The sequence below is a fragment of the Protopterus annectens genome, chromosome 1.part0 (assembly GCF_019279795.1).
Source record: "Protopterus annectens isolate FY-2018-M chromosome 1.part0, PAN1.0, whole genome shotgun sequence".
NCBI classification, from domain to species: Eukaryota; Metazoa; Chordata; order Ceratodontiformes; family Protopteridae; genus Protopterus; species Protopterus annectens.
Window position 1 is genome coordinate 1,622,372,509 of NC_056725.1, and position 126,797 is coordinate 1,622,499,305.

Below are 126,797 nucleotides of genomic sequence, written 5' to 3' on the forward strand. Positions count from 1 at the left end.
CGACATCCGTGTTCTGACTTATGCTCGACTATCCGACTGTCGCCCAAGTGCCGTTCGCATTTTCAATAGTAAACCATATATATATATATATAGAGAGAGAGAGAGAGAGAGAGACAGAGATATATAAATATACATGTGTGTAGGATACTGTATGTTATGTACAGTATCTCAACACCCTGCAGTTCAATGTCCAAACATCAAACTCACCAATATTGACACATTCTGTGCATGCTCTGGGGATTACCCTGGAGTAGACTAAACCAAGAGCAAGTGTTTTTGCAGTAGGGAAAGCTAAATGTACATGCTAACTTTGAGCTGCACAATCGCCAGAGAAAGAAAATATTCCCCTTCTTGGGGATTGTCAATCTCGCACACTTGTCAGTCCTCTGTTTCTACCAAATGTTGTTGTTCTGTGTGCTGTGGCAATGGACATTCACTTTATTGCTCTAGACCCATATACATACTTATGCTTTCATATATATATATATATATACACACACACACACACACACACACACACACACACATAGGTTCATAGGTTCATAGGTAAGTACTAGGCTATCTGCCCATGGGCATTTATAAGCCTAGCCGCAGAGTGATGGCTTTCGCCTCCCCATTAGATTAGTAACCTGGGCCTCTGTCAACAGGGCTCCTGAAGTGATCCAAGGGTAGAACTTACGATTACCCATCCACTCATCAAGATTTCTCTTGAAGAAGGTTAGAGAGGAGCTCTATCGAATATGGATTGGAATTCTATTCCAGAGTGAGGGGAGTCGCTGGGACAGGACTCTATCCCTCCAGCATGTCCTGTTTATTGTTGTACATAGGTTCAAATCGCTCGAACGAGTGGTTCTGAGGGATCTCGTTTTTTTGAGGTGAAGCATGTCCATTAGTTCAGGGTTTGACATGACCCTATAGATCAGGCATAGGTCACCTCTGAGCAGACGGTAAGTGACTGAGAAGAGCTGCAGATTTTTTAGTCGTGCTTCATAGGGTAATTGTTTAAGGCCCTTATTCCTCTTAGTGAGGTACTTCTGTGGTCTTTCTAGTTGTTGCAGGTGTCTAGTGAGGTACATCCCAAATGGGGCATTGTACTCTATTATGGGCCTAATGAGTGAGTAAAGGGGCACAATCACCTCCTTGGATCTGGATGAGAAACCCTTTGTGATCAGGTGTGCCACATAGAAGGATTTCCTGACCATTTTGGCTATGTGGTTATCAAAGGAGAGCATGCTATCTACTCGAGAACCCAGGTCCCTAATTACTTCTTCTCTTCTTAGTGGATTCCCATCTATGTGGTAGTTTGTAGGTACTTTGTTTTTCCCAAATGGGATTACTATGCATTTTTTGGCATTTAGCTTGAGGCCGTGACTTTGACACCAGGTGTTTGTCTCTGTGAGACCCTTTTGCAGGATGTCTGTGTCAGCTGGAGAGTCAGTTATTGCACCCAATTTACAGTCATCTGAGAACTTGGTTAGCCACAGTCCCTCCGCCTTTGCCTGTACTTCGGAGAAATATATACCAAACAGGAGGGGTCCCAGGACTGAGCCCTGTGGGGCTCCACTTGTGACTGGTTTAGAGTCAGACATGGCGCCTTCCACTCTTACCAAGTGGGTTCTGTCTGAGAGCCAATTGGCAACCCATCTCGTGACATGGGAGTTGATATTTAAGCTGGGGAGTTTGTCTATGATTCCTGAGTGTGGGATGGTGTTGAACGCCTTAGCGAGGTCCAGATATGCTGTGTGGACCACCTTCCCTTCATCTATGGACTTGGTGCTGTTTCGAAGAAGTCAACCAAGTTCAGGAGGCAAGATCTGCCTTTAACAAAGCCAAACTGGGTGGGGTCCAGTGTCTGGAGGTTCGCAATGTCCCTGTTAATGAGCTCCATGATAATGAGTTCCATGGCTTTGCAGACCAAGCTAGTCAAGCTTATAGGGTGATAGTTCCCAGGGTCAGTTTTGGCACCACCTTTGTGGAGTGGTACGACTGTTACTGTATGCCATTCTTTGGGTACATAGCCTGTAGAGAGGCTGAGTTTGAATAGTGATTTGAGATGGGGGGCTAGTTCATTTTGAAGCTCATGTAAGACGCAACCTGGGATAGCATCTGGTCCCATTGATGCTGTGTTTTTGGCCTTTGCAAGGGCTGTCTTTACTTGTGTGTCTGAGATATCTGTAGCGCCACATTCTTCTGGGATGGGTGCTAGCCCCTTTGGTGGAGAGGGGGAATGAAGTTTGCACTGAACTTGTCAGCCAGGATGTTGGCAATTTCGGTTGGTTCAGTGTATTTATGGCCATTATGCACTAGCTCGGAGCATATTTGAGAGTTTGCCCCGAGACTCTTGACATAGTTAAAGAAGGCCTTGTGGTTATCCTTAGAGTCATTGGCTATTCTTCTTGCGAAGTTAGCCTTGGATGATTTAATGAGGGAGCACAGTTTTTTACTGATGTTAATCAGAGTTTCCTTCTTATTTTGGGATTTTGTTCTATCTTGCAGGAGTTTCCTCCTTCTGTTGTAAAGTTTATTTATGGTTGGGGTCCACCAGACTGGCTTCCTCTTTTTTGAGGAGTTGGTCTTGGTTTTACTTGGGATGGCTCGGTCCATGCATTCTTGAAGGTGTTCATAGAATGCACTTGTAAAGGATTCTGCCGTTGGGTCATGATTTTTCATTTGATTGGGAGCTTTGAAACTTCCCACCTCGGTCTTGAGGAGTATGAAGTTGGCTTTAGAGAAGTTTTTTACCTTGATTTCCTTGACTGCAGGTTGAGGGTCGGGATGTGGATGTCCAATGTGATTAGTTTGTGATCTGATCTTACCAATGATGAGTTTACCTCAGGTGTGGAACATAGGTTCCCCATGTTGGTGATGACCAGGTCCAGTATGTTGTCACCTCTTGTGGGAGTGGTGACCAGCTGTTCAAGGGCGTTTGAGTTTATAAACTCAAGGAAGCATTGGGCTAGGGCGTTTGAGCTTGAGTAGTTTTCCCAGTCAATGTTTGGATAGTTGAAGTCATGCAGTAGCATGGTGTTGGGTAGAATCTTCATACTTTCTAATGTTCTCAGGAATGCTGCGTGAGGGTCCTGAGACTAGGTGGGAGATCTGTAGCAAGCTATAAATTGAACAGTCAATTTACCCGCTGTCAATTGCACTTGAATGGTCTCAGATTCCACGTGCTGTGCTACTAACCTGGAGGTGTGGGTGTTCTTGATGAATATGGACACACCCCCTCCTTTTGTGTTCCGGTCCTGGTTTTTGGACCTAAAGGTATGGTAGGAGTTATAGCCTGGTAGTGCTGGGGTGCTCTCTGGAGCCTTGAACCAGGTTTCTGTCACTGCGCATACGTCGATTTCTTCCATACTAAGGAGAGCCTTGAGTGCGTGCATTTTGAGGTTTAGACTTCTGGCGTTGAGCAGCATTACCCTCAGTTTTTGTTTATTATTGTGGTTTATGGAGACGGGTTTGTCTTTTGAGCCTTGCCTAAAAAAGACAGTATTGGGGCGGCAAGAGTCTTGGCCAGTATTCGAAAGCCCAGGGGGGACAGGTGCAAGCCGTCTCTGGCGAAGCAACGTGGCTTGTCAAGCATGTCGTCCCAGACTGACAAGTACTGGATCCCCTTTGAATGACACCAGTAGTTTAACCAATTGTTGAAACTGATCATTTTTTATTCATATGCTGGCATTATTTTGGGTGAGGGCAGGATGCTACTCAGAGTCAGAGTCATACCAGCCTGGGCTACATGGTCAGAGAGCTCCTCCATGTCTCTTTTCATGTAGTCCAGGGAGGTACGTCTCAGGTCATTTACGCCAACATGTACAATGACAGAGTCATATTTGTACTTGAAGTGGAGTGACCTGAGTGCATGTGTTATGTGGTGGATTCTGGCACCTGACAGGCAGCTTATGGTAACCTTCTCCTTGTTCAGTCTAGTGAGTGGGACGTCTGTGTGCCTGATGATAGAATCACAGATTACTAGTGTGTTAGGTGTGTTATTTAGCCTTAGGGGCTGTTTTTGCTTAGCACACTGATGTTGTGACATATGTGTTACCTGGTTTCTGTTGTGGGGTGGGAGTTGCTTGGGTGTATGCTTAGGAGGTCTCTGTTGTTTAGGCAGGTTCTTATTTAGAGCCTCAGAGTATGTTTTTGCGTGTTTCTGAGAGTTGTTTTCTGGTGCAGCTATGGCTGTTCTATGTGAGTCTGGTAATGTGGTGCTAGTGTTGCCCTTCTCCTTGTTACTGGTTGCTCCAGTCATGGGTTGAGAGAGCTTAGCCTCCAGTTTGGCTGTGTAGCTGCATCTCTCACAAATGTTTGTGTTGGTTGGGAGGAGGAGGGGGTTGTCTGTGTACATGAGGCAATTGTAACATTGCCTTAGGATGCCCAGATTCACCAGCTGGAACGGAGAGCACACCTGAAGCTGTCCCTTGAACATGCCTGAATAGATGGTTGGGACTGTATTGCTGATCGGATGAGTAAAGAGCCTTATAGTTCCTGAGTATAGGGCTGAAGTGCAAGCTGTAAGCTAGTGCTAGTTTTATTGAGTTTTAGTAAGTGCCAGTCTTAAATTGCCTTATTTCTAGTGCTGGGTTGAAGTGTTTCAAGTTTCAAGGGTAAAACTGAAGTGCAGACTTCGTGGAGCCTGGAATAGTTTAACCACAGCTAAACAGCGCTGCGTGGTCTGCAAACCCGTTCAAAACTGTGCTAAGCGTTTTTTATACCAGGGAGATCAAAAAGGATAGAAATTAGCCCAAAATGGCCAATGAGCTACAAGTTGCTGGGCTGGGACCACTCCTACAGGGACAGATAGGCTGCTCAGAGTTCCCTCTCTCACAGTGAACAAGGGAACCACCTAATTATCCAAGTATGATATGGGCAACACAGGAACCTTTACCACAGTCCTGGATTCAGCAAAGCCTGAAAACTGGACTAGACTAGTTCAGAAAGGCAGGAAAACAAGGAATTTTTTTGTGGGTTTTTTTTTTTTTTCAAAAACAACAGAAATGCAGAGCTTAAATTACTTTAAATACACAGAGGAGGCTAGCGCACTTGAGTGTGTAGCCTGTGACTGTGTTACAGGTAACTTAAATGCAAAAACGACAAACAGCAACTTTTTTCAAGTGCAACAAAGAAATAAGTACAGTAAGCAATGCAGATATCACTAGGGAATCCACAGAAGCACTGAAAAGCCGTGTTTTAGTCGGAATTAGCATTTCAGGGAAACAACAAGCAAAAACAATACTTAATCAAGTCCAAAGTCTCTCTTTTGTCTCTCGGCCACTTGTAGGACTCTGCAGGGCACCACGAGGAGCTTGCTGAGCTGTATACAAGCAAAAAACTGCACTAAGTGGTTTTTATACCAGGGAGATCAAAAAGGATAGAAATTAGCCCAAAATGGATAATGAGCTACAAGTTGCTCGGCTGGGACCACTCCTACAGGGACAGATAGGCTGCTCAGAGTTCCCTCTCTCACAGTGAACAAGGAAGCCACCTAACTATCCAAGTATGATATGGGCAACACAGGAACCTTTACCACAGTCCTGGATTCAGCAAAGCCTGAAAACTGGACTAGACTAGTTCAGAAAGGCGGAAAACAAGGAATTTTTTTGTGTTTTTTTTTTTTCAGAAACAACAGAAATGCAGAGCTTAAATTATTTTAAATACACAGAGGAGGCTAGCACACTTGAGTGTGTAGCCTGCAACTGTGTTACAGGTAACTTAAATGCAAAAATGACAAACAGTAACTTTTTTTCAAGTGAAACAAGGAAATAAGTACAGTAAGCAATGTAGATATCACTAGGGATCCACAGAACCACTGAAAAGCCGTGTTTTAGGTGGAATTAGCATTTCAGGGAAATAACAAGCAAACAAACAACAAGCATACAAACAAAGCTAGATTCAGCAGGCCTGGATCTAGTCTATGCTACAGCAAACAAGGTGTACCAATTTCAGTAAGAAACAGTTCAAATATGCAGGCACTATAAGCCTTTAACCAGAAATTCCCAACTCAGAAGGGCAGAGTCCAGCCTCTCCTCCCACAAGAGTGCAGACCACGAACCTTCTTAATGTAAAATAATTGGCCTGAAGCCCAAGTGCTTAAACCAGAACTAATACACTTTTAGAATAACAGACACTGAACCCTCAATCAGCAGTTCCCAACTTAGAAGGATGTAAGCTACCTGTCCTGCCACCACAGTGCAGACCACAAACTTTCCTGATGTAAAACAACTGGTCTGAAGCCCAAGTGCTTAATCCAAAACACTTAGAATGATAGCTACACTTTAATCAAGTTACTACCAAGCAGTAATAAATACAATTGAATACTTTAAAGAATACCAGGATTAGTGCTCAAGTTATACAAACAAAGCTAGATTCAGCAGGCCTGGCTCTAGTCTATGCTACAGCAAACAAGGTGTACCAATTTCAGTAAGAAGCAGTTCAAATATACAGGCACTATAAGCCTTTAACCAGAAATTTCCAGCTCAGAAGGGTAGAGTCCAGCCTCTCCTCCCACAAGAGTGCAGACCACGAAACCTCTTAATGTAAAATAACTGGCCTGAAGCCCAAGTGCTTAAACCAGAACTAATACACTTTTAGAATAACAGACACTGAGCCCTCAATCAGCAGTTCCCAACTTAGAAGGATGTAAGCTACCTGTTCTACCACTACAGTGCAGACCACAAACCTTCTTAATGTAAAACAACTGGTCTGAAGCCCAAGTACTTAAACTAAAAGGCTTAGAATGAGTTACACCAAGCAGTAATAAATACAATTGAGTACTTTTAAGATGATGCAAAAGCAAAATAAAGTAGGAAGAAACACAAATACAGTAAAAGCAGATAAAAAGAACAATTTTTTTTTTTTTGAGTGAGCAAATAATATGGGCCCAGGAGGAGTATCCAAGTGCAAATTTACAAGAGGGGTGGGCAGTTTCAAAGACACCAAGATTAACACCAAAACAAAAACAACTTCCAGCTAGATATTGCTCAATGCAACACAAACAAATTAATTTAAATTGTGTATTATTTTAAAAAAGTGCAGATAAAGATTTACTTAACTTCACTTATACGTTCAATTGACTGCATGCAGGTCTTAGCTGGCCAAAGCTCACAGTTTAAGCAGAAAATAATTCACTGTATCACTTATATAAGACAGAAACTGAATAACAATACATAGAAAGATGTCCGCGCACATGTGTATGTGTGTGCATGTGTGTGTATATATACATTATATATATTTTTTTATTTTTATTTTATTTTATTTTATTTTACATTTGTTGACCGGGCTAGTCCAACTGGATACATGTCCATTTTTAGTAGAGGCCCGGGGAGAAAAGCTCCACTAACAGTTACTAGACATACAGATACAATATGTATTTAAGGCAAGGCAATACAAGTTATTTAGATGATAGGTAAACATCAATAAATCAAACAAAAGTTTACAAGACAAATGGAGAAATAATATAAATAAGAGTTATAGACAAATACATACTATTCAATAGAGAGTATGCTAGCAAAGGACAAACTACTATAGTACCTTCTATGATACTCTAGCTAGTACATAACTTTGTTACCTGATAGCAAAATACATTTGTTCAGAGGTTAGTAGGAAGGAGTGCATAGCAAACGCAGTAGTGAGATAAGTTAGACAAAGTATGAAGTGATTAATCGATGTTAGTGCATGGACATAGCCAGTTATTTTTAAAGTATTCTTTAAGTTGCTTCTTGAAGAGTGGTGTAGAGGACAGAGATGAGAGTTCTTTTGGGAGAAGGTTCCAGGTTTTCCCCATGAAGTTGGAAAACAGAGAGTCCCCAGCTTTATTGTGGGATTTATGTATAGATACTTGCAATTTCTTTGCTGAGCGTAAGGTAGATAGATTTATGTAGGGGGTAACCAGGCTAGTAAGTATAGGTGTGTTACTAGGATGATGGAGGATCTTTTGTGTGATAGCAAGCTGATAAAAGAGAAGTTGATTATGGAATTCCAGCCAACCCAGTTGTTATAGATTATGACAATGGTGGGTTCTAAATGGGGAACTTGTGGCAAATCTGGCAATGTTGTTGTATGAGTTTGTAAGTTTGTAGAGATTACTTTTGGAAAGCTTGGTATAAATTAGAGAGACATAGAGGAGGGTAGAGATAAGATTGGTGTGGGCAATAGTAGTTCTAGCTGTAGGAGTAAGGAAGGATTTAATCCTATAAAGTGAGCCTAGCTTTCTGTTCACTGATTTTATTGTGTTGTTTATGTGTCTGTCAAAGGTGAGGTTATTATCAATTGTTACTCCTAAGTGTTTGGTAGTTGGGTCAGGTGATATAGCAGTACCATTACTGGATAACACTGTGAAGTTTTTGTGTGGACTTTTTTGTAGGGTTAAAGAGCAGTAATTTGTTTTTTTTTTTTGTGGGAGGGGTTCAGGAGTAGACAGTGCTGTAGAAACCAGTCTTCCACAATGTTCAGTACCGTTTGGGTGAGGGACTGGAGTTCAGTTAAGGAAGTAGCGGAGCATATTAATGTTGAATCATCTGCATATTGTATGCAGGTAGCTTGAGGAATGGTTAAGTTCAGGTCATTAATGAAAACTGAGACTGGGGGGGGGCCCAAAATAGAGCCTTGAGGGACACCTAGGGAGACAGGAAGATTTGTGGAAAGTGTGTTATCCCATAGCACAGCTTGTTGATGGTTCTCCAGGTAGGAATAGAACCATTTTAGTGCTAGTGAATCAAGAGAGAGAGATTTAAGTAGATTAATAAGAAGCTGATGGTTAACCATATCAAAAGCTTTTGAGAGGTCAATGAAAAAAGCAGAAGATAGAGTGTTGTTATTACAATTTTTGTTGATGCAGTCAGAAAAGGATAAAAGGGCAGAGGTAGTACTATGGAATGGCTGAAATCCATGCTGACAGGTAGCTAGTAAGTTATTATGGAGATGGTGGTTGAGTAGTTGTCGGTGGATATATTTTTCCATTATTTTTTCTAAAGGCGAGAGTAAAGCAATTGGTCGAAAGTTGGAAAGGTCAGTGGAGTTCACACCCTTATGTAAAGGGATGATATGGGAGATTTTTCAGATAGATGGGATAGTTCCTTCAGACATTGTTCTATTTATCAGGATAGAAATGGGATAGGCTATAACTTTGGCTGCTTTTTGCAGGTATTTGGCTGGTAGGAGGTCTGCTGAAGGGGTGCATGGCTTTAGTTTAGGAGAAGGGTGCAAATGAGGGATGTAGGGACTGGTTGTAGGTGGAATGATGGCAGTAAGCTAGATGAGGTGGATGACAGACAAGGTTTAACAGGGGATAGAGAGATTGCTAGTGATTGGATAGTTTCAGTAAAGAAGGTATTAAAGACATTGGCAATATGCTTAGGATTGTTATTGGTGGTATCTGATGGGGTTGGTGTTTTGGTGTGACCTGGGTGTAGGAGTTTGTTTATGCCTGACCAGAATTTTTGTGGTTTATGTTTGTGGGTCTGCTGGAGCTGAAAGCAGAAGTTTTTTTGTCAGTCATTATTGATCTTTTAGCAGCATTTCTCAATTGTTTAAATTCTAGATGATCTGTTGGGTTTTTAGAAGTTCTCCATTTGGCCCAGATTTTGTTTCTGAGTGACATTTTCAATCTGGTTTCATTAGTAAGCCATGGAGCAGCTTTAGTCCTAATTCTGATAGTGCATAAGGGGGCATGATAGTCTAGCTGGGGGTGTTTCAGTGGTGACCAGTCACAAGGTTTAAGTTCAGCCTGAAAGCATTCAAGGCTAAATTATTTATTGGATCGAGTAGTCCTAAAGAAATTAGAGTTGGGGATGTTGAGTCTTTGTCTGATGACATAGGTTAGTGAATGGTCACTAAGGTCATCAGGAAGAGTACCTGTTTTATATATAGAGGGGTGATTGTTAACTAGGATCCAGTCTAGGGTGCTTTCTTTGTTGTTGGGTTAATTGGTTCTAGTAGGGCAGGTAATGATTTGGGAGAATTGGTAAAGGTTAATATGGGTAGTAGGCTTGGGTGAGCTACAAGTAGTCCAGTCTATATTAAAGTCACGCAGCACTATTGCTTCTTGAGGTAGGTAAGTGGAGAGGCAGCTAAGTAAATTTCCAAGAGTATTAATGTTGTTTCCTGGAGGGATGTAGGAGCAAATTAAATAGATGGATTTATAGGTGTTTATTTGAAGTTTAGCAGATAGGATTTCAGCATTACTGTCAGTAGTGAGCTGCACATTGAAAGAAGTGATGTGTAGCCATGACTTATAAAGAATGGCTACTCCTCCACCCTTTTTGGTTTTACGGTCTAGTCTTAATATATTGTATCCAGGCGGGGTGATTTCATTGTCCTTTGTAGATGGTTTAAGTCATGTTTCAGTAAGACATAGGATGTCAAAGGAATGGACATCTAAGAGAGCATGCAGATGGGGTATTTTATTGTTAATACTACGAATATTAAAATGAGCTATAAGGAGAGAGTCAGATGATTTATCTGGGTTGTAAGAGGTGCATGGAATGAGTGTTTGGGGATTGGAACTATCTTTGTTGTAGGGACCAGGCTTGGGGTGAATGTCTCCATCTAACAGGAGATAATGTTTTGGTCTATGTGTGAACTGTAAAGTGTTAGAGTAGATGTTTAGGGATTTATTGCATTTGGGATAAGTAATGTAATATATAGACACACACACACACACACACACACACACACACACACACACACACACACACACACACACACACACACACACACACACACACACACACACACACACACACACACACACACACACACACACACACACACACACACACACACACACACACTCACACACACATCACACACACACACAGATATATATATATATATATATATATATATATATATATATATATATATATATATATATATAATAGTCACTTGAACAAACGTTTGTCATGCAGGTGCGAAGATGAATAAAGCAATTCAGTTCAAATAAAAGTCTCACAAATAAGAGCAGTTGATAACTGTATATCCAAGGTTTCAAAACGATCTCCTGTAAGACTTCTTAAGCTGTATATAAATCCCAAAAGCGATCCAAAGATGATATATCAACGTAAATATTCAATAAAATAGGATTTTAATTATTTGCAAATAGATAAGTAAGCGCTTTCACCAACAGGCTTTGTCAAACTTTAAACAGTCAAATGCACCATCACTACAAGTTTAAATAGTATACAGCCTACTCCTGATAGGTTAATTAAACAGGCAAATTATTCAATTAAGCTTTAAAGATGCACCAAGCACAAAAGGCATCTGTGTTCTTACATCTCACTAGTGAAGCTTATACATATATTCTAAACTGTTAACCAGTCCTGATCTATCAGTGTTCTAAGTACATACATATATACGTACAATACATAAAATATCTGTATATAGAAAATTTAGCATACTCAATAGACTAGCATCTAAAAAATCTAAAAACATGTTATAAATATACATATAATCATATGTTTATAATATATAAATACACATAAATATATACTAAAAACGCATTCCATTCTGTTAATAAACGTAGTAAATAATTACCTAAACTCTAAAATCATACCTTTTGAACACTCTGATAAGAATTCAGATAACATGAATTTCAGCCCAGTCAAAATATATATATATCGAACAGAATAAATATACTAATACACATATATAGCATATATACGCCAAAAAGATAAAATATATTGTCATGGATGAATATATTATGACAATTACCTAACTACAAAACAACAAAGCACTGGGCGTTACTACCTACCTTAATTCAAACTAGTTAATGGTGTGTGGGCTTCCTTAATCTCCTCTTACGTAATAGTGGTTGGATCTGCACTTTATCATTAAGCCCAGGAAACGTATCTGCTCTTAACTGTATAATCCAGCGCGTTTCACATTCCTGTAAATAGTTATCAACTTCACCCCCTCTAAGACCAGGTTTAATATGCTGTAATGCTCTAAATCCAAAATAATGTGTAGCTCCCATGTTAATCACATGTTTAGCTAAAGCATAATTCAACGACCCTATCCGTATATGGTACAGATGATCTCTCATACGTTCTCTTAGCTGTCTATAAGTCTTACCTACGTAAAACGCAGGACACTGGACACACTTAGCTAAATAAACAACATGGGTACTCCTACAATCAGTTCTAGTCCTAAAATTATATTCAATGTGCGTTACCGGATGTACAAACTTCATATCACTATCAATATACGCACACTGATTACAATTCTGGCATGGACGTGTGTTAAACACAGCAGTGTCATTAACAATCTTCTCCATAGTTGATTTATAACATAATTTATGCCTTAAATTAGGTTTATTCTTATATATAAATCTAGGAATGTCACCTACTAACTCATTTAATTCCTCATCTAACCTAATAATTTCCCAATGTTTTTCTATAATTCCTTCAATTTCCTTAACGTCCCTCGTATAGTATAGAGTCATTCCCATGTTTAACACACGTCCATGCCAGAATTGTAATCAGTGTGCGTATATTGATAGTGATATGAAGTTTGTACATCCGGTAATGCACATTGAATATAATTTTAGGACTAGAACTGATTGTAGGAGTACCCATGTTGTTTATTTAGCTAAGTGTGGCCAGTGTCCTGCGTTTTACGTAGGTAAGACTTATAGACAGCTAAGAGAACGTATGAGAGATCATCTGTACCATATACGGATAGGGTCGTTGAATTATGCTTTAGCTAAACATGTGATTAACATGGGAGCTACACATTATTTTGGATTTAGAGCATTACAGCATATTAAACCTGGTCTTAGAGGGGGTGAAGTTGATAACTATTTACAGGAATGTGAAACGCGCTGGATTATACAGTTAAGAGCAGATCGTTCCTGGGCTTAATGATAAAGTGCAGATCCAACCACTATTACGTAAGAGGAGATTAAGGAAGCCCACACCATTAACTAGTTTGAATTAAGGTAGGTAGTAATGCCCAGTGCTTTGTTGTTTTGTAGTTAGGTAATTGTCATAATATATTCATCCATGACAATATATTTTATCTTTTTGGCGTATATATGCTATATATGTGTATTAGTATATTTATTCTGTTCGATATATATATATATTTTTGACTGGGCTGAAATTCATGTTATCTGAATTCTTATCAGAGTGTTCAAAAGGTATGATTTTAGAGTTTAGGTAATTATTTACTACGTTTATTAACAGAATGGAATGCGTTTTTAGTATATATTTATGTGTATTTATATATTATAAACATATGATTATATGTATATTTATAACATGTTTTTAGATTTTTAGATGCTAGTCTATTGAGTATGCTAAATTTTCTATATACAGATATTTTATGTATTGTACGTATATATGTATGTACTTAGAACACTGATAGATCAGGACTGGTTAACAGTTTAGAATATATGTATAAGCTTCACTAGTGAGATGTAAGAACACAGATGCCTTTTGTGCTTGGTGCATCTTTAAAGCTTAACTGAATAATTTGCCTGTTTAATTAACCTATCAGGAGTAGGCTGTATACTATTTAAACTTGTAGTGATGGTGCATTTGACTGTTTAAAGTTTGACAAATCCTGTTGGTGAAAGCGCTTACTTATCTATTTGCAAATAATTAAAATCCTATTTTATTGAATATTTATGTTGATATATCATCTTTGGATCGCTTTTGGGATTTATATACAGCTTAAGAAGTCTTACAGGAGATCGTTTTGAAACCTTGGATATACAGTTATCAACTGCTCTTATTTGTGAGACTTTTATTTGAACTGAATTGCTTTATTCATCTTCGCACCTGCATGACAAACGTTTGTTCAAGTGACTATTATAGTTTTATTATTCGTGCAGGAGCGTTTATCCTGTGTGCGGTTTTTGTTTTTAATATATATATATATATATATATATATATATATATATATATATATATATATATCCATATCCATATAGGGTACCTGTCAAATCTTCGAACGCTCAAAATTTTGAACGTTACATGGTCAAGACCAAATGTTCGAAATTTTGAGTGCTCGAAGATAGACTTTCAATGGCATCATACAGTGCAGATAGGGAGAATTTCCCTTTTCTGCACTGAAGTGCGGTCTTAGAGTTGGTATATTTAAGTAGGGGGGTGTGGGGGTGCAGCCCCCCACGTAGGGGGTGCAAGGGTGTTTGCCCCCCTGCCTACACTGTTAAAGTGTTTTTTTCTGTGTTTTCTTTTTTTTTTTTTTTTTTTTTTATGTTCGAACATCCAAATGTCGAACATTTGGTCTCGACCATGTAATATTCGACATTTTGGATGTTCGAACATTTAACATAGACCCTATATATATATAGATATATATATATATATATATATATATATATATATACACACACACACACACACACACACACACACACACACACACACACACACACACATATACATCTTCCTATACATATACACATACACACACACATATAACTTAAGTAAGGACCTTCCCTATATTGTATCTGTTTAGTTAGGTACTTACTGGATTAGTGTAGGGAAATTACTCTGTTGGTGGTTTCGCCTGTCTTAGAATGAGTGCATCTGCCCCTTTCCTCTTATTTTATGAATACTGAGGTGTCTCATACCTTTACCTGTCTACTGGAGCATTTATGTTTTTTTACTCTACTGCTTACCTTAGACACACTCCTGTTTGCTTCTCAGATGTAAGGCACAGCGCGTTACTACTGAATTCTGGCTGCTACCTATCCCCTGTCTGCTACATATATCTCACTCCTAACTCCCTGTCTACCTTCTTGGCTGGCCTAGTTCTATCTCCTTTAGCACCTTCATACTGCTGTTTGATACACTGTCCTTTCCTATCTCGCTCTGATATGATCTCCTTGTTTTCCATGTTAATACTTTCAACTTTTTGCTGTTAGTTTTTAACACTGACACTGCTATTACTGTGTCCTAGTCTATTAAGGCAGTACCTTTTGATAATCTTGACTAATCATCTTCCTACAGGACTCAGTTTGATCCCATTCCAGTTTACTACCAATCCCTGGCATCACTTTCTCTATAATGGGCCTACCCCTCCTATTCTAAATTTCAACCTATCACAAGAGTCATAGGATCATAGGATCATAGGAGATTACTAGGCTATAGGCCCAGAGTAATTTTAAGCCTGGTTGTTTCATCCCAATGTAATACCATAGAAATGCTAGTCAGTACCCAAGACTGCAATTAGTGATAACTGCCCATGTCCAGGAGGGTTGTGGGCATTATCCCCCGTAAGAATTTATGGTGCCCCATCCACTTGTTCAGGTGCCTCTTGAACAGTGGCATGCAGGTGCTCTGTTTCACATGAATTGGTAGCCTGTTCCAAAAATGCGGCAGTTTCTGGGAGATAAATCTATCCCTCCAGCATGTCCTATTTAAGTTGCAAGCCATATTTAGGCCTTGAAATGAGTAGCCATAGTCCCGTTTGATTTATGGATATGCAGCAAGTTCATTAGGTTTGGGTCTTGGATTGCTCTGTAGGCCAGGCATAAGAAGTCTTTACGATAAGGAGTATAGTGACAGGGACTTTAGTCAGTCTGTGTAATGCACATGCTGAAGCCCCGTAATCTGCTTTGTTAGAAACCTCTGAGGTGTCTTTAATTGCTGCAGGTGCTTAGTACGGTACATGCTGAATAGGGACTTATACTCAATTATGGGCCAGATAAGTGCCGAGTATAGGGGGGTTATTACTTCTTTTGCTCTTGAGGCGATGACTTTACCAATCAAGTGTGCTACATAGAAAGCTTTCCTTACTGCAGTAGATACATGGTGGTCGAAGTTAAGGTCGCAGTCAACTTGTGATCCCAGGTCCCTTACCACTTTATGGGTATTTAGGGTATTGTTTTTGTAAAGGGACATTGTTTGTGCTGAAGGGAATGATGATGCATTTCCTTGCATTCAGTTTGAGACCATGACTAATACACCAGTCACTGGTCTGCGTGAGACCCTCCTGGAGTATACTGACATAATTTGGGGATTCAATGATTGCACCTAATTTGCAGTTGTCTGCAAACTTGGTCAGCCACAACCCTTTAGTTTTCACATGAACTTCTAAGAAGTATATATCAAACATTAGGGGCCCCATCACTAACCCCTGTGGCACTTTACTGGTAACAAGTCTGCTGGTTGATGTGGAGTCACACACTTTAATAGTGTGCATCTGGTTTGTGAGCCAGTTGGCAACCCATCTTACAACAAAGGATTCCAACTCCTACCACCTGAAGCAACATAACTATCTCACAAATAGCTACTCAGAGACTCTCACTGTTCCCAACCACAGAAATTACATCTGCCTCATCTGCTTTTCATACTATTACATGCACTGAAATTTCATTATTATTAAAGCCCTTAGTTATATTCTTCTTCTTATGCTCCTGACTGACTTCAAATCAAGGGTGTAGCCAGGCATACCCTTTATACTCTAAAGGATATAATTTTTTTCTGAGCATGCTAGAAACACTGGGGATTTATCAAACCACATTATGTCTATAACCATCTGGATTAATGCTTCTTACAACATGTATATAGCTTGTTTGCAGATAGGATTGCAAATCTAAAACCAACACCTTTAACAATTTTTGACTGAGCAGCTGAAAATGTTACTCAAAGTTTGGGTGTTGGGCAACAGCTTGAATGATATGAGCATTTTTTAAACGCCAGGTTGGTTGAAGGCAGCATAAGCATCTGTGAGTACGAAATGGAATTCAGCGACTGTATCCTTACTTCAAATATCATTGATACTCCTTCAATTCCTTTTCCATTTTTACACAACTAGGATTAACTAAAAAGGCAAATCTTCACCACTTCTCTTCATTAACCCCACCTCTGCTTCCGTCCACTTCATACACATTCTACACTTCACTTTTTCCTCTTCTCTATAACACTCAAATTTCAGATGTTTATCCAAGCATCATGTCTCTTTCTGCTGCTACTAGCATCCTGTCTAAAAAATTATCACTGTATACCTTCATCTCTATACACCTTTCATACTACAGTTTACTCAGCACACTATGAAATCAGAAGTAGCTAAACTGATATATCCTCCCTGCCTTATTAATCTCACTTTGTATTTATTTTAGGTACAAAATACTTCATTACCACTACTCTGGTCAAAAAATAAAACTCATACAGGTCAACTCAAAATAAATACACCAACTATCATATATCCCACAGTGTTGTGACATCCACTCCAACCTAGGTCCCAAAACTCATCAATTAATCTAAAGAGTGAAGAACCATCCCTACAAAACTGTGAATTAACTAACGTTCCTTCAACTAGCACCTTAAACTATACCTCTTTCAAGCTGTACTGTCCTATCATTAAACAACCACCTATCCATGCTAATAAAAATAGCACATCAAACCTCTTACCCCATCATTCACCCACTTGTCTTCCAAAAAACTGAATATTGTCACTATTAACCTTCACAGTATTTGTAACAAAATTACAGAGCTACATGCCTGGATATCACAGTATACCCCTAGTATTCTTGCCATCACAGAAACCTGGCTTAAGCCTAATATTACAGATTCTGAACTACCCCTTCCAGGCTATGGTATTATTAGAGTTGATAGGCCCCACGAGAAAGCAGGAGGAGTTGCCTTAATTTATCCAAGTTCATTTTCTCTCCCTATTCACAAAACATCCCACAATTCCAAAATGCCAAAATGCTACTATTACTGCTAAAGCATACCAATAAAAAAGTTATGTTTTGTTACAACTAATTATATATGTTATGAAAAAATATCAAACTAGGAGATGTAAATGCTGACAGTTAAAGCCTTTCATCACACTTTCCCTCAGCTAGTATAATCCTTTATGGCTACATACAACTTTTCAAAACACACACTAGATTTAATAATAATCAACAGTAAAGGTGTAATTCTAGACTGGACACTGGTCTCTGACCCTAGTAAATTTACAACCTCTAGAACCTACCCAAACTGAGTTAGTGATCATCTTTTAGCTTATAGCCATAGAAATGCCACCCACCAACCTAACACTCACTAACTTAAAACAACTCCATACCATTCTAAATTCAATATAGACTCCTTCATCAATACTTCGAAAACCTTTAATTGGTCTGTTCTAAAAACTGTTTCACTTGACAATGCAGTCAATACTTTATTTTTAAATACTTTAAAATGGATCTATGTCAGTTGATCGAATTTTTAGAAACTCGAAATTCATATTGACGAGACAATATGATCGAATTTCTGAAAACTCGAAGATTAAAAAAAACACAAAATCTATCTTTTTACAGTTTTGCAGGGGAGCAAGCCACCCTGCACACCCTGCTAATTATATATACCAACTCTGAGATCGCACTACATTGAGGAAAACAGTAAATTTCCCTATCCTCACTGTACCGCTATCTCCTTTCAAAAGCTTCAGGTTTTCAGAAATTCATTCATCATCGTCTTGCCGGTATGAATCTGAGTTTCTGAAAACTCGATCAACTGATAGGGTTCCCTTTAAACAGCCACAACCCCACTCTGCAAAAAAAAGAGTGAAAATTAACCACACACTGTGGCTCACTACCCAGACGAAAAGTACAATGTCTAACAGAGACAAAGCTTGGAAAGAAATAGCTTAAACTTAAAACTTCGTATAATCTGCAGCTTTATTAAGAATTGCACAATCTGAGTAAAATACAAATCAATCTGCATAAAAAAACAATATTATAGCCATTTGCAACTTCAACACAAAAATGACCCCCCAAAATTCTGGGCAACCTGTTACATTTGGGCTCAGGCAAGGAACCCACCTCTTCTCATAATAGCTCTCCACTAGAAATTGCAATCTTATTCAATACCTACTTCGTAGAAAGCATTACCTCCATAACCAAACACTCTTCACCCCCATTCAGTGCTTCTACCACCCCCTCAATAGCACCCACCCTAAACAGCAAGTTAGACCAAAACCAACATTCTCCATACACCATACACACCACACTTCCTTTACTCCCCCCAAGCATCCCAACCTGAACCTAAGCTACCCTCTATATTCATTACTAGCAAATTCCATGTAAGACCTGTCTCCACATTACTAAATGTCTACATAAACTCAAACCTTGCTTCACTGTAGCTGGCAACCTCCCACCTGAATACCTAAAGATAGCTGTTGATGCCCCATCATACTCAGTCTCTAACCTTTCAATAGATCAATATCTGATTCTTATGTACCCTCACAACAGGAAAAAAAATCATATATTATCTCTCTTCATCTCGATTGAAATATCTAACTTTCAGCCTGCTGTAGTACTATCATCTCTCTCAGAAATTCTTGACAAATGTACTCATAAGCAATTCCTCCACTATCTTCTACAAGAATGGCTTTTAACATCCATCCAGCATGGCTTCTGCCTGACACACAGTACAACTACTGCTCTCCTATCATTCACTGATGTCATAAACAGAGTGACTTGGGCAAACTTGTTTCCTCCTTATTCCTTGAACCGTCAAAAGCTTGTGATACAGTTTCTCACCCTAAACTCCTGTATAAACTGTCTCAACTTGAACTATCTCCTTCTTTATTACTGGGGTTCAATAGCTATTTACCTGACAGGCTCCAGTCTCTAAACTGGCAGAATACTTTCTCCATACCTGCAAGTCTCCACTGGTATATTCCAGGGTTCCATTCTTGGTCCCCTTCTCTTTAATATCTTTATCAATGACCTCAATACCTCCATTGGTCCAACATCTCTTATTGCCTCAACTCCTCCATATTGTGTAAGAAGCTTTTTCCTCACTTTAGAAATGGCTCCATAATGCCCAGCTACTATTCAACCCTAAAAAACTAAGTTACATCAAATTTTCCCCAAATCATACATGCCTGATCAAGCGAATTTCAAAATCTTTTCACTAAACAAAACTGAAATTGAAGTTGTCTCCCATAAAAAACTTAACTTCTTGGAATGATTATAGATGCTAACCTTAAATTTGACCTGCATGTTCAAAATACCATTAAAAAGACTCACCAAAAAGTAGGAATGCTCTACTGTTATAAAAAAACTTCCTTAGCAACACTACCAAAACCACTCTTGCCAGTATCTACCTTCTCCAATCTCTCTTACATGGTGCACCCATCCTAACCAACCTTCAGGCTACAGTTAAAAATAAGCTGGAGGCATGCTATGATAAGGCTATAAAATTTGCAACCAACAAACAATACTGCAGCCATCACTGTATTGCCCCAAGGCTTTGAATTGGTTCAAACTGCCTCAACACTTAAATTGCATACAGTTTACCTCAACAATCAACATTATTCACAAATTCCAGACTGCCCTGCTTTTACTCCTATTCTCCATTTCTATTATTCTAATAGACTACTTCAATCTAATGAACAATATCATCTCAGCATATATAAATCCCACAAATCCTGTGGTCTAAATCTCAACGAATAGTCTGTCAGTAAAAATGGAATTCTAGCCCTCTGGAAATTAGACCTTCTTCTAACCTCTCCAACTCCAAACAACTACTAAAAGACTACCTAAATAAAACCTGTCTCTGCTCCAGTACTACCCCAGGCTGAACTAGTCCCTCCCTTCTTCCACCACTAGTATATTTACCTCACAAACAGATGGTGCAGGGTTGATTCTCACATGGTGTAATTGGCTAGGCTTAAAATGGCCCACAAGGGCAGTTAGATTAGTACTTATCTATGAACCTATGAACCTACGAACCTACAAACTTATCTAGTCATCTCTGTTCCAGTGAGTGTACTTGGTGTGTTTAATGTTATCTCTATGAACTTCAACTTGTGAATACTTTATCTACTGACAATGTTCTTTTTCAGCTTGTTATAGCTGTCCAAATACTTGCATGATGTATGTATAAGTTAGGCTGTTTGGGATCAGAGCCGATCCTCAGCTCCGACTCGGCCATATACTATAGCTCGAGAGCTTTTACTGGCTCGAGGCTAGCTCCTATCCCAGCATGCCTAGCAGTAGTTACCAAGATCTCGTTTGTGATAACCCAACATTAGACAATACAAATAGACAAGAGATATACTCTACTTTACATATCTGATGACACCTACATATAAATATGTGACCCCTCCACAGTAGTAATAGTAGTAGACTGAGACTAACCATAAGGTATGGTATAAAAGAAACCCAGCCAGTATAACCAATAAAACAAGGGATTCCTCTCGATCCTCCAGGAAGGGGGAAGGAGGGTGGGACACAAGAAGGAAGGCGAGATCAAGGACAACAAACATGGAACGTTATGGTGAGTACATAACTTCTTTATGTTATGTTGTCCATATCTCACCTTCCTTCTTCCTGTTTGGGACAGTGTCCCCAGCACCTGATTCCTGGGTGGCTCACTGGAAAAAAACTCTTCAGGACCGTGGAACCAAAGTATGCCCTGTTCCAGGAGGCCACATCTACTTTGCAATGAGTGATAAAGGTTTGAGGAGTACCCCATGTAGCTGCTGCACAGATTGAATCCAAAGGCAATCTGGCTTGAAAGGCAATAGAGGTAGACAAGGCCCTTGTTGAGTGCCCTTTAATTTTCCCTGGAAGTTTTTGTTTATGCAACTCGTAGACATGTTTTATAGTGTCTGAAAGCCACTTTGATAAAGTCACCTTTGAGACTGCGCAACCTCTTTTATTGTCCACAAAGGATATGAACAATTGGTCAGATTTTCTAAAGTCCTTGGTCCTGTGTAAATAGAAATGTAACTGTCTATGAACATCCAATTGAAGCTTATACTCTGCCTTTTTGCTATGATTGGGGAAGAACACAGGAAGCTCTATGGATTGATTCAAATTGTAGTCAGAACATACCTTGGGTAAGAAGGAGGGGTTGATTCTGAGAGAAACCCGATCCTTACTGAAAATCAAGTACAGGGGAATGAATAGATAAGGCCTGTAATTCTGAAACCCTTCTAGCTGAGGTAATTGCAACCAAGAAAAGGGTCTTCCAAGTCAGAAATTTGAGTGGACAAGAAGCAGATGGTTTGAAAGGAGAAAGAATCAGAGAGTCTAAAACTAAATTTAGATTCCAGAGGGGGGAGAGGTTCTCTTATAGGAGATCTTAATAGGGTAGTACCTCTTAGGAATGTCTTGCATAACCTATGGGACATGATAATGGAACCCATTTCTCCCATATGAAAATTAGAAGTGGCAGCTAACTGAACTCGGACAGTAGTTGCAGCTGCTCCTTGGTCAAAGGTTTCAGCAAGAAATTTAAGACTCTTTGAAATGGGAGCAGTAAAGGGATCAACCTGATTTTTGCCTGCCCAACAAGAAAATCTCGTCCATTTACTTGCATAAAGTGTCCAAGTAGTGGGCTTATGGGAGGAAATCAAAATGTGTTGAACTGCCAGAGAAACAATGGGAAGCCTGGCTAAGACTGGAAGTGGAGAAACCAAGCTGTGAGCTTCAGAGTTTGAATGGAAGGATGGAGAGCCCCCGACTGATGCATCAAAAGATCTGGCACTGGGTCCAGGATCCAAGGCTTCCCTTGCAGGTGAGGCCAAAGGAATGGGAACCATATCTGACGAGACCAGTAAGGGGCAATGAGGATTAACTTGCAACCCAACAACTTTGCTTTCTGAAGAACCTTGTGGATCAGGGGAAAAGGTGGAAAGGCATAAAGCAGTCCCAGGGGCCAATCATGAACAAGTGCACCCCTTGGTGACTGTCTGGTGGTGGGACTAGGGCAAAGTAGCTGCTGCATTTGTTGTTGAAGGGGGTGGCAAACAGATCGCAGCATGGCTGGCCCCATTTGCGAAAAATCAAGTCCACAACTTCCTGCTTCAGGGACCACTCATGGGGCATCAGGATAGCCCAGCTGAGCTTGTCCTCTATTAGGTTGGATTTCCCTAGGATGTGGGTTGCAAACAGAAAGCATTGGGAAGACATCACCCATTGCCAAACTCGTAGAGCCTCTCGACACAAGGGGTAAGACCTGGTTCCACCCTGTTTGTTGATGTACCATACTACTGACATATTGTCCGTCTGAATTGCTATAGTTCCCTGTAGGTAGAGAGTCCTGAAGTGCTTGCAAGACCAGGAGCACCACTCTCATCTCCAGGACATTGATGTGCAAGTAGTACTCGTGTTCCTGCCAAGTCCCTTGAACAGTCTGTCCCAGATAATGCCCCCCCACCCTATCTGGGAAGCGTCTGTGGTCACTGTGGCTACAGGTTGGTGGGGTAAAAACGGCCTGCCTATTGTCACAATAGGGGAGTGAAGCCACCACTCCAGATCCCTTTTGCAAAATTCCGTGATCAGAATCTGATGTGACATGGGTAAATCCTGGAATGACCATTGTGCAAATAGAAGCCACTGTAGAATCCTCATGTGGAGGCAAGCCATAGGGACCAGAGTGATTGCCACCACCATAAAACCCAGGACCTTAAGGATAAATCTTGCTTGAATTCTCTTTTGTGTGAACAGCATAACAACTTGGCGACGGATCATTAATACTCTTTCTTGAGGCAGCTTTGCTATCATGGTCCTTGTGTCTAAATATGCCCCTATAAAGGTAATATATTGAAAAGACAACAAGGCAGATTTTTCGTAGTTTATGATGATCCCAAGTTGAGAACAAGAGTGGATTGTGGATTCCCTTGCCCTGATTAGTTGATGCTCGGTAGTGGCAGTAAGGAGCCAGTCGTCTAGATATGGAAATGCCCGGAATCCTTGACGCCTCAGGTGAGCCACAACTACTGCCATGCATTTGGTGAACACCCTGGGGGCTGTGGTGAGACCAAAGGGCAGAGCTCTGAACTGATAGTGACTGGCTCCCAGCCAGAAGCGTAGCTATCTCCTTGACCGTCTGTCCATTTTTATGTGATAGTACGCATCCTGGAGATTGATAGAGCACATCCAATTGTCCTATCCCAGAAAGGGAAGAATGGACTGCAGTGTTACCATCCAGAACTTTGTTTTCTTGACTGACTGTTCTTTGGAATTATAAAGAACCTTGAGTAAGTTCCGGATCCGATTTGGTCTGTGGGGACTTCCTGGATGACTCTTTTTCTTAGCAACCTCTGAACCTCTAGGTTTGCTTGATCCCAAAGACTGGGTGGAACATCTGGGATACATACACGATCATGGGATCAATGATAGGTCCGATGAATGCCAAATACAGTGGAACAATGACTTCCTTGGACTTAGATTCCATACCTTTGTTTATAAGTTGCACAACATAGAATGATTTCCTCACTACTGTAGACATGTAATGGCCAAAGCTAGATTACTATCTATGTGTGTCTCTAAGTCCTTGACTACTGGGTCAACTCTAAGGGGTGTGCTGTCAATATGACAGTTAGCAGGGGTGGATGACTTCCCAAAGGATACTATTATGCATTTCTTGGCATTTATTTTAGCCCATGGCTCTGACACCAGTTGTTTGTCCACGTCAGCCCCTCCTGGAGAACATTTTTGTCAGTGTGGGATTCAATGACAGCTCCTAATTTGCAATCATGTGCAAATTTAGTCAGCCAGAGACCACTGACATTAGCCCTGACTTCATAGAAGTAAATTCCAAAAAGGAGTGGTCCAAGGACTTATCTCTGAGGGACTCCACTTGTGATTGGCCTCTTTGCAGAGGTGGACTCCTCAACTCTAACTTCCTGGGTCCTGTCTGTGAGCCTGTTGCCTATCCACCGGGTGACATACGAGTTTGTATCTAACCTACTGAGTTTGTCAATAATGCCTGAATGGGGTATTGTGTCAAATGCCTTGGCCAGGTCAAGATAAGCAGTGTTACCATTTTTCCCCTCATCCATTGCTTTGGTTACCTTCTCAAAGAAGTCCACCAGGTTGACTAGGCATGATCTTCCCTTGACAAAACCAAACTGGGTTTGGTCCAGTGTCTAGAAGTTTACTATATCTCTGTTGATCATTTCCATGATAATTCTTTCTATTGCTTTACATATAAGACTAGTGAGACTTATGGGTCTGTAGTTTCCAGGGTCTGTAGATGGCTCAACTTTGTGCAGAGGGATGACTGTTGCTGTTCTCTATTAATGAAGCACAAAGCCTGTTTGGGGGCTACAGTTAAATAGTCATTCCAGAGCCCCTGATAGGTTATGTTTCATGCTATTTAGAAGGCATCCTGGGATATTGTCCTGGCCCACTGATGCAGTGTTCTTGGTCTTAGACAGAGCATTAAGGACCTGCTCCCTAGTGATGGTAGGGGAGTTATATCTGATGGTATTTCCTGAGGGAAGGTTGAGGGGGAGAGACAGAGATGTAAAGTTGGGGCTGAATTTATCAGCCAGGAGGTTTGCTATATCTTCTGACTCATTATAGGTGGCTCCAATTATTATGATCTCTGCACACAATTGTGCATTGCCTTTGAGGGTGTGGACATAGCTAAAGAATGCTTTGTGGCTGTCCTTGGCCGGGGAGGCCAACCTTACCTCAAATTTAGTTTTGGCAGACTTTATTTGTCCTCTGAGTTGCTTGTTTAGTTTGCTGAGAGTGTTTTTATCTTGCTGGGTGCTGCACTTCCTGATTTTTGCCATGATTTTCTTCCTTCAGTTATACAGCCTATTGATTTTTGTAATTCCACCAGAATGGCTTGTTTTTTCAATTATTCTGTACTCCGTCCTGGTAGGTACAGCTGCCTCTGTGCAACTATTAACATGCTTGAACAGGGTTTCTGTGAACAGTTCTGCATAGGCAGCAGTATTCTCAGGGTTTATGGGAGAATGAAATTTTGCCAGGTTATCACTTAATAGCAGGAGCTTAGCCTTAGAGTAGTTCCTGAATATTCCAGGTTTAGCTGGGGGTCCGCGTTTTACTTTTGCTTCAAAGGAGACAATTTAGTGGTCTGACCTTACCAGGGAAGACATGACAGTAGGGGGTGTGCAGCACTCTCTCATATTAATGAAGACCAGATCCAGTATGGTTACACCCCTATGTCAGATATTGATGGTGTTGCTGGAAAACTCACACACATTCTATTTAGCTACATTTACAAGTACCAGTTATGCAGTTATCTGCCATTCAATCATGTTCTTACACATTTATTTTTTTATTACAGGTTCCACACTTATGTTGACAATCCTGCAGTTACAGCTGCTGTCATTAAGGCTGGCTCTGTCTGATGCTAGCAGTGTACAGCTATTACATGGGAAATAAAGGTTGTAAGCATTGCCTGGCATCAATTTTATCCTTTGTGTGTGTATAAGATGCAAGGTACACACCCTAGGCAGCCAGCATGTGCACTATCCATTGCCTCTTGGCCAGGATGAAGACATATTATGCAACATCTACCTACACCCAAAGCAGCTAGGGGTTTCTCTGTGATTCCTCACCTGCATGTGGATGTGGAGATGCTGCCAATGGTGGTGGAATGTGTGCTCCTACCCTTGATGTTCCTGGTGCAGTTGTTTTCACAGGATGATATTGTGTAGGATAGCACAGACTGTACTAATTTTGGCACAAGTACTGGGATTGTACTGCATGGCTCCCCTGATGTATCTAGGCACTGAAACTGTGACTTCAGCAGACCAAACACACACTCTGTGATGTTTCTTTTTTGAATGTGTGCCTCATTATAGTGTTTCTCCATGAGTGTGAGTGCATTTCTGATGGGCAACATCAGCCATGGTTCCCATGCATACCCTGCATCCCCTAGTAAATGGTCTTGTGGGACATCACCCCTGGAAAACCTTTGGCAGAGCTGTGAGGTGTACCAAATATGGGAGTTGTAGTAACTGCCGGGATTGCCAACTACACATTCAGGATGATTCCCCTAGAATTACAAATGACCTGGCAGTTAAGGGAGTGGAACCCCTTTCTGTTGATATAGACCCTTCCATGTTCCCTGGGTGATGATTTGATCCCTATGTGGGTGCAGTGTATCATACCCAAGATTTCAGAGAAGTGTGCTACAGGGTAGAACTCCTGCATAGTTCTAGCTCTGTCCTCAGGGGTACGAGGGAAATATATATAGTCACTGGCATGCCTTTGCATAGCATTCAGGAATTAGTGTAAAGTCCTGGATGCTGATGCCTAGGACAACCCCAGAATGTCCCCTTTGGTCTCTGAAAGGTTCCTGTAGCTAAAATTCTAAGTACTATACATAACTTTGTCACCAGTGGTATGGGTTCCCCTTGGTTTGCATTTGGTCTCAGGTGATGATGACAGAGGTTACAGAGTTCCGGGAGTGTGTCTCTATCCACTCTGTAGTGTTCTACTATTTCATCTTCATGCAGACCATGACAAGTTATATGGGGTCTAAATACCCTTCTCCTCCTTACCCGCAGTCCATCAGCAGCAGCAGCAGCAGCATAGAGTTGAACCTGGTGCACATACACAGGCAGAAGAGCAGCAGCTGCCCCTAACATTCTTTCTTTCCTGTGTAGTTTCCGTTGCTATATTCCAAAAGATTTTGAAATACAGAGCAGATGGCTACATGGAAAGTATATGATTCCTTTATAGCTTGCTGAATAGCTCTCCCATCTTGGATTGGTTCATCAGCATATAATTCATCTGGTTATGCAATAATTAGCCCACCACAATGTTTACCGGGTTTGCGTGGCTCTACACTTTGTGTAGAGTTGTTTACCGAATATAAATTGGTGCGCTACCGTGTGCACATTGCACTGCGATGTGAACATGGCATGACAGAATCATGTAGGGTTTATTGATTCCAGCCTTATGTTACTTTCCTACAAAAAACAACAGAAATGAGTGATTAGGTTGTAATTTTGTCTATACTGGGGTCCTGAGTCCTTAACCTATGTACATTATCCAGTTTAACATCTACAAGGAATTTGTCATTAGCTAAGTTGGACAACTTTACCAAAAACATTGGCAAGAGTTGTAACAAGTAGTTGACTGTTGTCCAGATACTTTGAGACATCAGTAACCCTAAGACTGTACCTACTTACTTTATATTCCAAGTCTACCATTTTTTCTTCCAGACTTTCCATTACTTTACATTATTACTATTATTATTAACATTCCTCATCATGAGTTCAACAACCTGAGACTCAAACTACTGTTTTTTTAACAATTCTCATAGCAGGGACTGATTTTGTGCAAAAACTGACATAGCAGTGTCCAATTCCTTGTTTAAGTTCTGTAGGCTAGTAGCTGCAAAAGTCAAAGCTGCAGTTTTTCTAACATAACATTTGCCCATCTAGACATCTCAGCTTCAGAAACAGCCTAACTACCTTGTGATTCAGGAGTATTTCAGAGATTTTCCTTGAAGTTAAAATTAGTATTTGTATCCCTACTTGGCTCTACAGAAACCTTCAAACCGAGCTGAAAGAGAGGCAAAATAATTGTTCAAAGTACCTGCAGCTGATTGCTGTCCTTCACTGACTGTCACTGAAACTGTGTCCTAATAAGAGATTGAAGGACGCTGTTGTATACTTCCAGAATGAAGTGTCAGACACCAGTAGGTTTCCTCCCTGTTTCCATGTATTCTCACTTGTGGCACTAGAAACATAATTAACTGAGCAAATTCAGACTAGAAGGTGACTTCAATAATTCTAAGGGTAGTAAACTTTAATATCCTTTCCTGGAAAAAATAAATTTAGTTTTGCATTCTTTTTTTTTTTTTGAGAGAGAGATTGCAGACTCGCATATCAATAAAATAATAATCACTAGGCTAATTTTAAGAGCGGATCATTTTTTTAGTGGCATGTTTGCTCATACTTTAACATCTGAAATCAGCAAGAGGCAAAGGTTACCAAAAAAGCTGAAGTGTTGGGCTTAATACAAGGATGTTGTATTGCAGACCACATCCTCCCTGCAGCACCCCCCTCATCACCTAACTAGCTCATCACATTTACCCCGAGGGATTCCACCTTCTGGACATGAAACCTTTTCCTTCTACGCTTTCTATAGTATCACCTCTGAAGACACTGAAAGTGACAAGCTGCAATACTCACTCACGAGACCCTACTGTTAAACATCCTTTCATCTAAGTGCATTTCATTTTGTATGATCCTGCGTGCCCTTTCTCCTAGTCAGTGTTGTACCTTTGAGCTATTTCATGGTTGCCTAAGTTGTCTCCTAACTTTCTATGGGATTTAGCTATACATAAGATTCTCCCCATCTTTCCTATAGTGTTCCAGTTATGCATAATATTCTCCACAGACTTGTGAATTCTTACGCTTTTCTAAACATCTGACATTCTGGTTGCATGGATAAAAAATATGCATTGAACACCCAAGCATCCCCTCATCTTACCTATACTTATCATCTTCGTCTCCTTCCTCTTACCATAGTTATTGACACAGCAGTGCAGCAGATATCATGCTACACTGCAAGCAGGCAGACTTGTCTGAATCCAAGTATTCCTTTTAGAGATGGCTATTTTCATAGCATTCTTAAATGAGTATGTTGTGTTTACTTTTTCACAGATTAATATATGCTTTTGACATTTTCCCCTCCTTAACTAGAAATTACATTTGCAGAAACTAGCTTCTGCTAGTGAGTAAATGCCTTGTCCTCCAATACTTCACATGCTGTTTCTCACAGATTAGCTACTGCTGTATGCTGTTGTCACCTACACATCCCTTACTCAGCTTTCACAGTGAGACTAAAAGCAGGATTCACATTCAATGAATTCAGATGAAGGATCCTAGACTTCCCATTTTATTTTGTCTTACTTTTACTTGTCTTGGCATGCTTACTCAGTCTGTTGTCAATCATGTTCAAAACAATTTTAATTTTAACCCAGTTTGGGCTGCTGTCAGACAGAGGTTTGGCTGACCATAATGAAGCCTTGGAAATGAGTTAAGCAAACAAGAATAAGGTTTAAATTATTGTTAGTTTGGCTAAGCTCCTAAGCCACTCCAGGTCATTTGTGGTAGACTAGTGGGTGGACAGTTTGGATAGGTTTCTGATCATATTTCTCCATACATTCAAGGTATAAATGAGGACAGCTAACAAGGTACCCAACAGAAGGAGAGCTAGTGCCTGCATGAGAAACCTAAAGTGAAGCACATTCAAAGAGACAAAGCAGAAGAAAATGAGAACTCTTTTTCTGTTGACACTCTGTGCCTTGGCAGTCATCTGCTTTTGCAAAAGAGGTAAGAACATGTTTAATTTTAAAGTATAAAAAGTAACAAAATCACGCCTTACTGTTAAGGTGTAACAGAAACTTATCTGATACAGTAAATGTTGTTTCCTGCTTTTTTTCTTTCTTTCTTTCTTTTTGCAAGTCTAGCATTGACATAATCTTACTATTAGTGTGAAAAATTAATTATTTGGTATCTACTGAATGATGCATTCCAGGGAACTTTAAAATAAGATTGAGTTGTGTTGGTGTATAGCATCTTAGTATATATTTATAAATACTAACATGAGCAATTAATAGTCCTTGCCTATGAATACAGATGTGACTTTGTCATAAAAGATGCAGATGTAATCTTAAAAAATCACCAGATTTCACACCACTCAGTTTCTGGTACTCCACTTGAACAGCTACTGTTTAAGATAAGAACTGGTTTATTTTGAAGTCTTATATTGGCTAGATGACATATGACAGTTTGCACCCACTGTGTATTTTGGGCAAGTTACAAAGACATAGCAAGCAAGGCAGAACAGTCAGAAAATGTCTGCACTCTAATGCAATGTGGCAGTTATTCTCTATCCAGCTAAATCCTAAGTCTTGAATAAAAGTAATATTAGTCTTATATGTCACCTAAAAGAATACCTGTTAATACTGTATTTATCCATCCAGTGTCAGGCTTATGTTTAACACTAGTTCTTAGTTAGCAATACATCAGAAGAAGAGAGTGTTCACAGCGTCTTTAAAAAATTAAATATCTAATATTTAAATGGATTTTAAAAAGTTCATATAATGTTTAACAGTATGCACCTGCTAAACAGGGGTGAACTACAGCCGTACTAAACCTATAATCTAAAAGAGCTACTGCATAAATACTTACTGCATTTGTTTCAAAAGATAAAGCTAATGTTAAATGAGTGTGCAATTGTACAAATATTAATGGGGCCAAATAATATATGAAATGGTATCACATTCAGTGGTGCAGGAGGAAAAACAGCAGAGATAAGTTATATACCCATTATTGTTGCTATGCAAAGAAGACAGTCTACCTGTTTACAAATATCAAACCTACACCTGTACAGTGCTTTGAGAAGTGTTATTATGTGTAGCACCTCAAAGCAAATACAAACTATGTTAGTAAGCCTCCATCCCCCACCGCCCACCCCCAGCCATGACAGGTGCATCAAAAGAAATTCAAAAACTGATACAGAAGAATTTATGGGAGCTGTCTTCCCTACATTTTTAACATCTAGCCTTTTTTATAATTAAGAATCCTTGGCAATGAAACTGCACCCATGATATCATTCAATCCTCCACCCATTTCTGAATAAATCCCTATTTTGCTGCTTCTATTCTTTCCATGCAGAGACATTTCTATTTAAAGAAGGTGTCAGAAATGACTGCTCAACAGAAGCAGTCTGAAGCAGTCTGACAGACTAACTGGAGGGCTGAACTGGCCACTGGACTTCATCTGTATGATTTGTGACTATAGATTATCCTGACTAGTCATGAGGAATGTTGTGGTCTCTTTTACAAGGCTTGCCTTATTAGAGAATGTAAATCTACATATAAATGTGGGCGTCTGACAGACGTTGGCACCATGAGACCAGTAAAACACTGTGAAACAAAAACTGTTGAAAGAGGCAAACACTTTGTATACGGATGTTCCAGTTTCCAGCAATGTGCTCTTAATCCTGGAAATGAATACTGAAATGAAAGCTGCATGCAAGAAAACATGTTGAACTATAAACTTTCTCCTTATTACTATCATTAATCCATGTCTGAAAACAGCATATTATTTATGAGTGACTGATACAAATCAAGATGATTCTCAGTCTGAAAACAAATAGATACATAGGTAGATAGATAGACAGACAGATAGACAGACAGACAGACATATAGATAGACAGACAGATAGATAGATAGATAGATAGATAGATAGATAGATAGATAGATAGATAGATAGATAGATAGATAGATGGATAGATAGAACTGAGACATAATTCTGGCTGGCAACATTATTCTGAGCATGCTTCTAGAGCTAAGAATCAGCCTAAAGCTCCTATTCACCCTAATTTCAGGTTTAATTTGTTTCAAGATCTGCTTATTAATGCATAACATTGAATAAGCTGTGTTGTAGGTTAAACTATATTCTATTCTGCACTATAGCAGAAAATAATAATGCATATAAAAAGAAAATAGATATGGCTTCACCACATGCATCCATCCATTCATTTTCTCTGCCTGCTTTCATCCAGTTCAGAGTTGCAAGGGGATGGACCCTCTCCTGTTAAGCAATGGATGTAAAGCAGGAATGAGCCTCAGATGTGATAATACTCTACTATAGGGCACAGACAGTCAGCTATCCACACTCTGACACATGCCAAGATGTCTTTGGAGTGTGAAAGGAAACTGAAGACCCCAGAAGAAACCCAGACAAATATAGAGAGAATGTAGAAACTGCACAAATAAGGCACCCCAACCAAAAATCCAACTAGGTATCATTACTTTGTAAGGCTGAAACATTAACTGCTATACCACAATGATTCATTGTTATCCCATCAAGATTTAGATTTTTCACATGACCACCAAGTAAGCAAGAAAGAAGCCAGATATAATTCACAATGCCAATGACACCTAGAAATGGCTTGACTAAATATATTCAGTCTATTAGGGGCCATGTATGCCTGATTTAAAAAAATGAGTTAAACATTAGACAACAAAAAGATTTCTGCCTAGAAAGGCAACATTAGAAACATCAACTTTCCTATAGACAGAACAGTCAGCTATTGTAATCTGACGATGTGTTGGTACTGTAAAACTACACATCATCTAGAAAGGGAGATGTCCATTCCCACCCTGAGGATGTGGAACCTCAGAGTGAGGAGAATTAAACAGCAGACGTGTGCAGGGTTCAGGGTGGCTTTCCACTCTGCAAAATATATATTTTTTCAGTCAGAATTATAGTTGTCAGCTTTTTCTTTATATCACTAGCAAAAGCAATGTTTTTACTGCTAGGTTTTCTAAAAGGATTTGTGGTGTGTGTGTGTCTGTTGTCTGTGTTTAGTATATTTTTAACTGTATGTGTTTTGTGTGTATTTTTTCCTGGTTTTTTCATGCATTTCATGCAATAGCTGATGTGCACTATTCATTTTATTATCTTTATTGCCTCAGTTTGGAGAGGATTGCCTATTTTATTTTTTCTTTTTACTTCAGCTTCCAGTTGCTGAATGTTTATAATGAAATATCATGAAATAGTTGATAAGGAATGTATGAATTCAAATTTCATCTCACTTTCAGTAAAAAGACCTTGGTTTTAGAGTAAAGTAACAGCCAAACTTATGATGGATGGTTATTTGTATTGTGTAAAAAAAATCCAGTATGTTATTGTTAAATACGACACATCACTAAATGAGCTCAGTGGTAGCACATCACATGCTGTCACTCATAACTTTTATCAAAGGGTCACACTAAAGTGATTCTTTCATCTCAGTCTAACAGTTTCAAAAGGAATATGAGAATATCTCCTTAAAACACCACATTGTGTATTATTCATTGTTATAACTGTGATTTACGAACAGCAATATGCACACAATTTATGCTGGTAACTCATTACTAAAATTTTATAGTACTCATCCACACAAACTATCTTTCAAGAAAAAATAAAATAATTGTGTTGGAAAAACAGGACACAACATGACAATGCTAGGTGGTCACACTGGGGCCAGCATTCCCACAGAAATGGTAGTAAAGGATAACTGAAATAGTTCTCTGAGGAAGTAGTAGGGTAAAATATTTACTTAATTAAAAAAATAACATTGAACATACAAGTGAACAGACAACACAGACATAACTCACACCTTCTTCCTCCTAGTTTTAGTTTTCCTATTGATATTCTTGCAGCTTTAAATACTGAAGGGGATTCATAAAGGTTACACAAACTATAGACTTAGTGTAATCTTTCTGAGTGACTAGAAAGCACAAAAAATGTGGTAGGGATATTCTTGATTACAGATTGTGAACATTCAGTGTAGGTGTTATTGAATCTGGCCCAAAGAGTTTATTGTGCTGGAAAAGTACAATGCACTTGGTTAAACTTCATCATTAGGTGAAGAAAAATGCAGCTGAAATACAGCAATCCATATCTGCTATAATAACCTGTTTTCTGTGCTTGTCATCCACACTCTAGTACAGTGACTGATACATGCAAAGTAGACCTAAAATACATCACTTATTTAAAGTCTTAGCTGGACTAGATAGTGTCTGTCTTTCAAATGTTATACTTTTTTTTAATTCAGATATTAAAAACTCAGATATGGATACACAGATCTGGTGTAACATCACAAAGGTTACCATGCTGTACATTAATATCATCCTAAAGGCTATACATTTTACATCAGTACTCAGCTGTTGCTGACCTGCTTGAGATCCATTTAGCAGAGTTTGTAAGAGCCTGCAATGCCCTTCTTAATACATTACCATCTTAACATCTCTTCCTTACACAATCTACAAAAATGTCACCAACTGCACAACATATTGTTTCACAATCTTCAACCAGCTAACTGCAAATTCCATTACATAACAGAACAGCATGATCTACTGACATGGGTGCTTTAATGGGGTAAACTACTGGTGGACAAAGACTAAACATTTAAGCTTCAATTTCCCAAGGTTCAACTCACCGACACTTAGAATCCCTCCATTGGAAATCACCTCCAGCATCCAGCTAAGACTTTAAATAAGTTGTGCTGAAAATGATGCCTTTTTTGGAGGGAATTTTCCCCTTGTTCAAGTTGATGCAACTGTGAAGTTGGTATATATAAGTTTGGAGGGTGCAGGGGCCCCCTGCAAAACACTTAAAAAATGTTTTTGGACAGGATATTTTCAACAAATGCAGTTCAGGTATTCCGATCCTCAGTGAATTCACTTTTGTCCACCACCAGAAGCCTTCAGAGATGTAAAATATTCCATGCAGTTTACTGACTTACACCAAGAACAGTTTTCCCAATATCCTGGCTACATTTACATTTGTCAGTATGATTATATTAAGCACAGTCAATCAACAACAGTAAAAAAAATACTGAATAATGCAAAGTAACAGGCTGTATTAGTTTAATAGCATGTAGACAAAATAAAACAGTTCATATCTCCACAAAAATGCATATTACCAAAAATGTGACAGCATAGCAACAAATATGCTTTCCAAAAGTCTCTTTTAAGCAGATTTCTACTTAATGTGATGGTAGCTGAAACGAAACATCTTCTCACAATAAGCACTAGTGCAGCTGTATGTTAGCTATTTGTCAACAAAGTACAACGCATTAAACAAATATACATCATGGTCTCTCTCACACACACACACACACACACACACACACACACACACATATAGATACATGCAAGACTGGATATGCTATCATGTTCCCACACCACAGAATTTGCTTAAGGAATTAGTGTGCCTGGGAAACTGACACAGTCAAACTCCTAACACCACTAGTGTGTGCCAAGTAATGGTACAAAATACAAGTTATACTTCCATGCTTTATCACAGTAGCTCCGATACACAGATATGCTTGTAGTCACACAGAAACACATTCACTGCAACTGCAATTCCTGGTGTAAGTCCCAACATAATAGGATTGAACACCAGACTTAACACACAAGTATTGTTGGTAGAAGTCAAACAATGCAGCAGCCACATGCCATTCACTTTGGTTACACTATCTAGCTTAAAACAAGTAAAAAAACAAGTCTTAAAACAGTGAGAATCTTCCGACAGACTATTAATAATAACAAACAGAGATAGGCCAGAGTTTACAAATACAGGTTTGTAGCACAGTGGAGCCATGATGTTGCCATATGATAATACTTGGGGAAGGTGATGGGGTAGGATCTGCAGGTAAACAGGAGAGGCTGCTATAATGACAGCATAGTGAAAAATGCCCAACAGAATACAAAAAAATGGCCTACACATCCAATGCCAGTGGCATATGATTCTTAAACAGAATCAGCCTGCATCTTATTTGCAAAGGATGGAGCAAACTGTGTGCCTGATGCAGCATACCAGAAGTGGTAATGTAGTGGTCTGTGCGGCTGGGTTGACGGAAGATATGATGGGTTAATTGATATACAGAGAAAGTGATGGAGATGGGTAAGGTAGTCTGATACCAGGAGGGGTGAAGCAATGCATTGCGTACTAAAAGTAAGTAGTAGGTGAGACATAGTCTCTGATTACTGAATGGTACACATGGTAGCCAGCAATGCACACTGATCACTACTGGAGGAAGGCAAAAGCCTGAGAGATGTAGAGTCAGTATGTACAGGCTGAGCATGAATGAGGGCACCCAGCAACTTCAGTCGCTGACAAGTCACAAGGGAAAGGCAAGAGTTTCATCATTGACAATGAGATGCATGTAGTGGATAGGAACTCTGATCATTGACAGCTGGCTAGAAGTGTAGGTTGGTATCTCTAATTATTGTCAGATGGCACATAGAAAAGGCTCTGATCTTGGCTGGATCTGATACTAGGTTGGGACAGCCTCTGTATGCCTCTAGTGTAGAGATCAGGAAGGTCTCCATGTACTAGCAAAACTGCCTGCTGTTGGTAAAGGTGCACCAAATAGTTATGCTCCAGGATTTCTGGATGTATTCTAATCAACCTTCCACCATACACAGACATAGTCAATAATCACATACTTCAGGTAACCACATATACTTCAGAATATACAGCATATACACTGTTTAGTGGTATTATATTTATGCTGAGGGGGAAATCATAAATCATTAATTCATTCTTTCATTTTCTGATTTCCTGCTTAATGTGATTCAATATCACAGGAAGAGTTGCAGCCTACCTAGCACCCATGAGCACAAGGCATAGGAACTAACCCTGAGCAAGGGGAAACCATCAAAGATGCATGCATCCACTCACTTTCATACAGGACATACAAAACTACAGGAAATTTGGAGTGGTACCACTTCACCATCTGCACATCTTTGCTATTTGAGATAAAACCATATCACCCAGTGAAAACCCTAAGAGAAACAGAAAGGATATGTAGATATTAAATACTCATAGAGGGATACCCAGATCCACTGCAATGTCACAGAGGTTACCATATTGCACAGAAATATCATTCTAAAGCCTATACATTTTGCATCAGTACTCAGCTGTTGCTGACCTGTATAATATCTATTTAGCAGAGTTTGAAAAGGCCTGCATTGCCTTTCTCAACATGCTACTATTTTAAAATCTCTTCCTTATACAGTATACAAGAATGAATTGTGCATGGAGTAAGATCCTGTGTGCTGCATAAGAGATTTTCATGAATGCCATAAAAATTCAGCACAAGATCTAGCTTTGTGCTCAACTAGAGAACCTGACAGGATGTGATAAGCTATTTAAAAATAAAAAGAACTTAAGAAATATAAACAAAGACACAGATAACCTAAAAATCATCAAATCATTCTATGTTGCCATTTGACATAATTTGTAAATTTATAATTTCAATGACTACTGCTGTAGCATTTAAAATATTAAAGAATACACATATCTGCCAAGCCTAAGATACCAGTGTAAAAACTTACTGAAAAGTTCCTAAATTAATGTGGAATTTAGGGGAGAGTCCCAGATCTGGGAATCCATAGGAAGGTCATCAATGTGAGATATAAGGGAATATACGTTTACAAAATACTCATAAGTATGACAGTGAGATGAAAGACCATTTCCCATTGTGAACTCTAGAAATTTAAATGCCAGTATGAAACTAAGTATATGGCCCAGACTCTTGTGTGGGATAAAGGAAGTACCTGCAATTAGTGTGAAATCCAGAGGGTACTCCATTCATCAATATGAATTGGGGGGTGTGCAGACTGAAGCTTGGTGGAATGTAGAAAGCTGTCTGTATCAGACATTCACGAGCTGTGCTCCTTTAAGCTCCCACTCACATGTTTGGCAAACCTGGCACTTTGTAGTCATCTTGCAGTCCTTTTACACATCACGGTGGCACCCCCCCCCCAGGAGAGTTTTGTTTCATAAATATAATATGGATTTGTAATAAATGTGTCTAGAATTAATTGCTACATCTGGCATCACATACCTCATGAGTTTTAAGAAGAGCAAAATAAACAAGGCAAATCTGTGATGTGTAGAAGTATGGGTCAAGAGAAGCTTTGTGACACACTGTCAGGGGCACTAGAACAAGGGCTTCAGCAAGAAGGTATTTGTTGAAGAATGCACTGCACCAATGGAAAAAATGTACCTTTGAAGAAAAGGAGTCAGCTAAGTACAGCTGAATGGTTATGTGAATGGATGCCCCGTGATTAGTGGACGGAGGCTTCCTTTATGAGTGTATATAATCTAAAACAATTTTGCTGCATTCAGAAAACTTATTTTTATGAAAGGGATAGGTATACAAGAAAAAGTGTGTACACTTAAAATCAAAAGTGAGTATGTGATTGCATTTTATGATATGTAAGCATTTGAAGGCTGGAAAGAGTATAATGGAGTATATTCTAAGTAAGTAACACTAATCAAAGACTAAACATCCTCTAAAAAAAATGTAGGTATTGCCTACTAATAATTATCAGCTATGAGCTTATTTGCAGGATTTCATCCTCTGATGATGATCTGATTTAGACTACTATATTAGTTACTGGGGAAAATCACCCTGAGAAGGAAAGAACAAGAAGTCAAGAGTCTGCACAGTTCTCTCTTTAATAAAATGTCAAGGTGCTCATGGGAAGCATGGTCAGGAAATGAGCAAGCCATCTCTTAACTATACACCAAAGTCTCACAGCAGAATGCGAATGCACTCACTGTCTTGTGTGTTAGTGTTACCTGCTGCTTGGAGTACAGAATTACGGCTTACAGGCTGAAGCAAAAAGGGCTGAGCTACTGTTACCAGCCATCTCACACTGACACCATGAGATGACTCCAATGGCAGCAAACATGAAAGAGAGGGATAAAGAGAAGAGGCCTTGCCCCTCAGTACTCCCATGGGGAGCAGACTAGGAAGCATGGCAACCCTCATGGCTGCATGCAAAAAGTAAGCTGGGAAATGGCTCTGAAAACTTTACTTGGGCATGGAAAGGGAGGCCCTTCCACAGGAGAAAGAACAGCCACAGAGGTGCCATTCAGAAATTACTAATCATTTATGCAACAGTAAATAGCTTGCATATTTTACTAAAATCACTATCACACAAGTGAATGAAAATTCAGAAAAGTGCTTTATAATGTATTTACCAATATTAATGCTTTGTTAAGCAATTAGCATATCAGCAGGTCATTATTAATAGCAGAAAGTGTGAATGAGAAATGTATGATACTGCTGTGTAACAAAATAAGAAGGATGATAAATTGTTCTAGTTACTCTGTGTTACACCTTTTAAGGTCACTGTCTGTCAGTGCAGAGGATTAAAGATATGAGATGCTAATAAGTTACTTTTAGGAGTTCAAGGTTTGACTCCTTCAGCCTTTATTTGCCCACTGTGCAACTCTGGGCAAGTCATTTAACCAAACAGTGCTCTGGACCAGTTGGGTTACATTCTTCAGCTGTTTCCTAGACTGCAAGCTTACCAACTATCTATGAGTCTGTAAGTATCACTGATCTTAAACTGATTTTGCACTATAACATTATATCTTTCTTAAACAAACCAATGTAAACTAATGCATGCAAATATTTTATCACAACGGCCTTGAGTTCCACAAACTGATAATGGTTAACTCAACTATTAAACCACTGTTACAAAAAATATTGTGAGCTAAAGTGCATCTTTTAATATGAAATGAAAAACATATTTTCTTTGTTAATGTACAAATCGGTTGTCATACAGGGAACAAGCAGACATTTTATTAAAAACTGAAAACTCTCTTAGAAGTTGTTCGTTCTGAAGTTTCAACTCATAAATTACAAGCACTGATATTAATTTTTTAGACAAATTAAATGATACTGCATTATTTAAGATAAGTTCATAAAAAAGGAAAATAAAACAATGAAGTGATGACTAAATACATTTCCGAATGTTAAATTTATGATTAAGTAAACAAGTAAATCATCTAGACACAGACTGTATAACATGAATATCACAATACAACCACATAAATGTTTACAGATTAGCCACATCTGCTATCAGTATTCACAAACAAATGTTGCTAGCACGCCAGCTGTGCTCCAGAACAAAACATGTCAAACTAACCAACATACTAATTTGGCAAAGAATTATGTCTGGACTGAGCTGCAGTCTTGAAAAAAAAAAACTGCAGTATACTGCTGGCAGAATCCATGGTAATAATGTATGCTTACTGACTTGACCAAAAAGTTATAAAATAGATGTGACTCAAAGAAGACAGATGCATTAAAACAGAATATAGCAGTTACTACATAGAAATGAGTGCTTGAAAATAATCAAGAATAATTGTAATCTTTGTCATTCAAATTAGTACACTGGTTGTATAAAAAAGGATGAGATATCAGTATAATAATTTAATGTCATTTTAAAATATTTAGTTGATTTAAACTGCTGCCACTGTTGTTACCCTAAGGTATTGATCAGCTCATCAGCGGTATAAACCTTATTCTGAGTCATTTAATCTTAGTGTAGTGATACATACCTCAGGGCATTCATAGTAACAAAACATAATGTAATATACAGAATTATTTCAGTGACTCAGACACCAGCTGCTTCTTACATTACTCTAAATTAGCAGCTAATAACCCTAAAATTGCCTCTCCCTTTCATGTTCCACTACATTGCACCGATTATCCCATTTTGATTTGAAATCATTTTCTTATTTCCATTTTCACAGCAGTTTTATGAAGTGCATGCAAGGTTTTGCTACTGTTCCTATGAAAACATTTATTTTCTTCACCTCTACAAATCATCCTCTTTTGAGATTTGAATTACAATGTCTTCTGTTTCTTTACTTAAAATTGCACCCCCAACTATTAACAATCTCATTTACTCACTTTTGTCTCTATTTTCTTTCTGCTTCAGCAAAGGCATGTCTAACTTTTCTCCTACAAAAGACCCATCTCACTTGTAAGTATCTTAGGCACTCTTCTTTGAAACGTCTCATTCATACTCTCTGACTCTATATGTCTGCCCATATCTCTTCATAATACCCAGTGAGATGTCTAAACAATAACCCACACAAAAATAAGATAAAAACCCTCTCCTTAGAATCAACTCTCACCTATATATCACAGCATCCTGCTTTAATAATTCTTGTAAATCAAAACTTTGACTAATCTATGCCTTAAATCTCTTTTTTTATATTGTTTTTAAGATTTCTTTATCGACCTGGGATAAGACTGAAATTGGTCACGCATGATCAGTTTTCTATCCCGATTAATAAATTCAAATTAAATAAAACATAAAAATATATAAATGTGCAACTTCTACCATTCTTTATGCATACATTGTTTTCCTACTTATGATTAAATGAGTTATTACCTCTTTAGTTACAATTCCAAATTCTTTAAATCTGTCTAAAGAATATTCCAGACATACAAACTCATATGACCCATCTCTGAATCACTTGTACCTTCTGAAAGAATACTTCACATTCTTGCATATGTATCTACTTCACTACGAGAAACACATCTTGTCTTCAGTACATACCAAGTCAAATAATGAAGTACCTCAATATTTTACCACCCCACATTATCTCACCTTGCCAGTTAGTCTCCCTGATATTATAGTACCTTTTTTTGTGGTTCTCCTTAGCCTTCTAAGTCAAGACATAAAATATTGTAACTAAAACATATAAAGCAGACGTGAATGGCAATTTAAAAAATTGAACAGAAAAACATTATAGCACACTGGAAAAAAATCATTCCTGCAGGGAGACTGTGCTTCTTCCTCATGCTTCCTACAAGGTCAGGCACGCGGTCTCTCTCTCTCTCTATACATATACATATGTGTGTGTGTTTGTGTGTGTGTGTGTGTGTGTGTGTGTGTGTGTGTGTGTGTGTGTGCATGTGTGCGTGTGTGCGTGTGTGTGTGTGTGTGTGTGTGTGTGTGTGTGTGTGTGTATATATATATATATATATATATATATATATATATATATATATAAATATACACCTTTCATATGACAGCTCAAACTCAGAGAATGGGGAAAATGTTTAAAAATAGAAACTCACCTTTTTGGTCTTCTCTGGCATTTAAAAGTAACATCTGACTACTGACATGTCAACAACACAAAACACAAATGATTAAGTAGTACTCTGCATGCAGTAGAGAACTCTTTTATTCTCTAACATGTGAAGAATTCATTTTATGCAGTGCTTGTTACAAGTCATTTGCTTGCCTTAGCTATTCTGATTACTGTAGCTATCTCATTTCTATTACAAGTTGCATATCTCCTTTTTTCCTGTTTTTTTCTGCTTTATTATCCTACTTTGACTTTTTTACCATGTCCACTGCATTTTAACAAATGTCATCTACTTAATCCTCTCTGCTAAAAGTTATTCCTCTTATCTTTCTTTGATGATGTTCAACATAAACTAAATCTAGTCTCATTTCTTCCATTCCTCTCTAAATATGAACATTTACAGTTTGTTTTACTTGCAAAAGATTCATATTGTTCTTCAAAAGATTCATACATTTTCATTTCTTTCTCCTAAATCCTTCCTCGTTTTAACAAGTGCACATATTAACATGCATATATACCATATCCATCACATTTCAATGTACCCCCATACCATTTAAATTGTCTGACCACTGACAAAGTTATTTTTAAAATGTTTGCATAATATTCAGATACTATGGGAATAACTTGTCAGCCTTGACTATTCCATTTTATAATCTCAAAGTTTCTTCCATGAACGCTGACACTGATAATCTGTGAGATAGATTTCCAATTTATTCTCTAACAATTCACTCAGTAAACACAATAAACACCTTCCATAAATATTTCCTCATTATTTAATCAAGCAACCTTTCTGCGAGTAATATTTTAGTTTTTACACATAAAACAAAATAGTAAAAAATAGTTTTTGCAGAGGCAAGCCCCAATGCTTCCCCTCATCTCCTTCATATAAATATACTAACTCCACAGTGCACAGCATTGGAGGAAAATTAGAGAACAGGTGCACAGCAGTCTTGTACAAACAGTGATCCTGCTGTGTTTAAGAAAGCATAAAGCAGTTCAACAAGCCATTCTCAAAAAAGAGGAAATTGATGAAACAATCATTTACTGAGTGCAAAAAAGGTATTCAAACATATATTCCACAATATCATATCATACTAACTATAATAAAAAATAAATTAACAGCAACAAGACCAGTGACAAAAAAGTAAAAATATTTATTCAGAAAAACATATTAAGAAAACTCTTAGTACCCTGAAATAACTTTCAATGGATTAAAAAAATGAAAACCTTGAGCTACAGTAAATATCTTCACAGAATAAAAATAAATAGGCCAGATAAAAGAAACAATAAAATAATTAAAAATTAATGAAATTAAATATATTCAATTAATGACTTTCAACTGCAATCAATACTGAAACAAAAAAGATGACTGTATACCATATTTAACAATCTGGAAGCTCTCTTTAAATAACAATATATCTTTAATAGAAATATATACTGTATCAGAAATTACTACTTCCTCTAAAATTGATATGCTGAAGCCATTAATGTCACTATTTTGTTTCATACCATAACCAAAGGTCATTCTATTGTGCTACTTTTTATGTCCTTGATGAGCTTCTCAAGTCAACATTTAAACTTATATGACAAAAACACAGGGTAAATGAAAACATAAATAACCAAGTCAGTATTGCAACTATAATAACCTTACAATCAAAGAAACAAACTATTAACTTGTGAAGAAAAAAATCTTCAAATGGACAAACACTGCAGTCTCCACAGATGTAGTATATCCCTTTTTAGAGTCACGGAAAAACATAAATTCTCTACTTGCCTTATTAAGTCACTGATATTTTAACATTTTATACAACACATTGCTGCAAAGTCATGGTGTAGATTATCATCTTGTAACAATCATCCACCTACTTTTCATCACAGAAATAATCATCACAGAAATAATGTGAAGAGAAATAACACATTTGGGAACACGATAACATTTTTATCACTATGAGGTTTGTTTTCCAAATTTCTGTGAGAATTATCCCTACTAGTACTATAATCCAATAATTCTCTATATAATGTACTAGCACCACAACAGGCCATTAAAATGAAATATTATCATGAAATAAATTATACAGCTTTTCTATAATACCACATTAATCTGTAGAAGTACTTATCTTCTACTCAAAACACATCATGTTCTTAAAACCTCTCTGTAGGAAACAGAAGAAGGTAAATGTAGGAGGTGAAAACTATGGCCATGCACAAATTATTGGATATGACAGATTTACAGTAAATGCTAGTCTGTAGGCACATTCATACCATACTGTGCACTCTGATATTCAAGAAAATTACTCATCAACTATTCAAGAAAATGCACTCATCACTAGTGCAGTATGCAGATGACTCCACAGTCATCTCCATAGCTGACACCCTTCCCAAGCTCCACACCATAACACAGGACTCCTTCTTGTCTATTGAAAACTGGCTCAACCAAAACCATCTTATCTTAAATCCAAAGAAGACCAAACTTTTACTCTTTGCACTGAAAACAATGGCCCACCTGAAACCATCTTTTTCTATCACCACCCACAATAACACACCCATCTCAGTGGAAAACCACACCAAACTCCTTGGGGTTATTATTGATGATCAGCTCAAATTTGACCTGCATGTTCTAAATAACATAAAGAAAAGCCACCAAAAACTTGGTCTCCTTTATATAAACAAAAACTTTCTCTCTAGCACCTCTAAAATTGCTCTATCACATGCCTGCCTACAACCAACCCTTCTCTATGGCTCTCATATACTCACCAATTTACAGACTTCACTTGTTTGTAAACTAGAATCAACTTATAACAAAGTAGCTAAATTTACTGCCGAACTACCATACTCCTCTCATCACTGCTTAGTACTCAAAAAACTGAAATGGTTAGAATTCTCCCATAACCTACTCTCCCTCAGCTTAACATAATTCATTCTATTCTATACCAGCCCACTTTCTGCCCCAGCCTTGCTTCCATCATCTCCTCCTACACCCCAGCAAGAACACTCCACAGCGCTGACCTTCTTTTATCCATTCACAAACCCAAGATCAATATAGGAAGAAAACTTTATAGCTGCTACCCAGCTGAAAACTGGAACAACCTATCACTTGATATCCGAAACATCAGACCCAAACACCAGTTCAGAAAGGCAGTAAAAATCACTTAAGCAAAAATAAACTATGTCAATTCTATCCCCCCCCCCGATTTAACCATATCTCATCCACCCTTCTCCCACCTTTCTCTTTACCGCAGAGAACCCTTCCTCCTATCTCTCTCCTGTTCAACTCTGCAAGCCATCTTCCCTACCTCTCTGCCACTACCTCACTCTTATGAAATCATTTCATACTACCACCCCTTCTCCCACTGTCAGCTAGATTATTTTGTACTGATGTATAGCCTTTAAAAGTAGAATGACTAAACTTAGAAACCCATACTTACCCACCACCTCTTACTACACAATAACCACTATACTTTGCCTTTCAAATTTTAACTGTTTTATCTTTTCTATACTATTGCACTGTACCATAAAACATCCTGATTTGTACAAACTAATTACCATTCATGTTAACCTGCTTTTGTATGTAGCTACTTACATATGTTTGTATTAATGTAACTTCAATAAAGCCTACACTAAGTGTACACTGTTCTGAGGAACAGACAACACAAACATAACACATAACTTCTTCCTTTTAATTTTAGTTTTCCTACTGATATTCTTGCTGCTTTAAATATTGACAGGGATTCATAAAGGTTACCACAAAGTGTAGACTACATGTACACTTAGTGTAACCTGTTTTATTGACTAGAAAGCACAAAAACGAGAAGAATTTTATTGAATACATATTGTGTACACTTAGTGTAGGCTTTATTGAATCCCAGGGATATGTTTGTATTAACTGTGGAGTTTTCTCCCCGGGTCTCTACTGAAAAAGGGCTCTGTCCCAGCTGGACCAACCCAGTCAGCAAATGTCAAATAAATAAATAAAATTGTGGAACTGAATTCAGTATCTTCCTCAAAATAATCTGTTGTACTTCAGATCCTAAATAAATTGCAAGGCACCAATGGGGTCTCCACCAGCACATGCAATAAATCAACAAAATAATGGTAATAAACAATGCTTTTGACAAAAAGGGGTTATAATAAATGCATTCTAATTCAAATAACTTTATAACTAAATTGCCATATGACTGAGCAAAAATGTCATCTACCCTTACAGGATATAATCGAAGATAAAATAGTTAAGAAAAACTACATGATTTCCAAACTATAACATGTTCTCATAGAATCTCCCATAAAATTACAGCCTCTACTCAATCAGTGTAGCTAATCAATTATTAAAAATACACATCTTGATACCACTCAACATATCTAACCTTTTAAAGAAAATTAGAAGAATCTTTATTGCATGAGTGCACTTGGTCATATACTGATGTAATTCAATATTAATCACAATGAGAGTATTTGGTAAAAAGCCCATGCCCTGGCACTTTCAGTCTTCTAAGAGATCTGAATATATTTTTATAAATCATAAGTAAATAGCAAAATGCAGGGATATGTTATGTTTATATAAATGTTCTTCAAACACTTCCAAAGCCTTATCATAAACAGAATATACTTCAGCCATGTAACTCAAGCCATCTAATAAATATGCAAAATTCAAATCCAAGTACTCCAAACTCTTTAGAATAACAATATTTCTGGCTTTGTCTGCAGAACTGATAATAATTTGCTTATTATTCCATAATTGCAATGGCTGCCATTTAGTCTTAGTTTGTAGGGAAGCATTAAGCTTTGTTTTTCTGCAGTTCATAAGAAGCTTATCTAAATATTGGACAGATGTGACAAACAATCCTCAACAAAAAGCTTGTTTAAACAGTTTTTGAGTGAGTCTAGGAAAATATTTTCGGACACAGGTTCATAGGTAGGTACTAGGCTATCAGCCCAAGGGCCTAAGTAAGCCTAGCCAACAAGGTTCCCTGGCTTACACCACCCAAGAAAGTTAATTTCCTGTGCCCCTGTCGAGCAGAGCCACAGAAGTGATTCCTGGGGTGTATTTCCTGTTTTCCATCCACTCATCAAGATTTTTCTTGAAGAGTGCTAATGAGGAACTTTGCTTGACATAGATGGGTAGCTTGTTCCAGAGTGTAGGAAGTCTCCGGGACAGGAATCTATCCCTCCAGCATGTCCTGTTCATTGTGGTGACATGGTTTAGGTCCCTAGAGTGTGTAGCTCGGAGGGGTTGGGATTTCTTTAGGTGTAGCATGTCCAACAGCTCTGGGTTTAACATAGCTTTATATGTTAGGCAAGAGATCTCCTCGGAGTAGGCGATATGCTACAAAGTAAAGCTGGAGTTTTTTGAGATTGTCAGTGTAGGGCATCTGTTTGAGGCCAGTAATCCTCTTTGTGAGGTACTTCTGTGGCCTTTCCAGCAGCTGCAGATGTCTTGTGAGGTACATTCCAAAAACATCATCACTTCCTACACTTAACATTTCACAAACTATCTTGCATCAAATCTTTACTCCTGTCAGTTAATATTTCACAAACTGTTTTGTATTAATCTTTTTTCCTTCAGTAAATTTATTATATTAACATATATGTTCATTACATTACATACTATACATAATCAGTAATTTTAATGACAGCATTTATGTGCATATATTTCACCAAAGCCCTTCTTATTCCTCATCTTCTTAACTCCATTTTCTTAGCTCTTAATATTTCCCTCCATCAGTTTTTAGAATTTCACTCTTTAGTCATTGTATACCTTATACTCCCTGCCATATATTCCCTTACTTTTCTGTCCAAACGCAGCCTCAAATCCTTCTTCAAATTCTTCCATGATTCACTATTTTGGTCATACAATTCCCAGTGAGTCCACCAATGCCTTACAAAACAACATATTTCTATCAATACTGTCATCCAACAAAGTGTTATTCAGCTTCCATTCACTCTTCACCTTCTTCATCCTTGCCCTTAGAATTACATCATTTTACACATATCACTGAATGTTCAACTAACTTATTTATCTCACATACTTCACTTCTTAAACACAAGTCCTTGAATGCTGAAAAAGAATCAGTTTATGCCTTTGCCATTCAGGTAGCAAAGGTGTAGTCCTTCTATTCTTAAAACAGCTTTAGTCCATTTTTTTTTTTTGTTTTTCTTAACATCTAAACATCTGCAAACAGGTTCTTTCTTCCTCATTTGCATCACTCTTTTAATTCCCTTCTAATTATGTTGGCTTCCTTGACAAGAAAATTAAATCTTGTTTTTTTTTTTTAATCTTTAATTTCATGCCTCCTCATTAAGGAGCTCTAAATAACAACAACCCTCACAGTTTCACTGTTGTTACATCTAACATTAGTCGTTTTATTCTTCAAACCTTACAATCCTCCCAGCCCTGTTATACTCCAGAATACAATTCTTTCTAGAAAATAAAATAGCTACCCCTCCTCCATTTTCTATCTAAAAGTCTACATTGCATTGCATTTTTAATCTAATGTATAAGAAGTATTGTTGTCTACCATCTAGTGCTAGCTTTCATACTATTCACATCAAAAGACACCACTTTATTATTTCTTACCGTGTTTTCTTTACATTTATATTCTATCTTTCTTCTCTTTTTTTCATGACTTTTATTTCTCTTCTGTCAACACTAGCTCCTCCACTTATTTCTCCCCCTGCTGTTTTTTTTTTTTTTTTACTTTTAGAACTATACTCTACTGTAGATACCCAGAAAAACAATACAAACTAATGCTGTAGGTCCGAGAAGTTCAAGAACACGGGAATCCGGTATTACCACAGCAAACTCACTGACAAAAATCCACGCTGTAGAAAGATGAAAATTCTCAGCAATTCTCAGCAACAATGGATGATTTATTCTTGAAATAACACACACAAAATAGCAGCACAAACACGAATTAGTAGCAGCACAGAAACGAATTTACCCGGGTTTCGTCCGATGTGACGAACTTCTTCAGAATACAGATTACAAATGTTGCCTTGATTTTAATACACAAGTCACACCCCAATTAATTACTAATTGATTAATTAGACAATGTTAAATTTAATAAATCCTATGCTACTGAAAAATAAATGAATTAAAAAATAAAAAATATATATAATAAATATATATATATATATATATATATATATATATATATATATATATACACACTTGTGTGTGATGAATTTCATCAAATATATATATAATATCATATAATTGATTAAATTGTGATCTTATAGTGAGAATAATGTTTAATTAATATCCCTCATGTATAAGTCACTATTCAAATAAATCTTAAATATTAATAAATACATTCACGTTAAAATTATATATTGTATAAAAATATGTATATAAAAACACATGTATGAAATATGAAAAAAATTAAATAAAAATTAATATAATTTATTTTTATTGTAAACACATTTATGTCTATGTTCTAAATGTATAATAGTTAATGTTAACCTAATCATGTTCTACCCTTAATATGATTGTTGTTTAATATAGGTTTAATACTACAATATTCGTTCAGACCAGGCCAATTGTATGCATTCAATAATATTTGCCACTTCAATTCATTAACATCTAAGTCATATTTAGTGTATTTACCACGTACATCATATTCAATATGCTGAATGATACAAAATTTAAATGTATGAGTTTTGTTGGATTGTATATGTCTAGCAAGGGCATTCGTAGTTCTCATATGTTGAATATCTAGCAGGTGTTCTTTAATTCTGTTCCTAAAATGTCTGCTAGTTTTACCTATATAGAATGCCCTACAATCCTGGCACAGTGCAATATATATGACATTTGAGGTATAACAATTAAAGTGTCCTCCTATATTGATATTGTGGAAATTTACCATAAGTCTACCACCTGTACATTTTATATGTGTACAAACTGTACACCTCCCACATTTGAAATTGCCAACTGACCTGTTTGTTTTATGCTTGGCTGATTCCGTCGTATTTTCAAAAAATTCCTTAAAAGATAAATCTTTTTTATAAACAAATTTGAGTTGACCTTGAAACATATGTGCCATGCTATTATCATTAGTCAAACTCCCCCAATTTCTCTTAATTATATTTCTGATAACTTCATAGGAGTCATCAAATACAGAAATATACAAGGGCAATTGATGAGTATCTACATTGTTGTTATTTATTTTTCCACTACTGTACCCATGACATAATATAGCCTCATAAAATCCTGTGAGTCTCTTATCTTTCACTTCTTCAAGTATTTTTTCACAAAAAGCTTCAGAATAACCCCTATTAATAAACATGGTTGCCATAAATTTCAATTCTTTAATAAATTCCCCCTCATCACTGACCATCCTGGCCGCCCTGACCATCTGGCCCTTGACAACAGCCTTTTTCTGATGGTCAGGGTGCCAGCTGTCATAGTGGAGGTAAGAATTTGAAAACGTTGGTTTTCTGAAAATATTTGATTGCAAACAACCATTATTCTTATGGTATGTAATTTTGACATCCAAAAAGGTGATTTCATCATAACTAATGTTATGCGTGAATTTCAAATATCGGACATTATTATTTATGTATTCCAAAAAGATGTGTAATTCTCTTTCATCTTGATCCCAGACGATAAAAATATTGTCCAGGTATCTTGAATACATTTTAATATGTTTCTGAAATCCACTCGTGAAAACAAAATTTTGTTCCCAGTAGGTCATTATGAGATTTGCATACATGGGGGCACAAGCTGCCCCCATGGCAACTCCATCAATCTGTTGATAATAATTCCCTTCAAAATATATAAAATTATTATGTAACACAATGTCCATGAGATTAATCAAAGTATTAATTTTAGTTTGATCATACATTCTGGATTCAAAAAGTTGTTCCTCTAACCAAATTAAGCCTATGTCATGTGGAATGCATGTAAAAAGATTGCATACATCCACAGTGACAAAAATGTATCCGTTATCCATTTTAAATTCATTCAACCTGTTCAAAAAATCCCAAGAATCTTTAGTGATATAGGGAAATTTTGTTAGACCCTTTTTAAAGTGATGGTCTAGATATTGACCAATGAAGCATGTCTTGCTTCTCTTGCCATCTACTATTGGTCTGAATTGTAAATTATTCAGACCTTTATGAATCTTGGGTATACCAAAAATCCCACTAATTACAGGATAATCGTTCTTCAAAAACCCATATTCATCCTCCGAAATCTCTCCTTGCATTAACATGTCTTCCAAAAAATTATCAATTCTTTGGTGGGCAATGTGAATTTCATTCAAGCTGACCTCAGAATATGAATCACCAAATAACATTGTGGTCATATAGGAAATATAATCCCCCTTGTCTGTTATAACCACCCCACTGCCTTTATCCAGTCTCATTATTCTAATGTCCATAAGTCCCAATATATAATCAAGGATAGTTTGTTGTTCCTTGACCATATTAATGTGTATGGGTTTCTTGTATTGTTGGTGAAAATTCCTAATATCCATTTCAGTTATTTTTTCGAATAAGGCTACTTTATCATGTATTGGGGGGTTAAAGACACTGGGTTTAGTCAGTTTATTATTATATTTAATAGACATATTATCATTTGGTATGTCCTTAAAAAAAGTTTTTAAATTCAATTTCCTAATAAATAATTTTAAGTCAATGAGTGAATTGACTAGCCTACCCTTACGACATGGTACAAAATTAAATCCTCTTGAGAAAAGATTGGCATGTTCACAACTCATTACATTCCTGGAATAATTGAATATTTTAAAGTCCCCATGGGTATTAGTTACTACAGTGGGGTTACTTAAAAATTCACTATTTGTTTGTTCAAAACTAATATTTGAAGAAGGTTGATGCATTTCATCAAAGTAATGTTCAGGATCCAAATCAATATGAAAATTAATGGGAATGATCATATCATTATATATCGGGGATGTATGAGATTTATTCATAAATGCTAGTGTACTATCATTATTGGTGTTCTCAAATTCATTTTTACCAGTCACATTGTTTGTACACGTTGTTTCATCCGTAATTTCATATACGGAAAGGTCTAATAACATTTGGTCTCCCTCATGTATATCTTGAGATTTTTTACCCATGATACTATTATTCATATTAGCTAATGTTACATCATTATAGATGCCATGATTGTTATTAACAAAAATAACATCATTATTGACTTGAATGTCCTGATGAACAAAATTACATCTATCAATGTTGTCAACAAGGTTAACTACATATGTTTCAGCATTTTGTTCACATTGTTGTACAACTTCTAAATTCGTGAAACTATCTAATTTACTATCATCATTGTAGCATAAACCATGAGTTATATAATCATTCATACCATCAGCTATAACAGTTTCAAAATTCGTCTCACAATTGATGAACTCGTTGTTAACAAATTCACCAGTGTGTGTTCTATTACTGTTATTAGATGTTAGTATTTCCACAGTTGACTGAATGGTATCACTAATAACATTGTATTTAAGACACAAACCTCGATTACTGTTTTGATTTGAAATATCATATACACCAAAGTCTTGACAGTCATTTTGTAAGTCCAACGAGCCATAAACGCGGGGGGTACTGTCAATGTAAGACACACTGACTACCTGTGGCTCTTCCAAACGTTTTTTGCATTTTTTGTAGACAAAAAATCTTTCTTAGGTCGTGCCCCCATGCTCCTGTATTCTTCTGCCTCTGTGTTTTGCCCTCGGTTTAGGAGCCTCTCAGACCACCGAACTCCCTCATCTATGAAACCACCGTTAAATTTGCCAGTACCATGATGTTCGTGGCATTCACTATCGGAAGTGACATCATTCACTTCCTGCTCTGGTCGCATACGCCCCTCATGACTTTGGTTACCATGACTGCGAGTGACTCGTTTAGTTTTAGGATAAACATCCCCAATTTCATATCTTTTAATATCCCTAACAATTTTGAAATGTTTTTTGTTGAACAAAATGTCACAGCTGGTGTCTACATCCCGTATGATGTTGATGTAATTCGTATAGTTGCGCTCAAACAATAAATCCTGACTGATGTTTTGATTTAAACAGTCAAGTTCATTGAGCAAGGTTTCAATTCTAATATTGTTATGCTTGATCATAATTTCCATCAATTTGATTCCGGTACTATTGAACAGTTCATGCAGTTTGTCAAGCATAAGTACATTGTCTTCGCAACCATTGGGATATCTCCAAAGGCGCAAGCCTTTGGGAACCATGTTTAATTCTATATTTTTGTTTAAGTAACTGTTCTCTAGCTGAATTCTTTTATATTTGAATAGCTTCATTTCAAAAGTTTTTAACATATCATGCATAGAAGTATTACTCTGCTTTGGTGTATGGGGTTTGGACTTATTCCCCATATTAAATGAATAATTGTTGTCTCGCCATGCTCTATTGTTCTTAATTTCAGACAAATGAACGGTCTCTCCAAGGTTACGTTGACCTTGTATATCAGTACCACAAGACTGTGGTGTAACCTGTGTTAAGGGTAACCCAAGGCTATCGCTCACTGATTCCAAATGAACATGATTGTCTTTTTCCATTAATTGATGTATAAGAGCCGAATGCTCTCTGAGTTGTTCACAAATCTGCTGAAGTAACACTCCGGTATCCACCGGAACTGGAACAACCTCACCTTCCATAACCACTGATACCCAGAAAAACAATACAAACTAATGCTGTAGGTCCGAGAAGTTCAAGAACACGGGAATCCGGTGTTACCACAGCAAACTCACTGACAAAAATCCACGCTGTAGAAAGATGAAAATTCTCAGCAATTCTCAGCAATAATGGATGATTTATTCTTGAAATAACACACACAAAATAGCAGCACAAACACGAATTAGTAGCAGCACAGAAATGAATTTACCCGGGTTTCGTCCGATGTGACGAACTTCTTCAGAATACAGATTACAAATGTTGCCTTGATTTTAATACACAAGTCACACCCCAATTAATTACTAATTGATTAATTAGACAATGCTAAATTTAATAAATCCTATGCTACTGAAAAATAAATGAATTAAAAAATAAAAAATATATATAATAAATATATATATATATATATATATATATATATATATACACACTTGTGTGTGATGAATTTCATCAAATATATATATAATATCATATAATTGATTAAATTGTGATCTTATAGTGAGAATAATGTTTAATTAATATCCCTCATGTATAAGTCACTATTCAAATAAATCTTAAATATTAATAAATACATTCACGTTAAAATTATATATGTTATACTCTACTGTAGGCTTTAATACCTTATGGAAACACTATAATTTTTCTCTTTCTTGGTCCCTGTTCTCTTTGCCTCTTCATTTACCACATTTGGCTATTTTGACCAGAGCTTACCCATACTCTCTTTTTTTCTCCTTCCTCACTTATTTTATCCTTCTTCCTCTAAATGTATCTTCTTCACTAACATCCCCTGCCTCCACCCCATTATCCGTTGACTTAAGGCATTCATTTTGTTCTTTCTTAGTCAGCAAAATCTGTTTCTCTACATCCTTCCTTTTTGTAATTCTTTGAAAATAAACAGTTGGCATAAATATGTCTTTCTTTAAAATATAAGCTATACATTACATTGACAGAGCTTCCCTTAAATGTATTTTTTCAGTACAAGGATTACATTTAGGTTTGTTTTATCACAACTGTTTATTTCCTGTACTCTTTACCCACAAACCAAAAAAAAAAAAAAAACTATTTATTTATTTACTTAGTTTTACTCCTCAGAAAAAGTATATTTGACTGTCCTCAACCAAGTATTTCTAGATAAAGTAATCGTACCATTAGACATATTTTAACCACACCCTCACCCTCCACCTACTACTGAAGAAACTAGACTCAAGAAACAATACAGTTTATCAGGAATACGATATCTTTGTATAAGCCAAACCAAAATGTCATTTACATTCACAGACTTATCTGTAACTAAAATATTAAGCCTTTATATCTACAGAAGTGATAGGAATGGCTTTAATATCCACGTGTTTGTTTCCTTCTCACTTTCATAATTCATTCTAAATCTCACTGCATAAAGCTTGCTTTTAAAATAAATTTAAAATGAGCATTTGTTCACAAGAAACACAAAGCATGCTTTAAGTATATATATATAGAGTCCTGCTGAGTTTTATCTGCCTAAAATGGAGACAAACCTCATGCATCAGCCTGCTATTGGTAGGCATCATACATCTACAACACCAACCACCACTGAGCTTATTACTTATGTTGTGTCTATAAAGAAAAAAATGCCAAAGCTTCTCCATTCACACATACTGCAGCTCCACACAAATAAACCAAGAGTCACAAAGAAAGCAGGTCTAAGCCCATAAGACCCACTAAGTCTGCTGATACATGAGGAAACATCTTAGTCATAGGTGACTCTGTAGTTAGAAATACAGACTCCACACTCAACAGACTGGACAAGAACAGAGTACTTGGACTTGGTAAGTTGCTTGTCTTGTGCTAGGATTGTGATGTCACAGGGACCCTAAGGTCACTTAAACAAGAAAAGTATGACTATGATCTGGTTGTGGCCCATGTGAGCGTGAATGATTTGAGACATTCTACCTAGACAGGCATACAGAGAGACATAATCAAACTTACTATGCATGTACTATAGGCAGGAAAGACACTTGTCTTAAATAGTATCTTGCCTTTACCAAGAATGATGCATAGATACCAAAATGAGATAACAGGCTTTAAAAGTTGACTAATTACTTGATGTAATTTTAAGGGGATACAGTATGTGTATCCAGGAAAGAGATGATGGATATGAATTCATGTTTCACCAGGGTCGGCTTGCAACTCTTATTCCAGGGCTTGCTCATACTGGCCTTTGATATTTATTTATTTATTTATTTATTTATTTATTTATTTATGTATTTATTTATTTGTCATTTGTTAACCAAGTTAGTCCACCTGAGCCAAAGACCCATTTTCAGTGGACACCCAAGGAGGAAAGCTCCAAAATGTGCCAAAAAATTATATAAAGTCAAGAGTGTACAAATTGTTTAAAAATTACATAAATTCATTAATATAGATATTAAAAAATTACATAGATTTAAGAGAGTATAGATTAAAAATGAACAATTACATGGAAGGTATATACAAAATAAAATGGTAGGTTATAAGGAACAGAGCCAGACTTCAGTAGGTAACATAAGATGAAATACCTATCCAGGTCTAGAGCAAACAGTTTTATATCCACGTTGGCATTACATTGTATTATTGAAAGCCATCTAGATAGGCAACATAGCATAGACGAGTTGCTATTAACAAAAAAAAAAAAATATATATATATATATATATATATATATCTACTTTATAAGTTCAAAAATACACTTCTTCGAACTCACACAGTAGACCCTGAGTTACGTGAAAGTGCACTTAATCAAAAGTGCACTTTCGCGAAACCCACTTCAGCGAACGGGCTACTACTGACTTTAGTGCAGGGTTAGGGTTAGGGTGCGGGTCATGGTAAGGGGATAGCTAATAGGGCTATCCCCTTACCATGACCCACGCCCTAACCCTAAGGTCCGTAACTACTGCACCACAGTGGAGGACATAGTATAATTTCCTGCTGTCCTTCACTGTGGTGCGATCCATTCATAGAAGCAAGTTTGCGAAAGTGCACTTTCGAATAAGTGCACTTTTGCATGACTGAGCGGTCTACTGTTCTTTTTCGAATACGATGAAAAGCAGTAGACATATATATATATATATATATATATATATATATATATATATATATATATATATACAGTGAAACAGCTGATAGCATCTCATTGGCCTAGTCAAAATTTATTCCATCAATAATCCTAGGAGATACAGTTTTAGGCTATGGAGAGGTGGATGGGGGGGGGGGGGGGTAGGATCCTGGCAAGAGCAGGAGCTTGAGTTAGAAAGGTAGTTTTTCAGTTCTTTTTTGAAGCTTTAGTGTCTTTGATATTTTGAATATTGTGTGTGGGGGGGGGTTGTGCCTGGCTTGGGACACTGTGCTTTTGTAGAGTAGTTTGCTGATGTTTTTATTAGGTTTGTAGATGTCAAGAAGGAATTGATCGGAATTGAGCAGTACGAGTAGGAGTATAGACAGATACTAGAGAGGAGAGGGAAGGACAGGCTGAGGGTTTATTTAGTAAGGAGTGAGTGATTTATAGCTGGGATAGGAGCAGTAGTTGGGGAATTCAAGCCATTGAAGTTGTTTTCGAGCAAGGCAGTAGTGGGATTTGTGTGGTAAGTTGCTGGCAAATCTAGCTATTTTGTTATATGTTTATTCAAGTTTAGTTATTAAGGTTGATTGTAAATGTGTATGTATTGTAGAGATGTAGAGAAGGCAGGAGAGGAGGAATGCCTGTGCCAGAGAAGGTTTGGAGTCAGAGGACAGGAATTTTCTATTTCTACAGAGTAGTCCCAATTTTGGATGTGTCTTTTTAATACATTGTTGAATATGGAGGACAAATGTTAATTGGTCATTGATTATGGTGCCAAGGAGCGCGGTGTGTGATTCAGCTTTAATAACAGTGGTATCAAGAGATGAGAGATGAGATGGTAAGGGTGGTTTTATGATGGGAGAGAGATTTAGGAAGGAAGAGAAGGAGTTTTTTTTTTTAGTGTTTAGGATGAGTTGGTTATCAATTAACCATTGTTAGATGGTGAGAAATGAGCTTTGAGGAATAGAATGAAAGTTAGAGATGTTATCAGAGAGGGAGATAAGGGTAGAATTGTCAGCATATTATTTAAGGGAGGAGTTGCTGCAGGATGAGTAGAGGTGGTTAGTAAAGATGTTGAAAACATGACCCAGAAAAGAGCTTTGGGGGACTCCTGTCTGGGTAGGTAAAAGAGGGGACCAGGTGATGACTGTAACCAATTAGTAAGATAACTGGAGAAAGAGAGAACAGCAGAGGTGGGGAGGTTGAGATCAGAGAATTTAGTTAGTAGCTTAGTGTGAGAAACAGTATCAAACGCTTTTGAGAGGTCAAGGAATAGACAGGACAGTAGTTGTTTTTTGTCTGTAGCCTCTGCAACAGTATAAGTGAAAGATAGAAGGGCAGTGGAAATACTGTGATTTAGCCTAAAGCCATGTTGAGTGGGGGGTCAGAAGGTTTTCTTGAATTAGGTATTTGAGAAGCTGATTCTGAATGCATTTTCCAAGGATTTTAGAGAGTGGGGCGAGACTGGCTAATGGTCTAAAACTGGAAGCATCTGTGCAGTTACCTCCTTTGTGTAGAGGTATGGTATGGAAAGATTTCCAGGTGTCAGGGGCAGTAGATTCTTGAATTGATCTGTTAACAAGTATTGAGATAAGGTAGGCTATAGAGTCAGCTGCTAGTTTAAGAAAGAGGGCGGATAGGTTATCAGTAGAGGGGGCACATGGTTTTAGTTTAAGCATAAGAGATTTTATATGAACAGTAGGGACTGGTTTAAAAGAGAAGGGGTGGTATTGGTAGTAGTGGAAAAGGTGGGGATGGATTTTTATTTTGGTTAGCGTGGGTTAGTTTGTAGATAGATTCAATGAAGTAAGAATAAGTAGTGTGGCAGTTTCTTGAGGTGTGTTGTTAGGGAAAGGGTTAGGGGTAGTAGGTCTTCCAGGGTGGAGGATTTTATTAATGATATGTCAAAATTTGGGGGGGGGGGTTAGAGTGGTGGGTGGATTGGGCATCATAGTAGATTATTTTTCTTGTTAATTTGCTTTTTGAGGAGGTTTCTAAGTTCTTTGTATTTTTGGAGTAGCATAGGGGATTTAGTTTTTAGCCATTGTTTCCATATGCTATCTCTTTTTTCATAAGAGACTGAGACCCTTTTGTGAGCCAGGGGGCATGGCTAGTTTTTATTCTAGTTTTCCTCAGTGGTGCTAGGGAGTAAGTATACAGAGGAAAGTGTTGTTAAATTCTAAAACTGCATTGAGGGGAAGAAGGTGTTGGAGGTTGGACCAATTAAGTAATGAGAGTGTATTGTTAAAGGTTTCAGAATCAAAGTGGGAATGGTTGTGGCAGTCTCTATGTAGGTGGGACTTGGGAGTTTGAAGAGAGTGTCTTTGCACATAAACACGGAGGTGGTCAGTCGGGGAGTCAGGTAGAGTGCCGGGGTTATGATAAAGTTTTAGATTGGTAATTAGGATCCAGTCCAGGATGGAGCTGTTATTGTGGCTTTTATTTAAGCGGGTGGATGTTGCAATTAGCTGATTGAAGCCATAGAGGTTGATACTGCGATTAAGAGAGCGGGTTGACATTTATTTCCAGTCAATATTGACATCTCCAAGGATAATTGTCTTGTAGAGAATATGGAGTGAGATCCGTGACAAGATAGGTTCAAGGATGGGTATATTATTTCCAGGTGGTATATAGATGGCTGCTATAGCAAATTTTTTTGCTGCCCCAATAATGCTTTTTTTTAAGCAGAGTCTCCCTCCCTGGAAATTTCTACATAACATAAATATAAACATCAACTTGGTGGCACTACTCAATGTTAGCAGTCTAAACAGAAAGATGCCAGTGTTTGATGTCCTCCTGTACCTTGAGCTCATTCATATGTGTGTGTAGTTACTGAGACATGGTTTCAATGTAATAACAGCACTCCAACTAATACCAGAGTTTAGTACCCATCATACCTTCAGGCCCTCTGGAGGAGAATCGGTATATGTCAGAAACACTATCACCACATCAAATTACCCACAACCATAACATGGAGTTCATGGAGATCCAAATCCCACTTAACAAATCATTCTAAGTTCATAGTTCGTATCCCCAGTATAATTACTCCTTTTCTCATTCACAAAAAATGTCTCAAGCATCCAAAGATTTTTTGTTTTCTTTTCTCATTGGCTTAGGAAGTGAACTTCTGGAATCCTTAATTCCTCCTTCCATCCACTATATTCAAGGTCTGCTAGCAAGTCTTTTGCAATACTCCACTGAAAATTCCACAGACCTAGCAATAGATATAAATATTAATTCAGACTTACCACAGACAAAGTTGTTCACTTCCTCTTTCTAGCTTAAAAGTGTTATGGGTCTGCCCTGTGTCTTACATGTAGTGGGTCATGAAGGTACACTTTTACTGGGAAGTGTCCATACAGGCATCACCACAATGTGCTCATACCATCTCATCTGGCTCCCACAACATGGAGGTGAATGGACTACATGCCAAGATCCTTCTAGACTGCCAATGAGTCATGGACAGTGAAGCCAGTTAACTTGAGAAGAAACAGCATTTCTGCTGACTGTATCTGTGATCTCATCTTCTTGGTCATGACCTAAAGCTCATAACCATAGGTGAATATGAGGACAAAGAATGACCAGTAAACTGAGAACTTCATCCTATACTAATCTCTAAATTCACCACCACACACCTATACAACACATACAGTACTATCACCACTGTACCCCACTGATGGTCCATCTCCTCATCCTCTTTACCTACATTCGTGACAACATCTGAAAATACCTAACTCCTACAGCTAAGTTAGCTAAGTCTTCTTCATTTGTAAAGGGCAATCCACTCAATTCCACAAAAGAATGGCGATCTCTGACATGGGAATGCTAATTTTCTTACCAGCAACTTCACACTTCACATGGAATCACTCCAGTGGATGCTGAAGATCACTGGAGGCTATAGGTCAATATATCTGAAGATCCCCCTCATGTCCACATTCTGAATACTTTCCAGACCCTCACTGTGCCTTCATATGAAAATCACATGTAGGAAAAGGGACAGGATGCCACACTGGTGAAGCGTTATGCCCCCCTTGAATGTACTCAATTTAATGCTCAGAATGTGGGCATAACTCTTATTCCACAAATAGAGAGAATGAATGGCATGGAAAAGTGGCCCTGGGATACCGCACTCTTTTAGCACTTACTACAAGACATTCAAGGGTACAATGTCATACATTTTCTCCAATCCACAAAATACATACATAAAGTACTAACAAACTCCCATGATCCCTCTGATATCTGTGCAAGACCAAATAGCTGATTTGCTGCTCCATGGCCACGGCAGAATTCACATACATCCTCCTAAATTAGAGGCTTAATTAATTAATTAATTAATTTATTTATTTAACATTTGTTGACTGGGAAAGTCCGACTAGGACTGAGACTATTTTCAGTGAAGGTCCAGGGAGAAATGATCCAGATGCATGTTTTTGGAATGGGGGAGGAAATCGGAGCACCCAGAGAAAACCTACGTGAATGCAGAGAGGACATGCAGATGCTGCACAGAAGGCACCCCAGCCGAGAATCAAACTGGAGAACCTCTTGTTGTGAGCTGGCAATGTTAACCACTGCACCACTGTGCCACCCAGTCTTTAGGCAAAGGCTCCTTTCCACATCCTTGCATATGTTTTTTCAGGGATGTTAAAAAATGAAATTCATCTATACCCAGAACACACCTTTCTAAAAATGGTGACTGTTATGCCACTTTGTCAGTCTAGAGGCACTGCTCACTCTTCCACACAACAAACAAAATGCTTGGTAGCAATGAAACCCCAATAATAGCTAGCAACCCCACCATTTCCATACTTATCTTTTATACTCCTGCAGTCTTTACACAACTAGACTGCTGAAGATAATGATCTCATCTACTAAAATGGAACCATTTTCACCATCTGCACTTCATAGCAATACTTCTTGTTACCTATGAATCATACTTGCTTGCTATTCTGCAAATTTTATCTGAAAAAAAAATGAATCATTCAACTACCTTTTTTGCATAAAAATAATAACTTTTGTGCATACCATTTTGCCCAAATCATCACAGTTTATACATAGGTTCATAGGTTGGTACTAGGCTATTGGCCCTAGGGCCTATACAAGCCTAGCCACAACAATTCCCTAGATATTTCTTCCCACAATATTTACTTCCCTGGACCCCTGTCTAGCAGGGTGACTGACATGATCCCTGGGGTGAATTTCCTATCTCCCATCCAATCATCAAGGTTCCTTTTGAAGAGACCAAGGAGGTGGTCTGCTTGACATGTATGGGCAGTCTGTTCCAGAGTATGGGGAGTCTCTGGGTCAGGAACCTATCCCTCCAGCATGTCTTGTCCATTGTGATGACAAGGTTTAGATCCCTGGAGTGTGTGGCTCTGAGGGAATGGGATTTCTTTAAGTGGAGCATGTCCAACAGCTCAGGGTTTGACGTGGCCTTGTATGTTAAGCAGAGATTGCCTCTGAGCAGATGATATGCAACCGAGTATAGCTGGAGTTTTTTTTAGACGGTCAGTATAGAGCATCTGTTTTAGCCCTGTGATTCTTTTAGTGTGGTATTTCTGCGGCCTTTCCAGCTGTTGCATATGTGTTGTGAGGTACATACCAAACAGGGCGTTGTACTCTATAATGGGTCTAATGAGGGATGAGTACAGTGGGACAATGACCTCCTTTTTTTCTGGATGAAAAGCCCTAAGTTATGAGTTATGCCACAACGAAGGATTTCCTGACTGTTCTGGTGATGTGGTTATTGAAGGTGAGACCACAGTCCACCTGTGTCCCTAAGTCTCTCATCACACTTTTGGTGTTTAGTGTACTGCCACCTATGTGATAATTCATGGGTACATGGTTTTTCCCAAAGAGGATAACTATACATTTCTTGGCATTAAGCTTGAGCCCATGGCTCTGGCACCAAGCATATGTTTCTGTAAGGCCCTTTTGTAGAGTATCCACATCATTTGGGGATTCAATAATGGCTCCCAGTTTGCAGTCATCTGCAAACTTTGTTAGCCAGAGTCCTTTAGTGTTGGCCTGTACTTCAGAGAAGTAGATGCCAAACAAGAGTGGTCCCAGGACTGAACCCTGAGGTACTCCACTTGTCACTTGTCTGGAGCTGGATTTGGAGTCGGCTACTTTTACAGTCTGGGTTCTGTCAGTAAGCCAGATGGCAGCCCAATGAGTGACGTAGAGATTTATGCCCCGCTTAGTAAGTTTATCTATGATTCCAGAGTGGGGGATGGTGTCGAAGGCCTTTGTGAGGTCCAGATAGGCTGTGTGGACCGCCTTACCGTCGTCCTCAGCTCTGCAGACTGATTCGAAGAAGTCAATCAGGTTCAGGAGACAAGATCAGCCCTTCCCGAACCCAAACTGGGTGGGGTCCAGAGTTTGAAGGTTGCCAATGTCTTTGTTTATAAGTTCCATGATAATGCATTCCATGGCTTGCAGATCAGGCTCGTCAGACTGATGGGACGGTAGTTCCTGGGATCCAAGGTGGATCCCCACTTGTGGAATGGGATAACTGTAGCTGTGTGCCACTCAGTGGGCATGAAGCCTGAGGTGAGGCTATGATTAAACATGACACTTAGGTGAGGTGCCAGTTCATTTTGTAGTTCATGTAGTACACAGCCCGGGATGTCATCTGGTCCCATGGATGCTGTATTCTTAGCTTTGGAGAGTGTAGTTTCTACCTGTGTGGCCGTGATTACTAGAATTTGCAATCTTTTGGTATTGAGATGGGCCCTTTAGGGGGTGAGAGGGGGTGAAGCTGACACTAAATTGATCTGCCAGGATATTGGCAATATCCTTGGGATCAGTATATTTAATGCTGTTCTGTTGTAGCTCAGGGCATATCTGAGCATTGCCATTTAGATTCTTGACATAACTATAGAATGCCTTGTGGTTGTCTTTGGAATCTTTGGCAATTTTATTTTTGTAACTAGCTTTGGAGGATGTTATGAGGGATCTCAGCTTCTTACTGATGCTGGTAAGGGAGTTTTTCAAATTTATGGGTCCTAGTATTCAAAAATATCATTTGCAGTCCCTTAAAGGTGCTGTGAATGATGTTGCTCTTCTATGTCCTGACAATAGCATGATTCATAAAACTGAATCACACTACTATCAGGGCTTTAGATGAGCAACATCATGTATAATCCCTTTGAGAGACCACTCATTGTTACAGATAACTGGTGGCATACCATGTCAGTTCCCTGGTCATCAGTCATGGCACAGAGTGATTCATAAAGGCTTAGTCTTCTGCCAGACTGTGTGCTGGGGTGCAGTGATATGATATGTTAATGTGGTGATCTTGAACATTGGCTATTTCCACAGTTTGGAGAACTACTGGACCAGAACTAAGGATGAGGAATTTGTATGTTGGAAGCAACACATTCTTCACAACAGGGAATCCTTTCTTGGTAGATTTAGTCTACCGTGCAAGAGATTTTTTTTTAAGTTTAGCAGTGATGTCCTTTGCTCTCAGCTCTGCTAACTAAGCAGTACATCAATAGGGAATGGGAACACTGCAGTCACAAGCATTACCTCTACTGTACATATATGATTTAGGTCCCATGCTTTACCTCCTTGAAACCAAACTGTATGCAGGATCTTGTGGGGCAAGTCATTTGTCTTTGTATGCCATGCATGAAGTACAGTGCTTACACAATGGACAAGTCTACATACAATGTAGTGTAAGAAAGGTTATGAACTGCAAAGGGGTATGATATATCATTCTACAGAGTATCATCCCTGGTCCAAAATGCACATTGTTTATGAACAGCACTCACAGTCATCCCTGGCAGGATGCCATCAATGCACATGGAATGTTTTGACTTCCATGCATAAAGAAACATGCATTTGATTCTCCCCAAGCAAAAACTTGTTTTGCAAATTATATAACTCCAAAGCAAGGTTTTACAAATAATTCTAATTCCCAAGCCATGCCCTGATCAACTCTACCATTACTCATTAAATGTAGGACTTAATTTTAATAAAACAATATATTAGCTTTGCCATCTTAATAATATCCTGGAAACAAATCTATTCACTCCTACAAATCGCATCCATGTCTTTATATTATTCATAGTAAATGAAGCTGCTTAAACTTTTCTACATTCCTCTCTTAATATATCCCATACACTAACATATTAATTTCTATAAATCACATTTAGCATCTTTACATAAACCATACCGAGTGAAACTGCTTTCAATTTTCTACGTTCTTCAGTCGGTTTAAAAATTATATTTGCCTCAGTATAGGTCCATGATTCTTTTTTTTCCCTTTTTTGATCCATGGCATCTTACTAAAGTATTGTTTAGATATGGATGGTGTTTAATATATAATATGATTAATCACAATTATATATATTACTTACGTTTCTAGATGCAGACAGTTCTCACAGTGCACAAGATTCCCATGGATCACAGAGCAGAGAAGGTATGTACACCTTTGTACACATCTGTAATGTAACTGATATATTTTGCAGCAGCATGCATATTGTCAAAACTATTGTTTCGGAATTATTAGAATAATGAAATTCTGTTTTTATTTGTTGAAGTTGAAGAAACGATACCAGAGATTGTTACTCTGGTTTTTGGTCACTTTGATTGTTCCAGGATAATATGTACTGTGGTAGAGTATAAATAAAATTAGATTTTAAACATACAACCGTTAATATAAGTAAATTAGCAGCACAACACACCATAACTATGAGAAGAAAGGCAAGTTTTGGTGACTGAGTGATCTGGTCTAAAATTTCCTTGAAATCCATTATTTTAGTTGGTATGCAAGTAGTTGGGAGGGTGGCTTAATGGTTGAGTTGTTTGCCTTACAAACGCAAGGTGCAGGGTTTGAGTCTCACAAGGGATAATTGGCTATGCTTAAAATGGCTTGCAAGGGCAGTTAGCTTAGTACTAACCTATGAATCTAAATGTTGCATTCTTACTGGAGTTTTTGAGGAAAACTAAAAAGCAGTGGCTGATATTAATGGTATCACTGATGTCACTTAAAAACAAACAGAAACACAGCTGCTGAGTCACACCTAGAACTATAAAAGGCATTGCCTAGTAGTAAAGAGCCAATGCACCATTATATCTGGAAGAGATAAGAGCAAATCTTGTCTTTAAACAATCATTTATTTTCTCATACTCAGGCTACCCGCGGTAGTGGTGCTGCGGTAGCGTTGTTGCCTCACAGCAAGACGTTGTCCCGTTAGATTCTCAGCTAGAGCGTCTTCTGTGTGGAGGCATACGTGAATGGGCGTGCCTTCACTGAAGGTTGTGCATCAGGGCTGGTAACTCGGCACATAAAAATCCACTACCAAACATTAGTAGACCGGAGTTCCGCTGTGGCGACCCCTAACCGGGATAAGCCGAAAGACACAACAAGGCTTTTTAAAGTAGAAAGAAAATAATGAAAATCAGAGTGTGGAAATTAGACTTTAATAATTTTGCTGAAAATATGCAAATTTACAAACTAAATGTAATACTGCAATTCAAAAGACTAAACACTATATTGATGCAATGAATTTATTATTTATTATTATTATTATTATTAGTGGTATTATTATTATTATTATTATTATTATTATTAGTGGTATTATTATTATTATTATTATTATTATTATTATTATTATTATTATTATTATTATATTCATGCAGTTCCATATACCTATGCCAAACAATTGCTTTAGTAATATAACACAGAGGATTATTAGGAGACCTCCCATCATAATCAGGCTGTTATGTGTTCAAGGAACAGATTCAAGAACTTCATCTTATCAGCAAAGAAGAACTGGTGAATTTCATTAATCCATTTTGAGAACCCGTAATGAATAGTTATGCTTGAAATTCTATTCATATTCTCTGTGATACATAAACATTTTTAGATTCTATGCTGTACCACGTTTTTAATGTGTTAAACATGCAGCTTGCCAGGCATTTAATTACAAAAAAGTCGATATCAAAAAACAGCATTTGTTTCAATAAACATGGTATGCCTTGATAGAAACAGTAAAATATATGTGGCAGCAAGAAGTATTTGACACAGATACACACACGTACATTTTATAAATATATATATATATATATATATATATATATATATATATATATATATATAGGTCTACTTCAAAAGAACAAAAACCCACATTACCAAAGACGACATCAGCGAGATGACATTATCAAAATCTGACTTTAATGAATGACCACAATGCCAAAGGATTTCACAGGGTAAGTATCCAGGTGACCAACAAGGGGAAACTTGCCCTCTGCCCCACTGTAGTGCAATCCTGGAGTTGGTATATTTATTTTGGGAGGGTGTGGGCTTCAGGTAGTGTGGTGTGTTTCGTTGCTAGATGGTGGCCAACTGGATACTTACACTGTGAAATTCTTTGGCATTGTGATCGTTCGTTAAAGTCAGGTTTCAGCAATGTTGTCTTGGTGATGTCATTTTCGGTAATGTGGGTTTTCATTCTTTTGAAGTAGACCCATATATATATATATATATATATATATATATATATATATATGTGTGTGTGTGTGTGTGTGTGTGTGTGTGTGTGTGTGTGTGTGTATACAGTTAATGTGAAACAGAATTAGTGCTTAATAACTGCACATTACATAGCCTGTCAGTGAAACTTCATCTGTGTCCCCAGGTTCATTAGTGTGCATTAATGTTGTTCAATATACTATGTTTGTTGCTAATGCATAGCACAGAGGCAGGCAGCATACTAATTGTTTTGACAAGTACAATAATGGACAGACTGTAGTATTAAGCTGCACGTCTCACATAAAGATCAAAGCTCTATCCATTCACATAAAATCTCAGCCTAAATGCAGTACCATATAGCAAAGGCACTGGTCTGTGGGCTATAAGCCTTCCACCACCACAAGCTCAGAGAAGACTGGTAGAAATGTTCAAATAAATTTTAACTCCATTTCCAGGTACATGAGTCTGGACAAGGACAGGGTAGGAATTACTTGTCTGTCCTTCATCAGGATCCATGATATCACAAGGACTCATCAGTTCCTCACACTGTGTAAATATGAATAAGACTTGGAGGTTATCCATGTGGGCATTAATGACTTGTAGCACTGTACCCTGAAGGATATGTAGAGAAGCATGTTGGATCTCGCCATATATGTGCTGTATGTAAGATTCTGGCCCTGGGTAAAATCCTATATTTGCCTGGAAATGATGCCTAAATACAAACACAAGATACTGACTTCATTCATTGGATAAGTAGTTGATATAATTCTAGAGAGATACAGTATGTGTCATCCTGGAAGAAGACAGAAGGTAGGCCAACCTGCTTTGCTAGAGATGCCCTATACATCTTCCTCCATGGCTTGCACTTTTAGGCCAAAGCCCTTGCTGCCCCCATAGTGCCTTTTGTAGGCCATGACTGACTGCTGAACATTCAAACATTGTAAACAGTGACACTGGAAATCCAAATTCTGAATGTATCAAGATCGTTCTTCTAAATGCCAGAAGTTTTAACAACTGTCTGATCTTGAGGATCTGCTGTATCTACAACACATCCATGTTTGTGTTATAACTTAGACTTTTTTTGTGCAAGGATAACACTCTCTCCTTGCCTTGATTCAGCATTTACCATGCCTTCATACTTGAGGAACACCGTGGATCATCCCCAAGCCTTTAGTGTCACCATTCTTGTAGGATCACCAATTACTAGACTTCTCATTTATTTATTTATTTATTTTACATTTGTTTACCGGGATAGTCAAACTCGACACATGTCCATTTTCAGCGGTGGCCCAGGGAGAAAAGCTCTAATTTACATACATAAGTCAAGAAGAAACAAACAAAACATAATCCAAGAATAGCAAGCAGTACATAGTAAAAAGCTCCAGATAACATATATCAGTCAAGAAGAAACACACATCTCATAATAGCATGCAGTACATAGTAAAAATAATATACATTCATAAGAATACTATCAATGGGATTAATATAGAAATCACACATTGTAAATGAGTCACTCATAATACTTTAAATGGGATTAATATAGAATTTGCACATTGTAACTGTGTCAGATGTTGAAGGTAGTCAAACTGTTGCTAAGTAAAAAGGTGAAGCAGCATAACAGAGTACTAACACTATGAGTGGGAAAATAGAGAATAAGTTGGTAGTAAGCATAATGACTAGATTGGGCAAATTAAAGTAGTGATTATTGGATCAATACAAGATAGAAAAGGGTTAGCTCTGTAGATATTGCAGGATTTTATATGAGGCCTATTGGTTCTATGATGGAAAATATATTTTTAAGCAGATGTTTACCCTGGGGAGTCACAGGAGCATAACCAGTTGTTAATATAGTGTGTTTTCAAGAGTTTTTTAAATTGTGTAGCAGAGCTATTAGATGTCAGGTGGCTAGGTAGAGTATTCCAATCTTTAGAAATAGAGTAACCAAAGAGAGATTTCCTAGCATCATTATTATGTTTAATGACATTTATGAGGTTTTGGTTACTAGATCTTAAGGTTCTTGTTGTTGTATAGGGCTGAATTAGATTCTAGAGCACTGGGATTTTATCAGGATAGTAGTATAACTTGTGTGCAAGTGACAATTGATTGAGTTGCAGTAGCTGAGGCAGCTCAAGCCAGTTTAGCTGTTTGAGTAATACCCAGTGATGGGTCCTATATGAGGTCTCTGTAGCAATCCTAGAAATCTTGTTATAACAAGACTCTAATTTGTTTAAGTCAGTCTTGCAAAGGTTAGTTAGAACTGGAGACACGTAGAGTAGGGTAAATAAGAGATGTTTCCTAGCTATTGTGGCTTTACCATGTTTAGTAAGAAACTGCTTGTTCCAATAGAGGACTCCTAGTTTTTTGTGAACTTTCTTGATAGTTTGGGCTATGTGAATGTCAAATCTCAGGTTGTTGTTTATTTCTACATCTAACAGTTTTGTGTGGGGGTGGTTGGGGTGATCTTGGTTATGTTTTTGGACATGATGATAAAATTATCACTTGGAGGGGGAGATCTACATGGACTGAAAAGTAGTAGTTTTGTTTTATTGGGGTTAAGAATAAGCTGGGAGTGAGTGAACCAGGTTTCGACTAATGAAAAGCAGTTTTGGGTTAGGGAGTGAAGGTTATCAAATGTGGGGACGGCACATATAAGGGTGATGTCATCTGCGAATTGTACTACTCTATTCTATGCTTCCGCCATATACATCAATCTATCAAAACACAATCTAAGCAAGTTTGAAACTAGCTGTAATAACATAGCTAGATTTGTCACTGCCACCCCTTTCAGAACCCACCATTGTCACAACCTTAAACAACTTGGATGGTCAGAACTACAAAACCATCTACTGTATAAGCAACTGCTTATCTCACATAATATTCTTCATCACCCAAACAATACCCCAATCCTCTCCAACCTGATCTCCCCATATAGAAATCTTGCAACACTTCGCTCAGCAAATAAGCTATTAATCTCCAATATTAAATCAAACAATAAAGCTGGGGACTCACTTTTTACTAACATTGTGGGTAAAATCTGGAACAATCTTCCTAGTACACTCACGTCTCTCTCATCCACACCACTCTTCAAGAAACATCTTAAAGAACATCTGAAATTTCATTGGCTTTGTCCCTGTTCTAAACCAGACTAAACCCTACCTTTTCCCCCTTAATGCTCTTTTTTCTATACCCCTTCCTTCCAACCTTTGTCCCCTCCACAGCTTTAATCAATAGAATCTAACCTTATTCTAGCCCTTGTGATTCTTGCCTTCTTCTGCTCTCTCTTTCTCTTTCTCAGACCTACTAATCATTATTTTTTTTTCAGAATACTGAATGTCCTTGTACTCAGTTGTATTTTAAACCTTGCACAGCCTGTGAGCTATTATTACAGAAACACTTTTTGATTCTCTTAAATCTTTTTTTTAATTTCTTTGTATTTGAATTTAGTCATTTTTTAACTATTGTAACCTTTTTTGTAATTTACTAATGCTTGGAGCTTATCTCCCTGGGCCTCTACTGAAAATGGACATGTATCCAGCTAGACTAGCCCAGCCAACAAATGTAAAATAAATAAATAAATACTACCAAGGTAATGGGTGTGGAGGAAGACAGCCGGTTGGTAAACAGAGAGAAAAGTAATGGGCCAAGGATGAAGCCTTGAGGGACTCCTAAGGATACTGGTAAAAGAGGAGACAGTTGGTTCTGCCATTGGACTGCTTGCTGTCATCCCGATAGGTAACTTTTGAACTATGAGATGCAGGAGGTGCTGATGTTTAGGACCGATGGCATATTAAGAAGCATATTGTGGCTGACTATGATGAAAGCTTTAGATAGAACCAAAAATAGAGTAGAAATAAATTGTCCACTGTTTCTGTAGTGGTTAACTATGTTTGTAAAGGACATTAGTGCTGTGTTGGTGCTGTGGAAGGATCTAAAGCCGTGCTGAGATTTAGATAGCAGATTGTTACTTAGGAGGTAGTCCATTAGTTGGGTGTGAACAACTCACTCTTTCTAATATTTTTGATAAGGGGGATAGAATAGCAATTAGATGGTAGTTAGTGAGTTCTAAGGAGTTACCTCCTTTGTGTAGTGGTATTATATGTGAGGTTTTCCATATAGTAGGTACCTTGCACCCCGATATAGATTTAGTAATGAGAATAGCAACAGAATAGGCTATTGCCTGTGCAGCTATCTGAAGGACTTCTGCTGGTAAATTGTCAGTGGCCAGGATGGTTGTTTTAAGTTTATAGAGTAGTTTTAAAATAGATTTGATCGACACTAGGTGCAAGCTAAAGTAGAAGATATTATCTTGTGTGTTTGTTCTATTTTGGTGGATGGTAGCATAGGGCAACTAGCATTATTCTGGGTATCTGCAAGGGCTTGAACTGTTTTGGTGAAATATTTATTGACTTGAGTGGGAGTGTTATCATGGTTGTTTACCACTGCTGGCATTGGAGTAGCAGATTTCCCTGGCTGAAGTACAGAATTTATTGCAGCCCAGAATTTTTGTGGATTGTAAGCATGTTTTTTCTGGATGTTTTGGTAGTAGTTAATTTTGTCTAGTTTAATTAGTTTATTTGATTTATTTTGGAGTTCTAAGTAGTTTTGTCTTGTTGTTTGGGTTTTGTTTGTGTGAAATTGTATCCAAGCTTTGTCCCTGTCTTTGAGAATGGATTTAGTTTCTTTAGCCACAGGGCATACTTTGCGTGTATTCTTATAGTTCTGGTGGGTGCATGATGGTTTACTATTTGTAAGTAAGTAAGTCAAGTTAAAGTAGTGTAAAAATAGTCCACGGAGGCAAAACGCTCAACCAAAAGATGCTTTATTCCAACAAAAATTCACAACCTTCACCACAGCTGACCTAGGTTTCGTCTATGTGACTTCATCAGAGTGTGGTGAAAAAAGCAACATATATATACACCAGTCTCAATTAAAAACATTAATAGAATAATTAACTAATTGATCAATTTATGACACCTTATAATCTAGCCTAAAAATACATTTAAAAGCAATATAGTGATGAACACATCGTACCCTATTAAAAAATGTAATTGATTTAAAATCTAAGTAAGTGTAAATACATATTAATAAATGTTAATAAATATTGTACATATACATATGAATATTAAATATAAACTATATAAAAACCTATACGCCATTTAATTGTAAATATAAATATAAATAATTCCTTGTTATTTACAATTTGAAAGTGGAAGAAAGCAACTTGTCCAATGGATATAAAAACTTCACCCTCAACATGTTAAATACCTAAGTTTCAGCAAGGGTTTAAGCAACACACACTCATTCAAACCAGGATAAATATAAGCCTGAAATCTTAGTTGCCATTTTAACTCACAAACGTCAAGATGGCAATCTAAAACTCTTCCATGTTTATCCTTGATCTGTTGTTAAACAACAAAAAACTTAAAATAATGGTCTTCATAAGCCATGATGTGTCTAGCTAAAGAATTAGTCACTTTTTTGTGTTTAATATCTAAAATGTGCTCATTAACTCTCTCCCTAAACTTCCTACAAGTCTTGCCAACATAAAATGCCGTGCACATCTGGCATTTGGCAAGATAAATCACATTTTGAGAATGACAGTCAAAGTGACCCATAAATTTAATAGAAGTGTGGTAAATTATAATTTGTCTACCTGTTATTAAAATGTGTCTACATGTCATGCATCTCCCACATTTGAAATTACCTAAGTTTTTGTTGGTCCTAATTTCAACCGGCTTAGTATTATACTCAAAAATTTCTTTTAAACTTTTGTCCTTTCTGAATATAAACTTAAGTTTGTGTGTTGCCAACCTAGAAAATTCATCCAATTTAGAGAAAGATACCCAATATTTTTCAATTATTCTAATAATGTACTCTGCATCCGCATTATAAGTTAAATTGTACAAGAAATGTTCCTTAAAAGGAACATTACTACTCACACTTCCATTTGAGACATTAAAAAATTCCTTATCACTATTTAAAATAGGTACATACAAACCACTGTCCCTTTTACTTTGAACCTCGCGTCTAATTTCTTCACACATATGTTTAGGGTACCCTCTATTCAAAAATAATTTTGACATAAAATCCAACTCAACCTGGAAGTCCACGTCCTCACTTACCATACGGGCTGCTCTTACCATTTGCCCCTTGATAATGGCTTTCTTTTGATATACTGGATGCCAACTATCAAAATGTAAGTATGAATTGGAGAATGTGGGCTTTCTGTAAATTTTAGAAATCAAACATTTCTTTGTCCTATCAAAAATCAACCTAATATCCAAATATGTGATGTTGTTATATTTAACCTCATGTGTAAACTTTAAAGTGTAGTAAATCTCAAGGCATTTATGGCACTAATCATTTTGTAAACAGCGTTTCAGTGGACTTATCTACAAACCAAATCGAGTGTTTTTTGTTAGCTGTAATCGTTGAGCGTGGTTTATGTGGCATTTCATGTCAAGAAAGTAACGGGTTTGGCAATATACTGGACAAATATGGTAAGCCAAACGAAATGACTAATTCAATGAACATTACATGTGACTCCTTTGTAAATATGAATAGTTTGCTTAATGTTGATATTCGAGATCAAGCGTTCAATTTTCATGACGAGCATGTTCAAGATGTGAATAATACTGATTCAAGCATTATAGAGATTGACCATGACTGTTGTTTGTTTGATATTGATAGCAGTTTGAACAGGATTGCTTCTACGAGGAATATTTTTGAAACAGAAGGGTGTTTAACACACAGCGACCATGATTTAAATGTAGAAAACTTGTCAATTCAAGATATTTTTTTACATGATGTTGACAGTAGTAAGAATAAGATGGTTTTTGATAGTAATCTAGTTGACATAGATGTGTGTTCAGTACACAACAATCTTAGTACAAACAGTGATGAACGGTTTAATTTATCACAATTAAGTATTTATAATTATTTAGATTTAGAGTTTAATAACAATGTACAGGAATGTATTAATTTAGATGGTTCCTATGTGGAGACAATGCAGCAACAGGAACCTATAGATAATTTGTTAAATATTGCAGGGCAGTTCAAATCAATTAATGGAACCAATACCTTTATTTCTACTATGATGGATATGAACGAGGGTGAAACTATTTTAAATGATGATGTAAATGCTATAAGTGAAGTTGGAGTATTAAATAACCCTACTATTTTATTTAATGTAGCAAAGGACTTTAAGATTTTTAATTATTCTAGTACTATTTTGGATAATGTACATGCTGAGTTTATGTCAAAAGGTTTTAATTTTGTTCCTTGTAGGAAGGCCAATATTGTTGATACCCTTATTGATTTTAGAATGTTTGTGCGCAAACTTAATCTGGCCTTGTTTTTTGAAAATGACACAACAGAAGATAGGGCCTACCAAGAAGGCAAGTTACAAAACCCTAGCACCTTTAACCCCCCATATAATAAAATTACGGAGGTTTTTCAAAATTTATGTGAACAAGACATCAGATGTTATATAAATAATAGGGAGCATTTGTTTTTGAACAACATGAACAAAGAGGATTCTGACATTTTAAAATTTTTAAAAAATATACCAAACATACGAATTATGAAACCCGACAAGGGCAGTGGAGTTGTTATTGTTGACAAAGGTGATTATGTGAGTGAGATTTTAGCCATGCTTATGAGTGACAATTATATGGAAATAAGCAGAAATGAAATTAATATAGCCTATAAAAAGGTAGAATTGAGTTTAGATGATATGCTTTTTCAAGGCGAAATTAATGAAAAAGAATTCAGTTTTATGTCTAATAGTGTACCAGTGGTTAGTAGAATCTTTGGAATTCCCAAAATACATAAAGGCCTAAACAATGTTAGGTTTAGACCTATAGTTGATGGGAAGAGAAGTAAAACTACTTTTATTAGTCAGTTTTTGGACACTAAATTAAAACCAGGCTTACAAAAGTTTCCACAAATAACTAGAGATTCGTGGCATTTACTTGACAAAATTAAGAAACTGGATTTACAGAATGACACTTGCTTTGTAACTATTGGCGTCATTAATTTGTTTACATGTATACCACATGATATGGGGTTATTGTGGTTGGAGGAACAACTTTTTGCAACAGGCATTTATGAACAACATACCATTAATTTATATGTCAGATTAATGGAAATAGTCTTAAAAAACAATTTTTTGTCTTTTGAAGAACATTTATTTCGACAATCCACGGGGGTAGCTATGGGGGCAGCTTGTGCCCCCATATATGCTAACTATATAATGGCCTATTGGGAATCTACATTTGTATTTGATAGTGAATTTAGTTCACATATTAAATTTTACACACGTTTTTTAGACGACATCCTTATCATTTGGCAAGGGGACAAAAATATTTTAGAAGCTTTTATTCGATATATTAATCAAACAGTATGGTTTTTAAAGTTTACACATGAGGTCAAATATAACAACATCACATATTTGGATATTAGGTTGATTTTTGATAGGACAAAGAAATGTTTGATTTCTAAAATTTACAGGAAGCCCACGTTCTCCAATTCATACTTACATTTTGATAGTTGGCATCCAGTATATCAAAAGAAAGCCATTATCAAGGGGCAAATGGTAAGAGCAGCCCGTATGGTAAGTGAGGACGTGGACTTCCAGGTTGAGTTGGATTTTATGTCAAAATTATTTTTGAATAGAGGGTACCCTAAACATATGTGTGAAGAAATTAGACACGAAGTTCAAAGTAAAAGGGACAGTGGTTTGTATGTACCTATTTTAAATAGTGATAAGGAATTTTTTAATGTCTCAAATGGAAGTGTGAGTAGTAATGTTCCTTTTAAGGAACATTTCTTGTACATTTTAACTTATAATGCGGATGCAGAGTACATTATCAGAATAATTGAAAAATATTGGGTATCTTTCTCTAAATTGGATGAATTTTCTAGGTTGGCAACACACAAACTTAAGTTTATATTCAGAAAGGACAAAAGTTTAAAAGAAATTTTTGAGTATAATACTCAGCCGGTTGAAATTAGGACCAACAAAAACATAGGTAATTTCAAATGTGGGAGATGCATGACGTGTAGACACATTTTAATAACAGGTAGACAAATTATAATTAACCACACTTCTATTAAATTTATGTGTCACTTTGATTGTCATTCTCAAAATGTGATTTATCTTGCCAAATGCCAGGTGTGCACGGCATTTTATGTTGGCAAGACTTGTAGGAAGTTTAGGGAGAGAGTTAATGAGCACATTTTAGATATTAAACACAAAAAAGTGACTAATTCTTTAGCTAGACACATCATGGCTTATGAAGACCATTATTTTAAGTTTTTTGTTGTTCAACAACAGATCAAGGATAAACATGGAAGAGTTTTAGATTGCCATCTTGACGTTTGTGAGTAAACATGGCAACTAAGACTTCAGGCTTATATTTATCCTGGTTTGAATGAGTGTGTGTCGCTTAAACCCTTGCTGAAACTTAGGTATTTAACATGTTGAGGGTGAAGTTTTTATATCCATTGGACAAGTTGCTTTCTTCCACTTTCAAATTGTAAATAACAAGGAATTATATATATTTATATTTACAATTAAATGGCGTATAGGTTTTTATATAGTTTATATTTAATATTCATATGTATATGTACAATATTTATTAACATTTATTAATATGTATTTACACTTACTTATATTAGATTTTAAATCAATTACATTTTTTAATAGGGTACGATGTGTTCATCACTATATTGCTTTTAAATGTATTTTTAGGCTAGATTATAAGGTGTTATAAATTGATCAATTAGTTAATTATTCTATTAATGTTTTTAATTGAGACTGGTGTATATATATGTTGCTTTTTTCACCACACTCTGATGAAGTCATACAGATGAAACCTAGGTCAGCTGTGGTGAAGGTTGTGACTTTTTGTTGGAATAAAGCATCTTTTGGTTGAGCGTTTTGCCTCCGTGGACTATTTTTACAAGTTTTACCTTTGTTCCTTGGTTTGGAAGTTAAAGTAGTGTACTGCTTATTCAAGAGATAGTTATGTCAGTGGTTTCCAGTTGCAAAATTTTAGGGAGGAGATGAAGTAATTAGATTTAAAGTTCTTTTTGTTTCTGACCACTCTAAAGATTATCTGACTGAATTGGTGAGTTCTATTTCTAACATTTTAATTTCTCCAAGTCTTTTGTGTTTCTAATACCATGACGGGAATGGACTCCATTCCTAAGTCAAAGTACAACTAAAGTTTATGAAATTAGTATTGTTTCACTATTTGATGTTAGCCAAAAGTGCTCTTCGCAGCACCCGCAATGTGCCCAGTAATTACTCCTTCTGCAATTCGTATGGTGTTACATGAATTGGTAACATATCCAAATACGATTATAAATATTTTTTTATAAGACCAGTTACTCCTGCTACTATTGGAACTGTCTGGGTATCTTTCTTCCACATGACACTCATTTCTGCCTGCAGATTGAGGTATTTTATTACTTTGTGTCTCTGTACTCAAGACACTGTAGTCACTAGGTGTGGCGATTTCAATGATCAATGCTACTTTTGTCTTCTTTTCTTGGACCACTATATCTGGTTTTCTAGCATCTGTCTTTTGGACTGTTGGTATTGGGTGATCCCATGTGATGTAAACTTCAAAATTTTCTATGATTCTCTGTGGCTCATGTTTCCAGTGCTTTTCAGCCACTTCAATACCATAATGTTTGTACAATCTCCAGTGTAACAATCTCGCCACATTATTATGCCTTTCAGCATACAGTCCCTCTGCTATAATCGAGTCACAACCAGCAATAAGGTATGTGACTGTTTCCAATTGGGTTCCACAGAACCTTCATATATCTGTTTCTCCCACATGTTCAATAGACTTAGTAAACCAACGTGTATGTAGCACACTCTCTTGGGCTGCCAATATTAATCTTTAATTTCTTGATGTAAATTCACCTCTCCTTAACCATTCCTGCGTTCATTCCTGATCAACATGAGGCTCTTCCAGAAGTTTTCTATACTTGCAACTATATTTATGTTTTTTCCACATTTCTTGCCTTCTCATCTGATCCTTCACCTTATATTCTTTCTTTTGTTTTTTAGCACATTCAGTTGCTGCCTGATTTTTATCCACTTCTGGTTTGATTTCCATTCCTGCTTGACTTCGATATGCTTCTGCTAAATTAAGCAGAGATGTCATCTTAGATTTATTCTCCTCATGTTTCAAAACTTTCACCACATTTGGATCTTGTGAGGTCAGTAGATATGTATGGAGTCCCACGATTGCAGATCTATACATGTATTCAATTTCAAGGAGGCCCATCCCTCCTTCAGTACGGGGAATATATAATCTTGGTATACACTGATTTTTATAAATCATTCGGTGAGCATGAAGCATCCTTCTTGTTTTAATATCCAATCTATCCCAACACTTTTTGGGGCCAGTCAATCACTCCAAAACTATAAGTTAGGAGAGGAAGAGCAAATTGATTTATAGCTTGGATCTTGTTCCTAGGTGTTAATGCTGTTTTCAGGATTAATTTAAGTCTTCTAAAGTACTCTTTACTAAGCTTTATTCACATTTGTTCATGTTTTATTGCTGATCCTTCATCAATTTCCATGTATTTATACACCCCCTCTTGCTCAAGTTCTTTTATATCACATTCTTGCCCCAAACTAATGTTTTCCTGGTGCTGCAATTTTCCTTTTTTAAAGGTTGCTTTTGCACATTTGTCAAGACCAAATGACATTCCAATATCATCTGAAAAAGTTTTGACAACCTGTAGCTGTGCTTTCAATTCCTCATCTGATGAGTTATACAATTTTAAATCATCGACAAAGAGAAGATGAAAAGTCATTATACTTTGTTGTTTTCTAGAAGCCAAATTATAGCCATGACCTAAGCTGTTAAGTAAACAACTTAATGGATTAATGGCAAGGCAAAATAGCAACGGTGACAGGGAGTCACCCTGGAATATCCCCTTTGGATTTTTATCCCCGGGATAATAATCTGTCCTTTATTGTGGCTTAATTGCAAAGTGGTCTGCCACTGTTTCATGGTTACTGTAATGTAATCAATCAGTGTAGGATATACCTTATACAGTTTTAAGCACTCTTTTATCCATGAATGTGGGATACTATCAAATGCTTTTTTATAGTCAATCCATGCCATACTTAGATTCTTCCCTTTCTTACAGTTCTCCACTATAACTTCATTTAACAACAAATTATCCTTTGTTCCATATGACTTTCTTTTATTGCCCTTTTGTTCTACTGCCATAATTGAGTTTTCTTCTAAATGATTATAAACTCTGTTGGCGTCAATCCCCACGTATAGTTTATACGTTGTCGGAAGACAAGTTATTGGTCTATAATTTTTAGGGTAGCTTGCAGATTCACTCTTAAGTAAGAGCATTGTTTTTCCTGTTGTTAACCAGTGTGGTGTCTGTTTGGGATGTGCATATGAATAGTTCTTACTCATAGCTAGATCCTCATGTAAAGAAGTTAATACTTTAAGCCAAAAGTTAGGTACTGTATCTGAGCCAGGGTTTTTCCAATTAGAGGCTTTTCTTAACTTTGTTTCAATCTCTCTGGCTGTTATTTCATCCCATTTCATATCCTGTACATTTAAACTTCTTATTATTTCTTTTACTTCTGCTGTCCATTTAGCATCTTTGTTATGTTCCACAGGATCATCATAGATACTTCTCCAAAATGTATCTACTTCCTCTTTTTTCGGCAGTCTATCAATTCCTTTTACCTTATTTCCCAATTCTCTATAAAACTTTTTTGGGTCATCAGTAAATTGCTTATTTTGTGCTTTTCCCTTATATTTATCTTCATATCTTCTGAGTCTTTCCACCTGTTTTGAAATTTTTAGTTTATCTCCAATAGTGCATAATAGATCCTGGTCTGTTCTAATACTGCGCACTGCTTTTTATCACATCTATTTTTCTTAATATTTTTGCTGATCTGTTCCCTCTTCTATAATATTCTAACAATGACATTTCTTGTCTTAGCTGCTTTATAGTTTTCTCTATTCAATATTTCCATGATGGTATTCGCTTTCATCCCCCTTTTCCCTCACTACATTGTGTTCCTGTGGTAGAACTTTATCAGTTATTAATTTAGCAGCACCGTAACATATTCTGTTTACTTCTGTTATATTGCATGGGTCTTTATGGACAGTCCTAATTACTGTGTTCATTTAATTTATCAAGCTTCTGACTTTTGGGGTTTTATTAACCTTCTGCAGTCTATCTCTCTCATTGATCTTGATATATCTGTCTTTGTCTATTAAATCAAGCAACTCTTCTCTTAACTCCTTTTCTTCCATACTGAGGGCACATCCCTTGTTTTCCATTTTCTGTGGGGATTCTATAGAAAGTTCTAAACATCTTCTTGTGGCACATTCTCTTTAATTTCATCAGGGGTCTGGATGGAGAGATGAAAAGTCAGCAAGCAAAGGAGTGTAGTAGTGCTGAAATTGAATTCATCCTCAAGTCTTAGTGAGCACCTTCATGAGGTGGACCCTGTTTTTCATAAAATCTCACCAAGGCGACACTGATATATATATATATATATATATATATATATATATATATATATATATATATATATAGAGACTGCATTTATATAGCATATATCATGAACAGAAGTAAATCAAAAATAAAAAAGATAGCTGGGTGCACAAGAACCAGGATAAAAAAGTGCCCAATCCTGGTAGGCGCACTGGTGCCAGGACTGGAAAAAATGACAGTGTAGAATACTCAAAATATGGAAATAATCCTACAATGGGGCCAGGCCAGGCTTAGGGGGAGTCCACAAAATGACAAAAATTGATTGGCCAAAGAAGAGCCATAAAGACAACAGAGTGGACTATTGAGGATAAGAAAGAAATTATGTATAGTTACTATTAAGTAAAAAGCCCAGAATTTCCTGGGTTAGGTTTTAAATTAGGTTTAAAGTTCTTCTTGTTTCTGACCACTCTAAAGGTTATCTGACGGAATTGGTGAGTTCTGTTTCTAACTAGGTAGGTTGGCTGATGGTCGGTAAGACTGTCAGGTAGCCAGCCAGATTGGGATGCAAGAGATGGATCAGATATGAGAATCCAGTCCAGTATGGACTGGCGTTTGGATGTTTCATCAGTTCTAGTGGGGGATGAGATAAGTTGGGTAAACCCATGAAGGTTAATGTGGGTAGATGAATTATGGCCAGAGCAGTTAAGGTAGTCTATATTAAAATCTCCCAATAAAATAGTTTATTGAGGAAGGGAGTTTGAGATCCAGTCTAGTAGGCTTCCATAGTAGTAATGTTATTACATGGTGGGAAATGGCTGCCTATGATATTTATGTGTTTATTGAGGTTCAGTTTTAATTTTGCAAAATTTTTTTCTGCACTATCGATGTCAGGAATATTAATATCAAGTTGTTCAAGGATGAGATGATTTTTGAATAATATTGCTACCCCTACCCTTTTAGCACGTTCTATCTCTGCATATGATATGGTAGCCTGGAGCTATTATTTCATTGTTATTGTTCTCTGGTTTCAGCCATGTTTCTGTAAGTAATACAATCTCAGGTTTATATAGAGCTAGTGGGGCATGAAGGTCATGAACTTTATTTAAGATTCTTTTCACATTCAGGTTAAGGAAAAGGAGAGAGCAATTTTGTCTGTGGTGTAGAAGACTAAGCTGATCAAGGTTTAGGTTCATAGGTTCATAGGTAGGTACTAGGATATCTGCCCGAATGCATTTATAAGCCTAGCCGGAATGTGTTGGTTTTCGCCGCCCCCTTAGATTAGTTCTCTGTGCCTGTCCAGCAGAGCCATTAAAGTGATCCCTGGGGTAAACTTTCTGTTTCCCATCCAATCGTCAAGGTTTCTCTTGAAGAGGGTTAGCGAGGAGCTCTGCATAATGTAGATTGTAATCTTGTTCCAGAGCATGGGAAGTCTCTGAGACAGGAATCTATCCCTCCAGCATGTTCTATTTATTGTTCTGGTGAGGTTTAGATCCATAGAGCATGTGGCTCGAGGGGATAGGGTTTTCTTTAGGTGGAGCATGTCCATCAATTCTGGGTTGGACATGGCCTTGTATGTCAGCCAGAGATCACCTCCGAGTAGACGGTATGCAACCAAATACAGCTGGAGTTTCTTCAGTCGAGCTGCATAGGGCATCTGCTTGAGGCCAGTGATCCTCTTGGTGAGGAACTTCTGTGGTCTTTCCAGTTGTTGCAGGTGTCTTGTAAGGTACATCCCAAATGGGGCATTGTACTCTATAATGGGTCTGATGAGTGATGCTTAGAGGGGCCCAATGACCTCTTTCGATCTGGATGCAAACCCTTTTGTGATTAGGTGGGCCACATAGAAGGATTTTCTAACCACTTTGGCAATGTGATTATCAAAGGAGAGGTTACTATCTACTTGGGCCCCCAGATCCCTTATTACGTCTTCCATATTTAGGTGGCTACCACCTATGTGGTAGCTTGTGGGTACTTTGTTTTTTCCAAAGGGGATGACTATGCACTTTTTGGCATTAGCTTCAGACCATGGTTTTGACACCAGGTATCTGTTTCAGTGAGACCCTTTTGGAGGATGTCTGTGTCAGCTGGAGAGTCAATTATAGCCCCTAGTTTGCAGTTGTCTGCGAACTTGGTGAGCCATAGTCCTCCTGTGCTTGCCTGTACCACTGAGAAGTATATGCCGAACAGGAGGGGTCCTAGGACTGAGCACTGGGGAATGCCACTTGTAACAGGTTTAGAGTCAGACCTAGTTCCTGCAACTCTTACCATGTGGGTTCTGTCCATGAGCCAGTTGGCAACCCATCTCGTGACGTAGGGGTTTATGTTCAGGCTGGTGAGCTTGTCTATAATACCTGAGTGGGGAATAGTGTCAAAGGCCTTTGCGAGGTCTAGGTAGGCTGTGTGGACCACCTTTCCCTCATCTATAGACTTGGTAACTGTCTCAAGGAAGTCCACCAGGTTTAGGAGGCATGACCTGCCCTTAACAAAGCCAAACTGGGTTGGGTCCAGTGTTTGGAGGTTTCCAATGTCTCTTTTAATGAGATCCATGATGATGCGCTCCATAGCTTTGCAGACCAAGCTAGTCAGGCTTATAGGGCGATAGTTCCTGGGGTCCGTTGTGGCTCCACCTTTGTGAAGCAGAATAACCGTTGCTGTGCGCCACTCTGTGAGCACATAGCCTGTGGAGAGGCTGAGTTTAATCAGTGTGTTTAGGTGAGGGGTTAGTTCATCTTTGAGCTCGTGTAGGATGTAAGCCTGGGACACCGTCCAGTCCCATTGATGCTGTGTTTTTGGCTTTGGAAAGTGCTGTTTTAACCTGAGTGTCTGTGATTTCAGGGGCACTACATTCTTCTGGTAGAGTTATGGGCCCTTTTGGGGGTGAGAGGGGAGTAAAGTTTGCACTGAACCTGTCTGCCAGGATGTTGGCTATATCTGTCGGTTCAGTGTATTTTGTGTCATTTTGCTATAACTCTGAGCAGATCTGAGAATTGCCACTTAGATTCTTGACATAGCTAAAGAATGCCTTGTGGTTATCTTTGGAGTCCATGGGAATTTTTCTTTCGAAGCTAGCCTTGGATGATTTTATGAAGGAACATAGTTTCTTGCTGATACTGATCAGGGATGTCTTCCCTTCTTGGGATTTTACTCTTTTCTGTACTAGTTTCCTCCTTCTGTTATATAGCTTGTTTATGGCAGGGGTCGACCAGACTGGTTTCCTTTTCTTGGAGGAGTGAGTCTTGGTTTTGTTTGGGATAGCACAATCCATGCATTCTTGTAGGTGCCCATAGAGTGCATTAGTAAAGGATTTTGCAGCTTGAACAGCGTTATACTTTAGCATGGGGGTTTTGAAACTTCCCACCTCGGTCTTAAGTAATGTGAAGTTTGCTTTTGAAAAGTTTTTCACGGTGGTTTCTTTGACCAGGGGTGGTGGCAGAATGTGGATATCCAGAGTGATTAGTTTATGGTGAGATCTAACCAGAGGGGTTGACCTCCGGTGTGGAACACCAGTCGCCCATGTTGGTGATGACCAGGTCCAATATGTTTTCACCTCTGGTGGGGGTGTTAACCAGTTGATCCAGGGCGTTTGAGTTTATAAATTCTAGGAAATGTTAGGCCAGGGAGTTCGTACTTGAGTAGTTCTCCCAGTTAATGTTTGGATAATTTAACTTACCCAATATCAGGGTGTTTGGTAGGACCTTTATGTTTCCCACTGTTTCCAGGAATGCAGATTGGGGGTCCTGGGACATGGTGGGTGATCTGTAGCAAGCTATAATTTGACAGTTTTGCCCGTTGTTAGTTGCACGTGGATGATCTCTGAAGTATCGTGTTGTGCCACTAACCTGGAGGTGTGGGTATCCTTGATGAATATGGATACTCCCCCGCTTTTTGTATTTCGGTCTGGGTTTTGTGGCCAAAATGTATGGTATGAGTTGTAGCCTGGTAGTGCTGGGGTGCTCTCTGGAGCCTTAACCAGGTTTCTGTTACTGCACATATATCGATTTTCTCCATACTGAGGAGTGCCTCGAGTGCTTGCATTTTGAGGTTTAGACTTCTGGCATTGAGCAGCATTACCCTCAGTTTTTTGTTACTTGTGCTATTTACAGCGGTGGGTTTTTCTTTTGAGCCTTGCCTAAAAAAGGCACTATGGTGGTGGCAAGAGCCTTGGTCAGTATTCGAAAGCCTAAGGGTGACAGGTGCAAGCCGTCTCTAGCAAAGCAGTGTGGCTTGTCGAGCATGTCATCCCAGGCTGACAGACACTGGATCCCTTTTGAATGACACCAAAAGCTTAGCCAATTGTCGAAATTGATAATTTTTTTCTCTATACTGTGGTATCATTCTTGGTGAGGGCAGGGTGCTACTCAGGGTCAGGGTCATACCAGCCTGGGCTACGCGATCAGAGAAGTCCTCCATGTCTCTTTTCATGTAGTCCAGGGAGGTATGGCTCAGGTCATTTACACCAACATGGACAATGAGAGTCATATTTGTACTTGTTCTGGAGTGACCTGAGTGCTTGTGTCATGTGGCAGATCCTGGCACCCCACAGGCAACTAACAGTAACCTTCTCCTTCTTCAGCCTAGTGAGTGAGACATCAGTGTGCCTGACTATAAAGTCACCTATTACTAGTGTGTTGGATATGTTATTTTGCCTTAAGGGCTGTGATTGTGTGGCACACTGGTTTTATGAAGTATGTGTTTCATGGTTTGTGTTGGGGGGTGGAGGTTGCTTGGATGTCTGCTTTGGAGGTCTCTCTTGCGTTTGCAGATTTTTATTTAGAGCCTCCGAGTATGTTTTTGTGTATTTATGTGTGTTTTTTGCCAGTGCTGGTTTCATAGGTCTATATGAGACTGGTGGTATGATGTAAGTAATTCCCTTCTCCTCTTGACTGCCTGGTCCAGTCTTATGTTGAAAGAGCTTAGCCTCCAGTTTGGCTGTATAATTGCATCTCTCACATGTTTTAGTGTTTGGTGGAAGGAGGACAGAGTTGTCTGTGTACATGAGGCAATTGTAGCATTGCCTCAAAATGCCCAGATTCACCAGTTGGACTGGAGAGTACACCTGAAACTGCCCTTTGGACATGCCTGGATAGGTACAGTGAACTGTTTTACTGATTGGCTGGTAAGGTCAAATAGAGAGCCCTGTCCTTCTCTACAGTATAGGGGGGTCTAGTGCTAAGGTTTATTAGTGCTTGCTATGAGTTTTGGGCAATTGCAGGGATGAGAAGTGAATGATTTGAGTGCTTAAGTTGAAAGTGTGTCTAGTTCTAAGGGAAAATTGAAGAGTAGACTTTGTGGAGCTGGGAATAGTTATACCCTAGCTAAGATATGCTGCTCAAAGCTCCCTCTCTCACAGTGAACAGAGAAACTTCCTTCTACCCAAGTAAGGTATGGGCAAACACAGAAACTTGTAACACAGCCCTGAATTCAGCAATAAACCGAAAACTGGACTAAACTAGCTTAGAAAGGCGGGAAAACAAGTATATTTTTTCAGAAAATAAAGCAGATACAATAAAAAGTGCATTAGGACCAGGATTGGGGTGTATGCCACCACAGCATGTAAGTTTTTTCAGTATGCATAAGTAGAGTTTGGTAAGCTTATAATTTATTTTGGCATGTTTTACAGATGTATGGGATTTGCATTTAAGTGACTGCCAGTTACATAGGTGAAAGCCAGTGTGGGAGGATCTAAAGAGGCATGGAGCTGTGTGAAAGTTTAGTGGTTTCATGTGAAGACTTATTGTTGCAGTTTACCATGGGGGGAAATGTTGTGTTGAAATTGCATGTGGTAAGTGGTGATGGCTGAAAGAAGAAGCAATGTAGTAATTATGAAGGTATAGAATAGGGCTTTTAGTATGTGAGTGTGTAGTGTATGGAACATTGCCCTTGTTCTGAGGATAATTAGGTTGAGTATGTAGAGTATTTTAAATAATTCTATGTGATGAGGGTTGTTACAGTGAAGATGAAGTGTAGTGGTGTAGTTTGGGAGGAAAATGTAGCACAATGTGGTAGGATAATTGGGTAGGTGGGAGGTGATGAGTGGTAACTGAGGGGTGTGGTCAATAACTACAAATCAAATTGATACAGGGGTGGTTGAGAATGGGGTAGGGTAGGGGAGTGGAGTGAGCCTGAAGCAAAGGGCAAATGAAGCAGGATGGCCCTGGCCCTGGAGAGAATATATTAACAAAAACAATCAGCCAGGTAAGCTTTTGTTTTCATGAAAATGTAGACTGATAATTAAGGATGCTAGCAGACAGATCAGGAGATACAGCTGTCTAAATGCCAGGAAAGTATATCTGAAGGACAGAGAAGAGTCAAGGAAAACATGGGGAGATGTAGAAAGATAATAGAGTTAGCAGTGGTACAGGTATAAATGCTTGTACTTCAAATAGAGAGCGGTATAGAAGGGTAAGCAGCAGTCACAGAAAAGAGTAGACAGGAAGATAAAAAAGGACAGTTTGGAGTACTGAGGGTTTAGAGGTGGTTGTCAATGACAGTTGGAAGATAGGATGAAAGAACAGGGTAGAGAGTGGTAGGAGGTGAGAGAGGATATACTAGGGAAATGAGTAAGCTGAGCCTGAGGGATAAGACAGTGATAAATAAATGTCAGTATGACATACATAAACTCCCTATAGTTTGGCTCCTGGATGATGGATTCAGCCTTCAGAGTGGATGGGAGAGCTTTTCTTTGGTTCACTTTTGCTTGCATCCCTCTGCAAAGGTGTGGAGGAGAAAGGTCCTGTGAGGGTACTCTACCTAATAAAAGGCGAGATAGTAAAGGAAGAGAGGAATGAGTTAGTTCCTAGAATAGAGAGGTGATCTTTTATTTATAGTCCTAAGGGGGAAATAACTAGACTTGAGAACTATGGTGTATTATTAGTTGCCAGTAGTTGTGTCAGTACTTTCCATAAGATAAGTAACACACTAGAATCATTACATTTTCTTTCTAGGGCACGTAGGAGCAGGGAGAAAACCCCAGGGTGAATCACAAGTAAGGTAGAACAGATGATGGATAGCAGATAATAGTGATAGTAGGCTAAAGACTTATATCTTGGTTGTGGAGATTAGGTCAGTACAACAGTTGAGAGCTACTTATAATGCTAGACTCATCCAGCTAGATTACTGGAATGATAAAGGTCAGAGCTGTACAATAATTAAGACTGTACACTAGAGCTGGATTAAGAGGGTAATTGTCCCCAGTTAACCGAGATAGATATGGCACTACTGATTTAGGCAAGCTGGCTTGATCTCAGTGCTTCAGAGTGCAGCCCATAACTCAATGGTAGGGTAGGGTGTCCCCAAGTAGTTAATATTAACAAAGCACAAACAGATTTGTTTAAAAATAATGCAAAGACTCAATCACAAGTGTTATGCAAAATAATTCAGTTATACTCAGATAAAATATCATGTAATAGTAAGGATAAAAGCAGTATGCGGTTAGAAAAAGATAAAAAACAGGATTAAATAATGCACAGTTTAACACACAGATTCTGTAATGTCCATTAGTAAACAGTTTCAAGCCTGAGTGTTAAGAAATCTCTAGGCATATAAACAGCAGCCTAATAAAGTTGCATTTATCCACGAGTGTGTAGCCTCATGGTACTAAAACGGCAAGACCATTATTCATGACAGCAGTATATTCCCATTAACTAGAACACAGCAGGCTAATAGAAACAGCTGCTGTACTACTATATCAGTTTCAGAAACTTGCCAGGCACAGATACAGCACCTCCAAGTACAAAAAGGTAGCTTTACAAATGAAGAAACAAATTGGCATTGCTAAGTTCACAAATGCACTACGACACTACTCATTTAAATCCACTAATCTCACAAATGCAAGCAATTCTGAATTTAAGGATTTTAAGCATAAAAACATTTTTTTAAATTTCATTAGAGCTATTTAGGTTTACTTGCAATTTCAATACCCCCATGAAGCTTCAGCTGCTACGTTTTCGTCTGAACTCTACTCCTACATACAAAATCTATACATCTATCAGTCCCAACTAGAAACAAATATTAAGGGAAATTTAAAAATAAGCTCTGTAACTTAGAAAAAAACATTTAAACTCCCATAACAAATCTACAGAAAACTGGGCATAAAAATAGAAATTAACATTTTATACAACTGCCCCACAAAAGTTTGGTTTTGTCAGGGGCAGATCATATCTACTAAGCTTGGTAAATTTATTTGAGAAGATTACAGAGGCAGTGGACAGTGGCTACAACAAAGGCCTTCAACACTGTAACCCATGCTGGCCTTCTAAAGCTAAAGGAACTAAATGTAGATGCTTATATGGTAAGCTGGATTGCAAACTGGTTGAAGGGTAGAACTCACACAATCAAGGAGGCCAGTGTCACTTCAGAAAGTAAGAAAATAAGAAATAGAGCACAACAGGGCTCAGTGCTTGGGCCCCTCCTTTTTGGTTTCTACTTTTCTGACCTTCAAATACTATGGCTAACCAAACTCACTGATGACTGCATCATCTGACCCACTATTGGTACATAAGCCATTCAACAAGAACTAATTCTGGCAAACCAATGATGTACAGAGAAATTGCTCAAGCTAAATGAAAAAAGTGCAAATTGTCTCCTTTGGAATAGGACCCTCATCTACAACTTATATCATTGCCAGTACCTCAAATGCATATGGACATAATAGTCACAGATATCGGTATATGCATCAGCAATTCCCTCACTTTTGAACACCATGTTGTAGCAGTAGTAAGGAAATCCTTCTATCTAGCACAATTGATTTCCAAAAGTATTTCACCTAAGTGTAATGATGTTATTGCTCCTTTGTGCTCTGGTCTAATTAGACCAGTTATTAAGTATAATGTTCCTTTTGGCATGTATCTAGGCAGATGATTACCATTTACTTCATCAAAGTATGTGGAATGTCTGAGGTGCTTACATAAACATTTTATGGTGGAAATGGCAGAATTACATTATAGATAAGATGCCGTTTTTTCAACTATAGTGCAATTCATAGCAAATTAACTTTGGCAATGATTGTGCAACCATGGAGTTAGTATATGTAAGTTAATGGGGTTTGGGGGAAGCTACCACAAGTAAAAAAAAAAAAAAAAAAACAGTAGGTGTACACAGTTTTTAGAGGCACGCTTTTTTAATTTGGGTAGTTTTTTTTTATTTTATTTTTGTATTTGGGATCTGTTTTTATGTGATGTGTTGTGATTCCAAATGCAAATTGTTGATATTTGCAGCTGCTTTTTTACTACCAATATGGTGTATGATGATAGTGGATTTATATGAAATAGGTCAATGTGTTGTGTTTTAACCAATTTTATCTTTGCCAAAAGGTAGTAGACTGAGCCAGAAATATCATGTAATGACAAAGGCTCCAAAGCCTCTGGACAAAAAAAGATTATTGGCCTAAAAAAACCTGTGGACACCAAGGCAGACAAGAAGCCCTATCCTTGTATAGACTCCTGCATGGAGATGTTTGCTTCCCCTTCCATGCCATCTAAGATTCCAACCTAATGGATCTCTTATACCTTCAGAGGATGGATAGCTACACAAGCAACCAAACTAAGGATATAAACCTCCACTACTATATAAATAAAACATGTTGGAGGAAAGGATTCATTACCCAGTGGTTACCTGGTCTCTAGAACAAATTGTCCTTTATGTTAAGCAAAGTGTCACCCTTGCATCCTTTACGAATAAATTGACAAAGAGATGGGTATCAACAGGTCCTTCCCCAGCCTGACATATTTTGCCCTCCTGGATGTGTGGGATAATCCTTACAGTGATATCTGACAAAACTTAAAACATCCTCAGACTTACTTGACTTGCAGTTCCTATGATCCTGTAATCCTGTGTTTGAGACCCTCCTCAGTCTCCATTTGCATATAGTGTGGCTTTCAGTAAGATTCTTAATTAGACAGTGTTTCTAGGTTACCTGTGAAAAAATGGTAATATGCATCATGGGATATATTCAGTTAACAGAAAAAAGACCAAATAAATCCTTATCATTTCGAAAAATAAAAAGCATAAAAGGACAAAATAAACTATCATGTTCTGTTGTCTCATTACAGGCTTTTGAGGGTTTAGAACAGTATGACTACTTAATTTGAGAGATGGGAACTTGAAGTAAAAGATATACCAATTCTTAGATAAAGCAGCAAAGATTGTTCAAAAAGAATTACTTGTTCATCATATCTACTATCTCTTTATCACTCTCCTTTGCATATCTTCCCTTCCTTATTTGGTCCAATTTCCCCTTCTCTCGTTTAAATATGAATGTGTTAAACCTACTGTCAATAAGCCGCCAGGTGCCAGATATGGCACATCAGATATGGTAGGCCTAAGAGTAGCTATTTGCTGCAGGATTTTACAATCACACTATGAAAGCCAGAATAAATAACCATATCATGCTGCTTAAAAGAAATTATTGTAACTAAAAAAATAATCTAGTCTCCTTCATTTTGTGACCATTATCCACATTGTTAGGAAAAAGGAATACCTACAAATCAACAATTTTACTTTTGTTATATTAATACAGCTGCACAGACATATGCATATGTACTCTAGTCAGGAATTTGCTGGGATTGGAATGGATGTGTTAGATGCCAGCTTTAAATGCTGTATTTATACTGCATGTGATACCATAACTTCTTTGTTTTTTTTTCCTAACTGCAGCTGTTGTTGTCAGAAAGAAGACGGCTAATGCCTTTATGAAGAGGCACAAGCGTTCATACTATGACTACGTTGAAAGGTGAGAATACACAGTTTTAGCTAATAACATATATGATGTTTTAACATTGTGAGTCACTATCACCATATGATTTATAAAGAGGAACAGGGGAAAGAAGGAAGCACTGGTCCTCAAAGTTAAAAGATGGGTGAATGCATTTTTTTAAGAACAGCTACTCTGAGATAGCAAAAGAGGAAATAAGGGAACTTACTATTTTTGTCATTTTAAAACAGGCTTTCTGTAACTCTCTTACCTTTCTATGGAACTCACTTGGTCTTGACTGACTTTTTTTTTTTTTTTTTTTACTTTTCTATAGAATTAGTTTGGTCTTGAGCAGGCAATTGCTTTAGGGGTATCTGTTGTCATTTTATTTCTTTCAAATCCACTTGCTTTTAGACTTTTTCCATGACATCAACATGAAAACATCCATGGTATATATCATGAAGATTGTCATTCTTAACTCAGAATTAAGAAGAAACACTGGTGAGCAGGCACAGTTATGATTCCTGAAAGGAGATTACAGTAAACATCATTTTTCTCCAGTACTATTTCATTATCCACTGTCATCACCATATAAATACCTTTCCAGTGCTATGCAATTCCCTTTCTATCTTTAAATACAGTACTTTATATTTATGTTTATAACCTTTCCACCATTCTGTCCAATGTTTATAAAAAGTTGTTACACTTAATAACTTTCTTCTCTCTGCACTCACTGCACTACATCTTCCTGTGCCTTTTGATTCTCTCTCCTTCTTTAAAAATGTGATTATTCTCTCTGAATTATGATCATACTGCCATATGATCTGTAAAAAGCAGCTGCTTTCATTTCTCAGTAACTTCCTGTAGTTCCCTTCTATCTACAAATCTCATCTCCTATATGTATACCCCATTTCTTATCAAATACTTAACAAGGCATTACCAGTAATCTCTAATCATTTTTCCCCTTTCATTCATTTTCTTCTTCCTCTGAAGGGCAGTTAAAATTCCTCAAATCACTACAGCCATATTTGGCACACTTTTTTTTTTGCCTTTCACGACACATCTTTATTTTTTCTTTTATTCCTGTGTATACATATAATACCTATTCTTACCATCCCTTACCTGATATGGCTATTAATTATCATCTTTCCCCCAAGCATTACTACTATCATGTCCAATACTTTTGTTTTATATTTATTAGTAATAAGCAATCCCCAAGGCAGTATTTCTTCCCCTACCTTGCAGCACTTCCATTCCTACTTTTTCTCTGTATTCAGAAATCTCATATCTTACAAAAACTGTATTGTTTCAACTTTCTACATCATTTGCATACTCCTAAGTGCCTCACTTCATTTTTATACTATTTACATTAATAGATAACTTTTGAAAATGTGCCTTTCCTTTCTTTATATTTTACCACTTTGCTTTTCCTCAGTTGCCTTTTCTTCTCTTTCTGCTTCCTATGTTAATATTTAACATTTATTTTCTAGTGCAACACAATCTCCACTTTATCCTGTTTCTTTAACTTTCTTAATATCATTCTTTTCAGTTTCAGTAATTCCAATCCCTATAAAAAGAACTCTCCCTGTATTCTGACGGGTCTATATTAGAACATCGAAGTTTCAAAACTTCAAATGTTCTAATATCGAACCCTATTCAGCGAAAGCTGAAAATATCAAAGCAACAGAAAACCAAATTTTTTCTTAGGGAAAGAATTTGGTTGTCCGTTTCTGTTGCTTCAGTATTTTCAGCACTGTGGTGGAAAGTTACGGGTCGGGTTCAGTTAAGTGTGCGATTGAGTGCGGGTTAGCGTAGTTAGGGTTAGGGTGCAGGTTAGGTATGTGTGTGATTGTGTGGACATGAGTGTTAGGGCAGGTTAGGTGAGTTAGGGTTAGGGAGCAGGTCAGGTAAGTGTGCGATTGTGTGGATACGAGGGTTAGGGCAGGGTAATTGAGTTAGGGTTAGGGCGCAGGTGAGGTGAGTGTGTGATAGTGACAGACCTTAGGGTTAGGGTTTGGGTTAAGGTAAGTGGATAGTTAGTGGTGTGTGTATAGTTTAATGTAGGGTTAGGTGTAAGATTTTAGGTGTATGTGTGTGGATTGCTGTTTGTTTGGTGTGCTTGTGTTGTGTGTATGTGTTTTGGGACAGTGAATTTTTTCCCTAGGAAAAAATTCGCTGTTCTGTATGTTTGATGTTTTCAGCTTTTGCTGAATAGGGTTCGATATTAGAACATTTGAAGTTTTGAAACTTAGATGTTCTAATATAGACCCTATTCTGACATTATTTAATTTAATAAAGCAACTGATAATTATCTTTCATTGTTACCAGCATATTAACTTTTCCTTCTCTCTCTTCACAGTTCACCCAAAAGATGCCCTTCTTTCATACATTTTATACATTAAAGTTTATATTTTTTAATTATTGCCCACACTAAACATGCCTTCTTTGATAACAGTCACTAATAAGATGTGTTTCATTTTCACACAAACGACACATTTTTGGCTGTCCAGCATGCCTTACAGTTCCTCTTTTCCTATTCATCATAATTACACAAGGTATATATATATATATATATATATATATATATATATATATATATATGTATGTCAAGCTTTTTTTTACAAAATTTATTTTCCTCCAGTTCCTATGTCACAGTTCACAAATTTCATTTGAGCTAGCAAACATATATCAATTCAATTCCATGGGAAAACTTTTTTTCATATCCAACAAAGAAAAAAAAATTCCAACAACTGGAAAGATACAAAAGTCATGTTACAAAGAATATCAATGCCATAGATGAGTTGATTAATGTACTTCCATAACACTAAAACCTAAAGGTTTCATCAGTCTGTCATAAACAATGTATCTGTTTATAGAAATATCTTTCTTTACTTCTTATTCTTACCATGGCTACTTGTTATTGCCTTAAACACTGTTCATGTTTTTCCTTTGGAATTTCATTTTGTTGAACTAATAATTATTATTCACCAGAGCTGCAGGTCTTATCTGTGTCTGCTGGGTCCACTATGAATAGCTGTGCCTCATTTAATTGGCACATGATTACTTTATGCCAAAGTATCTAAAACTTTGGGAAGTTGCTACCTAAAACAGCAACATTCCCAATGTTGCAAGACACAGAAAAAATGTTTGCAGGCCAAGCTTCCCCTGCACCCCTAATGTGAGGACAAGCCCTCAAGTCCCTGAACTACATTTATGCAAACTCCAAGATTATACAAATATGGAGAAGAGGAACAAACTGAAGAAAATGCAACACTCACTTTCTCACTTTTTTCAAGTCTAGCGACCATGAGAGGACACCAATAATCTTTTAGGTTCAATGTTCTGAGTGTTGATCATCTTGAGCTTCTACGTCTGCTACTGTATTATACATTTAATGAATATTTTCTCAGTTTTACCCATCCATTTTCTGATAACCCATTTGATCCTTTACAGGATCACAGGGAAAGTGGGAGCCTTTCCAGCAGCCAGTAGGAGCAAAATATTGAAACTCATTCTGGACAGGGTGTCAGTCTATTGCACATTCTCATGCACATGTCTAATGTACAGCTTCAGGCAATTTGGAGAATGCAAATGTTGCATGTCTTTGTGAGGTGGGAGAAAACCACAGTACCTAGAGAAAATTCATATGGAGACAGGGTGGACATGCAGACTCCACACAGAAGGCTCTTAGCCAAGATTTGAACCAAATAAGCAAAATTTCAACACTTCAACATCAATTTAAACAAAAAAATAGTTTTGAAGGGAGGAAAGCCTACCATACACCCCCCTTACACACAACTGAGGGGGGAAAGGATTTACAACTTGAAAGTGACAATTGTCATGTTCTCATATCTCACGTGCAGCACTTTTCCAGCAGTAATATTAAACTTGAACTGCAACCACTAACACTGAAGACTTAATTAATAAATAGAAATGCAACTTCTTCAACAACGAACACTCCAAAACCACATAACAGCACAATATACAACTTGCATACAGTAATGATGAAAAAATCAATAAATAAGTAATAAAAACACCTCCATGGCAAACCATACATAAACCACATCACTGTAATCTGCATTTAGCATTTCAGCTTCAGTAATACTGGATGCACTATCAATAATCCCAATTAAATATTAGGTTCCTGAGTCCCAGGAGTTAGTATGACATGTGTTTTTCTTATGCAAGGAGTTGCTAGTATCTAAATGTCATCCCAATCTCCCTTCTGCAAAGACAAGAACCTGAACATTCTTTGTGAAATTGCATTTCTTATCAAGCATCATGTCTACAGAGTCATTGCCTAGTCTTTTTTGAGATTTGAACTTTCTCTGAAGTACTCTTAAGTCCATGAAAACCAACTTATTTCAAAAATCATATTCTATTTATGGATGAATTTTCATAACATAACTTTTTAATGTTAACTGCATTTTAAATCTGTTTATTATAGAAAAACTTTTATCTGTATCTATATTTTTCATTATTGGTAAATGTGTTGTTAATAGGTAGCAAGCCTAGACATAGGTTTGCAGTACAAACTTGAAGTGAATCGCGTACATGTATTAGCATCATACATAGTGAATGATTACGGCAAAGTAGTTTCACAGCCATTCAGGGCCAATATTAAAATATATTTGTGAAAATGTGAGGTATTGCCAGCTATGCTAAGCTAGCTGGAATTTTGTAAAGAATTATATGTCATTTGTATATCAAACTAATTTGTACAGATGCTTGTGTTGAAAAAAATGTATTTGTAAAGTTGCTTGTGTTGAAAAAAATGTATTTGTAAAGTTGCTTGTGTTAAAAATGTACCAACAGTGTGCCATGTTGGATGGAAAAAGAAATATACATGCATTACTGTAACTGCTTAAATGTATATGTTTAATAGAGGATACTGGAAGAGAAGAGGATAATCTCAAATTTTTGAAAATAGTTTGAAATTAAATTACCTGGCTTAGGCCATAAAGATTGTATCTTACAGTTCTCAATGCAGCCAGAGACAAAAAGTTTGCACTAGGAAGCTCCCTGCATTGCCTTTGGGGTGAAATAATTGCTACTCTGGAAGGGTGGAGGTTTGAAATTGTTTTATGACTTCCAGGAGCTGCAGCAGATTTTAGCAAAGCTCTGTGTATATGTATTATTGATACATATGTGCTAAACCCTGACAGCTTCTACCCAAGGGGAAAAGCATGGGAACCAGAAGTCCAGATGACCAGATGTATGTGAGGTCATTTTGTAATTCATCGCTAAAAATAATGTTTAATAATAGGTGAGACTGAAGTCTCAGAGAACTCTGTTTTTGTAACCTGATAAAGAAGGCTCTCTCACCTACGTTATCTTGCCTTGCTCTAGTAAGTATCCAGGGAATAATAATTCTTTAGATCAGTCAGAAAAATATAGTGAGGTTAGTTAAGTATTGGTTTTTCTGTAACTGTATGAACCTGTCCACCTGTGTTATTTTTAATATTTCCTGTGATTGAAACTCTGGTGATTATTGTAAATAGATATTTAGTATTTTCATGTTCCTTTATTACTTATTATTAAATATATTTAAACTTTTCATTGTGGTTGGTCCTTTAGAGAATATTTTAACCTTTGAGAGTACTTATATCTATTGGTGACACTGTGGCCACTCCTGAAAGCCTGACTGTTTGGTCAACATTACCATCTGCATTAATATTAATTTCACTCAGTATAAGTGGGTACCCCTGCAAGAGCCTTAGAGTAGCTGGCTTTGGAATGTCTGGTGGTGGTGTAACTATCTTATAGTCTGAGCAGAAGGGGGCATAACTAGTAAATCTGTGCCAGCATTTCCCATGTGTGTGTGTGTGTGTGTGTGTGTGTGTGTGTGTGTGTGTGTGTGTGTGTATGTGTGCGCATGTGTGTGTGTGTGTGTGTGTGTGTGTGTGTGTGTGTGTGTGTGTGTGTGTGAAAATCAAATTTCAAAGAGTGTGTATGTCAGCTGCTTGGAGCAAGGACATGAAACACTGGTTCCACTGAGAGGGTGCTGGAGGACATGGCTTGGACACTCGACTGAAGACTCATCCCTACATTTGTGCCAGTCAAGAGTCTTATTGGGGATCTGGTGAGACAGAGAGGACCCAGCCCCAGGACTGACTATGTTCTCTGTGTGCTCTTAAGGGAAATTGTGCTGGATGCAGAGAGCTGGATCTGGAAATTCTGGGTGTATCCATTTTTGTTCCAAGTGAACATCTTTCTCCAGTGCCAGTGGTGAGAATTCAGAATTCAGGCTCCTTGATTACTGGCCTAGAGAGGGGACGTCACATATTGGTGAGCAGTGGTGGGATATTAATTGAACTTCTGTAGCCTGTAAGCAATTGTCACTAAAGGTGTGTGTATTCTCAGCAGCCACAAGGTAAACATTCAGAATTTCATTTTACAACAGTTTTATTTATTTACAGTGGATATAAAAAGTTTACAGACCTCTATTAAAATTACTTGTTTTTGTGATGTAAAAAAAGAGACCACAATAAATCATTTCAAAACTTTTTCCACCTTTAATGTGACCTATAACCTGTACAATTCAATTGAAAAACAAACAAATCTGTTAGGGGGAAAATACAAAAAATAAAACATGTACAATAAGCTGGTTGCAGAAGTGTGCAAACCCTTAAACTAATACTTTGTTAAAGTACCTTTTGATTTAATTACAGCATTCAGTCTTCTTGGGTACATACCTGCCATCAATTAAAGAGACTCTGATTAACCCTAAATGGGGCTGTCCTAGTAGGATTTTCCTGACATTTACTCAGTTGCCTGCTACAGCAAAAGCCATGGTTTGCAGAGAGCTTACAAAGCATCAAAGGGATCTCATTGTTGAAAGGTATCAGTCAGGAGAAGGGTACAAACAAATTGATGATGAAGAGGAATTTCATCTTTCAACACGACAATGACCCCAAGCATACATCCAAATCAACAAAAGAATGGTTTCACTAAAAGAAAATTAAAGTTTTTGAATGGCCCAGCCAGAGCCCAGACCTAAATCCAATAGAAAATCTGTGGGGTGACCTAAAGAGCGCTGTGCACAAGAGATGCCCTTGCAATTCTACGGATTTGGAGCGCTTTTGCTAGGAAGAGTGGGAAAATATTGTCAAGTCAAGATGTGCCATGCTGATAGACTCCTACCCAAGAAGATTGAATGCTGTAATTAAATTGAAAGGTGCTTCAACAAAGTATGAGTTTAAGGGTGTGCACACTTATGCAACCAGATTATTGTAAGTTTTTTATTTTTTATATTTTTCCTCTAACAGATCTGTTTGTTTTTCAATTGAATTGTACAGGTTATAAATCACATTAAAGGTGGGAAAGGTTTTCAAATTATTTATTGCGGTCTCTTTTTTTTATATCACAACAACCTGGTATTTTAACAGGGGTGTGTAAACTTTTTGTATCCACTGTATTTAGTCAGGGAAAGCAGGCAAATATGTCTGCAGAGGATTAAGACAAGCTGACAAAGAACCAATTGGCCAAGGTGTGCAAAGCCAAAGAACTGCTGCATGCCAATCTGACTAAAGAGGAAATGATTTCAACCTTAGTCGCAGCTCAGATCAGCAGCCAGGAGGATAACCATTCTAGTGATGCGAATTTGCAGCCCTCAGAAACAGGTTGGTTCATCTTTTCCTCAGAGGACTTAAAAACCTGTTTGGAATTAAACAGACTTGAACTGGAGGCCAAACATTTGGAATTAAAATCAGCAAAGAGACTGCAGCAGGCAAAAAAGATGGAATTAGAATCAACAGAGAGACTGCGGCATTTGGAGGCTGAAGAAAATGAGAAGCAGTGTCAACATGAGAGGGAGATGCTGACTATTCACCAGGGTCATGGAGGCAATGGGAAGGGAATAACCAAACCCCAGAAGCAATAAAGGTCAGTAAATTTCTTCCACAACTTACATTTACATAGTTTTATTCATATATTTGAAAGAGTATATAAGCAGTATAATGATGACCAAGGGCTCTGGGTACGGTTCCTGACCCCCTTACTCCACCCTTACTCCATGCTAAAGCTGTAACTGCTGTCTTTAAACTGTTTGATCTTGATTGTTGAAACTATGATAGAGTAACTCAATGTTTACTTGAACGCTTTAAGTTAACACCTGAAGCTAACAGAAAAAAGTTTTGTGAGCACAGACGCAAGGCAAATGAACGTGTATTTGATTATATTGCTGAGTTAAGCACTTATTTTCATAGGTAGGTGAATAGATGTAAGGTCACCACTTTTGAAGGGCTGGCAGATGTTCTGGTGTGGGAACAAGCCCTTAGCACTTTGCTTGAGGACATAAGAATCTGGTTGGTAGACTGCAAGTGCAACTCTACAGATGAGCTGGGGAAAAAAGGGATCTCTACTTATCAAGCAGGGCATCACTGCACAAGAAGGGGATACCCAGTGCTGCACATGGATATAAGGGAACTGATGGGGGCAGCCTAACTCACCCCAACAGAGTCCACCAGTAACAGGGGAAGCCATTAGTCCAGGTACATGGCCAGAATCATGGGTTAAATGTTTTCAATGCAACCAGTGGGGCCATGTATCATATAGATGTCCACAGAGGCAAGGAGGGAACAAAAGGTGGGGGAGCCAGCAAGTGGGAATAACAGTATGCCAGTAGTAAGTTGTCTGGAGACAACAGGGGTACCAAACTATCACCAGGGGTTATATCCTATCTTAGTGGATGGAAAACAGGCAACTCCTAAGAGAGATACAGTCTCTGACATAACCAATGTGAAGCCTGTAGTGGTTAAACAGGAGCAATACTTGCTTGGGCAGTCCACTCCAGTCAGAGCTTTAGGAGGGACCCCATTCCAAATGCCTTTGGCCAAGGTTCACCTTGACTGGGAGGGAAGAAAAGGAAGCAAGCAAGTAGGTGTGTCTGAGGCTATCTCTGCAGATGTCTTGATAGGGAATGATTTTGATAATGCAGTACCTTGTGTGCATGCAGTTAAATGCAGTCAGGCTTGCAGACAGGCATGTGCGTCTGGTAGCCTAGGGGAGACCCAGACAGACCTCACAACTGAAGCCAGGGATGGTGAGGTGGCTATTTCAGGGAGGGAGCTACCCTGTAGGAGTGAGCCTGAAGGTGAGCCACAGTGGCTGGTAGGTACTGGTGTTCCCTTGAACAGGGTGACTGCAAGGGCAGAGATGAGTGATAGTACCCAGGCTGACAGTGAGGCTCAGCTGTCAGAGGATATTAATCTTCCTGAGGAAGGGGAACTGGGAAGAGTTAGATATAGCTGAGACAGGCTCAGCTCTCGGACCCTACACTAAGAGGCTTGAGGGAGGTAGCTAAAGAGGTGCCTGATTCTCAAGGAAAAGGGGAGTCTGTATACCAGAACAAAGGGTTACTGTATAGAGAGTGGACCTCTGAAGGAAGAATAGAGGGTGAGGTAGCACACCAGATGGTAGTGCTAAAAGCCTACCATCTGGCACTTCTAACCACAGTCCATGAAATTCCTTTTGCAGGTCATATGGCTATAAAGCATACCAAGAGACATATTATGCAGAACTTTTATTGGCCTGGGATTGCAAGGGTGTAACAGGGTACTGCAGGACCTGTGAGCAGTGCCAAAAAAGTAGGCAAGGCAGGACAAGGTCAAGGCTCCTTTGATGCCTTTGCCTGTGATTGAAGAGCCATTTCAGAGGGTAGCTATGGATATTATGGGGCCTCTAAGTACTCCAAGTTCCACAGGGAAGAAGTATATTTTATAGTAGTAGACTATGCTACTAGATACCCTGAGGTGGTGACTCTGTCCTCCATAGAGGCAGAGAAGGTAGCAAATGTTTTGTTAGAGATTTTCAGCAGGGTAGGTTTCTCAAGATAAATACTGACTGACAGAGGTGCCAATTTTATGTCAAACCTGCTGGCTTGTCTGTGGAAGCACTGTGGGGTGAAGCACCTAAAAACCACCCCCTAGCATCCCCAAACCAATGGTCTTGTGGAGAGGTTTACCTGTATACTAAAGACCATGCTACAGGCATTTGCAGACCAGTTTAAGAGAGAGTGGGACAAATATTTGCCCCATCACCTTTGAGTTGCTGTGTGGGCATAGGGTGAGGGGGCCTCTAGATATGATTTGTGATGAGTGGAAGGGTGAGTGTGAATAGTATGTTATGTTATACATCCTAAACCTCAGGACAAGGCTTAGGGAGTTCATGGGCTTGGCCCAGGAGAACATGGAAGGAGTGCAACAGCAGAAAAAAGAATGGTATGACATGACTGATTGAACACGAGAGTATGCTGTGGGGCAGCAGGTTCTGGTTCTCATTCCTATCAGACAAAATAAGCTGCAGGCAGCTTTGGAAGGACCCTTCAAAGTGGTAAGGAAGGTCAGTGAAGTTAACTACATGATATAACTGCTAGGCAAGGAGGCAGGGGCACAAACTGCACCATGTTGACATGATGATGCCTTACCATGATAGGGAGGCCCTGGTGTTGAGTATTTGCAGTGGATGGCAGGAGGAGTCTGAGTGGGATCTGGTGACTTATATCCTCAGTGAGGCTCGGATTGACACCTCAGAGGAAGGAGCAGCAATGTCCCAGCAGCTATTCCCTGCCCAGGTTTGAGAAATCCAAGCAGTGTTACAGGAGTTTGGAGGCATGTTCAATGGGAAACCTTGGTGTACCCACCTGGTGCAGCACCATGTAGATACAGGACCCCAAAGGCCTATCATGCAAGCTCCTTACAGGGTATCTGAGTGAGTCAGACAGACTATGAGGGAGGAGATACAGGAAATGTTGGAACTGGGGGTAATCTAGGACTCCAACAGTCCCTGAGCCTCCGTGGTGGTGCTGGTACCAAAGAAAGAGGGCAGCACCAGGTTATTTGTGGACTACAGGAAACTAAATAGTCACACAGAGTCAGATGCTTACCCCATGCCTAGGACAGATGAAGCCTTGGAGCAGCTGGTTGGTGCTAAGAAAATGACTACTACTGATCTGACCAAGTGCTACTGGCAAGTGCCCTTGACTCCCACTGCTAGAGAGATGAAAGCCTTTGTGACTCCTTTCAGATTATACGAGTTTACAAAGATGCCCTTTGTGAAGAAAAATGCCCCAGTGACCTTCAAGAGGCTGGTAGATTGTATCCTAGCAGGAGATTATGCCCTTGCTTACCTGGATGATATTGCCATTTACAGTCATTACTGGCATGAGCACCTTCAGCATGTCAGGAAGGTCCTGGGCAGACTGCAAAGGGCAGGTTTGACCATTAAGCCCAGTAGGTGCCAGCTGGATATGTCAGAGGTTGCCTATCTGGGACATAGAGTGTTGAGTGGTAAGATCAGGCCAGAACCTGACAAAGTGGAAGCCATTTAGGCGTGGCCTGCCTCTGTTACCAAAAAGCAGGAGAGACCATTCTTGGGGACAGCGGGGTACTAGAGAAAGTTCATTCCCAATAATAGTACAATAGCTGCTCCCCTCACAGACCTGATGAGGAAAATACACTGCAGAAACTTCAACACTATTTGTATGGAAGGAAATTCACTGTAGTTACAGACCATAATCCCTTAACATGGCTACATCAAGCCAGCCAGCAAAATGCCAAGTTACTAAGTTGGAGCCTAGAGTTGCAGGCATATGGTATGACAGTGCAGCACTGTAATGGGCTTAGCAATGCTATCCAGATGGGCTCTCAAGCATGCGTTAATGTATTTTCAGATAGGCTCATTCCTCTCAAGCAACATTTCTCAAGGGTCACTTGAAAAGCTACCTTGAGTTTTCAAAGGGGTGAGAGATATGATGATGTGAAGTATTGCCAGCTATGCCAGGAGAAGTAGGGCAGTGGTGGTGTAACATATGCCAGAACAGCTAACTGGAATTTTGTAAAGAATTGTATGTCATTTGTGCATTAAAATGATTTGTACAGATGCTTGTGTTGAAAAATATTTTTGTAAAGTTGCTTGTGTTAAAAATGTGCCAACAGTTTGCCCTGCTGGATAGAAAACGAAATATACATGCGTCATTGTAACTGTTTAAATGTGTAAGTTTTAACAGATGATACTGAAAGAAAAGAGGTTAATCTCAAACTTTGAAAATAGTTTGAAATTAAATTACCTGGCTTAGGCCATAAAGACTGTATCTTACAGTTCTTAATACAACCAGAGACATAAAGTCTGCACTAGGAAACTTCCTGCATTGTCATTGGGGTAAACTAATTGCTACTCTGGAAGGGTGGAGGTTTGAAATTGTTTAACGACTTTTAGGAGCTGTAGCAGATCTTGGCAAAGTTCTGTGTGTGTATATTATTAACACATATGTGCTAAATCCAGACAGCTTCTAGCCAAGGGGGGAAGCATGGGAACCACAAGTCAGAAGATCAGATATATGTGATATCATTTTGTAATCCATCACTTAAAAATAATGTTTAATACTTGATGAGACTGAAGTTTCAGAGTATTCTGTTTCTGTAACTTGACACAGATGAATCTCTCACCTACTTCATCTTGCCTTGCTCTAGTAAGTAACCATGGAATAATAATTTTATAGATCGGTCAGGTGCGGAGTCTGCATGTCCTCCCTGTGGTCATGTGGGTTTCCTCTGGGTGCACCGGTTCCCTCCCACATCCCTAAAGACATGCTGCAAATGGATTGGACAATGTAAAATTGGCCCTGGGCATGAGTGCGTGTGTGTGTGTGTGCCTTCTGTGGAAGATTGGGCGCTGGACTGGCAACTTGACACTGTAAAAGCTCCACTGCCAATCATGAGCGGACAAGGTGATCCACTGTGGTGTCCCCAACCGGGAAAAGCTGAAAGAGAGTGAGAGTCAGGAAAATATAGTTAGATGAGTTAAGTATTGTTTTTTCTGTAACTGTGTGAACCTGTCCACTTGTGTTATTTTTAATATTCCCTGTTATTGAAACTCTGGTGTTTATTGACATAGATATTTAGTATTTTCATGTTCTTTTGTTATTTACTATTAAATATATTTAAACTTGTCATTTTGTTTGGTCCTTTAGAGAATATTTTAACCTTTGAGAGTACTTATATCTATTGGTGACAATGTGGCCACTCCTGAAAGCCTGGCTGCTTGGTCAGCATTACAATTTGTATTAATATTAATTTCACTCAGTATAATTGGGTACTCTTGCAACAGCCATAAAATCGCTGCCTTTGAGTGTCTGGTGGAGGTATAACTACCTTATAATCTTGGCAGAAGGGGGCATTGCTAGTAAATGTGTCAGCCTTTGTGTGTGTGTGTGTGAAAATTAAATCTCAAAGAGTGTGTGTGTCAGCTGCTTAGAGCAGGGACACAAAGCACTGGTTCCATGGAGAAGGTGCTGGAGTACTTGGCTTGGACACTCACCTGAGGCTTCAGCCCTACACCTGTGCCAGTGGGGAGTCTTATTGGAGATCTGGAGAGATAGACGACCCATCCCCAGGACTGACTGTGTTCCCTGTGTGCTCATATGGGAAATTGTGCTGGATGCAGAGATCTGCATTTGGAAATACTGGGTGTTTTCATTTTTGTTCCAAGTGAATGTCCCTTTCCAGTGCCAGTGGTAAAGATTCAGGCTCCTTGATTACTGACCCAGAGTGGGGACATCACAGTATTATCAAGGATAACGGGCCTTACTTTTCTGTTCTGTATTAGATGACAGAGGACTGTTTCTACAGCTGTATATTATAATCAGTGTTCATTTGTATGTATTTGTACTGATACATATGAAAGAAGCACTAATACCAAGATTCATTATCAGTTTGGGTTGGAGGAGCAAGAGTAATGTATATGGAGTACCCACCACTATTCCTGGATTTTTTCATATTGTGTATGGTGGAATTTTAATATGTATGGGCATTACAGTATAACTAAGAATATTCATGTATTGCATTAAACAGAGGTTGTAAGCTTACTCTCTAGTCATATATAGTTCTTTTTGTGTGTATCTAAAATGGTTTGCTAATCCTTAAAGAAAACATTTCACAACTATTTATTTTTCTAGGTATTATGAACAATTCAAGACTCCCCAGGAACGACAACGTGAAATTTGTGAGCATTACCAGCCCTGTGACCAAATGGCAGACCAAGTTGGGGCTGATGAGGCCTACAGAAGATACTTTGGAGGCCACTACTACTATTAAAAAAGACATTGGCAGCAGTGACAGAACTTGGAAATAAAGCTTACCTTACTGTTTGGTATAGCCTTAAGGAGCATTTCATTGAAAGCTATGTCCTCTTCCTTCACTAGTCAGGAGGAGACAGATGTTGGTGTATTATAGTAAAGAAATGTATTCACATGTGATGCTGTAGTATGTACAGTTGCTGAGCAAGATGCAATACTGTTCATAACCCCAAGGAAAGTGTAATGTGTGGAAAGTGTCCCCGATCACTAGCAAAATAGTTTTGCAGCAGACACAACTTACTCTGTAATTTAATATACAACTTCCTTTCTACCCAGTTTTCAAAGCAAATAAGTTTCCAACACAAATATAGCTGTTTTAGGTATAACACTGCTTCATATTTCATTTGACTGAACATCATTCAGAAATGATAGCCATAATCCAACATTTTCATAAAGCAATTCCTCACAATAGAAGGCTTTGCTATGCCAGCATGCTAAAGCTTCTAGCCCTGGATAGCACCAAAATTAATTGTGACAAAGGTTAGGGGTTTATTTTTCATAGAACATTTTCTTTCCTAATGCTGTATTATTCTTTTATTTTCCTCTTTTCTAAATAAAATCCTAACAGCAAGATATCTGAGAAGCACATCACAAAATGCCAACATTTCATTGGGTCAAAAATCACCAGACTTTTTTTATATGACCTCTGGATTAGTCTTACTAGTGGGTTTTAGATACATTAATTCTAGCACTAGTTACCTCCTATCTATAAAGAATTTGTCTGATAAATGACTTTGATATACCCCTTCCTTACAGATAGTGTTCAGCACTGCAAATGAAATATAGCACTTAAATGAATATGAGGTCCATTTTTTTATCTGTACTCAGCATTATACTAACTTATTAGGCACACATAAGACTTCAGAAAAGAACAAGTCATAGGATGGGATCTATAGTTATAATAATACAGATCACATGATTTTAATAACACTGTTATGGTCAACTAACTTTCACATGAATAGTACCAGTTTCTGTAAAAATTAAAAACAATAAACTATCCATAGTTTATTCCTTGTTGGGTTTAATCACTGCTACTGAATTTTAATGTTATTTTGGTTATTATATCTCAAGATCTGGATATGAGTCTATTCAATATTAACTATGTGAATATGAATGCAGAACTGGTCAATATATACATAATATTTCCTTTCCCTCATGTTATTAACTGATTAAATTGTTTTAAGTTTTGTGCATATTGAATTACACTTTCCAATATTTTTGGAACTTTTGTTTTCTAATAAATTGCTACACAATGTATTAGAGAATTTTGCTTTGAGAAATGTAAACTTATAAGCCAGTTTAATAGTATATTTGTTTAATACTAAACAAAATGTCCAATAAGTATTTCTGGTAAGAAGTAGAAAGATCATGTATATGTACTTTCAACTAATACTTTGCATTTGTTGTGTTATTTTTATACCATTGTATAACATTTAAAGCTATTCAACAAACATAATTCTTTATGTTAATAAAAATCCTGAAAAGATAAAAACATAGATGACCTGATCTCATTTGTCTATAGATTTCATAAATTTATTGAATGCACAAGGTTTGCAAAATGTTAGACAACACAGGCAGTGAATAAAACACAATCAAATGCATCTTCAGGTCCTAAGCAAGTACATTATTTAGGACATATTTATTGTGGTTCAGGTAAAGTTCTTTTTTTAATAGCTTGTAAATGGACTCCACACAGTCTTCTGATAATTGCTGCCTTAGTTGGAAGGTTTATAAACATCCTTGTATTACCTGTTCACCTGACATTCTTATAGAAATACTTTAATGTTCTGTTTTCATGTACACATGTTTAGGGATTACATGTCACTACACATTGCTGCAGCACAGTTACAGCAGTTAAAGTGTGGTAGGAAGCTTTGTTTCAGCTTGTACATCTGCTCTGCCATAACATTTGTATCTACATTCCACACTAATTTAGACTTTGTGAAAGTTATCTACATGCAGAACAGAGAACATGGGCTAAGTCAGGTAAGTATCAGATAAACATCTGCACAGATCTACATATTGTTAAAATAAATTACCAAAAACATCTTGCCGTTGACTTAAATCGGATGAATCCTTTGGCCTTCAGTAACTTTGAGAGAGCAAGTCAGCAGATTAAGTCCTACTTTATTAATATCTGGTTGTCTCCACTATGTCCTTATACGGTCTGGATAAAATAATGAATCCTTCAAAAGTTAAGGCATTTTTAATGAGTAAAATCATTCAGTGGACTTCCAAAAGCCAGCTTCTTTGGAAGTTTGAAATACATTCACACTGGGCATTAGGATTCTCATTTTGACATGGTTAAATTACAAAGGACCAAAAGTCAATACATTTTATCACTCTGTTGAAAAACATTGAGGAGAAAGCAATTGCTACAATTAGGAAGTCTGCTGAAATATTTCTTATTTACAGAAAAAATAAAACACTTCAGAGAGAAACATGAATCACAGATTAAGGAGGAAAACATACTACAGATTATTGATGAAAGACATACTGAATTTTGACAACATAGTTTAATAGAAGAAGAATATGTGTGAGTTTAATGAAGTTCTGGTAAGGAAAAGTACAGTATTACAGTCATAAGCATACAATGTGCAGCTGTAAACAGAAGACAACTAAAATGGAATAAATTCACTAAATAACATGCCAAGCAAGTCAAGTCTAGTGTAGCATAATTAAATTGGATGCCATACAGCAGGTAGAAAAGCAGAAGCAGCAAACTTCCATAGAAAATCACATATACAGTAACACTAACAAACAGCATGCAGAGCCATAAAAAATAAAGACAAAAGTAGCTATACACAAAATGAATTAATAAAATATCAGGCAAAAAGAGTATACCAAAATTGAACATGGCACATGCTGAAAAGCATCTTGACTCATTCATAAAGAAAAGCATAACAAGCAATAACAGCCAGCCCCATGATGCAGACAGATAAATACATTACTGTGGCCCAAATGACTGAGGATGATGCCGTAACCTGAGTGCTAAAGGATTTGGCCAAACAGGATAAAGATGAGTGGCCAATGTTTGCTCTTCCACTGAGTGAGAGGCAAACCAGTTCACTGCAGAGACCAACAACCTGCAAAGATCATACAGCAAATGGCACACATTCAACATATATGCAGCACCACATGAATATAGGGAGAAAGTATATCCTGAAGTGACTGAAGCAAAGGTCCTGCCATGAAACCATCTGCTGTTATGTTGTCTAACTCACACAAATGTATGATGTTCATCACAGAGATCAATGCCTCAGGAAAAGCAAATTTGGGGAGAAAGAACTAAGCAGCATGCCATTTTCCTCTTAAGGTGTGGAGGCTCATAACAAGTCCTGCAGGGTAGTCAAAGCAAATCCTGCTCTACTTCTGTACTGGATAACCAGTCTATATCTCCTGCAATATGTCTGAATAGATTCACGTTACAGCCACACAAACCATTTTGGGCAGCAATTTTTCTAAAGCAGGCCTCTGTGGTCCTCAGTCAATGTGTTGTGGTAGCTATCATAAAAGAAATTAATACAATTAGTCAACTAAGTGTATTGTCATCCCCTTTGGTAAAAACTCTGTACCCATGAACTACTACATAGCTGGTAGTCTACTTAATGCCAAAAATGTGATAAGAGACCTTGGGACACAGGTGGACAGTAGTCTCTCCTTTGATAATCACATCACCACAGTGGTCAGGAAATCCTTCTACGTGGCTCATCTCATCACAAAAGGATTCTCATCCAGGAAAAAAAGAGGTCATTGTTCCCCTCTAATCATCACTCATTAGACCCATTATAGAGTACAACGCCCCTTTTGGTATGTACCTCACAAGGCATCTACAACAACTGGAAAGACCACAGAAATACCTCACAAAGAGGATTACTGGCCTCAAACAGATGCCCTACGCAGACCGTCTCAAACAATTACAGCTTTACTCCATCGCATATCACCTACTCAGGGGCGATCTCTGCCTAGCATACAAAGCTATGTCAAACCCAGAGCTGTTGGACATGCTCCACTTAAAGAAATCCCAATCCCTCCGAGCTACACGCTCTAGGGACCTAAAACTTGTCACCACAACAAACAGAACATGCTGGAGGGATAGATTCCTGTCCCAGAGACTTCCCATACTCTGGAACAGACTACCTATCTATGTTAAACAGACCTCCTCATTAGCACTCTTCAAGAAAAATCTTGATGATTGGATGGGAAATGGGAAATTCACCCCAGGGATCACTTCTGTGGCTCTGCTCGACAGGGGGACAGGAAAATAATTTTCTTGGGTGGCGAAAGCCAGGCTATATTTTTTGGCTAGGCTCATATAGGCCCTAGGGCCAATAGCCTAGTACCTACCTATGAACCTATAACCTATGAACTACTATTACAAGGTAGGTCTACATGCACAAAGAGAGATAGACAGATAGATATCCACTGTAGAAGGAAAGGATTGGGGGCAACAATATGAACTTAGGTGTACAATTCTGAAAATATTGGCCATGTTCCTGTTTACCAGGCAGAAAGTGGGACTATGGTTATTCATCAAAAAACAAAGCATCAAATGGCATATATCAAAAAACGTGCTGTTCACTGAACTGTTCTAAGATCGCATTATGGCAGAGATAATGAAATTTGCCCTTTACCCAGTGTACTGCAATCTCAGAATTGGTATATATATAATTATCAGGGAGTGTGGGGGGGCACAGCCCCCCAGCATGAGAAGGTTTCAATAAGTGGCATTTATGATTTAATGCCATTTGATGCTTTTACCATTCGATGAATAATCATAAACCTGCAGAAAGCACCTAGTGGTATAAAAAAAACAAAAAAACAATGGCTGAGGTGTTTAGCCTAAATCACAGATAACTATTGAGAAACTTGTTTTGAAAGTATTGCAAATATTATACAAATAACATCCCATATTCACAGTGTTATTTATATAAAAAATCTTTTCAACTAACAGATATATATATATATATATATATATATATATATATATATATATATATATATATACACACACACACATATATATATATATATATATATATATATATATATATATATATATATATATTTATATATATATATATATATATATATTCTTATTCTCCTGCATATTGTGCAGGAAGGTCCTGAGTTAATTAAGTAAATGCTTTCATAAAATAAATGCTTGGTATTAAACAAATAAATAAAGGGGGTAAAGGTGAACATGCAGTGCAATCATGTCACTGATAGTACATGCTTGTACTCCAGTGATGTGGTAATACATCCCCTTTAACCTCTTACTTTAATTAGTAAAACAGTCTATTCATGCAGTGAAGTCAGAGCAGTTGAGGAAGACAGAGGTGGAGATGAAGTGTCTGAGACAGGAGGCAGACTGCACACTGTGGGACAAGAGAAGAAATGAGGATATTAATTAGCTTCAAATGCAGAGAAGGTCAAATAAAACAGATTATGTTGGTTCAGGTGCATGTGCTGGAAAGCAGAAGACAATCTGGTGAGGACAATTCGGGACAGACAGCAAGAAGGCAAGAGGAAATGAGGGTATCCAGTGAAAAAATGGATGGGTTGTGTGAGAAGGTACGAGTGGCATTTAATCTCAAGACAGAGAGAGATTGTAACAGATAACATGACACCCTGACCCCAAGTAGAAAATGGGAAAGAAATGGGTTGATGGTAAAGTGTGGGTGTACTAATAAGATGGGGGTAATCAAGGAGGGATAAAGGAGTAAACAGAGTTGAATTTGTCTAATAGGACCATAAGAGATTAGTAAGTGTTGTTATGTATTAGATATGAACATTTCTGGTCATTACCTCTACAATTTATTATATAGCTGAAAAGGCTTTGTGGTTGCCCTTAACACAGTTAACAATTGTCAGTTCGTACTTAGTTTTGGAGGATTTGATTTCATTTTTGAGTTCTTTGTTGAGCTTTCTGCATTTATCTCAGGATAATGGGGCATTAAGTTTGCTTTTACAGGCTATGAGTTTCTTCCTCATATTGCATAGTTTGTTTATACTAGGATTCCACCATAGGGGATTATTCCTGAATTTAGCGTTGTATGTGCCTTATGGGGACAGATACCTCAATGCATGCTTTGAGGTGAAGATAGAAATTACCCATAAATGAAGCAGCATGAGACCTGGGGTCATCAAAGCGAGGAGGGTATTTAAATTTCATCAGGTCATTAGTTAGCTGGATTATATTTGCCTTAGAGTAGTCTCTAAAGACAGAGATGCTTTGTGGTTAGGTCAGATTTTACTCCCATTGTGAGTGTTACTGAACAGTGATCAGATTTGACCAGTGACATGGTAACTGTAGGTGTTGAGCATACAGTGGCAGTGTTAGTGAGAACCAGGTCCAATATTTTTTTTCTCAAAAATTGTTTTTATTTTTCAAATACATTTGAATGAATTCCATAGTATTTATACATAACATCTTAAATAACTATGTACACTATTTACATTAGCCTGACACTATAACAGATCTTAATGTATACAGTTACTTTATAAGTATGTCTAATCCATTATCAGAGTGTCTGATCAATTATTGTATAGTGTCAATTAATGATAAAACGTTTCCCCAAGGGTTGTTGATAAATGGCTTTGGATAAATTCTTAGTTCTTTAATTTTAATTTCCAATAATGATGTGGTTTTCAGTAGGCTGTAGAAGACTTCCAAAGTTGAGATTGTGTTTGTATTCCATCTTCTTGTTATACACTTCCTTGAAATTGCAAGTATAGTACATACTAGATACATTTGACCTATTAAAATGAGGACCTTTGTTCACATTTAATAATACAAGAGCTTCAGTTAAATAAAATGATTCATTAAATACAGCTTGTGTAACGTTATTAATACCATTGCAAAATGGCTTAATTTTAACACAATCAAAGAAAATGCGGTTCCAATCTGCATTGTGTACTTGCTTACATCTCCAACATATTCCTTTTATGGAAGAACTAATTGTATTGATTCTGTCTGGGGTTAAGAATGCTCTGTGCAACCATTTCCAATTAAAAACTTTCCGGTATTGTGTAAAGGATGTATATTTTATAAATAATAAGATATCTGTTTTAATATCTTCAGTTAACTGTATTGAGTGTCCTTTTGTTATATATTTCCAATATGAGGTTTTGGGAGCTGTTTTATAGTTTGTCAATATTTTGTAAAATTTTGAAATACTGTTTCCCATGTCAAAGTCATTATATATGATTTCATATATGTATTTAGTAAATTCAGGTATTTCTTTAAATGAAGAATTGTTAATTATTCTACTTAAATCTTGCAAATATGACAGAATACTCTAAAGTTAGCCAGTCCTGTTGTGGAATTTTGTATGTTGTTTTTATTACTTACATATCTACAACTTTTAGTTCTTTGATACATTGGAGCCAAAAAACAAATCCTTTCTGTTCCCAGGAATTAATAATTCTCTATATATTTTATGTGGAAAGTTCTTTATGACTATAAATGGTGTTAAAAGATCAAACCAGATTTTTAAATCTATATTTGCATTAATAATTTTCCTAAATGAGTCAATGTAATAATTAATCATACAAGTTTTAGTGGGTTTAGTTATGTTATATTGCATACTAATACATAATATGTGCCATGGCAAATTGTTTCTATCTATTTGAATTTTTTTTGTAAATAAAATTCATTTATTGATATTACAGTTAGTAATTATTTCCAATTTGCAGCATAATTTGGACTTATCCAATCTGAGATTGTTTTAGATATTGATGCTTTTATATATGTTTCTATATCAGGAAAGTTCAATCCTCCCTGTTTCCATGGTCTGATATGATGTATTAAAGCTATTCTGTTTCTTTTAGGAAACCATAACAATTTTATTAGGCATGAATATTTCTTTAAGTATATTCCTTTCTGGTAAAAGTTGCATTGCCAAAGCTATATATAGGATCCTGGGCAGTAAAACCATTTTTATTAACTGTAGTCTGTCTTCAAATGTTAATATTATTTTGTTCCATATTTTCACAGATATTTTAATTGTGTTGATGATATTATTGCAGTTTTTTGAAACTAATTCATTATTATCCTTGCATAGCTCAATTCCTATATATTTTAAGGTAGATTCTTGTTTCCCTATGATGAAATCCCCCTTAGTCTGCAGTTCTTTTTTTTAATTTAAAAATAAAAATGTTAATTTTGATTTATTGAAATGGAGTCCTGAAGTCTTGTGAAATTTGTCAATTAATATATTGAATACTTCTAATGTCTCTTTTGCATTAGATAATGTTAGTAATATGTCATAAACAAATAGCATTACTTTAGAATTGTATTGTTCATAAACAACTATTCCTTTGATTTTTATATTGTTAAGAATCTGCCAATATTTCAATAGCCAGAGCAAATAGAATCGGTGACATGAGACATCCTTGTTTAGTGCCTTTGGTTATATGTATAGATTCAGAGGTAATAGGACCTAACTTGATATATGCTAAATTATTTGTATATATATTCTTTAGGAGATGAACAAAGGATGCAGGAAATTCAAATAGCATTAGGATTTTGAATAAATAGTCCCAATTTAGGGAATCAAAGTCTTTCTTTATATCTAAGCCAATTATGACTGTTTCTTTATTTTCTTTATTAACATAATCTATAAAAGAAATTATCCTTTTAATATTGTTATGTGTGTGTCTACGGGATATAAATCCAGTTTGATCATTATTTATTGTTTTGGATAGTGGTATTTTCATTATGTTAGTTAATATTGTCATAAATATCTTATAGTCATTATTTAATAATGATATAGGTCTATATGAGGTACAGAGGTTTGGGGATTTGTTTTCCTTTAGGATTGGGGTGATTAAGGAATATCTCCAAGAGGATGGCATTAAAGCTTGTGATGGAATTTCTAATAGAGTTTTATGGAAGAGGGATATTATCTTTGAAGGAAAAAGTTTATATATTTCCATAATTATGCCATCTATACCTGGAGCTTTATTATTTTTACCCTCTTTTATTGTATCTGTAATTTCTTTGTAGGATATGGGTGCTTGCAGATCTAATTTTCATTTTTCTGGTATTTTTCTTTATATTAGAACATTTTTCATCTAGAGTTAATTGATCAATATGTATATTTTCTTTTCAGAAATGTTCCATATAGTGATTATATCTGAGACATTTTTTCCTTTCTTTTCATGGAAGATACTTTTAATGTTATTAGTTTTTGATTGTATTTGGTTCTTGTGGATAAATTTTGTAGATATTTGGGAGAAGTGGCTAAGGTATTAATTTTTAGTTTTTCTAAAGCTAAACTAGTTTTATGTGTTAGAATTTCATTGTATTTATTATTTAATACTTCTACTTTCTTTTTTAACTACAAACGATTTTGATTTTTTTCAGCTTTTACTAACAAAAGTTTGGATTGAAGATCTAATAATTCAGAATCCCATTCTCTGATTTTTTTATACCAAGTCAAGGTTTTACCATATATGTAAGCTTTGAATGAGTCCCATATCATTATTTTATTTATCTCTGTGTTGTAATTAATATCTAAGAAGAACTGTAATTCAGATAACAACCAGGGATTGAACTCTTTAATTTTACTTATATATGCTGGAATTCTGGAGTTAAAGCTTAATGGTCTGTACCCATTTTGAAGTTTTAGTATCAATGAATTGTGGTCTGAAAAGGGGCAGGGAGTAATTGGGAAATTAATGATTTTAGAGTGTAAGCCATGGGCAGCAAATATTTTATCTATTCTAGTTTGTACCAAATCTGTGATCTTGATGGGAAAACAATAAAGATTTATCTTCTTTAAATTTGAAAGTATCTACAAGATGAAATGATTCTTCCTACTTGTTTAAAGCTTTTGACACAGCAAATGTATGCAGCGGTCTTTTATTTGTAGTTTCAGAAATATCAAATATACAGTTAAACTCGCCTCTTAATATTAAGTTGCCTTTATAATTATTGGAAATGAAATCCAAGTGTTTTTTAACAGTTCCTGCTCCAATGCCTGGGAACCAGTATAGATTGGCTAGGGTCCATATTCTGTTATTATATTTAACTATTATTAATGCCTTAATGCCTTCTGTATCTTCATACTTATAAATGATTTCTGGGTTAATCACATTTGTTTTCCATAAAATTGTTACCACTTTTGTCTTTGTCTTTGTCTTATAATGTTAAAGGCTTATAGTGCATGCATATCTGGTTAAAGGCTTATAGTGCATGCATATCTGAACTGTTTCTTACTGAAGTTGGTGCGCCTTGTTTGCTGTGGCATAGACTGGATTCGGGCCTGCTGGATCTAGCTTTGTTTGTGTAACTTGAGCACTAATCCAGACATTCTCTAAAGTATTCAATGGTATTTATTACTGCTTGGTTGTAACTTGATTAAAGTGTAGCTATCATTCAAGTCTTTTGGATTAAGCACTTGGGCTTCAGACCAGTTGTTTTACATTAGGAAGGTTTGTGGCAAGCACTGTGGTGGCAGGACAGGTAGCTTTCATCCTTCTAAGTTGGGAACTGCTGATTGAGAGCCCAGTGTCCAAGTGTATTAGTTCTGGTTTAGGCACTTGGGCTTCAGGCCAGTTATTTTACATTAAGAAGGTTCATGGACTGCACTCTTGTGGGAGAAGAGGCTGGACTCTGCCCTTCTGAGCTGGGAATTTTCTGGTTAAAGGTTTATAGTGCCTGAATATTTGAACTGTATCTTACTGAAATTGGTTCACCTTGTTTGCTCTAGCATAGACTAGATCCAGGCCTACTGAATCTAGCTTTGTTTATATACTTGTTGTTTGTTTGCTTGTTATTTCCTGGAAGCTAATTCACCTAATACGCAACTTCTCAGCTTCTGTGGATCACTAGTGATATCTGCATTGCTTACTGTACTTATTTCCTTGTTTCACTTGAAAGAAAGTTACTGTTTGTCGTTTTGCATTTAGTTACTTGTATCACATTGCACTCAAGTTACCTGGCACTTGCTCACTAAAGCAATTATATAAGTCAGCACTAAAAATTAAAAGCACTACACCCTCACTCCCCACTGGCCCTTGTTTTCAATTAAGGATTTCCCAATATTATTCTAGCATGTCCAAAGGTCAGTTGTCAATCTCCTCTCCGGTCCAGCTGGTGAATCTGGGAATCTTGAGGCAATGTTATAACTGCCTCATGTACACAGACAACCCTCTCCTCCTCCCACATAACACAAATACTTGTAGAGATGCAGCTATTTAGCCAAACTGGAGGCTGAGCTCTCTCAACTCAGGACTGGCAAGACCAGACAGGAGGAGAAGGCAACTACACACACCACAAAACCAGCCTCACATAATGCTACCACTCCACTGAATCAAACACATAAACACACAAAGACATACTCGGAGGCTCTGAGTAAAATTTACCTAAACAGCAGAGGCCTCCAAAGCAGACACCCAAACAACTGCTACCTCAAGACACCCCACAAGCAACACATAAACCACAAAAGCAGTGTGCAAAGCAGTCACAGCCCTTAAGGCCAAATACAACACCAAACATACTTGTCATAGGTGACTCCATAGTCAGACACACTGACGTCCCACTCACCAGGCTGAACAAGGAGAGGGTCACAGTAAGCTGCCTATCGGGCTAGAATCCGCCACATAACACAAGCACTCGGGTCACTCCACAGCAAGTACAAATATGACACAGTCATTGTCCATGCTGGTGTGAACGACCTGAGACGTACCTCCCTGGACTGCATGAAAAGAGACATAGAGGAGCTCTCTGATTATGTAGCCCAGGCAGGTATGACCCTAACCCTGAGCAGTATCCTTCCTTCACCAAGAATGATGCCACAATATAGAGACAAGATGATCAGCTTTAACAATTGGCTTAATGTCTGGTGTCATTCAAAGGGGATCCAGTGTCTGTCTGCCTGGGATGACATGCTTGACAAGCCACGCTGCTTCACAAGGGACGGCTTGCACCTGTCACCCTGGGATTCGGATATTGGCTAAGGCTCTTGCCACCCCATAGTGCCTTTTTAGGCAAGGCTCAAATTCTAAACCTACCACCCTAGAAAACAAAAATGGGAAGAAATTGAGGGTAATGCTGCTCAATGCCAGAAGTCTAAATCTCAAAATGCACGCACTCGAGGCCCTTCTCAGTATGGAGAACATCGATGTCTGTGCTGTAACTGAAACCTGGTTCAAGGCTCCTGAGAGCACCCCGGCACTATTAGGTTTTACCTCATATCATGCTCCGCCCCAAAACCCGGACCACTCCACAAAAGGAGGGGTGTATCCATATTCATAAAGGATACTCACACCTCCAGGTTGGTGGCAACGCATGAAGCTTCGAAACCATCCAGGTGCAACTAACAATAGGCAAAACTGCTCTACAAATTGTAGCATGCTACAGGCCACCCTCTCAAACTCAGGAACCCCACACAGCCTTCCTGAAGACACTGGAGGGTATAAATGTATCTCCAAACACCATCATATTGGGTGACTTCAACTACCCGAATATAGACTGGGAACATTACTCAAGCCCTAACTTTCTAGCCCAACGGTTCCTGGAGTTCATAAATTCAAATGCCATGGAACAGCTAGTCACTGTTCCCACGAGAGGAGAAAATATACTAGATCTCATTGTCACAAACATGGGGACAAAATGCTCCACACCGAAGTATATCCCTCATTGGTGAGATCTGATCATAAACTAATCTCACTGGAAATCCACATCCCGCCCCACCCCAAACAAAAAGACCATAGTGAAGAACTTCTCTAAAGCAAACTTCACACTACTCAAGACTGGTGTGGTATCCTTCAAGGCCCCTGAGTCAGAGGAAACCACAACCCAAGCTGTGGAAGCCCTTACAAATGCCTTCTATGAACACCTCCAGGACTGCATGGATCAGGCAATCCCAAATAAAACCAAGACTCTTTCCACAAAGGGCAAACGTCCAGTCTGGTGGACCCCAGCCATTAACAAACTTTACAATAAGAGGAGAAAGCTATTACATGATAGAACAAAATCCATAAAAGGGAAGTCACCCCTGATCATTATTAGTAAAAAATACGAGCACTCATAAAATCAACTAAGGCCAATTTTGAGAGAAAAATTGCCATGGATTCAAAGGACAATCATAAGGCCTTTTTCAGCTATGTTAGGAACCTGGGTGGAAACTCACAGATATGCTCAGAATTAGTCCAAAATGATACAAAAATCACTGAACCCACAGACATTGCCAACATACTGGCAGACAGGTTCAGTGCAAACTTCACCCTCTCCCCTAAAGGAGAGATAACTATCCCAGCCGAGTGTAGCCTCCCGGACATCTCAAATGCGCAGGTGAAAGCTGCTCTCTAAAGCTAAAAACACAGCATCAATGGGACCGGATGGTGTCCCCGGCTGTGTGCTACGCGAGCTAAATGAGGAATTAAACCCGCACATAAGGCAGCTGTTTAATCTCAGCCTTACCACAGGATACATGCCCAAGGAGTGGCGTGACGGCAACTGTGGTCCCACTCCACAAAGGTGGTGCCTCTACGGACCCTGGTAATTACGCCCCATAAGCTTAACAAGTCTAGTCTGCAAAGCTATGGAGAGGATCATAATGGAGCTCATAAACAAAGATATAGGGACTTGCAGACATTGGACCCGACCCAGTTTGGCTTTGTCAAGGGAAGATCATGCCTTTTGAACTTGGTCGACTTCTTGAAATAGTCACCAAGGCCATTGATGAGGGAAAGGCAGTCCATACAGCCTACCTTGACCTTGCAAAGGCTTTCGACACAATACCCCACTCGGGTATTGTAGAAAAACTTACCAGCTTAAATGTAAACCCATATGTCACAAGATGGGTTGCAAACTGGCTTAAGGACAGAACCCACAGGGTTAGAGTTGCTGGCGCTTTGTCAGACTCCAAGCCGGTCACAAGTGGTGTCCCACAGGGCTCGGTCCTTGGCCCCTATTGTTTGGCATCTACTTCTCAGAAGTACAGGCCAACATGGGAGGACTTTGGCTGACAAAGTTTGCAGATGACTGCAAACTGGGCCATAGTGGAAAGTGCATCGGACACTGATATCCTTCAGAAGGGACTCACGGAAACAGATAGCTGGTGCCAGAGCCATGGCCTGAAGTTAAACGCCAAAAATGTATAGTCATACCCTTCGGGAAAAACAAGGTAACCCCAAGCTACCATATAGGTGGCAATCCACTAAGCACAGAAGAGGTTATCAGGGACCTGGGGACCCAGGTTGACAGTGGCCTTTCTTTGACACTCACATTGCTAAAGTGGTTAGAAAGACCTTCTACATTGCCCACCTGATCATGAAGGGATTCACATCCAGATCTAGTGAGGTCATTGTTCCCCTGTACTCTTCACTTATCAGACCAATGATCGAGTACAATGCCCCATTCGGGATGTATCTCACCCGACATCTGCAGCAATTGGAGAGACCCCAAAAGTTCCTCACCAAAAGGATAAAGGGACTCCAAAATCTGTCATATGCTGCCAGATTGAAGAAACTCCAGCTCTATTCAGTGGCATACCGTCTGCTCAGAGGTGACATGTGCCTGACATACAAGGCCATGTCCAACCCGGAATTAATGGACATGCTCCACCTCAAAAAATCCAAATCCACCAAAACCACTAGAGCAAGCGACTTAAACCTTAGCACGGATATAAATAGGACGTGCTGTAGGGATAGATTTATCACTCAGAGACTCCCTATGCTGTGGAATAAAATCCCGGTCCATGTGAGGCAGAGCACCTCGCTGACTCTGTTCAAGAGAAATCTAGACCTGTGGATGGGAGATCGTAGGTTTACCCCGGGAATCATCTCTGGGTCACTGCTGGACAGAGGCACAACAAACTAATGGGCACAGTATTTTTTCATATAAGGGGTGGCGTAAGCCACAATAATTTGGGCTAGGCTTATAAATGCCTTAGGGCAGATAGCCTAGTATAAACCTATGAACCTATGAACCTATAAGTAGATTGCACCAATATCATATATTCCTTAGGATTCCATTTGTAATTGTCATTTCTTTTGAAATGAGTTTCTTGAAGGATGACAATTTGTGTTTGTTCAGTTTTAAATATTTCAGTATATCTGATCTCTTGCTAGGATTGTTTAAGCCATTTGTATTTAAAGATAATAAACTTAAATCCATCTTAGGTTATTTAGACTATGCATTTTTTGTTTTATTATGACTATTAAACATTTTCCTCTGATATCTATAAAGTATATGTTTGAGCTTTTAAAGGAAATTATCTGTTTTATACTTTGAGTGTTTACCAATAAAGTAATGTTTTGGTCAGGCATATTAAAAATGTTTTTGTGAAATAACAAATTTAAATTAATAAATGTTAACAAAACTAAGATCCCTACTAGCCATAGAATGAAAATCATTCCTCATCTGATGCATAAACCTAAGTCCATCAGATTACCACTCATACCTTGACAATCCAGAACATCTGAGCTCCATAAATTGAATTGTCATATGGAGAATATTTGTAATAGGAATAAGCAATATTTATATTATCTTGAACAGATACAGTACTATTGTAGATTAAACAGAATTCTAATGCAATATAAATGTCTACTTATTGCATAAGCAACTAATATTTACATGAAAGATAGATGACAAGCAATTCATAGTAAAGTAGGATGTATCATATATAAAAACTCAGTAAAAGATTATAGCACACAGTTATTTAACATATTCACCCTTATTGGTGAAGTCTTTCAAAACTTATTACTTAATATAAATAAATGGTAATATTTATACCTAATGTTTATAATACAATGTATTTTACTGGATATATCAGAAGTTATATTTCATTGTTTGTCAGCATTTAAGTAATCACTTTGTTGCTAACTTACTTAAAGCAACAAGTTTGTTTTATGTGAACATTGATGAAAGTTAGTGCATTTTAATTATTAGTGCATCCTTCTTCTCCCCATTTCCTCCATATAAGGATTTTCATATCTGTCATTTCTTATTATAAAATGAGTGAAATTATAGGTTAAAAACAAAAAAATCACTTATTGTGATTAATGATTACAAATTCCCTTTCCATATTTATAAATTGCCATTTTATGGCATATACTGAAAGTTTTTAGATTTAAATGGCAACATTCTATTTTGTATAATCAGCAAAGGTTAAACTGAGTGATTATTGTCAATTTAATACAATTTATTCAGAAAGTGCTTCTTACATTCTGTGACATTCTTAATTCAGGCTTCTATTCTTTCCCTTGAACAACTTTGTCAGTTTGATGTCATGTATAAAACATTAGTTACCTTGGTAACCGCTTAAGTATTATGTATGGTCAAGATGGGTTACAAAAGCTACAATTCAAGTTAAAGCAATTATATGACTTGTTATACACATTTACTTATATAAGAAAATCATCATGCTTCCCCTTGATGTTCAATATAGTGTATGTCATTTATGACAAGTTAAAGCAGTAGTGTCATTATACACAAGCCCATGTTATTAAACTGTGTCTATTGTAAATTTAATACTATTTGTTCAGAATATGATTGCTACATTCTGTGGCATTTCAAGTTCAGGCTTCTACTGTTTCTCTTGAACAACTTTGTCAGTTTGATGTCATGTATATAGCATTAGTTAACTTGGTAACTGCTTAAGTATTATATATGGTCAAGATGGGTTACAAAAGCTACAATTCAAGTTAAAGCAATTACATGACTTGTTATGCATATTTACTTATATAAGAAAATCATCATGCTTCCCTTTGATGTTCAATGTAGTATATGTCATTTATGATAAGTTAAGACAGTAGTGTTATTATACACAAGCCCATGTTATTAAAACCTGTCTTTAATATCTAAATTCAGCAGACTGCTTCATTTTATATGACGATTATATATTTTATGTCTAGATTTACTAAAATCATATATTATATAACTATTGTGTGCGTTTTTTTTTTTTTTGGCTGTTGCTTAGTTATTTGAGAGACCACAAGTTGTAATGCTTATTCTTATTATTAGCTCCTTCCACGCATGTTTATACAGTCCATAGACTTTAAATTATGAGACCCTTCTAGTTTCTTATTTGTTATAAGTATATTTCCATCCTTATATACACACATATCAGTACTTCAAGCACAGGCAATAATGCCCATCCAGTTTAGCCAGAATGCCATTCACTAGTTCATGTGGTGTGTTTCCAGGCTGTTCTTAAAATATACAAACCAATATTTGTCCTTTTCCATTTTACCAGCCTGTTCCATGCAATGGCTACTCTGCCAGTGAACCACTCAACACACCTTCCAGTCCAACAGATATTTCCACGAAGGAAACCTGATGACTCTCTAGCACTTCCCAGCAACCCCAAACATCCCTAGAATCAGCTATCCCCATATGCCCAACACATCCGAGCAGGATCACCTCCCAAACCACTGCAAAGGGTACTGCACAAGACCAAGTGCACTTAGTCTTTCACAATAACTCAGATTTCCACTCTTATGTAAGTCTTTAATGTGTTTGAACCAAAATACATTTTAAATATAAAATTGCATTTATTATTTATTTATTTTTTATCAAGAATCAACTTAATGAGCTAAATGAAGTGTTGAGAGACCATCAATATGTGTACATGTGGTTTAAAACAGCCCTTATACATATATATATATATATATACATATATATATATATATATATATATATATATATATATATATATATATATATATACATATATATATATATATATATATATATATATATATGTATTTTTTTTAACCAAAAACTTCATTGCCAGGAATCATCTCAGGGGCTCCTCAGAGCCTTTAAGCATTATTGTCACTCTGTCTCCGCTACCATAGCAACCTGGCAGCATCTGTTTCTGTTAGTGTGCCTGTGTACTGCATACCAGAGGCTCATGATACACCTGAAGCAAAGCTTCACTTCACTGCAACTTCAAGCCTAAATTCCCTCTCTTTCAGTGAGGCAGCAGCCAGGAAAAGAACGGAGAGCAAACAAATCAAACAAAAAAAATACTCCCAACAAGCCGTCACAACAAGAGATAACACATTCTTCCATCCTTCCCACCTCTCACTCAGCAGATGTATAAACAAACTATTCTCTGTCAAAATATCCCAGCTCACAGTTTTATGCACCCCCTTCCCCTGGATCCAGGCTAAAACACCAAATGTCTCTTCCTAATACACAAGCATCAGTAAACCTCGATCACATGCCGCAACCCACAGCTTCCCGGAGATGAAAATAGGAACATACAACAGCTGCCAGACACAGCTGCATCCACACACACCATATCAGGATTGATCAAACAGCACTCGTAGCTGTGATACCTGGCATAATTGATATTAACTATATTTAGACAGAATACTGATGACATTTGTACTAAGAGCTTGTGACTATTATTTAACCAGGATATACATGACATTTCTAAATTATACTTTAACTGAATAGTCTCCATGACAGCATTTTTTTTTCAAAACACTCTGCTGTTACTGATATTATATATGATGTTAATTTGTTACATTTGAGTCTGAGCTCAGATAAATGGTACCTTGTTGAATTAGTTAATTCATTACTGAAATTATTATAAGTAAAATCAATGAAAAATGAACAAGATATGTATTCACTGAGGGGAAAAGAAACTTCTGTGTTTGTATTATATGTTGCTTTGTCTGGCTTATATATAATGTAAATAGTAACCCATCTTGACCTACCTTTGTGAAGAATTATTGGACTCTTTGAACATTCTGAATAAATCATTACTGTTTCTCAGTTGTTTAAGAATCCCTCCTTTTTTTAAAAAATAAAAACAGATGACAAGTGATGTACCATATCAGTTGATATTTTTGAGAGATGTAGTTGTAAGAGTTATTTTTTGGGACAGCTATCTTGGAATCAGTTTTTTATTTCTTCTTTCTAGCATCAGTCAAAGGATTTGTTTCTTTTATTCTTTTAAGAGTAGGGGCCATCCATTCCATTTCTTCTGGGATAGACACTGAGTTGTTGTTTTTGATGAATATAGTAGCTTCTTCTAAGTCATTAAAGGTTCTCATCTCGTTGGCAAAAAGTATTTTTATCTTGGCTGGAAAGGCCAGCTGTGCTTTAATGTTGTTTTATTTCAACAGTTTTATTATTGGCCAAACTTTTTTCCTTTGTTCTAGTATTCTGGAAGAATAATCACTGTCAAACCTTAACAGGCTTTGATTGCATTTTAAGGGTGATTTTCTCCAAGCAGATTTTAATATTAGTTCCTTGTCCAGAAATGAAAGAAATTTTATAACTATGGATCTAGGTGGAGTATTTGCTGAGTTAGAAGCAGGTTTCCTCAGTGCTCTATGCGCCCTTTCAATTTTAAATGAAAGTCCCTCTTTCAAGTCTAAAATTTCAGGTTGTCAAGAATGAAATAATGTCTTCACCTTCAGTGTTTTCAGGCAGACCAAAGATCCTTATGTTGTTTCTCCTTTCCCTGTTTTCTAAGTCATCTATTTTGTTAAGCAGCCATATATTCTGTTTAAGCAGAAATTCTTTTTGGAATTCTTCCTCTTTGAGTCTCCCTTCAATGTAATTTAGAGAAGTCTCTATATTTGTTAATTTTGTATGGTGCTGCTGTAATAGTTCCTTAAGAGTATCAGTCTGTTTTTGAGAATTTAATTTGAGGTTTTCTAAGTCATTTTTAAAGCCATCCCTCTTCAAAGATAGTTCCTGTAAGGTAGATGTCCTCAATTGCAGTTCTTTTTTCAAAGCAGCATCTGGATGAGAATTCCTTAAGTTGTTCATATTCAGTGACTAACTATATCTCCAAGTTACATGACAGGAAAACTTTTGTACATCTCCACCAAAATTGATATTTATGTAGTTTAGTAATTTATCTATAGATTTCTGATGTTTTAAACTCGAAAATAATACAATTTTCCTATATTATTATACTAGTTTATGGAGTTCTCAAAATTCACTGCTCTCAGTTGGCCATATAAGCTCCGCCCCCCCCGGTCCCTTATTCTTGAAGCTCTAGTTGAGACTTGAAACAGCTGATGTGTATAGAGCTAGCATGAATGAAGTCCATGAATCTTTGTGACATGTTTCCCATTTAGTGGAGGAATAGCTCATGTCTTTCAAGAGAAGACTTTTAAGCTCGATAGGGAGGGGTGTCAGTTTGTTCAGATATGCCTCATGGGGAGTAGGTGACACACAATGAAAAGGATATGAGGAAATTCATGGTAGAGATTCACACACACACACACACACACACACACACACACACACACACACACACACACACACACACACACACACATACACACACACACACACACACACACACACACACACACACACACACACCCACACACACACACACACACACACACACACACACACACACACACACACACACACACACCTGTGTGCTTGTATACATGAATATATATAAAATTCAGATGTATATTTTCATTTATGTGTGCAAATACAAATGGGCAGCGGATAACATGGAGATGGGTAGGTACAGTACATGACTGTGATGTGGAAGGGGGTACATTACTTGACTGTGATGTGGTGGGGGGTACAGTACTTGACTGTGATGTGGTGGTGTACATTACTTGACTGTGATGTGGTGGGGTATACAGTACTTGACTGCGATGTGGAGGGGGGTACAGTACTTGATTTTAATGTGGTGAGAGGTACAGTACTTGACCGTGATGTGGAGGGGGCACAGTACTTGGTGATGTGGTGGGGGTTACAGTACTTGACTGTGATGTGGAGGGGGTACAGTACTTGAATGTGATGTGGTGAGGAGTGCAGTACTTGACTGGGATGTGGTGAGGGGTACAGTACTTGATTGGGATGTGGTGGGGGTACAGTACTTGACTGTGATGTGGAGGGGGTACAGTACTTGATTTTAATGTGGTGAGAGGTACAGTACTTGCTGTGATGTGGAGGGGGCACAGTACTTGGTGATGTGGTGGGGGTTACAGTACTTGACTGTGATGTGGAGGGGGTACAGTACTTGACTGTGATGTGGTGAGGAGTGCAGTACTTGACTGGGATGTGGTGAGGGGTACAGTACTTGATTGGGATGTGGTGGGGGTACAGTACTTGACTGGGATGTGGTGGTGGGTACAGTACTTGATGGGGATGTGGTGGGGG

At 37.7% G+C, this 126,797-nt stretch overlaps 1 protein-coding gene across 1 annotated transcript; it reads left to right on the top strand.

Annotated features, from left to right (window-relative positions):
* The first annotated feature begins 29,873 nt into the window (after positions 1 to 29,873).
* LOC122799236 (bone gamma-carboxyglutamate protein) lies at positions 29,874 to 107,177 on the top strand. Its single transcript, XM_044068168.1, has 4 exons — positions 29,874 to 30,024; positions 65,253 to 65,306; positions 91,515 to 91,590; positions 105,506 to 107,177. The coding sequence occupies exons 1-4, from the start codon at positions 29,964 to 29,966 to the stop codon at positions 105,642 to 105,644; spliced, it is 330 nt and encodes a 109-aa protein (XP_043924103.1). The 5' UTR covers positions 29,874 to 29,963; the 3' UTR covers positions 105,645 to 107,177.
* The last annotated feature ends 19,620 nt before the right edge of the window (positions 107,178 to 126,797 follow it).

Excerpts from the sequence above, each read along its gene's own strand:
- LOC122799236 (XM_044068168.1), top strand. The coding sequence starts at position 29,964 with ATGAGAACTCTTTTTCTGTTGACACTCTGTGCCTTGGCAGTCATCTGC. Across the intron at positions 30,025-65,252 it reads CATCTGCTTTTGCAAAAGAG|ATGCAGACAGTTCTCACAGT; the intron begins GTAAGAACATGT and ends TTACGTTTCTAG. Across the intron at positions 91,591-105,505 it reads TACTATGACTACGTTGAAAG|GTATTATGAACAATTCAAGA; the intron begins GTGAGAATACAC and ends TTATTTTTCTAG.